A 144,179-nucleotide genomic window follows, 5' to 3' on the forward strand; every position below is an offset into this window, starting at 1 on the left:
TTATGCTTAGCCACCAGACTATCTATAGCAGGGATCATCAACTAGATTCAGCCGCGGGACCATTATTACATTTTTTTCTTGAGCGGATGGTCAGGGGGCCGAAACATAATTATAAATAATTTGTAGACTGCAAATTGACCGCAAGAAGCCCAGACAGACATTAATATTTGACTAAAACATAATCATTTCAAACCCCGGTTTAATTTGTATACGATCGCATAGCTCTTTTTTATGCTTGCAAATACTTTTGAACAGATTTCCAAAACTAAAATCACTTGGAGATGATTTGCTGGTGTTCTTACAGTCTTATATTTTACATTTTAGCAGACGCTCTTATCCAGAGCGACTTACAGTTAGTGAGTGCATACATTTTTCATACTGGCCCCCCCGTGGGAATCGAACCCACATCCCTGGCGTTGCAAGCGCCACGCTCGACCAACTGAGCTACAGGAGACCATATGTCCAACATTTTAAAAAATCTATACTGTATTTGTTTTTAACTTGGAGGATCCTAAGTATTCACTGTAGGGGACTATATGCTCTATGTTCCATTGGAGTATTCTAAGTATTCACTGTAGGGGACTATATGCTCTATGTTCCATTGGAGGATCCTAAGTATTCACTGTAGGGGACTATATGCTCTATGTTCCATTGGAGTATTCTAAGTATTCACTGTAGGGGACTATATGCTCTATGTTCCATTGGAGGATCCTAAGTATTCACTGTAGGGGACTATATGCTCTATGTTCCATTGGAGTATTCTAAGTATTCACTGTAGGGGACTATATGCTCTATGTTCCATTGGAGTATTCTAAGGATTCACTGTAGGGGACTATATGTTCTATGTTCCATTGTCTGTGGGCTTGAAGTGCAATCTGGTACAGCTGGGAAGAAACACACATTCTATCTCATTGTACTACTGCACAGTAAAAGTACACACATTCATGTGTAGGTTGGATTTAAGAACCTCACAACTTTCCCTAAATCACAAATGTTCTTAACTTCTACAAGATCAGCATGTGAACAGGCACCACATTTGTCATCTTCAGCGTGCAGGAGAAGGACACGGTTGGCCAAAGTCTTCAAACTGCATAAAACAAAACAAATAACCCAAGGTCAGTGGTTTCTAGCTACTAGAGTACGGCGGCGTCCCAAATGGCACCCTATTCACTATATAGCGCACTAGCTTTTATGGGCTCTGGTCAAAAGTAGTGCACTATATAGGGAATAGAGTGCCATTTAGGCCGCAGAGATACTCCTAGCATCGATCTATGTTCTAATGGTTACACAGCCAGTACTGTCTTTACACCGTGTTGTTTCTCTGCATGATGTTATGAAGAACGCTCTCGAAACCTGGAACATGCCGATACATCTGGAAAAGGGGAACAATGGATATCAGTTCAGAAATGTTTTGAGCTTAACTAGTCCTAAGGTAGAGACGTGACCGGGGTGAGATGGATAGAGGAGGGAGGGAGACAGACACAGAGAGAGAGAGAGAGAGAGAGAGGGAGACCGACAGAGACGCCTCACCATGCTGAGGGGATGGGCTGGCTACTTCCTCCTCTATGTTGATGTACGGAGCCACCAGAATCGCACCATCAACAGCGCAGCCTGGTTTCCGGATCTGCTTGTACTCTATCCAACAGATGATGATCTCTTGCTCTTTCCAACTCCTTCGCTGTCAAGCCAAACATGGAAACATGTCATGACAAACATTTCTGTCATAGATCCATTATTAATGTTATGTTCAATCATTGACCTCGCGGCCAAACTGTTTGGCAGGACACTGTGAAAAGTTTTGCCTGCCTGACAGACAGACTGGTGCCAGTCACAGACAGTAAAGACAACAGGAAAAATAACAATTGAGAGCGCCATAGATCAGTTGAATATAAAAAGTATGACTAGTTGAGAAAGCCATGCAATGATTTTCGATAACTGTGAAGGTTGATAAACTCATAATTAACTGTCTGCTCATTTGCTCATGTTGACCACTAGAGGGAGCTACAGACATATCTAATGTCGACCACTAGGGGGAGCTACAGACTTATCTAATGTTGACCACTAGGGGAAGCTATAGACTTCTCTAATGTTGACCACTAGGGGGCGCAACAGACGTGTCTAACGTTGACCACTAGGGGGCGCTACATACTTATTTACCGTTGACCACTAGGGGGAGCTACAGACTTCTGTTCATCACCAGTGACATAATAATATGCATGGGAGGATCTCAATGGCATTTCCTTGATTCCTCCTGTCCTCCTCTCCTTCTTCTCAAAACCCATTGGAGGAGAAGGTTGGAGTGGAGGGACCTCTGACCTCATCCAATGGCTTTTGAGAAGGAGGCGAGGAGAGAGAGAGGGGGTGAGGAATCATTGATGTTCTCCCTATATTTCCCGATTCTCTACGCTTTCACCAAAGTCCCTGTCATGGATTTAAAAACATATTGGATTGTTGTAGGAACTGTCTGGAGGGAGTAACTCACCTTGCTCCTGTATCTTCACAGCGTCATTGGTCACCACCCTCCATAGAGAGTTCACACATCTACATTTGGGGGAAAAGAGTCTGGAATGAAACCAAATCTTTAAAAACATTAAACTCCTTTTTCCTGAAGTCACTACTTCAGATTGTTCCCACAAATCTAAAATCCTTGGATTGATGGAGGCATGGGATAGAGGGAGTTCCCACCATATTTCTCCTACGTCATTTTCTTTAAAATCCGTGAAGGGAAGTAGACCAATGCACACTTTGGGAGGAAGGATAAATAATTGGGACGTAGCCAGAGACTCGCCCAGGGAATGTCCCCCTCAGACAGACCTGGCTGCTCGTGCTGCATGTCTTTACCCACTGGTAAAGGTAGAGGGCGCCAAAGGTCATCCCTGCCCCCACTGGGCTCTCCATAACCTGGGGGACCTACTGGAATCTCCATAACCTGGGGGACCCCACTAGACTCTCCATAACCTGGGGGACCCACTGGACTCTCCATAACCTGGGGGACCCCACTGGACTCTCCATAACCTGGGGGACCTACTGGACTCTCCATAACCTGGGGGACCCCACTGGACTCTCCATAACCTGGGCTCCACACTGGACTCTCCATAACCTGGGGGACCCACTTGACTCTCCATAACCTGGGGGACCCCACTGGACTCTCCATAACCTGGGGGACCCCACTGGACTCTCCATAACCTGGGGGACCCCACTAGACTCTCCATAACCTGGGGGACCCCACTAGACTCTCCATAACCTGGGGGACCCACTGGACTCTCCATAACCTGGGGGACCCCACTGGACTCTCCATAACCTGGGGGACCCCACTGGACTCTCCATAACCTGGGGGACCCCACTAGACTCTCCATAACCTGGGGGACCCCACTAGACTCTCCATAACCTGGGGGACCCACTGGACTCTACATAACCTGGGGGACCCCACTGGACTCTCCATAACCTGGGGGACCCCACTGGACTCTCCATAACCTGGGGGATCCACTGGAATCTCCATAACCTGGGGGACCCCACTGGACTCTCCATAACCTGGGGGATCCACTGGAATCTCCATAACCTGGGGGACCCCACTGGACTCTCCATAACCTGGGGGACCCCACTGGACTCTCCATAACCTGGGGGACCCCACTGGACTCTCCATAACCTGGGGGACCCCACTGGACTCTCCATAACCTGGGGGACCCCACTGGACTCTCCATAACCTGGGGGACCCCACTGGACTCTCCATAACCTGGGGGACCCCACTGGACTCTCCATAACCTGGGGGACCCCACTGGACTCTCCATAACCTGGGGGACCCCACTGGACTCTCCATAACCTGGGGGACCCCACTGGACTCTCCATAACCTGGGGGACCCACTGGACTCTCCATAACCTGGGGGACCCCACTGGACTCTCCATAACCTGGGGGACCCCACTGGACTCTCCATAACCTGGGGGACCCCACTGGACTCTCCATAACCTGGGGGACCCCACTGGACTCTCCATAACCTGGGGGACCCCACTGGACTCTCCATAACCTGGGGGACCCACTGGACTCTCCATAACCTGGGGGACCCCACTGGACTCTCCATAACCTGGGGGACCCCACTGGACTCTCCATAACCTGGGGGACCCCACTGGACTCTCCATAACCTGGGGGACCCCACTGGACTCTCCATAACCTGGGGGACCCCACTGGACTCTCCATAACCTGGGGGAGAAGGTGACAAAGCAGCCCTTCATGACGTCATTATGTCTGCTTTCCAAATGGCACCCTATTCCCTATATTTTATTTATTTATTTATTTCACCTTTATTTAACCAGGTAAGCCAGTTGAGAACAAGTTCTCATTTACAACTGCGACCTGGCCAAGATAAAGCAAAGCAGTGCGATAAAAACAACAACACAGAGTTACATATGGGGTAAAAAAACAAAGTCAAAAAATACAACAGAAAATATATATACAGTGTGTGCAAATGTAGCAAGTTATGGAGGTAAGGCAATAAATAGGCTATAGTGCAAAATAATTACAATAGTATTAACACTGGAATGCTAGATGTGCAAGAGATTATGTGCAAATAGAGATACTGGGGTGCAAAAGAGCAAAATAAATAACAATAGGGATGAGGTTGTTGGGTGGGCTAATTTCAGATGGGCTGTGTACAGGTGCAGTGATCGGTAAGGTGCTCTGACAACTGATGCTTAAAGTTAGTGAGGGAGATAAGAGTCTCCAGCTTCAGAGATTTTTGCAATTCGTTCCAGTCATTGGCAGCAGAGAACTGGAAGGAATGGCGGCCAAAGGAGGTGTTGGCTTTGGGAATGACCAGTGAGATATACCTGCTGGAGCGCAGACTACGGGTGGGTGCTGCTATGGTGACCAATGAGCTAAGATAAGGCGGGGATTTGCCTAGCAGTGATTTATAGATGGCCTGGAGCCAGTGGGTTTGACGACGAACATGTAGTGAGGACCAGCCAACAAGAGCGTACAGGTCACAGTGGTGGGTAGCGTATGGGGCTTTGGAGACAAAACGGATGGCACTGTGATAGACTACATCCAATTTGCTGAGTAGAGTGTTGGAGGCTATTTTGTAAATGACATCGCCGAAGTCTAGGATCGGTAGGATAGTCAGTTTTACGAGGGCATGTTTGGCAGCATGAGTGAAGGAGGCTTTGTTGCGAAATAGGAAGCCGATTCTAGATTTAACTTTGGATTGGAGATTCTTTATGTGAGTCTGGAAGGAGAGTTTACAGTCTAACCAGACACCTAGGTATTTGTAGTTGTCCACATACTCTAGGTCAGACCCGTCGAGAGTGGTGATTCTAGTCGGGTGGGCGGGTGCCAGCAGCGTTCGATTGAAAAGCATGCATTTAGTTTTACTAGTGTTTAAGAGCAGTTGGAGGCTACTGAAGGAGTGTTGTATGGCATTGAAGCTCGTTTGGAGGTTTGTTAACACAGTGTCCAATGAAGGGCCAGATGTATACAAAATGGTGTCGTCTGCGTAGAGGTGGATCTGAGAGTCACCAGCAGCAAGAGCGACATCATTGATATACACGGAGAAAAGTGTCGGCCCAAGAATTGAACCCTGTGGCACCCCCATAGAGACTGCCATAGGTCCAGACAACAGGCCCTCCGATTTGACACACTGAACTCTATCTGAGAAGTAGTTGGTGAACCAGGCGAGGCAGTCATTTGAGAAACCAAGGCTATTTAGTCTGCCAATAAGAATGCGGTGGTTGACAGAGTCGAAAGCCTTGGCCAGGTCGATGAAGACGGCTGCACAGTACTGTCTATTATCAATCGCGGTTATAATATCGTTTAGGACCTTGAGCGTGGCTGAAGTGCACCCATGACCAGCTCGGAAACCGGATTACATAGCGGAGAAGGTACGGTGGTATTCGAAATGGTCGGTGATCTGTTTGTTAACTTGGCTTTCAAATACTTTCGAAAGGCAGGGCAGGATGGATATAGGTCTGTAGCAGTTTGGATCTAGAGTGTCACCCCCTTTGAAGAGGGGGATGACCGCGGCAGCTTTCCAATCTCTGGGGATCTCAGACGATATGAAAGAGAGGTTGAACAGACTAGTAATAGGGGTTGCGACAATTTCGGCGGCTAGTTTTAGAAAGAAAGGGTCCAGATTGTCTAGCCCAGCTGATTTGTAGGGGTCCAGATTTTGCAGCTCTTTCAAAACGTCAGCTGTCTGAATTTGTGTGAAGGAGAAGCGGGGGGGCATGGGCAAGTTTCAGCGGAGGGTGCAGAGTTGGTGGCCGGGGTAGTGGTAGCCAGGTGGAAAGCATGGCCAGCTGTAGCAAAATGCTTGTTGAAATTCTTGATTATTGTAGATTTATCGGTGGTGATAGTGTTTCCTAGCCTCAGTGCAGTGGGCAGCTGGGAGGAAGTGCTCTTATTCTCCATGGACTTTACAGTGTCCCAAAACTTTTTGGAGTTAGTGCTACAGGATGCAAATTTCTGTTTGAAAAAGTTTGCCTTTGCTTTCCTGACTGCTTGTGTATATTGGTTCCTAACTTCCCTGAAAAGTTGCATATCGCGGGGGCTATTTGATGCTATATAGTGCACAACTATTGACCAGAGCCATATGGGCCCAGGTCAACAGTAGACCACTATATAAGGAATAGGGTGCCATTTGGGACGTAGTCAGTAACTACCAGATGAGCTACAGTAACTACCCACATGAACGTCCTATAGACTTCTGAGAATGAATGAATTAATGCATTTTTTATTTTTGTCAAATCGCCATTGATGACCCATCCCTAAGTCTGGTAACGGCCAATATATGTGTATACAGTTGTTTGTTTCCTGAGAGGCAACAATCATAGAAGTCATTGTATCATTTGCTCCATATCAAATCAATAGGGTCAGACTTAACTGGCCGACTTTTACACCAGAGGGAGTAGACAACGTGTATCCATGGAAACGGGCAGAGAATGACAGCTATGTACACCATACAGAACTAAGGTCACATTATTCAGTCTGGACAGCCCCTGGGAACTAACAGAGATAAGATAAGACAACGACGTTGTCCATTTAGGTCTACACAAAATGGAAATGTGTCTTTTGGCGCTCTGGCTTACAGAGAAAGTCAAAAACGTAATATATCCTTCATTCAGACTTTATCAGGGCAAAATGATGTAGTTGGGAATGGTCTGAACATACAAGAGAGGCCTTATGACAGACCAAAACAATGGTAGCCTAGTGATGTGGATTATAATTTACAAGACATGACACATCTACAGTTGAAGTAGGAAGTTTACATACAGTTATTTTGGAGTCATTAAAACTCATTTTTCAACCACTCCACAAATGTCTTGGCAAGTCGGTTAGGACATCTACTTTGTGCATGACACAAGTAATTTTTCCAACAATTGTTGACAGACAGATTATTTCACTTATAATTCACTATATCACAATTCCAGTGGGTCAAAAGTTTACATACACTAAGTTGACTGTGCCTTTAAACAGCTTGGAAAATTCCAGAAAATGATGTCATGGCTTTAGAAGCTTCTGATAGGCTAATTGACACCGTTTGAGTCAATTGGAGGTGTACCTGTGGATGTATTTCAAGGCCTACCTTCAAACTCAGTGCCTCTTTGCTTGACATCATGGGAAAATCAAAAGAAATCAGCCAAGACCTCAGAAAAAAAATAGTAGACCTCCACAAGTCTGGTTCATCCTTGGGAGCAATTTCCAAACGCCTGAAGGTACCACGTTCATCTGTACAAACAATAGTACGCAAGTATAAACAACATGGGACCACGCAGCCGTCATACCGCTCAGGAAGGAGACACGTTCTGTCTCCTAGAGATGAACGTACTTTGGTGCGAAAAGTGCAAATCAATCCCAGAACAACAGGAAAGGACCTTGTGAAGATGCTGGAGGAAACAGGTACAAAAGTATCTATATCCACAGTAAAACAAGTCCTATATCGACATAACCTGAAAGGCCGCTCAGCAAGGAAGAAGCCACTGCTCCAAAACCGACATAAAAAAGCCAGACTACGGTTTGCAACTGCACATGGGGACAAAGATCGTACTTTTTGGAGAAATGTACTCTGGTCTGATGAAACAAAAATAGTACTGTTTGGCCATTTGGCCATAATGTTTGGAGGAAAAAGGGGTATGCTTGCAAGCTGAAGAACACCATCCCAACCGTGAAGCATGGGGGTGGCAGCATCATGCTGTGGGGGTGCTTTGCTGCAGGAGGGACTGGTGCACTTCACAAAATAGATGGCATCATGAGGAAGGAAAATTATGTGGATAGATTGAAGCAACATCTCAAGATATCAGTCAGGAATTTAAAGCTTGGTCGCAAATGGGTCTTCCAAATGGACAATGACCCCAAGCATACTTCCAAAGTTGTGGCAAAATGGCTTAAGGACAACAAAGTCAAGGTATTGGAGTGGCCATCACAAAGCCCTGACCTCAATCCTATAGAAAATGTGTGGGCAGAACTGAAGAAGTGTGTGCGAGCAAGGAGGCCTACAAACCTGACTCAGTTACACCAGCTCTGTCAGGAGGAATGGGCCAAAATTCACCCAACTTATTGTGGGAAGGTTGTGGAAGGCTACCCGAAACGTTTGACCCAAGTTAAACTATTTAAAGGCAATGCTACCAAATACTAATTGAGTGTATGTAAACTTCTGACCCACTGGGAATGTGATGAAAGAAATAAAAGCTGAAATAAATCATTCTCTCTACTATTATTCTGACATTTCACATTTCTTAAAATAAAGTGGTGATCCTAACTGACCTACAACAGGGAATTTTTACTAGGATTAAATGTCAGGGATTGTGAAAAACTGAGTTTAAATGTATTTGGCTAAGGTGTATGTAAACTTCCGACTTCAACTGTATTCTCATAGATGAATTACTGGTAGGCTATGGCTAAGGTGTATGTAAACTTCCGACTTCAACTGTATTCTCATAGATGAATTACTGGTAGGCTATGATGACATAAGCAGGCTGTCTCTCTCTTCTATTGAGCCTGGGGATGAGGTTAGCCATGGCAACGCTGAAAGAAGTGCAAATACAGTGGTATTGGCTGACTACAGAATATGAAGGTTTATGCTACGGTACTTACTAGTGTGACTGTTCCGTTGTAACAGTTGTCAGTTTGTTGTGTGACTCCTTCTTTTCAGCCCCAGGGGGTTTGCATTGGTGTTTTTATTTTCAGTATCTCTTTTCCTAATTTTTGAAGTGTGACATGCAGAGATCTTGACTTTGGGCCAGACATAGGAGAGAACGCGTAGGTCCACTTCCTGATGACACGGAAGATTGTGAAATATGAGGTGAATGGGGTGGTCTACGTGCAATGGGAAGCAATATTCTGATTGGCTCACAAAAGTTATAAACGTCAACATGTTGATTAGGCTACACACACACACATTGGGATATATAATATGAGTTCTGTTTGATAACCGCAGGCTACAGAGGGAAACGGAGTCCAGACCCACTCATTATCATATGGGGCGGCAGGTAGCTTAGTGATTAAGAGCTTTGTGCCAGTAACCGAAAGGTCGTTGGTTCTAATCCCCGAGCCGACTAGGTGAAAAATCTGTAGATGTGCCCTTGAGCAAGGCACTTAACCCTAATTGCTCCTGTAAATGCAAAATGTCAAGGGAAGGGAGTGACCGTCAGCTATTCATGTCACTGTCTGTCACTTGTGTGTGTAGACTTATTATACAATTCAGACCACATTCTCATGCCAAAATTAAATTAACTTTTGTTCAATTAAGTTTTCAACGTTTTATTTCAACCTATGCCTTTTATTTGTCATGTTTAGTCATTTATTTGCAAAGGATAATATGTGTATTTATATATATTTTTGACTATGAAAATGTATGCACTCACTAACTGTAAGTCGCTCTGGATAAGAGCGTCTGCTAAATGACTAAAATGTAAATGTAAAATAAAAGCTATTTAGAAACAATTACAGTTTTAAACTGATGCATTGGCCTTGAAGAGGAATTTTTGAATATCATATGGACGCCGGCGCCCATACTTGGATACTTGGGCTGGTGCGCCGTTGCTCCTCGCATACTCTCTCCTCGCCTCCTTCTCAAAACCCATTGGAGGAGAAGGTCAGAGGGGTGGGACCTATTTACACACCATTACAGAGGTGCGGGACATATTTAGTGAGTGCATATATTATTCCCCCCCCCCCCATAATTTAACATTTGAAATGTCTCTATTCCATTGAAACTTTTGTGAGTATAATGTTTACTGTTAATTTTTTAAGATTTTTTTTCACTTTGTTTATTATCTCTTTCACGGGTTTTTGGCAACGTAAACATGTTTCCCATGCCAATAAAGCCCTTAGAATTTAATTGAGAGGACGCGAAGAGTGAGCAATTGAGATTCTCCCAATGACTGAATCCGTGCGAATTTAGATTTTACCAGAGACTGCATCCGTACGACTGGAGAGCGTTTCAACGCGTCACCACCCCTTCCTCCCTGAAGAGCGGTTCAAATCCGAAAGGAGATGCAGCAGGACGTAGAATGCATTTTAGCGTACTGAACAAGAACAAACCGTTTGACAATGGAATGTAATAAAGTAGACTAACAGTGATACGCCACCCCCAAACAAGACGTTTAATCATCATGTTTCGGAAGGGTTTATTTGAGACAAAATCGGACGGACCGTTGTGAAACTTTTGTAGCGGTCTCCCTAAAACACGACCAGAGAGTCAGTGGAGTTGCTCTGGGTAAGTTTGTAGAATTTTTGTACATATTTATTATTTTAAAACATGTCAACTTACTTCATTACCTACCAGGCTTGTAGGCTACGATCCCAAAAAGCTAATACAAATTAAACGGTGTGGTTTAGTTCTTACCCCCGGCCGACGACATTTCAACATGTTCTTCATGCAACGCCCTGAGTCTTTCGCTTTCTTCAACCCTATTTTCCTTGCCTGCAAATCGACGTTACTAGACCGTTACACTTTTTCAAAGCATTATCATCACAAAAAGTATGACAGAAATGCTCCCAGTTGTGCGTACCTCGTTACAATGTATCGATGTTCCCAATCGTCACGTTTCAACAAGGTAACAAGTAGAATTGAGTCTGGTTACTTTGTTGCAACATGTTACTAAAACCGAGTCACTGTGAAAAATATGGGTTGTTTTTATGAATTCGAAGGACCAATAAAAAGGGATAAAAATACGTAGGTGCTGGAGTTTATGCCGGTAGCAACCACCACAGGGTGTCCGTTCAGAACACGAGGAAGCAGTAGTTCCAGTTAAGGTTTAATGAAGATCCACTCACACATACAACACCATTCTCTCTGATACTAATTGTGGTTCTGTAAAGAAAAGAGGAGAACTTAGGCTATAGCACAGTATGGGAAAAATATGCCTATTTGCATGTCAACAACTAAACAGGCTATGTGGACCCAAACACATGATAGATGCACAAAGAACAATAGAGCAATGTGGTCCTCTGTAGCTCAATTGGTAGAGCATGGCGCTTGTAACGCCAGGGTAGTGGGTTCGATCCCCGGGACCACCCATACGTAAAAATGTATGCGCACATGACTAAGTCGCTTTGGATAAAAACGTCTGCTAAATGGCATATTATTATATTATAGAAATAACTACACATTATAAAACAACATAAGCATGAGCGATCTACAACCGAAAATAGCCTAGCACCACAGACAAATGCTAACAAACGCTAATACGCATGCTAAATAGTCATGCATCCCGGATAACAATGCTAATGCTAGCGGGAGTACGCAAGCTAGCTTAACACAAATGGTACATATTTACAACAGACACAATTTAGCTCCAAACAACAAGACATCAGGATTTTGGCACATACATTTAGCTGCATGCACAATAAACAACAGAAAGAAAAGCAATTTCTTCTAAGGAGGTAGTATAAGCAGGAGAGAAAAACAGGTTGGTCATCAGAATGGAAACTACAGACTGCATGAGGCCCTGCCTGCCTGAGGCCCTGCCTGATTGGTTATTACCCTAAGTCCGGGAAAAAGGCTGCTGATTGGCTAATAAAATTATGATGATTGGCGTGACATTATTCCAATAGGAAAACCAAAAGAAAGTTGGGGTCTTGGAAAGGAGATGAGCTGGCCGTTTTTTTTACAACCGCCCCCAAATGTGTTGTACATATTTGCTTCAACAGACAAGCCAGATAAGGGTCCGTAGCTTCTTGAGGAAGGGCGGGCAGCTGGATGAGTCGAGCAGCAGGCCTGACGTAGGTTCTGTCCTTGACTTGGATCTCTGCTGTCCTCACTTTCCCGTCTGCTCCAGGGATAACTGACTTGAAAGTTCCAACTTGCCAGAAGCCCCCACTCTCTTAAATTAAAGAAGTTTGGAACCACCAAGACTCTTACTAGAGCTGGCCGCCCGGCCAAACTGAGCAATCGGGGGAGAAGGGCCTTGGTCAGGGAGGTGACCAAAAACCTGATGGTCACTCTGACAGAGCTCCAAAGTTCCTCTGTGGAGATGGGAGAACCTTCCGGAAGGACAACCATCTCTGCAGCACTCCACCAATTAGGCCTTTAGGATAGAGTGGCCAGACGGATCATCACAACAGTCCCAACTATAAGGTCTTCTTTATCCTTGTGCCACTTATGGCGGCCTTGAAGTGCAGGTATGTAGTTCCGTGTGAAGCAGTGCCAGAAATGGTTGGCTATAACCTGGCTGTGTCTCCATGTTTTGCGACTGAGCAGTTCAGACTCTGGGTAGACCACCTGTGGTAGTGACGAGTCTGGCCGCACCCATGAGAAGAGAGAGGAGTGACTGGATCCGGATCCGCAATGGCCGACGACACATATCCCAAGGGCTTGGAGTTCAAGATCCCTTCTATTTCGATTAGGACAGTCTCAGCACCTCTTCGGAGATGGTCTGTGCACCAAGAGTGGTTTGCAGGGCAGTCTTGATGGATCTGATCTCCCTCTCCCAGCATCCTCCAAAGTGTGGTGCACTTGGTGGGTTGAAGGCGAAGCGAATCTTCTGACTGGCTAACTGTTCCTGGAGCTGTGGGTTGAGAGTCACGAAGGCCTCCTGTAACTCTCGCTCCCCTCCCTTGAAATTTGTTCCTCGATCAGACAGGATCTCAAAGGGCTTTCCCCTTCGAGCGACGAAGCATCTGAATTAGGAATGAATCAGAATCCATGTTCGTCAGTAGATCCACGTGTACAGCCCGGGTGGTCGTGTCCTTAAAGATGATGCCCCATCTCTTTTCATTTCTTCGGCCAATCTTAATGATATACGGTCCAAAGCAGTCCACGCCTGTAGAATAAAATGTGGGCTTGTGGAGCCGTAGTCGGGCTGGAGGCAGGTCAGCCATCCTAGGCACATCTGGTTGGCCGCTTCCTGCATTCAGTGCAGCCAAGCTGAAAACAGCGAATGGCTGCCCTCCCTCTCAGAATCCAGAACCTTCGACGTAACTCAGCAAACACCCTCAGCAGTACTGGCTCTTACATTTAGAGTAATCAGCAGAGGGGAGGCTTTGCAGACAGTTGTCTACATATAAAGTGTTCTATAGAAAAGCGCACATCTTCTTCGGGCTCACTGTGGTCGAACACATGCTCATGAAGGGCAAACATGGCGCAGCAGGGGCTACATGTTGTCCCAAGGGGAAGAACCTGCCACTCGTAGACATCAGCGTAATCATCACGGTTTAGGTCTCGCCACAGAAACCGGAGAAGGGGCTGGTCTTCGGGTAGCAGGCGGACTTGATGGAACATCCCCTTTATGTCACTGCTGATGGCCACAGAGTGTTCCCGGAAACGGAGAAGGACTCCAAGCAGAGTAGCTCCCAAGGTAGGTCCGGGAAAGAGTTGTTCGTTCAAGCTCTTGCCCCTGTAGTTGAAGGAACAGTTGAAGACGACTCTGTTTTTCCCATTGTGATGGACCATATGATGAGGAATGTACCAACCTTGGTACTCTTCGACTGCTACTGGGGATACCTTCTTAACGTGGCCGGACTCCACCAACTTGTGAATCTCTGCGTTGTACACTGCTGCTTTCTCTGGATCCTTGGACGGACTCTTCTTTGTCCCTCGCAGATGAGCCAGTACTGCCTCCTTCCTCCCTTGGAAGCTCTGAAGGTTCTTCTTCCACAAAAGGGGAGTGGCGTACCTTTTTGAACCCCGTCCACTTCGACCCTGACTGTCTTCTCCTCCAGTAGATGCATGGCTTCTACATCTTGTCTGGACCGTGTGAGGAGCTTCTCACTCCTGTACGGTAGTGTATCCAACTGCCAGAGCTTCTCTACATGGCTGAAGAGGTTGTGGTCCTCTGTAGCTCAGCTGGTAGAGCACGGCGCTTGTAACGCCAAGGTAGTGGGGTTCGATCCCCGGGACCACCCATACACAAAAATGTATGCACGCATGACTGTAAGTCAATTTGGATAAAAGCGTCTGCTAAATGGCATATTATTATTATTATATTATAAGAGCTCTGCAAATGGAGAGACAAGGGATATATGAAGGCACTGTTGTGGCGCAAGACTTTGCAGCAGGAACTTTGAACGACCTTGAAGGGTCCATCCGAGCGGAGTCTCGATGGCGGCAGGTCCGCCAGGGGGACCCAAATGCGCTGGCTCTGTTGGGGTGATTTTTAGATGGGGATAGTCTGATCCGATGAGCCTGGTCCAGTGCCTGGTCCAGCGGTTGAAAGGGGTAGGCCTTTTTTGAGGTGCTGATATCTGTTCTTAAGGGCTTCGACCGGGTAGGTGTGCAGTGCAAGGCCCAACTCTTCAGCTGTGAAGGCTCTGTGGATGTCAAAGGACCTGTTTGGTTGAGTAACAGGAGCCACAGAGAATGACACAGAAGCTCCATGGACGACTCGGATATCTTGACGCACCGTACAAAGTGCCAAGTCCTCAGGATTTCCTTGGAGGCCTCGCTGCTTCATGTAGAAGTATAGTGTGCTCCGACCCTTCGTCCAACAGGGCGTACGTGTCAAGTGACTTGTTGCCGCTCCGCAAGATGACTCGACTCATCTTCAGCAGCACCTTGCTGCTGCCAGAAGGTCGACGAACATAGAGGGTCTCTGCGGTGGAGCTCACCAGGCAAATGCTCTATTGTTGACGCCTTTTGTGCTGGCGGTCTTCATAGCGTTCGTGCTAGCGTTCTTTTGTAGCAGTCGGGCTAGTGTTGACCTCGTGGAGAATCTCAAGATGCTGCTTCTCGCACTTCTTGCACTTGGCCTTGAGAGTACACTGAGCTGCTTGGTGTTCGCGTCCACACTTTCCAACATCTTTCATTTGTCTTGATCCTGGATTCTTTCTGTTCTTTGGAAAGGAGCTGAAAGTTGTTGCATTGATTCATGTAATGCTGCGTGGTGTTTTCAGAACGGACAATACTTCTTTGGCTTCTCCCGTGACCTTTCCTCCGGAGACTGGTTCTTTGCAGAGAGTTCGACTTCGTCCTCTCTCTGCTCACCTCCATGGAGGATGGTGATGGTCTTGGGGAAGGATTTGTCTTTACACTGATCTCGGCATGAGCTAGGGTGGTCCCTGCTTTGTTCGCTGCTGAACTGCGTGCCATCTACTTGCACTCACCTCGTACTCGAGCCACTCTTTCAGGTGGAGGGTTGGAATGGGTGTCTTGATGGGGTTCACACATCTCTTGAAGCTGGCTCTTAGGTCGTGTGGTAACTTAGCTAAGAGGCGGGAGACGTGTGAGGATGACTGGTCTGAGAAGGAGAGCCCTCTGATCCCAAGGTTTTCAATGAGCTGCTCTAGCTTATCACGCTGCCTTTGTGACTGCAGTTTATCATCTCTGGTTGTCACCAGCTGTGCCCGCTCAGGCTGACTTTGATGATGACAATCTCTAGTCGAGGTGCGCCTGCTATGGGGGGCCGGTGAGTTGGCCATTGATGAAGGTGAGGCTCCATCCTCACTGTTGGGGGTCAGCCTGGGTAGTGACTTGAACTGTCGGGGACCCATTTGAAGCGGATTAATTTAGCTCTTCCGATTAGCTCCAGTGTCTCCCGTGTCAACTTCTCAGTTTCCTCTCCTATCAGCTTCAGGCACGTTACGACTGTTCTGGAAGAAGAACAGGTTTCTCTCTCATCTTGTACAGGAGGGTAGCTGCTGCTGGTCTTGTTGTGAGAGTAATTAATTCCACTCACAGCGTCCTCTGCTCGTGGTCCCTCGTTGGAGAGGTGTGTTGTTGTGTGTGTGTGGTTTCTGCCTTGACTCGTAGCTTTACCTCATAGTCGACCAGACGATGTGGGGGGGGCGAGTCTGACGGCGGGGACGAACCCACAACTTGTGGAGGATCTTGGCTGGAGACTGGCATCCTTGAACTTTGGCAGTTACTGAATCTGGCTCGTAAGGACCATGAAAAATATGGGTTGTTTTTATGAATTCGAAGGACCAATAAAAAGGGATAAACGTAGGTGCTGGAGTTTATGCCGGTAGCAACCACCACAGGGTGTCCGTTCAGAACACGAGGAAGCAGTAGTTCCAGTTCAAGGTTTAATGAAGATCCACACACACATACAACACCATTCTCTCTGATACTAATTGTGGTTCTGTAAAGAAAAGAGGAGAACTTAGGCTATAGCACAGTATGGGGAAAATATGCCTATTTGTATGTCAACAACTAAACAGGCTATGTGGACCCAAACACATGATAGATGCACAAAGAACAATAGAGCAATGTAGAAATAACTACACCAGGGGTGTCAAACTCATTTTAGCTCAGGGGCCACATGGAGGAAAATCTATTCCCAAGTGGGCCGGACCGGAAAAATCATGGTATATATAACTTAAAAACAACAACTTCAGATTGTTTTCTTTGTTTTTAATACGATCAACATACAACATAAAGCTGGAGCCTGAGGACAGTGTGTCCAAAATAGTACAAGCACAACATCACTATTAATCATAAAACACGTCAAGTTTATTTGAAAATTCTAAAGAAAAAGAACACAAACGCACAATGCCTCAGTGATTAACAGAACTGTTTCACAGATCACAGAACTATATCAGGGGGTCATTTCTCAGGCAGAAATGTAGATAAAAATAATGAAATCATGTTCCCCAAACAAGTGCAAGAACCACAGAGTCAAGAATAGGTTAAATATACAAATAAAATAAAATCAATTAAAAACAATAGCACATCAACATAAAAACATATAAACATAAAGCTGGAGCCCGAGGACAGTGTGTCCAAAAGCACATCACTATTAATCATAAAACACCTCAAGTTATTTGAAAGTTCTGAGGACAAAGAACACGCAAACACACAATGCCTCAGTGATTCACAGAAGTATATCACAGATCACAGAACTATATCAGGGTGTCTCATGTAGCACTTTAAGTGGGGTTGCATAGTTTATTTGACTCCTGATACCTGGCATCTTTTAGCTTTCACCAGCGCATCAATATCAGGCGTCACATCCTGAGTGGCAGCCAACTTCAGGATGTGATTCAAGTGCTTGTGCGTGAGCCTTGAGCGCAGCTTTGTTTTATTTATGCTCATTACAGAGAACTTGCTCACAAAGATATGTGGTTCCAAACATGCACAACAGTTTTGCAGCGAGGGCTGTCAAGTTGGGGTAACCTGGCAAGAGATTCTGATTAAATGTGTCCAAGCCAGCTGCGGCAAATTTGCCCTTCAAATCCGAGTCACACTGCAAGTCTATTATTTCAAGTTGGATGCTGACGGGCAGATCAGAGGGATTCACGGTGAATGGCGAGCAAAAAACGTTGAAGTCTTTCTCCAGTTCACCAAAAATCTGAAGGCGTTGCTCAAACTCCCGTAACAGTCCCGTTATTTTATCTTTGAACCGCTTCATGTCTGCCACATGTTGGGTCGCGCACACATTTTTCAGACAGGGGAAGTGAGCTGCATCACCACCGGCAAGTTGCGTCTCCCACAATGACAGCTTCAACTTGAAAGAACGTATGCTGTCATAATACTGCGTGACAACTTTGTTGCGCCCTTGCAGCTGTTTGTTCAAGTTATTCAGGTGCTCTGTAACATCCACCATAAATGCAAGGTCCTCAGCACCTCGGCTTAACCATCTTACCTCAGTGTGGTATGGCAGGCCATAGATGTGGTCTTTCTCTCTGAGAAGGCTGTCAAACTGACGGTGATTCAGGCTTCTGGATCGGATGAAATTAACAGTTTGGATGACCACCTTCATGACGTTATCCATATTTAATGACTTGCAACACAAAGCCTCCTGGTGCAAAATACAGTGAAAAGTCAAAAAATCACGTCCTCCATTTGCAGATTGCACTTTCTCTCTGAACTTTGTCACAACGCCTGCTTTTTTCCAGATCATTGAGGGCGCACCATCTGTAGCCAGGCTGACAGCGCGGGACCAGTCCACTCCGACCCTGTCCAGCGCGCCGACGAGTGCGGTAAAAATATCAGCTGCTGTCGTTGTATCTGTCATCGGCACCAACTCCACGAACTCCTCGGTGACGGTCAATGTGTCATCAACTCCGCGGATGAAAATGGCCAGTTGTGCAACATCTGTAATGTCCGTGCTTTCATCAATTGCAACCGAAAACGCAATGAATGACCTTACTTTTTGCTTCAACTGGCTGTCCAAATCCACTGAAAGATCGGAAATCCTGTCTGCAACTGTGTTTCTTGTCAGGCTGATATTTGCAAAAGCCTGCCGCTTTTCAGGGCACACAATCTCCGCTGCCTTCATCATGCATGTTTTTACAAATTCACCCTCACTAAATGGTTTTGAAGCCACTGCGATTTCATTAGCAATGAGGTAGCTAGCTTTCACTGCAGCGTCACTGATGTCTCGGCTGTGAGTAAACAGACTGCTGTTTCTTCAGACCCGCCAACAGTTCATTCACCTTCTCTCATCTCCCTTGTCCTTGAAAGTTGTCATATTTGTCGGCATGAAGACTCACATAGTGGCGACGAAGGTTATATTCTTTCAGCACTGCAACATGCTCTGAACACACCAAACATACAGCTTTCCCATTCAATTCCGTGAATAAATAGGATGACCATTTTTCTTGGAACACTCTGCACTCTGCGTCCACTTTTCTCTTTTTTGACAGAGACATATTGGGGCAATGAGGGTGCCAAAGCACATAATGTTAAAAGTAGAAGCCATAATAAATATCGCGGGCAAAACAGTAGCTCATTGGCTGCACGTGCTTGACCTACTTGCTCTGCCCCGGTATAAACAGTTTGCTTGCTTAACACAATTGCTATTGTGCCATCCAGTGGACGCAATTGGAACAGCAGTTTATTTTATTGACAAATTGCAGCACATTTTTATACTTTACAAAATAATCTTGTGGGCCGGATTAAAGCCGTTTGTTTCATAACTTAATTGTGACAATTGTTTGCGTTTTGATTGTTAGTGTACATCACCACCTGGTATGGCAACTGCTCGGCATCCGACCGTAAGGCGCTACAGAGTGTAGTGCGTACATCCCAGGACCTATATACCAGGCGGTGCCAGAGGAAGGTCCAAAAAATTGTCAAAGACTCCAGTCACCCAAGTCATAGACTGTTCTCTCTGCTACTGCACGGCAAGCGGTACCAGAGCGCCAAGTCTAGGTCAAAAGGGCTCCTTAACAGCTTATACCCCCAAGCCATAAGACTGCTGAACAATTAATGAAATGGCTACCCAGACTATTTACATTGACCCCCCCCCCCCCCCTTTGTTTTTACACTGCTGCTACTCGCTGTTTATTATCTATGCATAGTCACTTTACCCCTACCTACATGTACAAATTACCTCGACTAACCTGTACCCCCGCACATTGATTCGGTACCGGTACCCCTTGTATATACAGTTGAAGTCGGAAGTTTACATACACCTTAGCCAAATACATTTAAACTCTGTTTTTCACAATTCCTGACATTTAAATTCCTGACATTTAATCCTAGTAAAAATTCCCTGTTTTAGGTCAGTTAGGATCACCACTTTATTTTAAGAATGTGAAATGTCAGAATAATAGTAGAGAGAATGATTTATTTCAGCTTTTATTTCTTTCATCACATTCCCAGTGGGTCAGAAGTTTACATACACTCAATTAGTATTTGGTAGCATTGCCTTTAAATAGTTTAACTTGGGTCAAACGTTTCGGGTAGCTTTCCACAAGCTTCCCACAATAAGTTGGGTTAATTTTTGCCCATTCCTCCTGACAGAGCTGGTGTAACTGAGTCAGGTTTGTAGGCCTCCTTGCTCGCACACGCTTTTTCAGTTCTGCCCACACATTTTCTATAGGATTGAGGTCAGGGCTTTGTGATGGCCACTCCAATACCTTGACTTTGTTGTCCTTAAGCCATTTTGCCACAACTTTGGAAGTATGCTTGGGGTCATTGTCCATTTGGAAGACCCATTTGCGACCAAGCTTTAAATTCCTGACTGATGTCTTGAGATGTTGCTTCAATCTATCCACATAATTTCCCTTCCTCATGATGCCATCTATTTTGTGAAGTGCACCAGACCCTCCTGCAGCAAAGCACCCCCACAGCATTATGCTGCCACCCCCATTCTTCACGGTTGGGATGGTGTTCTTCGGCTTGTAATTCACCTCCTTTTTTACTCCAAACATAACGATGGTCATTATGGCCAAACAGTTCTATTTTTGTTTCATCAGACCAGAGGACATTTCTCAAAAAAGTACGATCTTTGTCCCAATGTGCAAACCGTAGTCTGGCTTCTTTATGGCGGTTTTGGAGCAGTGGCTTCTTCTTCCTTGCTGAGCGGCCTTTCAGGTTATGTCGATATAGGATTCGTTTGACCCTTTTCCTCCAGCATCTTCACAAGGTCCTTTGCTGTTGTTTTGGCATTGATTTGCACTTTTCGCACCAAAGTACGTTCATCTCTAGGAGACAGAACGCGTCTCCTTCCTGAGCGGTATGACAGCTGCGTGGTCCCATGGTGTTTATACTTGCATACTATTGTTTGTACAGATGAACGTGGTACCTTCAGGCATTTGGAAATTACTGCCAATGATGAACCAGACTTGTGGAGGTCTACAATGTTTTTTCTGAGGTCTTGGATGATTTCTTTTGATTTTCCCATGATGTCAAGCAAAGAGGCACTGAGTTTGAAGGTAGGACTTGAAATACATCCACAGGTACACCTCCAATTGACTCAAACGATGTCAATTAGCCTATCAGAAGCTTCTAAAGCCATGACATCGTTTTCTGGAATTTTCCAAGCTGTTTAAAGGCACAGTCAACTTTAGTGTATGTAAACTTCTGACCCACTGGAATTGTGATACAGTGAATTATAAATGAAATAATCTGTCTGTCAACAATTGTTGGAAAAATTACTTGTGTCATGCACAAAGTAGATGTCCTAACCGACTTGCCAAAACGATAGTTTAACAAGAAATGTGTGGAGTGGTTGAAAAACGAGTTTTAATGACTGCAACCTAAGTGTATGTAAACTTCTGACTTCAACTATAAATAAATAGCTCCCTGTAACTCTAGATGTTATGTTTATCTTTTATTGTAAACTTTTAGTACTTTGCAGATACAGGCAAGATGCAAACACAAAATGATTAATTCTGTAAATGTAAGTTCCTTGGCGGGATCAAACTGCATGTCGTCATAGGTCAAAGGTCATGTATGTCCTTCTTTTTAGCATCTTGTGTCACGAAGCGTCTCAATGACATGGCTCAGCTGGGAGTCGCTGTGCCACACGGCCAAGTCCAGCCCTGCCGTGGCTGTATAAGCCTATGTGCTGTATCCACCTGGGCTGCGTCACAAATGCACCCTATTCCCTATATAGTGCACTTATGGGCCCAGGTCAAAAGTAGTGCACTATATAGGGAATAGGGTGCCATTTGGGTTGCAACCCAGGTTTTCTCATTATCATCCAGTAAGGTTGATTTGGATTAGTGAAATACTTGCCTCTCGACCACATGATGACGCTGGTGTGTAGTGGCAATAGATCAACCTCCCGGTAGCAGGTACAGACTGGGAGGGGCTGCTGTTTAGACCTGGTGGGGCTGCTGTTTAGACCTGGTGGGGCTGCTGTTTAGACCTGGTGGGGCTGCTGTTTAGACCTGGTGGGGCTGCTGTTTAGACCTGGTGGGGAGGGCTGCTGTTTAGACCTGGTGGGGAGGGCTGCTGTTTAGACCTGGTGGGGAGGGCTGCTGTTTAGACCTGGTGGGGAGGGCTGCTGTTTAGACCTGGTGGGGCTGCTGTTTAGACCTGGTGGGGAGGGCTGCTGTTTAGACCTGGTGGGGAGGGCTGCTGTTTAGACCTGGTGGGGAGGGCTGCTGTTTAGACCTGGTGGGGCTGCTGTTTAGACCTGGGGGGGGCTGCTGTTTAGACCTGGTGGGGCTGCTGTTTAGACCTGGTGGGGCTGCTGTTTAGACCTGATGGGGCTGCTGTTTAGACCTGGTGGGGCTGCTGTTTAGACCTGGTGGGGCTGCTGTTTAGACCTGGTGGGGCTGCTGTTTAGACTGGGAGGGGCTGCTGTTTAGACCTGGTGGGGGCTGCTGTTTAGACCTGGTGGGGCTGCTGTTTAGACCTGGTGGGGCTGCTGTTTAGACCTGGTGGGGCTGCTGTTTAGACCTGGTGGGGCTGCTGTTTAGACCTGGTGAGGGCTGCTGTTTAGACCTGGTGGGGCTGCTGTTTAGACCTGGTGGGGCTGCTGTTTAGACCTGGTGGGGCTGCTGTTTAGACCTGGTGGGGCTGCTGTTTAGACCTGGTGGGGCTGCTGTTTAGAGTGCTTCAGGTATTCTACAGGTGCTCTGGAAATAGGATCAACGTAGTAGCAGTCTTTTGTGTCCAGGGCAGGGTGCTGTCTGTCCTCACCGTGTCCCTGTCTCCATCTTTACCTGTGTGTCCAGGGCAGGGTGCTGTCTGTCCTCACCGTGTCCCTGTCTCCATCTTTACCTGTGTGTCCAGGGCAGGGTGCTGTCTGTCCTCACCGTGTCCCTGTCTCCATCTTTACCTGTGTGTCCAGGGCAGGGTGCTGTCTGTCCTCACCGTGTCCCTGTCTCCATCTTTACCTGTGTGTCCAGGGCAGGGTGCTGTCTGTCCTCACCGTGTCCCTGTCTCCATCTTTACCTGTGTGTCCAGGGCAGGGTGCTGTCTGTCCTCACCGTGTCCCTGTCTCCATCTTTACCTGTGTGTCCAGGGCAGGGTGCTGTCCTATGGGATGGATGACGGCCAGCAGGATCAGTACGAGGAGCGTCTGAAGGAGGTGTTTGAGAGTTTCGACGCCAGCGGCGCCGGGTCGCTGTGCCCCGAGGAGCTGTCTGACCTGTGCCAGGCCCTGCACCTGGAGGATTCCACCCCCGCCCTGCTCCGTGCCCTGCTGCAGAACCAGGACAGACTCACTGGCAGGGTAAGCTCTACACACGGGCCTGTTCATTACATTTTAGTCATTTAGCAGACGCTCTTATCCAGAGCGATTTACAGTTAGTGAGTGCATACATTTTTCATACTGGCCCCCCCGTGGGAAACGAACCCACAACCCTGGCGTTGCAAACACCACGCTCTACCAACTGAGCTACATGGTACCAAACAGAAGAAAACAAACCAAGACAAGGAGGGACTACCAGAGGAGGGACTACCAGAGGAGGGACTACCAGAGGAGGGACTACCAGAGGAGGGACTACCAGAGGAGGGACTACCAGAAAGTGTCCAATAAGAAACACTTGCTTTGCTATTGTGTGCACTAATGAACAGAACCCGGCAACTCAGGATATTCTCCGCCTTAAGTTAGTGTTAGCGCTGGTGGTGTTTTACTGGCAGGGACTGCCCCCTGCACCAGCCACAGCTCAGGGTAGACTGGGGCTGTAGAGTGAGGGAGCCACAGTGTGTCTTTCCCTTAGACTCTGTAGAACCACAAGGCTGCAGAGTGAGGTAGCCACAGTGTGTCTTTCCCTTAGACTCTGTAGAACCACAAGGCTGCAGAGTGAGGTAGCCACAGTGTGTCTTTCCCTTAGACTCTGTAGAACCACAAGGCTGCAGAGTGAGGTAGCCACAGTGTGTCTTTCCCTTAGACTCTGTAGAACCACAAGGCTGCAGAGTGAGGTAGCCACAGTGTGTCTTTCCCTTAGACTCTGTAGAACCACAAGGCTGCAGAGTGAGGTAGCCACAGTGTGTCTTTCCCTTAGACTCTGTAGAACCACAAGGCTGCAGAGTGAGGTAGCCACAGTGTGTCTTTCCCTTAGACTCTGTAGAACCACAAGGCTGCAGAGTGAGGTAGCCACAGTGTGTCTTTCCCTTAGACTCTGTAGAACCACAAGGCTGCAGAGTGAGGTAGCCACAGTGTGTCTTTCCCTTAGACTCTGTAGAACCACAAGGCTGCAGAGTGAGGTAGCCACAGTGTGTCTTTCCCTTAGACTCTGTAGAACCACAAGCCTAAAGTTCAAGGGGCATATGAGGTGAATTCAGTTTTATTTTGCTCTTGTCTCTATTTTTAGTGGGATACAGGCTCTACTCTGGACTGACTCTTTATACAGGCTCTCAAGTCTTTGTGTTCAGCCAGCCAGCCAGCCAGCGAGTCAGGGAGCCAGCCAGCCAGTCAGGGAGCCAGCCAGCCAGTCAGGGAGCCAGCCAGCCAGCCAGGGAGCCAGCCAGCCAGTCAGCTAGCTAGGGAGCCAGGGAGCCAGCCAGCCAGCCAGGGAGCCAGCCAGCCAGGGAGCCAGCCAGGGAGCCAGCCAGCCAGGGAGCCAGCCAGCCAGCCAGCTAGCTAGGGAGCCAGCCAGCCAGGGAGCCAGCCAGTCAGGGAGTCAGCCAGCCAGCCAGGGAGCCAGCCGGCCAGGGAGCCAGCCGGCCAGGGAGTCAGCCAGCCAGCTGGCCAGGGAGTCAGCCAGCCAGTCAGGGAGCCAGTCAGCCAGGGAGTCAGCCAGGCAGGGAGTCAGCCAGCCAGCTGGCCAGGGAGTCAGCCAGCCAGGGAGCCAGCCGGCCAGGGAGTCAGCCGGCCAGGGAGTCAGCCAGCCAGCTGGCCAGGGAGTCAGCCAGCCGGCCAGGGAGTCAGTCAGCCAGGGAGTCAGTCAGCCAGGGAGTCAGTCAGCCAGGGAGTCAGCCAGCCAGCCAGGGAGTCAGTCAGCCAGGGAGTCAGCCAGCCAGCCAGTCAGGGAGTCAGCCAGCCAGCTGGCCAGGGAGTCAGTCAGCCAGGGAGTCAGTCAGCCAGGGAGCCAGCCAGCCAGGGCCAGTCTCCTGGTGCTTTGTTAGCGGTCTTGTTTTAGAGAGAAAGTAGACACTGTCATTGACCTCCTCATCCCAGGTGTCTGTTGTTGATTGGCCTGGTTGTCGTGACATTCACAATTGAAGTGGGTCTGTTTGAGAGGGTGCTTGATGAGGAAAATGCCCCCCTTGCTTTGTTAGGGCTGAAATAGGAAGGACATTGGTTAAATGTCTAATGCAGCTGTTTTTCATTTCTGGTTAACAATTAAGTACTTTACTGTGATTGTTTTCAATTAAAATACTAAAATAAACAAAAATAGCTTCATAGCAAAGAGACATTTCTCAAGCAATAATTTAGCTAGGACTGTCTGGGAGTGGTCTGAGTGGGGATGGGATAACTGAAAACTAGCTGTTATTGGCAGAGAGGTTTGGAACTCTCTTTCTTATTGGTCTATTAACTAATTTACCGCCTGGTGATGTCACCAGGCAGGCCAAAACTCCATCCCACCAAAAACAGGCTAAAATTTCAGGCATCTTTTCAAACAGCTCTTACACTAAAGGAGCATTATCATCATTTTCACAATTTCACACTATTATTCCAACCTCATAGTGTGGAAATAGATATATAAAACACAGGAAAAGGTTTTGACTGCACTGGGCCTTCACATAGTTAGTGTCCCCTTGACATCACAACTAAGTAATGCACATCCACTGAAGTGGACGTTAGGATTTGACCCTTATGACAGGAAGACCGTTTCATTGCAGAATTGTGTATTTGTGTTGCAGGTTGATTTTGAGCAGTTCAAGAATGCTCTGATTCTGGTGTTATCGACGACTACAGCAGCACCTTCATCCAGTCAGGAGACACCTGCACCGCCGCAGCCACGGCCGGGTAAGGAAGGAGTGTATGTGACAGACGTCGCTGTGCTTGCTCAACGATATATGCTTCCTCACTCACAAACCTTTTACTGTCATTCACCTCCTGTCTTCCAAATACACACGACCGCCCTCTTGACGATGCCTTAGCCAACTGCGCCACTGAAAAGCTACCAGTTCGATGGCTCCGCCGCGGGTGGAGGAGTGAGGTGTCCAATCCAATGTGGTTACATATAGTTGTATTTCTGTAAATGAATAGCAATGCAATTAACAACACTATTTACAATACTTGCCATGCCAGCTAGATATGGCGCATCAGGAGTAGATCCAACAAACTGAGGCACAACAGCCAAATGCATCATGGGGTAAGGAATGGATGCAGTTGTATTTTTGGACTAAATAGCAATACAATGAAGAATGCTATACAAAACTAACCACGAAGAAGGTTCAATACAATACTAACCATGAAGAAAGTTAAATACAATAGTAACCATGCCAACTATATAGGCATCAGTAGTAAATCCAACATACTGAGACGAAGCCAAATGCATCATGGGTCATGAACTACAAACTGACTGAGACTGCTGTTGGAACTGCCATGGTCGTACCACTAGCGTTGTTGCACGTGGTAGAGAACTTAGAATCAATGTAATTTATAATCTTTAATACGTATTTAGATTCCAATGACTGTACAGTTTGAGGATCTGTCGTCTCTCTTGAATAAGCATGATTATAAAATGTATCTCTGTAGATAAGTGCCCTGTTTGGGGCCGTGATGTTAACACAAGCTGTACTGCTGGCTGTTCTGTGTTCACGGCTTTGGAGTTACTACATTGGACTTATGTGGCGTGGCGCTGCCAAAAGAGAGCGTGGAGACTAGAGAGAGGAGGCTGGTATGACTTAAGGATTGCTACAGTGCCTCCAGAAAGTATTCATACTCACTGACTTATTCCACATTTTGTTGTTACGGCCTGAATTCAAAATGAATTAAATCAAAATTTTCTCACCTATCTACACACAATACCCCATAATGACAAAGTGAAACATGTTTTTTTATTTGGGGGGGGGGGGGGGGCACATTTATTGAAAATAAAATACTGAAATATCTCATTTACGTAAGTATTCACACCTCTGAGTCAATACATATTAGAATCACCTTTTGGCAGCGACTACAGCTGTGAGTGTTTCTGGGTAAGTCTCTAAGAGCTTTCCAAACCTGGATTGTGCAATATTTGCACATTATTCTTTTCAAAATTCTTCAAGCTCTGTCAAATTGGTTGTTGATCATTGCTACACACCCATTTTCAAGTCTTGCCATAGATTTTCAAGCAGATTTTTAAGACAAAACTGTAACTCAGCCACTCAGGAACATTCAGTGTCTTCTTGGTAAGCAACTCCAGTGGAGATTTGGCCTTGTGTTTTAGGTTATTGTCCTGCTGAATGGTGAAATTCATCTCCCGGTGTCTAGTGGAAAGCAGACTGAACCAGGTTTTCCTCTAGGATTTTGCCTGTGCTCAGCTCCATTCCGTATTACTTAAGTGCCTTGTTGCAAACAGGATGCATGTTTTGGAATAATTGTATTCTGTACAGGCTTCCTCCTTTTCACTCTGTCAATTAGGTTAGTATTGTTGAGTAACTACAATGTTGTTGATCCATCCTCAGTTTTCTCCGATCACAGTCATTAAACTCTGTAACTGTTTTACAGTCACCATTGGCCTCTTGGTGAAATCCCTGAGCGGTTTCCTTCCTCTCCGGCAACTAAGTTAGGAAGGACACGTGTATCTTTGTAGTGACTGGGTGTATTGATACACCATCCAAAGTGGAATTATTAACTTCACCATGCTCAAAGGGATATTCAATATCTGCTTTTTTAATTAATTGTTTTATCTACCAATAGGTGCCCTTCTTTGTGAGGCATTGGAAAACCTCCCTGGTCTTTGTGGTTGAATCTGTGTTTGAAGTTGTGGGGTCCAGAGATGAGGTAGTCATTCAAAAATCATGTTAAACACTATTATTGCACATAGTTATTCCATGCAACTTATTATGGGACTTGTTCAGCAAATGTTTGCTCCTGAACTTATTTAGGCTTGCCATAACCAAGGGGTTGAATACTTATTGACTCAAGACATTTTAAGCTTTTTCATTTTTTTATTAATTTGTAAAAATTTCTAAAAACATATTTCCACTTTGACATTATCGGGTACTGTGTGACAAAATCTCAATTTAATCATTTTTAAATTTAGCATGTAATAACAAAATGTTGAAAAAGTCAAGAGGTGGTGTGACAACTTTCTGAAGGCACTGTATGTCATAAAGAGCTGACTCAAGACATTTCAGCTTTTTGAATTTTAATTCATTTGTAAAAATGTCAAACAGAATTCCACTTTGACATTATGGGGTATTGTGTGTAGGCCAGTGATACTACATTTTTAATCCATTTTTAAATTCAGGCTGTAACACAACAAAAGGTGTAAAACGTTAAGGGGTGTGAATACTTTCTGAAGGCGCTGTATATCGGTGCCAAAGAGTTAGAGATCAGTCAGTTAGTCCGTGTCAACATTTCGGACCTGGTAATTAAATATGAATGCACTTCAAATCCCTGTCGATTGAGCTAATGTGTTCTGATGTTGAGTCACATTCTGTGTCTGAATGAAAGTGAAAACATTCAGCTCCGGTTCAGTGTTAATTTCGTCAAAAATAACTCTGACGAAAAATACTTTTAGACGACCTTATTTTTCCTGACAAACTAATGATAACGAGACGCCCGTGAAAAAAACGAACACTTGCAAATTACTTTACAATTGAGAATTCTACATGAGACTAATGGACATTTTGTTTTGTCCAATCACAAGCAGGCATGCATGCAGAATATTTAAAGCAATCCTCTCATTGGCCGATAACGTCTTTCTGTTGCGCCGCGATTGAGTTGATCTGGCTGTCCCACATACAACACACACACACACACACACACACACACACACACACACACACACACACACACACACACACACACACACACACACACACACACACACACACAGCTCCCGGTCACTTCAATCACTCAACACCGGTCTCTCGTTTCAACTGATGCGCAGCCAGGACACTTCAGTTGTAACAAACTAAGTAGCTAATTAGAAACTGTGTTTTTTGATTATCTTTGTTTTTATATGTATTATTTATTTTTGCTCCGCTATTTAGCCATGTGTGCTGCTATTATTTCAGATTGGAAAAACTCATGCTTTTTGCTGAATATTAGGAGTCCAGTAATACTTCCTGCATTGTTGGAAAGCTTCACTCTCCCCTTTTCAATGAAACCACTGTTATTTACCCCCCCCTCCGATGGTTCTGATGGGGAGGAAAGCCACTGTTATTTACCCCCCTTCAATGGTTCTGATGGGGAGGAAAGCCACTGTTATTTACCCCCCTCCGATGGTTCTGATGGGGAGGAAAGCCACTGTTATTTACCCCCCTCCGATGGTTCTGATGGGGAGGAAAGCCACTGTTATTTACCCCCCTCCGATGGTTCTGATGGGGAGGAAAGCCACTGTTATTTACCCCCCTCCGATGGTTCTGATGGGGAGGAAAGCGAGCTAAATTGTTTAACCTGTAGGCTTCATATCCTATATGGTTAATTAAGGCTGTCATTGGTTACAATGTTGCCAGCTAAGGTATTGGAGGGGATAGTAGGCTTAGTTGGACAAGACTATCTGAATGCGCAAGTTAGGGGGAAAAAATTGACTAAAACTAAACTAAAATTGTCCAGTATTTTCGTCGACTGATAATAACTAGAAATTAATGCGAGTGATAATAACTAAACTGATAACTGTGACTCAGATTAAAGGCTAAAGCTAAGTATAAAATAGCTGCCAAAATGAACACTGCTCTGGTTTCCAATCAGGGTTTTCGTTCCCCCTGAGAGAAATGTAGCTTATTGAATGATAAACTTTTGGAGAAGTAGTGACAGGAGACAATAGCTAGGTTTTGACATTTTTAGAATTTTTATATAATTGTATTCTTATGGACCATTCTCCTCGTCACCTTCTCAACAGACTCACCAGTCCAAGCTAAGTTTGTGCTGGGTAGTAAGCGATATGGCCGGCGCTCTACACCAGAGTTCACAGAGGCTACAGGGCAGAACCCAGAGGACCATGAAGACGCCACTGTACCGAGGAAACGTGAGGTAAAAAAATAAAAATAAAAAAAGCCTATTGAGAATGAATGGATAGATGGATGAGTGAAATTAATATTCTGATAATCAGCAACTCAGTTTCACTTCATAAAGTTAATCTTGAAGTACTGTCAACCCCATTTGCAAATTGAATTGTATGAGTAGGATCATTATTGGTCTTCGGTTGTCCTTTTACTGCGAACACTCAATGCTATAAAGACATTCTTCCAGAAGGCTGATATGAGTGTGTTGGCAGTATTCTTAGATACTCAGCTTAGTGGTATGCAGTATTCTTAGATAATCAGCGTAGTGGTATGCAGTATTCTTAGATAATCAGCGTAGTGGTATGCAGTATTCTTAGATAATCAGCGTTGTGGTATGCAGTATTCTTAGATAATCAGCGTAGTGGTATGCAGTATTCTTAGATAATCAGCGTAGTGGTATGCAGTATTCTTAGATAATCAGCGTAGTGGTATGCAGTATTCTTAGATAATCAGCGTTGTGGTATGCAGTATTCTTAGATAATCAGCGTAGTGGTATGCAGTATTCTTAGATAATCAGCGTAGTGGTATGCAGTATTCTTAGATAATCAGCGTAGTGGTATGCAGTATTCTTAGATAATCAGCGTAGTGGTATGCAGTATTCTTAGATAATCAGCGTAGTGGTATGCAGTATTCTTAGATAATCATCGTAGTGGTATGCAGTATTCTTAGATAATCAGCGTAGTGGTATGCAGTATTCTTAGATAATCAGCGTAGTGGTATGCAGTATTCTTAGATAATCAGCGTAGTGGTATGCAGTATTCTTAGATAATCAGCGTTGTGGTATGCAGTATTCTTAGATAATCAGCTTAGTGGTATGCAGTATTCTTAGATAATCAGCGTAGTGGTATGCAGTATTCTTAGATACTCAGCGTAGTGGTATGCAGTATTCTTAGATACTCAGCGTAGTGGTATGCAGTATTCTTAGATAATCGGCGTAGTGGTATGCAGTATTCTTAGATAATCAGCGTTGTGGTATGCAGTATTCTTAGATAATCAGCGTAGTGGTATGCAGTATTCTTAGATAATCAGCGTAGTGGTATGCAGTATTCTTAGATAATCAGCGTAGTGGTATGCAGTATTCTTAGATAATCAGCGTAGTGGTATGCAGTATTCTTAGATAATCAGCGTTGTGGTATGCAGTATTCTTAGATAATCAGCGTAGTGGTATGCAGTATTCTTAGATAATCAGCGTAGTGGTATGCAGTATTCTTAGATAATCAGCTTAGTGGTATGCAGTATTCTTAGATAATCAGCGTTGTGGTATGCAGTATTCTTAGATAATCAGCGTAGTGGTATGCAGTATTCTTAGATAATCAGCGTTGTGGTATGCAGTATTCTTAGATAATCAGCGTTGTGGTATGCAGTATTCTTAGATAATCAGCGTTGTGGTATGCAGTATTCTTAGATAATCAGCGTTGTGGTATGCAGTATTCTTAGATAATCAGCGTTGTGGTATGCAGGTCAGATTTGAAATGAAACACACACAACTTGAGCAGAAATGGCACCACTTTGTTCTGTCATTACTGATGTTGTAGTAGGTCAACACATCAACACATCTGCACTTACTGGACTTTTGTTTGCCTTTGTTGTTGTAGAGATCTGGCTATGTTACCATCAGGACAGGAGCAACACTCATATAATGCTGCATAGTGAAAGGAACAGGTGAACTTTGAACCCTGCTGTGTGTGTGTGTGTGCGCTCACTATGCTGCCAGTGTTGTGGTGGTCAAGGCAACCACAGTGTTATATCCCACACCCACATCTTCATGTTGAGACAGGCCAGTGCTTTGAGAGAGGGAGAGTCATGGGGGAGGAGAGGAGAGAGTCATGGGGGAGGAGAGGAGAGAGTCATGGGGGAGAGTCATGGGGGAGGGGAGGAGAGAGTCATGGGGGAGGGGAGGAGAGAGTCATGGGGGAGGGGAGGAGAGAGTCATGGGGGAGAGGAGGAGAGAGTCATGGGGGAGGGGAGGAGAGAGTCATGGGGGAGGAGGGGAGAGAGTCATGGGGGAGGAGAGGAGAGAGTCATGGGGGAGGAGAGGAGAGAGTCATGGGGGAGGGGGGGATGGAGTCATGGGAGAGGAGAGCGTCATGGGGGAGGAGAGAGTCATGGGGGAAGAGAGGAGAGTGTCATGGGGAGGAGGGGAGAGAGAGTCATGGGGGAGGAGGGGAGAGAGAGTCATGGGGGAGGCCCTTTTTAGTTGTCAACAACAGCACTAGTACAACCTCTCAGTATTTATTGATGGGCTTCACAGTCTAGCAGGGCAATGTATGCTCACTGCAGAGATTATGTTAGTTGTAGGCAACAAAGGCAAACAAATACAGACCCAAGACTGCTCTCTGTATGGCTGGAGGTTAGTGTAATGATGATTGTCTGTGTCCTTACATTTACATTTTAGTCATTTAGCAGACGCTCTTATCCAGAGCAACTTACAGTTAGTGAGTGCATACATCATTTTTTATATTTTTGTATTTTTTATATTTTTTTATATAAATTTTTCATACTGGCCCCCCGTGGGAGTCAAACCCACATCCCTGCCGGCCATTCCCTCCCCTACCTTGGGGTACACCACCGTTCTCCACTTGACAGGGACGAAGTGTGTCGTGATGCTGACTAATCATGGGTTGAGTCTCAAATTCACACCATATTCCCTATAAATCGCACTAGTTTTGACCTGATTCCTATGCGCGCTGGTCAAACGTAGTGCACTATGTAGGAAATAGGGTGCCATTTGAAACGCAGCCTGGGTTGTGTTGAACAATGTCCATCTTCCAGCCTGGTGCACCAGGAGATGGGGACGGGGTCAGGGGGCTCTACCCGATTTGGGTGGGGCTTTTTGGGGTCTGACAGAGGAACAATGCCCCCCCCCCCCCCCCCCAGAGATGGAATAAAGAGTAGTGGAGACCCATCTGTTCTTCATTCCTTCACTGTGGTTCCCTCCCAGACAATAGCTCTCTATGCTCCAGTAACCCCCTTCCTGTCTCACACTGAGGACCAGACTAACACTACATGTCAAACTTGGAAATTATAATTCTGCTATTTATCATGTATATTATAACAACCACTTTCACTATTTTGCTTTATAAAAAGTATCCTCCAATTTTGACGTTTTTGTTTTAAAGTCAATCTTTTATTTTTTTGCTAATGTTGGCTCACTTGGAGCCAATGTCCTTAAAAAGACTGGGAGAGGAGGAGAAACCGTTAGAGAAGTGAGGGTTTGAATCAGCTCTGCCAACATGGATCGGTTTCTCTTTAATTTTCTGATATGGATCACCATCTTTGGCCTCACCTTTGACCTTCAGAGGGGTCCGTGCCGTCACAATAGCTCTGTTGTCCTTTTGGTTGGACACTTTCTCACGCTCACACACATACATACATACATACATACATACATACATACATACATACATACATACATCCATCCATCCATCCATCCATCCATACACCAACCCCTAACCCCAACCTGCTGCTACCCCCACCCATCTTGTCTCAACCTGACTAGCACATGAGGAAGTGGGTCGTTTTGTCTGCATGTTTTTAAAGTCTTGATTTTCTCACTGTGAGTAAATGAGTAATGTTGTTATGTTTCTTTCTTCCACAGCGCTGGAACGCTCATGAAAGCAGTACTGAAGAGTACGAGGCAGATGGTGAGTGGAAAGTAATAGATACCCAGTTATCATAGATACTCATTACCTTCAATAGATACCCAGTTATCATAGATACTCAGTTATCATAGATACTCATTACCTTCAATAGATACCAGTTATCATAGATACCCAGTTATCATAGATACTCATTACCTTCAATATATACCCAGTTATCATAGATACTCATTACCTTCAATAGATACCAGTTATCATAGATACTCATTACCTTCAATAGATACCCAGTTATCACAGATACTCATTACCTTCAATAGATACCCAGTTATCATAGATACTCATTACCTTCAATAGATACCCAGTTATCATAGATACTCATTAACTTCAATAGATACCAGTTATCATAGATACTCAGTACCTTCAATAGATACCAGTTATCATAGATACTCATTACCTTCAATAGATACCCAGTTATCATAGATACTCATTACCTTCAATAGATACCCAGTTATCACAGATACTCATTACCTTCAATAGATACCCAGTTATCACAGATACTCATTACCTTCAATAGATACCCAGTTATCACAGATACGCATTACCTTCAATAGATACCCAGTTATCACAGATACTCATTACCTTCAATAGATACCCAGTTATCAAATACTCATTACCTTCAATAGATACCCAGTTATCATAGATACTCACCAAGGGCCAAGGTCTTAAGTCAAGTCTGACCATAGTAAAACAATCTTAAAATATCTGTGTGCCTCTCTGTCTGTAGGCCAGCTGCACCTGTGGAACCCTGACGACCCGTCCACCCCACGGCGCTCCATCGCGCCCCTGTCAGACCGCCTGGAGGAGAGGTTACGACAGGCCTGTGAAGAGCTGGCTATGCCCTGGGATGGATGTGCCAGCCACCATGAACTACTGTCTCTCTGTGACCACCTGGGGCCTGGAGCTGAGGAAAGAGACTGTGTCCAAAATGGCCCCCCTGTGTCTTATAGTGCATTAGATAGGGTAGAGGGTGCCATTTTTGGATTCAACCCAAGTGGAGGTTTGAGAGTCTGAGTAGATGCTGGGAAATGTTTCTGATTGTTGTTGTTTATTTTTTGTCTCCAGGTGACGGAGGATGTCCTCCAGGTTCTAAATGGTGATGACGTCATGAGCGTTCAGGCATTTGCTTCCTGGGTTCTGAGCCACACCAAGCCCCCCACCCCCTCTGCCTCCACACCTTACAGACAGCTCAAAAGACTACACTCCTCACAGGTACAGTTAAGCCCATCTTGGGTCTAATTCCCATGTTGTAGCCTCTGTCTGATGAAGGTCTCTGACCCGAAACATCACAATATGTTCTACAATAAACTATTATTATTTGTATAAGAGAGTGTCTCTCCTCACCTTCTGATCCGTGTTGTGTCCTGACATGGGTACTGTGCCGTCAAATCCATATGCATACAGATATAGGGCGGCAGGTAGCTTAGTGGTTAAGAGCGTTGTGCCAGTAACCGAAAGGTCGTTGGTTCTAATCCCCGAGCCGACTAGGTGAAAAATCTGTCGATGTGCCCTTGAGCAAGGCACTTAACCCTAATTGCTCCTGTAAGTCGCTCTGGATAAGAGCGTCTGCTAAATGACTAAAATGTAAATGTAAAATGATATACATGCCTCTGGTTAACATAGTTTGGGGATTTCTTTCAAACTCTTACTTGTCTACTTTAAAAAAAAAATGTTTTGTGGAGGAAATGTTACAATATTTTCTGTTTTTGAGTCACTCTTGAACGAACACACAAATGAACAAATCAATGTATTTATTAGACAATTTGTCCGTCCCCTTCCGTCCCTGTCCGTCCTTGCAGCCGTTTGACGAGACGGGCCGGAGGACCAGCTGTATGAGCAGCACCATACGGATGTGTCTGTTCTCTACTCTGGACGATGGGACAGGGTCCACTCCTGCCGAGGACGTCCTGGATGTCTGGACGGAGGAGGGCATCGAGAACAGCCCCGAGATACTACAGGTGACACCATTTGTATTGCCTATCAGACCTCGGTTCAACTAGTTAGTCTTTTCAAATACTTTGAGCGTTTTCTTAAGTCTGCCTGGAGTGCCAGATGGGAGGGGTTTGCAGTTGCCTGGTCTGCATGATATGCTACAGTACCCATAATGCTCTGTGTAGGAACATAATGGTGTCCCGTCTCCTTCCAATACACTATTTAACTCTCACACTTGAGTCAAGGTTTTTTACACTTGAGTGTATTTTTTTTTTCTCCCCTATTTTGAGAGCTTGATATGTTGACACTGAATGAGTATGTATATTTGTGCTGTAGGCCTTGGATTTTGACCTGGAGGGTAAAGTGAACCTCTGTGAGCTGACTGTGGCTCTGGAGAACGAGCTCCTCGTGACCAAGAATGGGATCCACCGGGCTGCACTGGCCAGCTTTAAGGCTGAGATCCGATACCTACTGTGAGTATGAGGAGATCTCTACACTGGTGTTTTAGGGTTGCAAAGTTCCGGTAACTTTTCCAAAAATGTCCCAGTTTTCCAGAATTCCCAGTTGGAAAATTCCCAGAATCAGGAGGGAGAAGGCAGGAAATCCAGAACCTTCCAACCAGGATTTCTGGAAATCCTGTGAATTTTGTGAAAGCTACCGGAATTTTCAAATCAAATCAAAGTTTATTGGTCGCGTACACATATTTTGCAGATGTTCTCGCAGGTGTAGCGAAATGCTAATGTTCCTAGCTCCAACAGTGGAGTAATAATATTTAGAATTGTGAATTTTGCAACCTTAGTGCTCATAAACGATATATAAATAAACATACTGGAATACACATCCACACCATACTCACACTTACTGTGATGAGGAGAAATCTACACTGCTGCTCCTAATCTGAGTGGAATATAAAAACATGCTTTTTCTCTGTTTCATATCTTTCAAAATAGTAGATCAGTTATAGAACTAGATCTCTGATTAACTTGCTGATTATTTTTATTTTTTTTCAGTGAGCGTGTCGATCGTGAGTGCAGAGAGAAAGATAAGATTTGTTCTGACCTGGAGAAAACGGAGAAGTTAAAAACCCAGCTGGCTACTGAGGTGGACGAGCATCACTCTGCCATCCAACGAATGAATGACCTCAACCTCAGGTAATATTCCCCTCCCACTGTTCTGGCTAGCACCTCCTCGACCCTTTCATTGATGGCTGTTGGTGTTGTTTCGTTTGTATTATATGTGGAGTATATTACTTGTAACCTGGAAATGTCTTTCTTAAATGGCCCTGTGGGGATAAATAAAGATTTTATAAATAATGTTGAATTAAATTGAATCGAATGGGGTCTCCCGAGTGGCGCAGCGGTCTAAGGCACTGCATCGCAGTGTTGCGGCGTCACTACAGACCCGGGTTCGATCCCAGGCTGTGTCATTACAGGCCGTGACCGGGAGTCCCATAGGGCGGCGCACAATTGGCCCAGCGTCGTCCGGGTTAGGGGAGGGTTTGGCCGTGGGGGGCTTTACTTGACTCGACCTTCGCCTCTCCCGAGCCCGTTGGAGTTGCAGTGATGAGACAAGATCATAATCACGAAATTGGGGAAAAAAAGGGGGTAATAATTACAAAACATAATAATAATAATAATAATAATAATAATAATAATAATAATAATACACTGAATCGAATGGAAGGGAGTCAAATGAAATGGAATCAAATCAAATGGAATTGAATATGTTTTTCCCTGTGTGTTTGTTCTGCAGGAAGCTGGAGCAGGAACACCGGGAGAAGCTGGCGTCTGTCAGGTCGGAGCTCGTTAAAGAGATGGACCAGATACAGCAGCAGGCTGGTCTGCAGAGAGAGGAACTGGAGGCAGAGATAAAGAAGATCAGAGACGACGAGACCTTCCTCAGAGACCACCTCTCACTCACTGTCAAGGTAACTAACACAGACCACCTCTCACTCACTGTCAAGGTAACTAACACAGACCACCTCTCACTCGCCGTCAAGGTAACTAACACAGACCACCTGTCACTCACTGTCAAGGTAACCAACACAGACCACCTCTCACTCACTGTCAAGGTAACCAACACAGACCACCTCTCACTCACTGTCAAGGTAACTAACACAGACCACCTCTCACTCGCTGTCAAGGTAACTAACACAGACCACCTCTCACTCACTGTCAAGGTAACTAACACAGACCACCTCTCACTCACTGTCAAGGTAACTAACACAGACCACCTCTCACTCGCTGTCAAGGTAACTAACACAGACCACCTCTCACTCGCTGTCAAGGTAACTAACACAGACCACCTCTCACTCGCTGTCAAGGTAACTAACACAGACCACCTCTCACTCGCTGTCAAGGTAACTAACACAGACCACCTCTCACTCACTGTCAAGGTAACTAACACAGACCACCTCTCACTCACTGTCAAGGTAACTAACACAGACCACCTCTCACTCACTGTCAAGGTAACTAACACAGACCACCTCTCACTCGCCGTCAAGGTAACCCAACACAGACCACCTCTCACTCACTGTCAAGGTAACCAACACAGACCACCTCTCACTCACTGTCAAGGTAACCAACACAGACCACCTCTCACTCACTGTCAAGGTAACTAACACAGACCACCTCTCACTCACTGTCAAGGTAACTAACACAGACCACCTCTCACTCACTGTCAAGGTACTAACACAGACCACCTCTCACTCACTGTCAAGGTAACTAACACAGACCACCTCTCACTCGCTGTCAAGGTAACCAACACAGACCACCTCTCACTCACTGTCAAGGTAACTAACACAGACCACCTCTCACTCACTGTCAAGGTAACCAACACAGACCACCTCTCACTCGCTGTCAAGGTAACTAACACAGACCACCTCTCACTCGCTGTCAAGGTAACTAATACAGACCACCTCTCACTCGCTGTCAAGGTAACTAACACAGACCACCTCTCACTCACTGTCAAGGTAACCAACACAGACCACCTCTCACTCACTGTCAAGGTAACTAACACAGAACACCTCTCACTCACTGTCAAGGTAACTAACACAGAACACCTCTCACTCACTGTCAAGGTAGCAGCAAGCACAATCAGAACTTTGTTAGTGAATATTGTTTGATGTACTGCTAAATAGCAAATGGAAAGAGTTCTGCTGTTGCCAAATAGATGACAGTCTATTCTAAATGAATAGAAGAGAGGATCGGATAGCTGGTTGGTCTGGGTGTCTCAGGACAGCAGGCGTCTGTAGATGGAGCCGCTGGACAGCACTGATAAACTGGTGTCTTCCCCCTAACCCCAACTCTAACCCCACTGATATTTTCAACCTACACCTGACCCGGTCTGTAAAACTAACTTGTTTCAAGTAGACCACCATAGTCCCCGTTCCCAAGAACGCCAAGGTAACCTGCCTAAATGACTATCTGTCATGTGAATTATTTTCTCTAATTCACCCTAAGCTTGAATCATTACCAGAGGTTGTAAGGCTCTGGTTTTAATCATCAATGATTCAAGGTCCACAACTCACAAGTCTTATCTGTATTTTTATTCATGGTGAGAGCTCTGAGGCCAAAACACAAATCTCCTTTCTTTATACTTCTTGACAAACAAAAACACTATGCTCCTCCCACCTTTCTTAAACAGTTCCCGCCTCCCCCCTTGAATGGTTAGTAACGCCCCTTCTGTTAGTGGGTTGACACATGATAATTCTAACATTTATACTGTGTTTGGGGTGTAATTCTTTAGTCATTATTCTTAAAATCCAAATTAATCTAACAATCCACCCCTTTGACTAAATATTCCCACATTCAGGATAAATGTATTTTACAAGCATTATTAATCTCAGAGATCACATCAGAACTAATAAACATTTCATCCAATTGCGGTCTTTCAGGGTCCAAATCTTCGTCATCCACCAAGCCTGGAGGATTGTTTTTCACATTCCCCTGGTCAGAGTCCGGAGTCAGTCCATCTCTCATCATTGTTTAGATACTGCATTTCACCAACGCCTGACTCACCAATCCTCGGACACAGGGAACAAGACAACAACCACATAATACAAGAATACCCATACAAACACTGATCGCTCCTAAGATGGTGGCTGCTAGGGTTTTCCATTTACCAAATATTTCATCAAACCACCCTATCCACAATGTACTAACTTCTGAGTTCAGTTCATCCTTCACTCAGTGCAGTTAATTCTGTAAGAGCTCTGGTGACTGTCCCATCCAGTGTGGTGTTGTTAGGGATAAATATGCAACAATGGCTTATCTTTCTATAGACACCGGCCCTTTCTGCCTGATCTAGAACCAACCTCTACTAAGTTACGAGCGGGATGGCGGATAATCGCTCAGAGATCCCCTTACTGCATCTCTAGTCTTGTCAATAAATCGCTGTTGGTTGTAATAGATATAATTTATCCAATCCATATTTTTGTTTGTCCCCCACCAGAAAAATGTTGTAGTAAAACTCTCCCATATTTGATTTATAGCTTTGTATTCGTCTAGAACACCCCTGGGGATGCCTATACCATCTATCCAAATTGGGCTATTTCATTCCTGACTTATTTATTTTTCTCCTAATTATTCTTCCTGTCACTGGTCTTTGATGACCAATTCTTACAGGTTGGACCAACAATACTGGTACACAAGTACCCACCCATCCCTCTGGTAATGTCTGCCGAATGCTCCCTGTTTAGTGCATGCCCACCACACATCAGTCAAAGGGATGGTTAGGTTCCTAATCTTTTTTCCCTTCCTTCCTTATCTAAATCAGTCACATTAATTATCTCCTTACAGCCATCAAAATCACCCAAGTTACGGGTGCCATTTCTATGTATGTAACACTGGTATTCGCCAGGAGTTAAAGTGAATCTAGGTGGGCTGGCCGAGTATGTCAATTTTGCCAGCCCAATCCCTGTGTAATTTGGCTCTTTTTGATTGGACCCCAGGTCTAATACACAGGGAAACATTGCCTTTGGCATTGGGGCGGTCAACATTGCTGGTCACCCAATGGAGCATGCATAACAATTTGTCTCCCCCAAGGCCCTAGCGGTGTATTTCATCCACTTTAACCAGAGATTCTCATCAGGGACCCCCTCCACTTCCCCATTGTTCCATTCCTGGAGGAGAAAATCTTTCATAGTGGACGGGTTAGTCAAATTGACTCCGTCATCCCTTGACTGATTTACTCGGTCTATTGTCATTAATGGATTAATGCCAGTACCTGCTCCCTCTATATCTTTTGACTCCATCAAATATAATCTTAGACAAGTATCCCGTCCGTATACGTCCGCGCAAGCCCAGTAAGTTATTTTCATGTCCTCTTTATCGACCTTTACTATCGTTACTACCATCTCCGTGGGGATGTCGTTATACCTTCTTATCCTCCATCTGGACGTCCAGCCCCCCCGTCTCATATCTCCTTCCCCCAGTATGTCTAAATACCTGAGCCCAGGAACAATCCGCTGAGGGGGCTGAACATAAATACAACGGGATCTTATAATCCCATGTTGCTTGCTTATCCGCTCTGATAAGATCCCTAATCATAATTTTGAATCTTACTCCCCACCCTTCTCTGACTCCTATTTTGTAGATCACTCGCCCTTGATGGTCAGTATGTCGGGTCGCTTTCCCTTTATTTCTTAATAATGGTAAGGCCATAGCGTAATTGGTGTGAGGTGGTGGTGGATTTTGACCTACCACGACTATTGCCGAGACTATGATGCAGCTCAGGGTCACCCATATTCCCAAAAAACCCCAACCCTCTCCTGTCTTGAGTCCTTCTGCTCGGTACCACCCCATACTCACACCCTAGGAACACACTACAGTGATGATAGGTCTGGGTAGGAGATCTTCGTTGACAGAGGTGACCCCCGCACCCTGTGGCGCAGTTCCGCTCGTCAACTCTGCGTGTGCTAAGCGGTGCTTGTATGTGGTCTTACCTTCTTGCAGTGGGTAACATGGACCCAGGTTCCTCTCTCTGCTATTCTAATGGCAAAGGCGGTGACCAATATAACCTGATAGGGCCCTTCCCAACAGGCCTGCTTCCAGTTTTCCTTCTAGTGACTGGATGCTCACCAGTCACCTGGTTAGATAGTGGGTCACCTTCTCCTTTAGTTCACCTGTGGGGCACAAAACCTCTGACATACGGGTGTGGTTAATAAACTATCTTCACACATGTTCAGATTAATGTAACAATTTCTGACTGCATTCTCTTTTTAGACTATCTAAAAAATGTTGTTTTTTTTAAAAGTATTTTGTCCTCTCCTTCGTATATTATCTAATACAATTAGCCTCTTCCCCCCTCTTGACACATAGTTCTGCTTATGTGTCAATTTTTTCCACCTTCCTAAACATTCCCTTAGATTATTTATCAACCAATTGCCATGCCTTTCATTTTTGAGATTCTTTTTTGCTTCTTTATTGCTCCTCCCACTTCCTTTCTCTTTATGGCGGCTAAATTCGACTTTCATTCAGTTCAGAATCAATTAGTCTCTTATCTTGTAAAAACACTTATGTTTAGTTCAACCTCTGTTCTACCCCGGCTCTCCCGGCCTTGACCTGAAGACTGATTGTTGGACATGACAAGTCTGTTTTGTAAGTCACTTAAGTCTTCTGTCTAGCAACAAAGAATAAAAATCTCTATGTTCATGATTAACCCAGTTATATCTAATAGCCCACCAAAAAACTTCATCATCTTTAAATCACTACCAATGTCATATCCCTCGTTACTCTCTACCATTTGGGTAACATCCCTGATATATTTATTAAAAGCTAAGACTGTTTGGGAAGAGAGCAACAACATAACCTGTTCTTCCTCCTCAGAGTTCCAAATGATTTTACCATGGGCTGCCATTGCCTTCCCATAGATAAGATCACTTGATTTACCCGTATGCAGTACATAATGACGACCTTAGCTTTACAGAAGTCTATCCTTACCAAAAAGCTCATCATTCTTCATCTAATTGTTTTCTTATTTTCCTTATCTACCTGACCCTATTGCTAAATCAATGATCTAGGCAATAGTTGTCTCGCCTTAGATTGTACATTCTTCTGATTACTGCAGCTTATTCCATGAATTTAGTTTCAAATATCCCCCAATAAACCGTTCCATCCCACAGCATAGTAAACACCACCTATGAACTGTTGAAAATTCCCTAAATTCAACATAACAACCCTTTATAAACATCATGCTGGGTGTGTTTTTATTTTATTTGAAAAACCCAATTGAAAAATAACAATCAAAGATAGTTAGGCTCAACTTAATTTGGTAGCTCCCTCTTTACTTAAATATGCCTAACTTCATAAAATCCCTCAAAATTCCTCGAGTATACAATGATTATTTAATTGATTACTCTAAATCTGCTACATGTGATCTCATTCAAATGATCCATTATCAATTATTTGATCCACCCCCTAGTAAATCTCTCTCCTCTTCTATCTTGGAGTTTTACCGATCCCAGCTATTTCCCCTAGTGGCCATTAAATACTCTGCTCTCGTCTGTTCCTTTTCTTACTCTGTTAGTCTCTGCTTTTCAAGCTCCAGAAACTGTTATCTCTGTCCCTCAGCCTGCTTGTTTTTCAAACCTAAACAGTTTCCTTCCTCTGTCTCTCTAAGTATGTCTCTGCCTCTCCTTTTTCCCGCCAACCAGAGCCACAAATCATTCTCCTCAACTCTCAACCCTCTCAGCTCTATCGCTACTTCCCTCCTATCATTACTGAATCAATGATAATACCTTTACATTCTAGTCACCCAGCAGATGCTCCTATCCAGAGCAACCTAGTGAATACATTTGTATTATTTTTATCTTTATTTTTTTTACTGGCCTCCCCCCGTGGGAATCGAACCCATAACCCTGGCGTTGCAAACCCCATGCTCTATCAACTGAGCTCCATCCTTGCCGGCCATTTTCCCCCCTACCCTGGACGACACTGGGCCAATTGTGCACCGCCCATGAGTCTCCCGGTCGCTGTCGGCTGCGGCAGAGCCTGGATCTGAACCAGGATCTCTAGTGGCACAGCTAGCCCTGCGATGCAGTGCCTTAGACCACTGCGCCACTCAGGATAATAATAACTGCAATAACTATCAATAATAATTATAATAACTATTACGAATTATATTGTCCTTTTTCTGACGTTCAAATTGTAGTCTATTCATTTTAGTTTAATATATAAAGTTGTTTATAACAAATCCAGAACCCACCACAGGCTGGCGCTATTTCCCCAGCACAACAGCCAATGCCACTTGCTTCCTAACCAAAATAAATTATCGTTTTAAAATCGTCCAATTATTCTGTATTTTATGCCTTTCATTTTCAGTTCGCTATTCAATATCTTTAACAGTTTTCTCTGATTCGGCCCCAATCAATAAAACAAACGCTTGATATTATTTATCAGCATACACTTAATGACATCCCTACCATTTGAACGATGTCCTGTCTCTCACTCCCCCCCTCCCCTGCTCCTTCCTACATTATGGGGAGGCGCGGGAAACTTCCCTACAATTTTCCTTCTTAAGAAATAATGTCATTAGTACTTATAACATATTTTCATAGCTTTAGTAATATTCTAGATATGTCTATCTAATGCAACTTTTAATACACGTAAAAAAACTCTCTCTCCACCCATTCCTTTTTGAATAAGTGCGTCTTCCTAGTTACCCCATAACCACGCCTCAAATCTTTTATTTAGCATTTAACCAACCAACCAAATACTAAGTAGTATCCGGTTATCATTCATACCCGCCGTTGAATTTCCTCATACACACATATTTCATCTTCTGCCATTCAAATGCCCAACACAACAGAATAGTTCCATGCAAACCTCTATTGGCAGTTCTTCAAGTCGCTCCGGATTAGAGCGTCTGCCAACTGACCAAAAACGCAAATATTCTCTCATAACGTACGTCTACGTTTGAGTGCGAAAGCGCATACACACGCATAATAATATGTCATTTAGCAGACGCTTCCATCCAAAGCGACTTACAGTCATGCGTGCATACATTTTTTTAAATTATTTTTTATTAGTGGTCACGGGGATCGAACCCACTACCTTGGCGTTACAAGCGCCGTGCTCCACCAGCTGAGCCACAGAGGACCACTCGTTGGACTTATATAGGTACCTCTCAAATAATCGCTTTGTGGTGTTTTTAGCCAATTCTATTCTTAACCTGACTACCTCCTGTTGTAAAACTCTTTGTTCTCTTTACTCTGCCCCCCGTCTTCCCGCCCTTCCAACATTCCGGCTTGGCCGTCATATGGTGGGGGAAGGAAGGGGATCACCCCTAATCTTCTTTTACACATGACAACGGTGTCATCTGGGCTTTCTTTCCAAGCCTTCTCTACTAACTCTGGATATAACCTCTCTCCTTGCTGTGGGGGAGGTCCTGAAACTTCATTTTCTGTATATCCCTTTCTCTCTCCTTCGCGCTTCAAAAAGCCATACCCTCGCTGTCTCTAGCCCTCCGCTCGCTGTTTTTTCATCTAATTTTATATGCATCTGCCTACTAACTTTTTTACTTCGAGATGCCCAATAAATTCATACCTCTTCTCCCAAATGGATCCCTAAAACATATTTCTCCCATCTCCCGTTAATTCTCGGACTTGTTTAGAAGATGTCTTTCCCATCGTGGAACAATAAGAAATCCCTCCCCCCTTTTTGTTTTTTAAATAATTCCCTCCCGAATTATTTTCGTAGGAGCTAATATCTTAGTGCCCCTCTTGCTTTTGTAATTAACCCTTTAAAATTATTTAACCCCTAACCCAGAGTTTCTATTTAAAACTCCGGTTTCAGGAAAAGAGTAAGTTACCCAATTTTTTCCACACGATTTTTTTCCTTTTCCTCCACCCCTGAAATAATAACCACGTCTCCCGAGGGATTAAGTCTCACACACATACGACCTTATCATCCGTCAAAACTTGTTTGCACAGTTCTAACAAATGCCCAGTCGCATATATGAACTCCCGACATATCCCTCTCATACGATGATAATCATTTCCCTGTTTATACTGAACATTGCAATTCGTACAATGACAATATTAACTTAGTTTACATTTGTGATTGCAATTCACTACCATGTCATTTCGGACTAGTTTTTTTTTGTAATAGCTATTTACCTCTAGGATCAATTGCGGACCCTCCCTGTCGTAATAATTATTACCTTCTTTGGTAAATAAGTTCAACTCATTTTACCAAAATCCATGAATAAAAATTACTGACCTTTTCCTTGCAGTCTGGATTAAAATGCTTTTTCAAACTTGTTAACGTCTTTATCGTTCATAAAGAGTAATCACCGGCCTGTTTTTTAACCTTAACGTGGAAGGCCAGGACTGTAACGGATGCTATCACCCGCCCGTGCACGGATTCGGTGTCTTCAGAACGATAAAGATGTATTAAGATCCGGCTCGAAGGACCAATCTGTCATGTGAATTATTTTCTCTAATTCACCCTAAGCTTGAATCATTACCAGAGGTTGTAAGGCTCTGGTTTTAATCATCAATGATTCAAGGTCCACAACTCACAAGTCTTATCTGTATTTTTATTCATGGTGAGAGCTCTGAGGCCAAAACACAAATCTCCTTTCTTTATACTTCTTGACAAACAAAAACACTATGCTCCTCCCACCTTTCTTAAACAGTTCCCGCCTCCCCCCTTGAATGGTTAGTAACGCCCCTTCTGTTAGTGGGTTGACACATGATAATTCTAACATTTATACTGTGTTTGGGGTGTAATTCTTTAGTCATTATTCTTAAAATCCAAATTAATCTAACACTATCGCCCCTAGCACTTGCATCTGTAGCCATGAAAGGCTGATCATGGCTCGCATTAACACCATCATCCGAGACACCCTGGACCCACTCCAATTCACATTCCGCCCCAACAGATCCACAGATGATGCAATCTCTATTGCACTCCACACTGCCCTCACCCACCTGGTCAAAAGGAATACCTATGTAAGAATGCTGTTCATTGACTATAGCTCTGCGTTCAACACCATAGTCCCCTCCAAACTCATCACCAAGCTAAGGACCCTGGGACTGAAGACCTCCCTCTGCAACTGGATCCTGGACTTCCTGACGGGCCGCCCCCAGGTGGTGAGGGTAGGCAACACCTCCGCCACACTGACCCTCAACACGGTGGCCCCTCAGGGGTGCGTGCTCAGTCCCCTCCTGTACTCCCTGTTCACCCACCACTGAGTGACCTCACAACACCATCATCAAGTTTGCTGACGACACGACGGTGGTAGGCCTGATCACCGACGACAATGAGACAGCCTACAGGGAGGAGGTCAGGGACCTGGCCGTGTGGTGCCAGGACAACAACCTCAATGTCAGCAAGACAAAGGAGCTGATCATGGACTACAGGAAACGGAAGGACGGGTACGCCCCCATTCACATCTCTAGTGGAGTGGGGTCAAGAGCTTCCAGTGCCTCGGTGTCCACGTCACTAAGGAATTATAATGGTCCACATACACCCACACAGTTGTGTAGAGGGCACGACAGCGCCTCTTCCCCCTTAGGAGGCTGACAAGATTTGGCATGGCCCCTCAGATCCTCAAAATGTTTTACAGCTGCACCATTGAGAGCATCTTGACTGGCAACATCACCGCCTGGTACAGCAAGGCCTCCGACTGAAAGGCGCTACAGAGGGTAGTGCGTACGGCCCAGTACATCACTGGGGCCGAGCTTCCTGCCATCTAGGACCTCTATACCAGGCGGTGTTAGAGGAAGGTCAAAATAAATTGTCAGGCTCCAGCCACCCAAGCCATAGACTGTTCTCCCTGATACCAGCTGGAACCAGCAGGACCCTGAACACCTTCAACCCCCAAGCCATAACACTGCTACAATGACACACACACACACACACCACACACACTACATGCGCCCACTCCACATTACATGCGCCCACATGCATACTGACGCCACACACACACATTCACATTCACCACATACGCTGCTGCTACTGTCTATTATCTATCCTGTTGTCTAGTCACTTTACCCCTACCTACAGTATACTGCTGCTACTGTCTATTATCTATCCTGTTGTCTAGTCACTTTACCCCTACCTACAGTATACTGCTGCTACTGTCTATTATCTATCCTGTTGTCTAGTCACTTTACCCTATCTAATATGTACATATCTACATCAATTACCTTGTAACCCTGCACATTGACTCGGTACTGGTACTCCCTGTATAAAGCCATGGTATTACCTGGTACTCCCTGTATATAGCCATGGTATTACCTGGTACTCCCTGTATATAGCCATGTTATTACCTGGTACTCCCTGTATATAGCCATGGTATTACCTGGTACTCCCTGTATATAGCCATGGTATTACCTGGTACTCCCTGTATATAGCCATGGTATTACCTGGTACTTCCTGTATATAGCCATGGTATTACCTGGTACTCCCTGTATATAGCCATGGTATTACCTGGTACTTCCTGTATATAGCCATGTTATTACCTGGTACTCCCTGTATATAGCCATGGTATTACCTGGTACTCCCTGTATATAGCCATGTTATTACCTGGTACTTCCTGTATATAGCCATGGTATTACCTGGTACTCCCTGTATATAGCCATGGTATTACCTGGTACTCCCTGTATATAGCCATGGTATTACCTGGTACTCCCTGTATAAACATTTATTTGAACCCTCTCCCACACACTCACCTTAACCCTCACTCTAACTTCAGAAGATGGAGCTGCTGGACAGCACTGAAAAACTGGTGATCTGTGTCTCCCTCACCCCAACTCTAACCTAACCCCAACTCTAACCTAACCCCAACTCTAACCTAACCCCAACTCTAACCTAACCCCAACTCTAACTCTAACCCCAACTCTAACTCTAACCCTCACTCTAACTTCAGGAGAGTAGGCGTCTGGAGATGGAGCTGCAGGACAGGACTGAGAAACTGGTGGAGGCAGAAAGCCAAGTCCGCAAACTGCAGAGGAATCTGGATAACATCCTGAAGGAAAAGGTAAAAGACCATTCTCTCCTACAATATTGTGTATTGACATTAACTTCCAGCCAAAACAGCAGTCGTAAAGAGCACGTTTCAAGAATATACAGTACCAGTCAAAAGTTTGGACACACCTACTCATTCCAGTTTTTTTTTTTTTTTTACTATTTCCTATATTGTAGAATAATAGTGAAGACATCAAAACTATAAAATAACACATATGGAATCATGTAGTAACCAAAAAAGTGTTAAATAAATCTAAATATATTTGAGATTCTTCAAAGTAGCCACCCTTTGCCTTGATGACAGCTTTGCACATGAGGAATGCTTTTCCAACAGTCTTGAAGGAGTTCCCACATATGCTGAGCACTTGTTGGCTGCTTTTCCTTCACTCTGCAGTCCAACTCATCCCAAACCATCTCAATTGGGTTGAGGTCGGGTGATTGTGGAGGCCAGGTCATCTGATGCAGCACTCCATCACTCTCCTTCTTGGTAAAATAGCCCTTGCACACCCTGGAGGTGTGTTTTGGGTCATTGTCCTGCTAAAAAACAAATTACCTCCCACTAAGCGCAAACCAGATGGGATGGTGTATCGCTGCAGAATGCTGTGGTAGCCATGCTGGTTAAGTGTGCCTTGAATTCTAAATAAATCACTGACAGTGTCACCAGCAAAGCATCATCACACCACCTCCTCCATGCTTCACGGTGGAAACCACACATGTGGAGATCATCCGTTCACCTACTCTGCGTCTCACAAAGACCCGGTTGGAACCAAATATCTCAAATATGGACTCATCAGACCAAAGGACAGATTTCCACCGGTCTAATGTCCATTGCTCGTGTTTCTTGGCCCAAGCAAGTCTCTTCTTCTTATTGGTGTTCTTTAGTAGTGGTTTATTTGCAGCAATTCGACCACGAAGGCCTGATTCACGCAGTCTCCTCTGAACAGTTGATGTTGAGATATGTCTGTTACTTGAATTCTGTGAAGCATTTATTTGGGCTGCAATTTCTGAGGCTGGTAACTCTAATGAACTTATCCTCTGCAGCAGAGGTAACTCTGGGTCTTCCTTTCCTGTGGCGGTCCTCATGAGAGCCAGTTTCATCATAGCGCTTGATGGTTTTTGTGACTGCACTTGAAGAAACTTTCAAAGTTCTTGAAATCTTCCGGATTGACTGACCTTCATGTCTTAAAGTAATGATGGATTGTCGTTTCTCTTTGCTTATTTGAGCTGTTCTTGCCATAATATGGACTTGGTCTTTTACCAAATAGGGCTATCTTCTGTATACCACCCCTACCTTGTCACAACACAACTGATTGGCTCAAACGCATTAAGAAGGAATGAAATTCCACAAATTAACTTTTAACAAGGCACACCTGTTAATTGAAATGCATTCCAGGTGACTAACTCATGAAGCTTGTTGAGAGAATGCCAAGAGTGTGCAAAGCTGTCATCAAGGCGAAGGGTGGCTATTTGAAGAATTTCAAATATAAAATATATTTTGATTTGTTTAACACTTTTTTGGTTACTACATGATTCCATATGTGTTATTTCATAGTTTTGATGTCTTCACTATTATTCTACAATGTAGAAAATAGTAAAAAAATAAAGAAAAACCCTTGAATGAATAGGTGTGTCCAAACTTTTGACTGGTACCGTAGTAGATCTCCATAGTAATCTGATGTCACACGTTTTTCAGTACTGGCTAATGGAATGAGGATCTATATCTGTCCCTATGAACCCCTTGGTGTTGGTTCTGTTTGCTCAGTTTGGGGACCTGGACCCAGGCGGTGCAGAGTTCTTCCTACAGGAGGAGCGGCTCAGACGGCTACGCAGCAGCTATGAGGAACAGTGCCGGGTAAGTGTGCTTACTGGAAACAGACGTGTGCACGCACACACACACACACAGACAGACAGACAGACAGACAGACAGAGACAGACACACACACACAGAGACAGACAGACGCAGGACACAGGAGTAGACAAGAAGCAGTGCCGGGTAGTAGCTCTCACTGGAACCAATCATTCAACTAATCATTAAAACTATCTATCAACTAACTTCAGAGGTAGGTTGCCTGTTTTTTTTAAAATACTAATATTTCTGTTTTGACTGATTTTATTGTGAATTTGTGTGTTTGTTTGTGGCAGGAGCTGCAGGATCGCATCGATGAGCTTCAAGCAGAGCTGCAGGAGTACCACAAACTGGGTCGCACCACTAGGCCCTGTCTCAAACCCTCGCTCTCTGAGGAGCTGGGGAGCAAGAGTCCTGGCATGGAGTCAGACCCAGGTACATTGAAGCAAAACATCGGTTTGAACTCATTCAGCATTGGGGGGGGGGGGGGGTAACTTTGAGCAAGGTGATGTGCGTACATGTTGCATTCTAAATGGCACCCTATTTCCTATGTAGTGCACTTCTTTTGACCTTATAGATGCATCTGTTATGTTCAGATACCCCGCAAACGTCTTCTCGGAAAGTCATAAGGGCGTCTGGGGATATCTGTTTGAGCAAGGCAAGATGTAGAATCTCTAATCTTGATCACGTAGTGAGTAGTTATTTGGATGCAAGGTGATTTTTAAGATCAGTGATTTTGCCCAGTACAACAGCAATATAGTCAAAGATGAACATTGATTAGCTAAAGAACATGAGAGCTAGTTAGTTGATCCTTCCTCACCTGTCTGTTTGCCAGTACAGCCAGAAGGGGACTGGCCACCCCTCTGAGCCTGGTTCCTCTCTAGGTTTCTTCCTAGTTTCCTTCCTTCGAGGGAGTTTATCCTGGCCACCTGTGCTTCTGCGTTGCTTGTTTTGAGGTTTTTAACTGCTCATGGGGAAAAAGGGGAGCTTTCTAAAAACATTTGATTGATTGTCTCCAGGCCTGGGCTCGGAGGAGGGCCAGCCGTTGTTCAACATGAGCCTGGAGGCAGAGATGATGCTGGAGCGGCTGAAAGAGAAGCACCTCCGAGAGATGGAGGATCTACAGGCTCAGCTGGAGAGCAAGGTGGCACTTAAATATCTAGCAGTGTTTCAACTGTACTCCTGAAGCAATCCATATTTCACTGTGTCGTGTTTACTTTATCAGAGACAGAGATTTGGTGTAGCTAGATGGGGCAGTCCCACTCCTTTATCAGAGACAGATTTGGTGTAGCTAGATGGGACAGTCCCACTCCTTTATCAGAGACAGAGATTTGGTGTAGCTAGATGGGGCAGTCCCACTCCTTTATCAGAGATAGATTTGGTGTAGCTAGATGGGGCAGTCCCACTCCTTTATCAGAGACAGATTTGGTGTAGCTAGATGGGGCAGTTCCACTCCTTTATCAGAGACAGATTTGATGTAGCTAGATGGGGCAGTCCCACTCCTTTATCAGAGACAGCGATTTGGTGTAGCTAGATGGGGCAGTCCCACTCCTTTATCAGAGACAGAGATTTGATGTAGCTAGATGGGGCAGTCCCACTCCTTTATCAGAGACAGAGATTTGGTGTAGCTAGACAGGACAGTCCCACTCCTTTATCAGAGACAGAGATTTGGTGTAGCTAGATGGGACAGTCCCACTCCTTTATCAGAGACATAGATTTGGTGTAGCTAGATGGGGCAGTCCCATTCCTTTATCAGAGACAGAGATTTGGTGTAGCTAGATGGGACAGTCCCACTCCTTTATCAGAGACATAGATTTGGTGTAGCTAGATGGGGCAGTCCCACTCCTTTATCAGAGACAGAGATTTGGTGTAGCTAGACGGGACAGTCCCACTCCTTTATCAGAGACATAGATTTGGTGTAGCTAGATGGGGCAGTCCCACTCCTTTATCAGAGACAGAGATTTGATGTAGCTAGACGGGACAGTCCCACTCCTTTATCAGAGACAGATATTTGGTGTAGCTAGATGGGGCAGTCCCACTCCTTTATCAGAGACAGAGATTTGGTGTAGCTAGACGGGACAGTCCCACTCCTTTATCAGAGACAGAGATTTGGTGTAGCTAGACGGGGCAGTCCCACTCCTTTATCAGAGACAGAGATTTGGTGTAGCTAGATGGGGCAGTCCCACTCCTTTCGTATTGTTTGTGCTTTTATTGAACAGATAGGACATTGGCAGTATGGGAAGACAGGAAAGGTAGGAGGTAGAGTCAAAGGCCAGTGGATTGGATTGGAACCCATGCTGACTCGGCCATATATATGTGTGCCAGGCTCAGCAGCTCTACTCACAGACCTGGGCCACACAGACCACACTGGGCAGTGTTTTTGTTCTGATATAGTTGGATATGATTTTCCCCCATGTCATTGTTGCAGGTGAGTGAATTTGACCAGAAGGTGGAGGCCCAGAAGGCAGCCTTGTCTCTGCAGTACATGGAGGAGATCCAGGCTCTACGGGGGGAGATGTCCAGCAGCCAGAACCGAGCCGTGGAGCTCCAGGCCCAGCTAGAGCAGGCGGTGGAGGAAAGGGCTGGCCTGGAGCAGAGGCAGGCGATGGAGGAAAGGGCTGGCCTGGAGCAGAGGCAGGCGGGGGAGGGAAGGGCTGGCCTGGAGCAGAGGCAGGCGATGGAGAGGGAAGAGCTGGAGCACCAACAAGAGGAGGAAGTGAGTAGAGGACTGTGTGGCTCAGTTGGTAAAAGCATGGCACTTGCAGGGAATCGTGGGTTCGATTCTATGCTGGGGCCACCCACATACGAAAATGTATGCACTCAGTGATGTAAGTTGCTTTGGCATATATTATAATACATTACATTTTGATTTCTATTAGGTGAGCTGCCTGAAGCAGGAGCTCCTAGAGGCCCCCACCCAGGCTGCCGACATGGAGGGCCTGGAGGGCCTACAGGCGAAGGCTGAGCCGGGCCTGGACAAAGAGATGCAGGAGTTAAGGAAACGACATGCTGTGGAACTCTACAAGCTGGGCGAGGAGCACAAAGAGGAGATCCTTTTGACAAGGACGGAAGAAGAAGAGAGGGGGAAGCTACAGGAGGAGAGAGCTGAGGTGGAGAGGAGGCTGTCAGAGGAGTGGGAGAGGGAGAAGGTGGAGTTACAGCAGAGACACGAGGAAGCAGTGAAGGCTAGGATAGAGGAGGTGAGTGTCAGGTTCCAGGTGGAGCGAGAGGAGCTGGAGATGCGACTCACAGAGGAGAGGGAGAAGGTGGAGTTACAGCAGAGACACGAGGAGGCAGTGAAGGCTAGGATAGAGGAGGTGAGTGTCAGGTTCCAGGAGGAGAGAGCTGAGGTGGAGAGGAGGCTGTCAGAGGAGTGGGAGAGGGAGAAGGTTCTGTTGGACGAGCAGACTAAAGAGTCGCTGCAGACTGTGTTAGAGAACGAGATGTCACGACTAGCCGAGGAGCAGGAGAACAGGGAGGCCAGGCTCACTGAGCAGTGGGGGCTGGAACGAGCTCGGCTCCAGCAGTGTCGTGAGGTGGCTCTCCTCACCGGGTTAGCCGAGGAGCGCCGGAAGCAGCAGGAGGAGACGGAGAGGAGGCTGAGGGAGGACTGGCACATGGAGAGACTCCAGCTAGAGGAGGACTATGAGGGGATGCTTCAGGAGCGGCTGCAGGAGGAGAGGGAGGAGGTGGAGAAGAGGTTGGGGAAGATGATGGAGGAGGAGAAGGAGAGGCTAAAGGAGGTCCACAGACATGCTGTGCAGGAACTGAGTGCCAAACACAGTGAGGAGAGGGAACAGCTCAGCTGTCTACTGGATAAACTGCGGGAGGACATCGCTGAGAAAAGGTAAGACTGTCTAACTGTAATGAAATCAGCTTATAAACTATTTCCTTTTTAAAAATTGTTTAGGGTTTTTAGTCCCAGCATTGACAATTTGTCCATTAAAACCTGCATTCTTGATAAAAACCATAATCATGTTTACTTTATGTCAGTGTTGTAGTACTCCAGACCACATATTGAGTGTCTCGGTCTTGTCTCTGTGCCGGATACATTTGTACTCGGCTTGACTTGGTCTCGGACAGTGAGGACTCGTAATTTCTTCCCGAGACCAGCGCAGTAAAAAAGTCATTATCAGCTTCCATTCAGTCAGCTCATAAAACCGCTTCTCCAGGCCAAATATAGACTCTCCTTTATTGAACCATTAATATCTTAACAGCCTTTATATCTATTATAGACATGTTTGATCAGTGGTGAACCTATAGGCCTTCAGTGGTGAACCTATAGGCCTTCAGTGGTGAACCTATAGGCCTTCAGTGGTGAACCTATAGGCCTTCAGTGGTGAACCTATAGGCCTTCAGTGGTGAACCTATAGGCCTTCAGTGGTGAACCTATAGGCCTTCAGTGTGTGACAGTGGTGAACCTATAGGCCTTCAGTGTGTGACAGTGGTGAACCTATAGGCCTTCAGTGTGTGACAGGTTCGTGATTCTGAAAGGACAGCAACCTTTTAATAACAGCGCACTCATGTAGCAGAGTGCACTTTTTTTGCAAAACACGAAAGGACCGGTGGTGTAGTGGAGGGTATACTTAGGTATTTTTCAGTGGGCGTGGCGTATACTCACTTCTTTAATCCCTACTGATGCGTATCAAAGTAGTGTAGTGGAGGGTATACGATTGATCAATGATGTAGTACAATAGAGTAATTTATGCACAAAGTAGCCTACACAATCGCAAAGCATGTGAAATATATTCACATGGGCGCCGCACACATAGGCTAGTTTCAGCGGAATACCATATGCAGGCAGCAAGAGTATGCAGCTCTCAACTGGTTTTGGCGCAGCTCACAGAAGAATGACATCGGTAGCCGGTAGGGCAGGAAAGACGTTTCACCTTATGATATCTACCGGTAAATGCTAACTAAGGCAACAATGGGTATGCAAACCAGGTATTGGAAAACGTTTAGTCCAAAGTTATTGGTTAGTAGGCTATTTGTGATGTGCAATTATCATCATGTGCTCTTTGCATCAGGGGCGTAGACATGGATGGGCCTGGGTGGATACAGGCCCACCCACTGGGGAGCCGGGCCCTGACAGGCCCACCCACTGGGGAGCCAGGCCCTGACAGGCCCACCCACTGGGGAGCCAGGCCCTGACAGGCCCACCCTTTGGGGAGCCAGGCCCTGACAGGCCCACCCACTGGGGAGCCAGGCCCTGACAGGCCCACCCACTGGGGAGCCAGGCCCTGACAGGCCCACCCACTGGGGAGCAAGGCCCTGACAGGCCCACCCAATCAGATTGTTTTGGTCTTAGATCATAACATTTTAACGACTTATCAAGCTAGCATATCGATTGCGTTCGCAAATTCGCAAATTCACTCTGGCTATAGATTTCAGAGCACTCTCGTATGAGTGTGCCAGAGTGCAGAACAACTGATCTTCTGTTGCTGACGTTGTTTTCCTCTGTTGGTTGTAGGCGTGATGCGGGTCATCTAGCAGAGGAGAACCTTCTACTCAGACAGAAGATATCCACGCTGAAGGAAGAGGACCCGAGAGACACCCAAGAGGAGATGCTGTAAGAAACCTCATGGTCCTGGGAACCATTTTTTGTGTTTTCCCCTACACTTCCCTGGTGTAGTGGAGATTAAACGCAAGTAAATGCAGTTAACCCACATTTTTATTTTATTTTATTTTTGCACAACAGTTTACCCACCTTTTGCCAAAAAAATGCATTGAAAGTATAGGGAGCGTTATTTCTTTCAACGCAACTGCCGATCAGAGTTTATCCACCTGATTTTTTTTTTTTTTACCACTACATCACTGCTAGCACTTACACACCTGATTTTAAACTAATCAACTCTCATCAAGCCTTTGATTAGTGGAATCAGGTGTGGTAGTGCTGGGGCAAAAACAGCAACAATGATGATCCTTTGGATTAAGAAACACTGAGCCCCCGTGTAGCTCAGTTGGTAGAGCGTGGCGCTTGCAACGACAGGGTTGTGGGTTCGATTCCCACGGGGGGGCCAGTATGAAAAATATGTATGCACTCACTAACTGTAAGTCTGCTAAATGACAAAAAATAAAATAAAATATACAAATGTATGCTACAGCTATTTTTTTCATTTCATTGGGTCATTGAACTCACACTTTCTCCTCCCCTATCTTAGCTTGAAACTGGAGCATTTCAGGAAGGAGAAGATTTCTGCGCAAAGGAAGGCAGAGAGTTTCAAGAGACAGGTAGGACGAGAGTAAAACGACTAACTTTATTAGCTATGTTAACTTTAACGTGGTTCTAGGGGGCTGACTTGCATTGCACTTAAGAACGTTGTTCCTTTGTGCCAACACAGGTAATAAATGGCAACTCTAATAAATATATATCTGTGTCAAAAAAGGTGCCTTTTTCTCTACATAGTGCACTACTTTTGACCAGGGAATAGGGTGCAGGCCCTGATTTTAAAAAGTAAGGCATTGTATAGGGAGTAGGTAAAAAGTAGTGCACTTATATAGGGAATGGGGTTGCAGGTCCTGGTCAAAAGTTGTGCACTATATAGGGTGCCATTTTGGGACGACCCCTAAATCTGCATTCCCCCCCCCCCCCCCCCCGTAGATCTCGGCGCTTCGTCTCCGCAGCCAGCAGCTGGAGGATGAGAACGGGCTGCTGTCGGAGAAGAACGCCCAGAATGCAGCAGGAGTGGAGGGGTTGAGCCAGCAGCCGGGGGAACTACTCAGACAGAGTGAGAGACAGGAGGCTGTCCGAGACCAGCAACGCACTGTACCGGAGGATGACAGGACCAAGGTAAATGATGACATTAGTTGTTTTTAAAGGGATGGTTCAGGATTTTGGCAGTGAAGCCCTTTTTATCTACTTCCCTAGAGTCAGATGAACTCGTGGTAAACCCAGTGCCAGGATAAAGTGACTAAGGGGGGCAGTTGAAAACAGTGAGGGGGCACAATTTTGGTGGGATCCTTGCATTGGAGTTATATAGAATTCTGCTTATATCACGCTGTACCACAATAAACAATAAAGTTCAAATGCCGAGACTCCGAAACCATTGATTGAGTGCTTTTGAAGTGACGGGTAGGTGTGAAATCTGTATCCTATCTCTGCTGCGCTGTATCCACACAAAGCAAGGCCGTTATGGTAATGAATATAGGCTGCAAGATAGGGTGTTTCACCCCATTACAAACATCCTTGTGTGAATGCGGCCGTACAGCATAATGCTTGTTCGAGCTAAATAGGCTATGGCTAATAACACTAATGCTTTTTACAGCAAGCTAAGAAGCTAACTAAGCTCTGTAGTGGTGGGGTGTGAAGCATCTTCAACGGTAAATCAAATATTACAGGCAGAGGCGGTCCCGTTATTCACAGCCTACCACAGATGACAATGGTTTTTTTTTTCCTGATTTTTATGGAAACCCGAAGGAGTTGTACCGAACCGCCCCATTGGCTTTCCACAGCCCCCTGCATGTCCATGGTGATGACACAGCGCAGCAGAGATACAGATTGTGCACCAACCTGTCACGCAATCGTAAAAAAAAAAATCAATTGGGACATAAAATTAAAACTAAGGTGGTGCAAGTTTCAACTGAGGGGGGCTAACATCGTGGAGCCGGTCCTGTTATGTCTCTGAGTCCAGTATGAAGGAAGTTAGAAATAGTTTAACAAGCCAAACGCTAATCTAGCGTAAAACATTGTATCCACGAGTCCATCTCACTCTGGGTTTAAGTAGATAAAAGGGCTTCATTTCCAAAATCCCGAACTGTCCCTTTCAGGATTTTGATTGTAGTCATGACCTGTTTTTTTTCAATTCGTCTTTGCTCGATTCCTCCTCGTTGGGGTCCTAATGACTTGTTCTCCTGTGTGTCAGATGGCAGTGTGTGTCTCTGCCCTGGAGGCGGAGCTGACCAACGCTGTGGAGGGGACTGTACTGCTAGAGGAGGGCAAGGCCCAGCTGGTGCTACAACTCAACGCCCTCAGAGACAAGGTGAGACACGAGCAGATAAACATTTATATGTAGTACAGGCAAATATATATATATATAACTCACCATTTTCTATTTGATTAAACTTGTATTTATCCAGGTTAGTGTTTAGTATTTTGCATGAGAGACCTGCAGAGACCCCTCCTAGCAGTGTCTAATGTATTATATGCTCCCGAGTGGCGCAGTGGTCTAAGGCGCTGCATCGCAGTGCTAGCTGTGCCACTAGAGATCCTGGTTCGTATCCAGGCTCTGTCGTAGCCGGCCGCGACCGGGAGACCCTTGGGGGCGGCGCACAATTGGCCTAGCGTCGTCCAGGGTAGGGGAGGGAATGGCCGGCAGGGATGTAGCTCAGTTGGTAGAGCATGGCGTTTTGCAACGCCAGGGTTGTGGGTTCGATTCCCACTGGGGGCCAGTATGAAAAAAATAAAATAATGTATGCACTCACTAACTGTAAATCGCTGGATTAGAGCGTCTGCTAAATGACTAAAATGTAATATATGCAGTATGTTACACGTGGATGTGTACGGTTTTAGGTACATTATGGTCAAATAGTTTATACGGTACGTCCAACCACACTCCTCTTCGCTGTGTCCATCTGTAGATGGATAAGGTGGGGGCTGTAGAGTGCCAGCTCTCCGTCCTCCTGCAGGAGCACAAGGCTTTGGACAAACAAACCCAGGGATTACGCAACCAGCTAGCCACGTCTCAGGAGAGGGTAAGGATGCTTTGTTCAGTCTGCCTGGTCAATAGTAGTGCACAATTATAGGGAATAGGGTGCCATTTGGGATTCACTCTTACACTACCTTACAGTCAACCACTTTATGACACGGTTATGATCTACAATTCAAATTGTTGCCGCTTTCATTCAATATCATCATCAATTATAATGTACAGTATGTTCTATGTGTGTCAAGCCAAAGACACATTTCGACATTGCAGGGACAATAAGTATTTCTAATTAATTAGGCAAAATTCACTGTCATTCTATGATTCCTATTGATGGTGTGTTTAGTCAATATGCTGTCAGTCAGTATGTAAAAGTATCATGTAAAATTCCGGTAAATTTCCCAAGTTTCCAAGAAATCCTGGTTGGAGGATTCCTGAATCACGAGGGAATAATCAGGAAAACCGGACTCCTCCAACTAGGGTTTCTGGAAAACTGGGGAATTTAAGAGAAGTTAGCGGTATTTTGCAAACCTATTCATGACCAAGGTGGTCTCTCTTTCAGACCCATGTGTTGGAGGAAAGCCTGCAGTCTGTTAACCTCCAGAGCGCCCGTCTCAAGTCAGACCTCCGTGTGTCACAGCAGGAGAAGGACGCCCTCAAACAGGAAGTGATGTCACTGCACAAACAGCTGCAGAACGGCAACGATAAGGTGAGGCCTTCTATGATGACACGCTGATTGGTTGGTTGGTAAGTTGATTGGCTGGCTTCTGGTTGGTTGGTTGGTTAGTTGATTGGCTGGCTTCATGTTGGTTAGTTGATTGGCTGGCTCCAGGTTGGTCCGTTCTAGTCATTCTATTTCTATAATTACTATAACTAACGGTCGGTTGGTATAGAAATACAAATACTAAAATGGACATCCAGTCAAATTGCTGTGGTTTGAGCAGCTTTGTCCCTTCTAGTATATTTCTAGGGGTCAGGGAACTCTGTCTCTCAGCTGATTTGTTATTGTGACCTCTGACATCTGCGTTTTCCTGAATCAGAACCGGGTTCTGGAGATGGCCCTGCACTCCAGCGGGTACCAGAGCCAGCACAAGAAGCTGTACCGGGACGAGCTGGCCAGGCTGGTGGAGCAGGAGCTGAGGCAGGAGAACGAGAGGCTGACCATGGAGCTCCACAACACCAAGGGTGACCTCCACCACACCAGGGACAAGGTGAGATTACAGAGGGAATGGATGGATGTGACAGACTCGTTCATCCATTCAACAAAATATAGACACAATCAAATCTGACTTGATGTGCTCTAGGTCTTTTTAAGTTTTGGAGGTTCAGAGGACAGCATTACAGCCTGCATATGAAAGCCTGTATCATCTCCTCAGACGCGGCAGCTGGAGGCAGCCATCTTAACCCTGACGCAGCGGAAACAGCAGGGCCAGTCCAGCGTGGTGAAGACAGTAGAGCAGGAGAAGACTGCTCTGAAGAGAGAGCTGGACGTGACACACCAGGAGCTACTCTCTGCTCACAACAAGGTCATCTAAGGAGGGTCAACTCTTATACCTGCTCTGATTGGTTGGCTAGCTAGCTCTGATTGGTTGGCTAGACTCTCTCTCTCTCCTTCTCTCTAGCTAGCTGATTGATTTGTTGCGTTACACTTTCCCTCTATATCAATAGTATATACCTATGTAGAAAAGGAAAGCATCCCAACATCAATACTTACCTCCACATATAATTCACAAGCAACTTGTATTTCTGAAGCAGTCAGCTTTTGACACTGAGCACGTTGTACAGTATCCGTCTTTCCTTGTTATCTTATGGTCTTGGTGTGTTGGGGCTGATGGTGTGGTGTGCAGGTGTGTGAGGTTCAGAGAGAGCTGGAGAGTCTACGTCGGGAGAATGAGGGTCTGAAGCCCCGACCGGTCCCGGTACAGGCCCGGCTGCTGGAGGTCAGTTCTCTACCAACCTTCTCTAACTTCCTCCTCACTTTTACTCCTCCAATCTCATTGCATCTGGACTTTAATCTACCAATCAAACACCTCCTCTTTTTAATGTCACTTTTCTCCCTCTTCCTTACGCTTCTGTCATTTTCTATAGAAATAGTTTTTTCATTTTTTTTTTTCTTCATGTAACACCAACAATTTTCCAGAAACACTATAACGGTTGCCTAGCGCTGGCTCCTGCTGACCCCTGACCCTCAGCCTCTATCCATCTGTCTGTCTATCCCACCATCCTACATTATGTCCCCTGTCACTCCTCTCCCCCCTCTCTCTTTTTCTCTCCTCCCTCTCCTGACCGTCTCCCTCTCCTCCCTCTCCTCACGTCTCTCTATCCTCCCGGTCTCTCTGTCCTCCATATCTCTCTCCTGACTGTCTCTCTCCATATCTCTCTCTCTCTCCTCCATATCTCTCCTGTCTCTCTCTCTCTCCTTCTCTCTCCTCCATATCTCTCCTGACTCTCTCTCTCCTTCTCTTTCTCCTGACTCTCTCTCCTGACAGTCTCTCTATCCTCCCGGTCTCTCTGTCCTCCCGGTCTCTCTCTCCTGACTGTCTCTCTCTCCTTCTCTCTCTCTCCTGACTCTCTCTCCTGACTCTCTCTCCTGACTCTCTCTCTCTCCTGTCGGTTTCTCCTACCTGTCTCTCTCTCCTTCTCTCCCTCCTGACACTCTCTCCTTCTCTCTCTCCTGACCGTCTCTCTCTCGCCTCCCGGTCTCTCTCCTGACTGTCTCTCTCTCTCTCCTTCTCTCTCTCCTGACTTTCTCTCTCTCCTCTCTCCTGACTCTCTCTCTCCTGACAGTCTCTCTCGCCTCCCGTTCTCTCTGTCCTCCCGGTCTCTCTCTCCTGACAGTCTCTCTCTCGCCTCCCGGTCTTTCTCCTGACTGTCTCTCTCTCTCTCCTCCTCTCTCTCCTGACCGTCTCTCTCTCGCCACCCGGTCTCTCTCCTGACTGTCTCTCTCTCTCTCTCCTGACTATTTCTCTCTCTCTCCTGACTGTCTCTCTCTCTCTCTTCTGACTGTCTCTCTCTCTCTCTTCTGACTGTCTCTCTCTTTCTTCTGACTGTCTCGCTCTCTCTTCTGACTGTCTCGCTCTCTCTCAAACAGTGTGTTGGAAATTCCAAATTGTTTGCATAAGCAACTTACACACAGCACTGACACGCACACCCTTACCCCACCATACATGCATGCCACCAGGGGTCTTTTCACAGTGCCAAGGTCCAGAACAAATTCAAGGAATCGTAGAGTATTATACAGAGCCATGAGTGCATGGAACTCCCTTCCATCTTATATAGCGCAAGTGAACAGCAAACCTGGTTTAAAAAAAACAAATAAAGCAACACCTCCCGACACAACGCCTCTCCCCCATGTGACCTAATTGTTGTGTGTATATACTGACATGTATGTGTCAACCACACGCTACATGTTAATGTTTTGAAATGTATGTAAATTGTTAAGTATTTTGTCTGTAATGTCTTTTTTGTTATGTCGGACCCAAGTAAGACTAGCTGTCGCTAATGGGGATCCTAATAAATACAATAAAATCCTCAGTCTCTCTCTCTCTCCTGACTGTCTCTCCTGACTGTCTGTCTCTCCTCCCTCTCTCCTGACGGTCTCTCTCCTGTTGTTTGCTCTCTCTCCTGTCTGTCTCTCCTCCCTCTCTCCTGACGGTCTCTCTCCTGTTGTTTGCTCTCTCTCCTGTCTGTCTCTCCTCCCTGTGTCTCTCCTAACGATCAGCGTTGTCTCTCTAGGCCCAGCTGGGTGGTCTGCTGCCCTCCTCCCCTCGCAGGATGCCTGGTGAGTGGAGAGGACAACACTGCGAGGACGACCACAACCCAGAGAACATACAGGTAGGAGAGATCAGTGTTCCCCATCACATACTGTAGCAGGCTAATCACACCTCTAACTATAACTGAATCCTCAGATCTGCTTCTTGCTATTTGAATCAATATGCAGCTGGCATATCTGGTGATCTACAATCTAGCACTTAGTGAGTGAAGATACTGTGTTCAACAGTAGGATACAGCATCGTTACTCTCACTGTGTTCAACAGTAGGATACAGCATCGTTACTCTCACTGTGTTCAACAGTAGGATACAGCATCGTTACTCTCACTGTGTTCAACAGTAGCATACAGCATCGTTACTCTCACCGTGTTCAACAGTAGAATACAGCATCGTTACTCTCACTGTGTTCAACAGTAGGATACAGCATCGTTACTCTCACTGTGTTCAACAGTAGCATACAGCATCGTTACTCTCACCGTGTTCAACAGTAGAATACAGCATCGTTACTCTCACTGTGTTCAACAGTAGAATACAGCATCGTTACTCTCACCGTGTTCAACAGTAGAATACAGCATCGTTACTCTCACCGTGTTCAACAGTAGAATACAGCATCGTTACTCTCACCGTGTTCAACAGTAGAATACAGCATCGTTACTCTCACCGTGTTCAACAGTAGGATACAGCATCGTTACTCTCACCGTGTTCAACAGTAGGATACAGCATCGTTACTCTCACCGTGTTCAACAGTAGAATACAGCATCGTTACTCTCACCGTGTTCAACAGTAGAATACAGCATCGTTACTCTCACCGTGTTCAACAGTAGGATACAGCATCGTTACTCTCACCGTGTTCAACAGTAGGATACAGCATCGTTACTCTCACCGTGTTCAACAGTAGGATACAGCATCGTTACTCTCACCGTGTTCAACAGTAGAATACAGCATCGTTACTCTCACTGTGTTCAACAGTTCATTACTGCCACATTCACACTTTAAACAGTCCATTCTGCAGCTCTTCATCTGATCCTGTTGATTATGGGACTTACCTGACTCCTGATCTGCCTTGATTACAGTCCGATGGGAGCTAAACCACAAACACCTTACAAAATGGCTCTCCATTTTCACTTTGGGGAATAGAAATATTTGAAAATAGAAATGCCTCTTGTTTGGTTTGGGTTCTGACGTTTTGTCCTGGTTTCATCACCACACCCACCGCCTTGCCATCTTCATGTTCTCTCACGTGTTTGTAGAGTGTGTAGTGTGTAGTGTGTGTGTGTGTGTGTGTGTGTGTGTGTGTAGAGAGCGCGTGTGTGTGTGTGTGTGTGTGTAGAGAGAGTGTGTGTGTGGTAGGGCTGACCCCATTTAGTCGACTGGTCGATTGTTTAGTCGATAGGCTTTTGGCCAACCAAGATGTATTTATTTGTTATGGTGCACAAGCCACCTGTCTGATTGGTGCCTGTCTCAGTGGACTAAACCATTGTGGAGGCCACAGGGATGGCTCAGTCCATCACTCTAAGACATGTGATACTGAAACAGTAGATGGTTATATTATGTTTAAAAAATGGTACAACACTAATAAATATTTTTTTATATAATATTTTTTATTCACAATGAATGAAAGATAACATTTAAAGACGTACATTCGAATTGGAGCTGTTCAAAATAGGATATCATCGGGTCCCAGGTGGAATAGAAGGAGTTGGTTGACCCTCGAATGGTATACTTTAATTTTTTATAATTTTAAGAACAGCATCAGATCTTTGAGCCAAAGAGAGGCTACGGGAGGATTGATAGATTTCCAATCCAATAATATCCTTCTGCGGGCTAACAGGGAGGCAAAGCCAATGACATCCAGCTGTCCATTGGTCAGAGAAGGATTGTTGTTTGGTACTACAAAAATAGCAATTTCTGCACTAGGCTGCAACTTTATATCAAATGCTTCAGAAAGGGTTTTAGATATAGTGGACCAATAATCTGCCAGACGGGTCAGGACCAGAACATGTGGGTCAAGTCCCCCCCAAGCAGCCTTTTCCCCTTTGTCACATGTACCATCAATATTTGGGTAGAATTTGGACAATCTGGCCTTACTGAAATGGATACGGTGAAGTACCTTAAACTGTATAAGGCTGAGCGGGGCACAAAAGGAAATACCTATATCAACTCAAGTTAGAAAGGGCTAGTCCTCTGTGTGTTCTATCTCTCTGGAGGAATACTTGACGGATTCTTGGATTCCCACCGCCCCATAACATTTTTTATTTTTATTTTTTAAATAAGCTAATCCACTAAAGTGAAAAATAGACTTTGGTAAAATAAAGAGGGAGACATTAGAACAAATACAGAAATCTGGTCAATACATTCATCTTGATACAATTCACTTCACCAGCTAAATTAAAATGGAGAATACTTTGTCTCTGAAAGTCCACTTTTAAGTTTGCTAATCAGGGGAAGTCAAGTTCTCATCATGGAGGGACGTCAAGGTACGGGTGATATTGATCCCTAAATATTTAAAGCCAGACTTGTATACATATGAAATGGAATAGTATCCCGTGGAATTTGTATTGCTAATTCATTAATAGGAAAACATTCACTTTTTTTGAGGGATTCTATTTATAACCTGAAAACACACCAAACCTACGCAGTAGGTCCACTACCTCAGGGACACACGCTTCAGGGTCTGAGAGATATATATATATATATATATATAAAAGCAGATAATCTGCACACAAGGAAACTTTGTGTTCTAGTCCCCATCTGTAGATACCGTGTATTGAGGGTGTGGCCTCTTAGTATAATAGAAAGGGGTTCTATCGTCAGGGCCAATAACAGAGGGGACATCCCTGGCGTGTGCCCCTTGATAAAGGGAAGTACTGTGAACGAAGTCTAAGTACTGATGCCTTGGGTGATGAGTACAACAGTCGGACCCAGGAAATGAAGTTTGCACCAAAGCCAATTTTCCCAGTACAGAGAATAAATATTCCCATTCTACCCTGTCAAATGCCTTCTCCGCATCTAAAGAGAGAACTACTTCAGGAACGTCCGAAGATGCAGGAGGGTGTATGCCATCAAGCAGACGTCGAATGTTAGAATAGGTGCGGCGACCCTTAATAACCTTGTCTGATCCGTCGATATGATGTCATAGTGGATTCTATTCGAGAGGCAAGCAATTTCGCTAATATTTTTACATCTGCATATAAAAGTGGGATCGGTCTGTATGAGCCACACTCAGGTGCATCTTTGCTTGGTTTTAACAAAAGTGTGATCGACGCCTCTGTATGGGTTTGGGGTAAGACACCCTGGTCCAGGGCATTTTCAAACATTTTCAAGCATAAGTTGAGCCAGTTTGGCAGAAAACTTCTTGTAGAATTCGATAGGGTAGCCATCTGGGCCAGGGGATTTCCCACTTTGCATTGCTGTAATTGAATTAATAATCTCCTCTAACTGCAAAGGTTGATCAATTTCCTCTCTCTTCTCTGTACTAATGGTAGGAGTTTCCAAGTTGTCAAGAAAATCATTCATAATTGAATTGTCTTCAGGTGATTCTGACGTGTAAAGATCTGAATAAAAATGTTTTGAAAGTATTGTTGATTTCAGTGGGACTAACTGTTAAGACACCCGAGGTGTTTTGAATTTGAGGGATCAGCTGTGAGGCAGATTTGCACTTGAGTTGATGAGCTAGAAGTCGACCAGCCTTTTCTCCATGTTCGTAAACAAAACCACGTGAGCGGAGTAGCTGCTGCCCAGCCTGATCTGTGGATAGTAAATTGGACTGAGTTTGAAGACTCAGCCTTTCTTTGGAAAGTTCTGGTGATGGAGAGGCGGAGTATTTGTTGCTCTAATTCCAGAATTGCGTCGATCAGCTGTTTAATTTTCCGTTGTTTATTGAGAAGAGGGGAATAGGAAATTATTTCGCCTCTAAGAACAACTTTAAGTGTTTCCCAAAGTGTAGATGGAGAGATCGATTCTGTTTTATTTGTCTCAACAAAGACATCAATCGCATTCGATAGAATGGTGCAGAATGAATTGTTTGAAAGTAAAGATGGGTTAAGTCTCCATGGGGGGCGATCTGTATAGTTCAATGAGAGGTCGAGCGACAGAGGAGCGTGGTCACTAATAACAATGGCAGAGTATTCTACTTTCTTAACAGAGGGGAGAAGGGCTTTATCTACGAAAAAGTAGTCTATTCTAAAATAGGAGTGGTGCACATGTGAAAAGAAATAAAATTCTTTGTTACTGGGAAAAAGGAATCTCCATGGATCTACACATCCCGTCTGGCTCATAAACGCAGAAAAGGCTCTGGGCGTTTGAGGGAGATAATGATCGAGGGTTTGAGCGGTCCAAGACTGGGCGGATCACACAATTCAAGTCGCCTCCAAAAATTAAATAGTGTGAGTTGAGATTTGGGCAGCCAAGAAATACGTTTGTTAATAAACTCCAACATCATCCCAATTGGGGAGCATACACATTTACAAGCAAAACAGAGGTGTGAAAGAGAGAACCAGATACCATAACAAAATGCCCGTGTGGATCCGATATTATATCAGCAGCGGTAAATTGTACTTTCTTTCTTCTATGAATAAGTATTGCTGTTCCCTTTGCCTCAGCATTGAATTTTGAATGGAATATTTGTCCTACCCAAGCTTTACGGAGTCTACCATGATCTGCTGTACACAGATGTGTTTCTTGTAGAGAAGGCTATATCGTTTTTTTATTTATTCTTAAGATGAGCAAATACTCTAGCCCGTTTAACCGGGCCGTTCATTGCCTTGACGTTCCAGCTTGTAACTGACACCCCACAACTCCCACCCCAATATCTGAATTGTTAGTCATTAAAATTTGAGATTACTAAATTATAACTGGAATAGAGATGAAAGCCCTTGCCTTAGCCGAATTGTCTAAGAAAATTGAGGAGAGGAAACCCCCATTTTAATTGCGTCTATAATCAATAGCCTAACTGTTATATGTGCCTGGCTTTATAAATGATCCATATATATCTACGGAAATAAGACTGATCCTGCTTCTGTTGCCTGTTTTGAGTGTTTGTTTAATAGCCTACTGATTCAGTGAGCACCAAGCCTCACGCAACGGCAAAATGTCGGATAAAACAATTTCACAGATTCGGCTGTTTTTAATCATTGCTATGCTGTAATAAAGGCTTTACCAAAAAAATTATAATTTTTAGAACAGACTGGTATTACTTATAATTTTATTTAGTGTTTACACTGTTCCAAACAGGCAGAAAAATAATGTTGTAATCTAACAGCACCTGTTTGTCACACATAATATGCACGCAGCTCTCGCTCCTATAACCTCCTTTTTCTCCTTATTATTATTATGATCATCATTATAATAAGTAAAGTCATTATCATTAGTAGGCTTAGTATATACTCCTGAGTGGCGCAGTGGTCTAAGGCACTGCATCGCAGTGCTAACTGTGCCACTAGAGATCCTGGTTCGAATCCAGGCTCTGTCGCAGCCGGCCGCGACCGGGAGACTCATGGGCGGCGCACAATTGGCCCAGGGTAGGGGAGGGAAAGGCCGGCGGGGATGTAGCTCAGTTGATAGAGCATGGCGTTTGCAACGCCAGGGTTGTGGGTTCGTTTCCCACTGGGGGCCAGTATAAAAAAAAACACAAAAAAAACATATATATTCACTAACTGTAAGTCGCTCTGGATAAGAGCGTCTGCTAAATGACTAAAATGTTAAATGTAAAAATGTAAATGTTGTACAACCACCATTGAGCTGTAGGCCTAAGAGCGCGTCCTGTTCAGTCTTAATACCGTAACTTACTTAGGCCTATTTTTAAATCAATCGTTAATTCGTTAATGCCATCACACAGCATACGAGACGTTCACGCTTTGAAATGCAATCAAGCATTTTAGTTTTTAAATTTAAATAACAAAGGGAGCTTAGAATAATTATCCTAAACAATAAATACACTGCAATTCACGAAAGCATGCAACTGTTTTTAATCTGCCTTAATAAAGGCTTTATCTTTTTTTAAATTAGAACAGACTCTCTGGTACACTTATTTAGTGTTTACACTGTTACACACGTTCAGAAAAAGTAATAATATTGTAATCTAACAGCAACTGTTTGGCACACACACAATACTCACGTAGCGCTTCCTGCTATACCCTCCTTTTTCTTGATATCCAGTCATTTCCACAACTAAGTCAAATGTCTTCCGCAAATCTGACTTCCCCTTTCCCGCCCGTTTTCGAGTTGTCTTTTTCACGTCCTCCGCGTCCCATTTCGCGGTCACGTGTTACGGTGTTCGGAGTTTGTTATAACCAATGTATTGATGTGATTCTGATAGGCTATAGGTCAGGCCCTATTGGTCACGTGCACGCGACGCTTACATGTTTCACGTAAAGACCGCAAAGGGTTGAGGGGAATAGGGAATTTTTCTCCTAAACAAATGAGGGATTTCGGTAACAGAACTTTTCAGTCAGAAACAAGTAAGAAACTAAAATGGCTGAAATGATGTTGCAGCTTCAGCACAGACAGCGCAATAAACCCTTTCTGTGATGTGGTGCATTTTCTCTGCAGTAGGGAGGAGAGCGAGACAACGTTTACCAGTCACACAGGCACTCTGTCATTTTTATTTAACACAGTGTGACCATCGGGCTCTTGAGTCATTTGTGTTTTAATTATTTAATCAAACAGTGTGCATATAGCATCAGACATGCATACAGTGAGGGGGGAAAAAGTATTTGATCCCCTGCTGATTTTGTACGTTTGCCCACTGACAAAAACATGATCAGTCTATAATTTTAATGGTAGGTTTATTTGAACAGTGAGAGACAGAATAACAACAAAACAATCCAGAAAAACGCATGTCAAAAATGTTATAAATTGATTTGCATTTTAATGAGGGAAATAAGTATTTGACCCCTCTGCACGTTTCGCCAGGTTTGCACACATCTCAGGAGGGATTTTGTCCCACTCCTCTTTGCAGATCTTCTCCAAGTCATTAAGGTTTCGAGGCTGACGTTTGGCAACTCGAACCTTCAGCTCCCTCCACAGATTTTCTATGGGATTAAGGTCTGGAGACTGGCTAGGCCACTCCAGGACCTTAATGTGCTTCTTCTTGAGCCACTCCTTTATCGCCTTGGCCGTGTGTTTTGGGTCATTGTCATGCTGGAATACCCATCCGCGACCCATTTTCAATGCCCTGGCTGAGGGAAGGAGGTTCTCACCCAAGATTTGGCGGGAGATGGCCCCGTCCATCGTCCCTTTGATGCGGTGAAGTTGTCCTGGCCCCTTAGCAGAAAAACACCCCCAAAGCATAATGTTTCCACCTCCATGTTTGACGGTGGGGATGGTGTTCTTGGGGTCATAGGCAGCATTCCTCCTCCTCCAAACACGGCGAGTTGAGTTGATGCCAAAGAGTTCGATTTTGGTCTCATCTGACCACAACACTTTCACCCAGTTCTCCTCTGAATCATTCAGATGTTCATTGGCAAACTTCAGACGGCCCTGTATATGTGCTTTCTTGAGCAGGGGGACCTTGCGGGCGCTGTAGGATTTCAGTCCTTCACGGCGTAGTGTGTTACCAATTGTTTTCTTGGTGACAATGGTCCCAGCTGCCTTGAGATCATTGACAAGATCCTCCCGTGTAGTTCTGGGCTGATTCCTCACCGTTCTCATGATCATTGAAACTCCACGAGGTGAGATCTTGCATGGAGCCCCAGGCAGAGGGAGATTGACAGTTATTTTGTGTTTCTTCCATTTGCGAATAATCGCACCAACTGTTGTCACTTTCTCACCAAGCTGCTTGGCAATGGTCCTGTAGCCCATTCCAGCCTTGTGTAGGTCTACAATCTTGTCCCTGACATCCTTGGAGCGCTCTTTGGTCTTGGCCATGGTGGAGAGTTTGGAATCTGATTGATTGATTGCGTCTGTGGACAGGTGTCTTTTATACAGGTAAAAAGATGAGATTAGGAGCACTCCCTTTAAGAGTGTGCTCCTAATCTCAGCTCGTTTCCTGTATAAAAGACACATGGGAGCCAGAAATCTTTCTGATTGAGAGGGGGTCAAATACCTATTTCCCTCATTAAAATGCAAATCAATTTATAACATTTTTGACATGCGTTTTTCTGGATTTTTTTGTTGTTATTCTGTCTCTCACTGTTCAAATAAACCTACCATTTAAAATTATAGACTGATCATTTCTTTGTCAGTGGGCAAACGTACAAAATCAGCAGGGGATCAAATACTTTTTCCCCCTCACTGTATGTAGTTGATTTTATTCAAACACATATAGTGTGTCTATATATGAAGAAAAAAATGTTTAAACATTTCGACCAATCGATTGGTCGAAAGAAAAGGACGACCCTCGGCGACCAAGATTTTTTGGGGGGGTCGGGGACAGCCCTAGTGTGTGGCAAGTGTACCTTCTGGGTTTGGTTGTTTTTATCTAGATTCTAGATTCACCATGTCTGTCACTTTCTACTCTAATGGGGTGCTCAGATTGCACAGTATATCTCTGGCACCGAGTTCTTCAGTTGTCCCAGACAGAGGTCACTATTTAAAGTCGCGCTAATTGCGTAGTGCAATTAGACTAGAGGACTGGATGGAGGGGTGAGCCCTGGTGAAGTGTACCTGCCTTCTCTCTCCAGGGTGCTGCAATGCCAGAACAGAGGGCCGCTCATGCCGACAGCTACCGGAGGATCGGTGGACTCTGACTGACAGACAGCAGCTTGGCAGTTTATAACATCCCCCAGTCCAGTCTTCCTTACTTTCTGACTGTCGGCCATCACTTAACCCCAGCCCCACCCAGACTCCTCTCCCCTGAATTTCCTACCTGGCAGTTTCGAACTCCCTCAGCCCAGTCCTCCAAACCTGTCCTCCTCACGTAACCCTAGCCCCACCCAATCCTCCAGGATTTCCCTGAATTTCCCCATACCCGACTTGCTTGAAGCACTGGAAGACGGAAACTTCTGGGAGCGTGTTCTGGGAGCGTGTTCCGTCATTATAGGAGATGACCAGTGATCTGAATGGGATGTTACAACCAGTGATCTGAATGGGAATGTGTAATGATTGTATGCATCCACTAGGTGGCAGAGTATCAGAGTAAAACAGGCTAGTCCCTTGTTATTTTCCTCAAATTAAAGGGCTTTCTGAAACAACTTCAGCTCTAACAGTAGGTGAACTGTTGAGTCAAAGGTTCATGAAATATGCTCTGATTGCAGTAGATTCCTAGTTTCAACAGAATGTATTATGTGAAATATTTTTAAAGATTACCTGCATATTGCTAATTTTTGCACTTAACCCACAACATTTACATTTTTACATTTTAGTCATTTAGCAGACGCTCTTATCCAGAGCGACTTACAGTTAGTGACTGCATACATTTTTCATACTGGCCCCCTGTGGGAATCGAACCCACAACCCTGGCGTTGCAAACGCCACGCTCTACCAACTGAGCTACAGGAGGCCAACCGTCAATATCAACTGATTTGATTTTTGTGTATCTTTGTCACACAGAAATGTACCTTTTTTAATTGGTGAATATGCTCACCTCTCACTGCAGGTAATGTATATCTGAAAGTACTGTGGTTTATTGTAAACTGGACCAGTTCATTACCAACAGTATTGAACTCGAAGGGACCAACAACAGTTTGATTGTAAACAAATGTGTCACGTTTTCATGCTATTTATCTGAACGCTTTGATTCATGTTCTTCCATCACTTTTATCATGTTGACGTAGCAACCATGTAGGACCATGTTACTATAGTTACCATGGTTATTTAGGAGCTGTGATAGTCCAGACTGAACCGAGAATAGTCAGATCTAGGTCTCAGGGTCTTTAGATAGATGTCAAACCACAGTTTTATTCTCTATTGCTCTGTGTGTGTGTGTGTGTGTGTGTGTGTGTGTGCTTCTGTTTTCGTTCATTTTTATTTAAATTAGAACGATCATGACTTTTTTATTTATGAGTATTTATGTTTTGTAGAATGTATTTAAGTTTCTGGATCAATGAGTTGAAAACAATGTAATATTTATTAATTTGTTTTTATCCATTTTCATTTAGCTATGATGTCACTTTTTCATAACTGCACTAGAATGTATTTCACTGGAAATAATCAAGACAAATAAAGCATCTAGTTTAGTGTTTAGTGTTCCAAGTACCTTCTCCCTTGTTGTTCTATACCACATACTCTGATGGTATCCTCGCTGATGTTATCTTCAAACACATCTTTGTTATTGCAAGAATATATTACCACATAGAAGACAATCCTTTTTCTACACCTATTTACCAGCTATGAGCATTTTGCAGGTCATACAGCCAGACGGGCAGTACATTACATTACTCCGACTAGCTATTTACTTGTGTGATTTAAACCATACGTGTGTTTTTACTTTTTCTTTCACTTTTAACATGCCAGATGATACATAAAGATGGTTAAACATGCCAGATGATACATAAAGATGGTTAAACATGCCAGATGATACATAAAGATGGTTAAACATGCCAGATGATACATAAAGATGGTTAAACATGCCAGATGATACATAAAGATGGTTAAACATGCCAGATGATACATAAAGATGGTTAAACATGCCAGATGATACATAACGATGGTTAAACATGCCAGATGATACATAAAGATGGTTAAACATGCCAGATGATACATAAAGATGGTTAAACATGCCAGATGATACATAACGATGGTTAAACATGCCAGATGATACATAAAGATGGTTAAACATGCCAGATGATACATGAAGATGGTTAAACATGCCAGATGATACATAACGATGGTTAAACATGCCAGATGATACATAAAGATGGTTAAACATGCCAGATGATACATGAAGATGGTTAAACATGCCAGATGATACATAACGATGGTTAAACATGCCAGATGATACATAACGATGGTTAAACATGCCAGATGATACATAAAGATGGTTAAACATGCCAGATGATACATAACGATGGTTAAACATGCCAGATGATACATAAAGATGGTTAAACATGCCAGATGATACATGAAGATGGTTAAACATGCCAGATGATACATAAAGATGGTTAAACATGCCAGATGATACATAACGATGGTTAAACATGCCAGATGATACATAACGATGGTTAAACATGCCAGATGATACATAAAGATGGTTAAACATGCCAGATGATACATAACGATGGTTAAACATGCCAGATGATACACAACGATGGTTAAACATCTGTATACATCTTCTCCATCACCAGGATGAGAGGGTGATGATGATGATGAAGATGGAGGAACGTATGAGGGAGATCGAGCTGTCGCTGCATGACGTCAAGCTGCTGCTCAAAGAGAAGGTCTCCCAACTGAAAGATCAGGTACACTTTAATCAATAGGCAAAATATATCATTACCTATTTCTATTTACATTTTAGCCATTTAGCAGACTTTTAATCCAAAACAATTTACAGGAGCAATTAGGGTTAGGTGCCTTGCTCAAGGGCACGTCGACAGATTTTTCACCTAGTCGTCTCTGAACCAGCAACCTTTCTGTTTACTGGTCCAACACTATTAACCACTAAGCTACCTGCTGCCCCTGTTAAAGCCCTCAGTCAGCGGTCTATTTACGATGAGATCTCAGGATCTGTTATCAGTTTTTCTCTATTGGTTTTACTGAGGGAGGTTGCCTAGCAATTATTGTGACTTGGATAATGTCAAATGAGAGTTGTTTATTGTTTATTGAGCCCTCATACAAGTTATTACAAAATAAAAATGTATTGAATCGATCCATTTAAATGAATTGAATCGATGCAGTGTAAATGTATTGAATCGATTCAATGTAAATGTAGGAATCGATGCAGTGTAAATGAATTGAATCGATGCAGTGTAAATGTATTGAATCGATGCAGTGTAAATGAATTGAATCGATGCAGTGTAAATGTATTGAATCGATGCAGTGTAAATGTATTGAATCGATGCAGTGTAAATGAATTGAATCGATGCAGTGTAAATGAATTGAATCGATGCAGTGTAAATGTATTGAATCGATGCAGTGTAAATGTATTGAATCGATGCAGTGTAAATGTATTGAATCGATGCAGTGTAAATGTATTGAATCGATGCAGTGTAAATGTATTGAATCGATGCAGTGTAAATGTATTGAATCGATGCAGTGTAAATGAATTGAATCGATGCAGTGTAAATGAATTGAATCGATGCAGTGTAAATGAATTGAATCGATGCAGTGTAAATGTATTGAATCGATGCAGTGTAAATGTATTGAATCGATGCAGTGTAAATGAATTGAATCGATGCAGTGTAAATGTATTGAATCGATGCAGTGTAAATGAATTGAATCGATGCAGTGTAAATGAATTGAATCGATGCAGTGTAAATGTATTGAATCGATGCAGTGTAAATGTATTGAATCGATGCAGTGTAAATGTATTGAATCGATGCAGTGTAAATGTATTGAATCGATGCAGTGTAAATGTATTGAATCGATGCAGTGTAAATGTATGATGACACAGTATCTGGGTTAGATACTTAGTGACAACTGCTGATGTAAAAAGGGCTTTATAAAATAAATGTGGTTGGTTGGTTGATGGTTAATGTTCCCACTCTGTTCTGTCTCTAGCACCACAAGAACGGTAAAGCTGATTTGTTGATCAAGGACCTGTATGTGGAGAACGCCCAGCTGCTGAAGGCCTTGGAGATGACCGAGCAGAGACAGAAAGTATCAGAGAAGAAGAACTACCTACTGGAAGAAAAGATCTCCAGCCTCAACAAGATAGTCAGAGACCTGAGCCCCTCACCCCTACCCCCCATGCCTTACCATTTCACCTGTTCCTAACCCTAGACCTGAGCCCCTCACCACTACCCCCCATGCCTTACCATTTTACCTGTTCCTAACCCTACACCTGAGCCCCTCACCCCTACCTCCCGTACCCTACCACTTGACCGGTTCTTAAGACTATACCTAACCTTAGCCCCTCACCCCTACCCCCAGTCTCCTCACCCCTACCCCCAGTCCCCTACCCCCAGTCTCCTCACCCCTACCCCCAGTCTCCTCACCCCTACCCCCAGTCTCCTCACCCCTACCCCCAGTCTCCTCACCCCTACCCCCAGTCTCCTCACCCCTACCCCCAGTCCTATAATAATACATTACATTTGTAGAGCGCTTTTCATTTCCAGACGTAAATCCCAAAGCTCTTTACAGAGAAACCATTCAAAGAAAAAAGCTTGAATAAAAGGACTAAAGACATTAGGTGAGAAATTAAGACACTTTACTTTATTAATTCAACCATAATTTTTTTTTTTTATAAAACAAGCACACAAAAAAAGCCATACATGCACATTAGTAAAATCATGGCGGATAACGCACAAGAAAGTCTGGGACTTATTTCCATTGTGGTCCTCCGGAAACAAGATGGCTAGGCGAGCTCCAACAGGGTTGAACACGGTACGACAGCGAGATAATACAGCATAAAAACAAAGAAGAAGAACATCTATCTCATCATACACAGAATAATACAGGAGGCGACAAGGACGGAACATTAAAACTTGAAATGTAACGCCAACAGACAGCACAACATAGATCACACATTGTGGTCCTCTGTAGCTCAGCTGGTAGAGCACGGCGCTTGTAACGCCAAGGTAGTGGGTTCGATCCCCGGGACCACCCATACACAAAAAAATATGTATGCACGCATGACTGTAAGTCGCTTTGGATAAAAGCGTCTGCTAAATGGCATATTATTATTATTATTACATAAGTGATCTGTAGCTCAGCTGGTAGAGCACGGCGCTTGTAAACGCCAGGGTAGTGGGGTTCGATCCCTGGGACCACCCATACGTAAACATGTATGCACACATGACTGTAAGTCGCTTTGGTTAAAGCGTCTGCTAAATGGCATATTATTATTATTATTATTATTATATTATAAAGCCAGTTTAAAGGAGTGTTTCTTGAGCTCAGACTTAAAGGCAGTGGTGAGGAGGGAGCTTGTTCCAGATTGTCACCCATCATTTTTTTTTTAGGTGTGTCTTTGAGACTGCAATGAGTCTTTGATCATTTGACCTTTGACCGGAGTGAACCTGAAGACTGTTTGGAGCTGAGGAGTTCACCGAGTTATTGGGGACCAGAGGCATTGAGGGTTTTGAAGACTAACAGGAGGATTCTGAATTGGATGGGCAGTCAGTGGAGAGAGACTAGAATGGGGGGTGATGTGGGCAGATCACTGGGTTCCTGTGCGGTTCCTGGCAGCGCTGTTCTGCACAAGCTGCAGCCTGTGGATACTTTTTGACGGGAGACCATCAAGGAGGGCATTGCAGTAATCGAGTCGGGAGGTGACGAGGGAGTTAACCAGCTTTTCCAGATCAGATTTGGAGAGAACAGGACAGAGCCAGGAGATGTTTCTCAGGTTAAATAATTATTTTTTTGCAGTCCAATTATTTGTTTTATGGTCAGAGAAAGTGAGGGGTCCAGTAACACTCCAAGGTTGGAGACTGAGGAGGACAAAGACTACACTCCACCTGAGCCCACCCGTGCCAGTCCTCTACCCCCTAACTATGATAAGCAACCAGTAACTATTGATTTTAGGGTTGATTTTAAAAAGCTAAACCTAGAATATGTATTTTTGTTTGTTAAATAAATTAGACCATGCCCATTTCAAGCTCATCTTTATAAAAAAAAATAGAAAGTTATATCAGAATATTTAGGTAAGTTAGCCGGCTAACTATTTGATCCTGCTTTGTAGATCCCCTCTGGTCCTGTTGTCAGAGCCTCTCTAATGGTATTCCAGTCCACCGCCAGCACCTGCTTCAACACTCCCAGTGAAGTTTTTCACCAGCGTCGTCTTATTCATTTAAAGTAGGAATATTTTAACTATGACATTTAGAAAGGTTTCAACGTTTTTATTTTTATTTTATAGAGGAAACCTAGTGGTTACATAGCAGAAGATAACATACCATGCCTATCAAATTAACTTTTCATTTAATCTCCAGTTTACCATGACACTAAACCACTGTACCAGAGAACATTCCCCCCCCCCCCCCCCCCCCCCCCACAGTGGAGTCACTCACCACCTTCCGGAGACATTTGAAACCCCACCTCTTTAAGGAATACCTGGGATAGGATAAAGTAATCCTTCTACCCCCCCCCCCCCCAAAAAATTGTAAAGTGGTTATCCCACTGGCTATAGGGTGAATGCATCCATTTGTGAGTCGCTCTGGACAAGAGCGTCTGCTAAATGACGTAAATGTGCCCTTGAGCAAGGCACTTAACCCTAATTGCTCCTGTAAGTCGCTCTGGATAAGAGCGTCTGCTAAATGACTAAAATGTAAATGTAAATGTAAACATTCCTGATAATGAATGACTTTGAATGACAGCCCATTCTCATATGGGATGGGAGGATATTTGTAGGTATTTATACAGTTGGGCTATCCCTTCAAAACAGACTTTGACAAGAGGCTCTTGGGATGGGGCCACTGGTCTATTTGGCTACAAACAGAAGTGCTATCCTTCAAACCACAAAAACAAAAAACAAAAAAGAGGAGTTATTTTCAACTGTGCGCAAACGTAGCTACGGTATGACTTCACTATGGTATTCCCATCCCACAACCCTCCGCGGCTTGACTGGAATGGGTTGAGTAGGCGTTGGGCAGTTTATGTGAAGTGGGGTGATGACTTGGGCTGGGTGCTGGATACATCCACTGAATGAAAAAACTACTTCGATTTCAACTGGCTTGGAGAAGAAAATCAATGATTTAACTGGGCGAAAATAGTTTACTTCTAGAGTTAGTTGGATACAAGCAATCGTTCTGTTTTGGCTTTTTATCTAGATTGCCAGAAACAAGTATGCGTAAGTTAACTAACGTTAGCTAGCTAGCTAACGTTTAATCAAGTCTGTAGCTAATTAGGCTCGCTAGCTAGCTATCTAGTTAGCTAAAATGTACACACTGCAGATTGGAAGGGACGCTTGTAGTTTTTGGGGAACTTTCCACGAGTTTCTTACATTGCATTGATGTCTCCTTTTTGAGTTATGCTTTCAAGAAAGAAAAGTAAAAGCGAAGCGTCGAAACCAGCCGAGGTACACGGGAAATATGTCAAGAAGGAGACCTCACCAGTACTGAGAAGTAAGTTGACTAGCTAAATTCGCTACCTAGGTTAGTTAGTTAGCAATGTCTCTCAGTTAAGTTTTTACAAGTCGTGCGTTTTTGATGATATGATATGATGATACCCAAGCATAAGACGCTTGGCAAACTTTATTATATCTAATAGTTACTGTGGCTTCTGCATGGCTAACTAGCAGCTAGCTTGCTAACGTTTGCCAAAGTTGATAGTTATGCGGCTAGCTAGTTAGCTAGCTCTGGTCCCGAATGTTACATGCGGCTTGAGTCGCCTTCAACGCCCAGCAACTCACCATTCATCCATCCATTGTGGATTTCCAAACCTGCTGTTGTTGAGTGAATGGCTTCAATACACTTTCGTTACTAACCAAAGAGTAAAGATGTTGCTAAAGCGCTAACGAGTCGAACTCTTCTCTGTATGCGCAAAGTTTAGAGACATGGACGGATTCCAGGATCTTTGTGTCAATTATCAGATTCTGTGGATTGGTAAATTATTATAGAATACCCAACTTTTTCAAGCTTGTACCCCCCCCCCTTCCCTCCCTCGTTCTTGACACATACACCTGTTGGTCGTATTTCAGATCTCATGCCCTCATTCATCCGACATGGACCCACAATTCCCAGACGCACAGAGGTCCCTCTGCCTGAGCCGGGACCCTCAGCCTACCCCGTGGGACCCAGCCCTGAGCCTGTGGTGGCCCGCAACAAGAGCTTCCTGCGCACCCCTGTGCAGAGACCACCGCAAGAGGTGGCTCGAAGGGAAAGCCATAGGATGTCAGCCCCTCCGTACTTACCACGTAGCCTGGGGGACCTACCCCACGAGTACGGAGGCTCTTCACAGACCTTCCTCACGGACGTGAGCCCCATGGCTGAGAACGGGGACGCTGGCCGCTACTATTACCCCCCGCCTCCGGAGCCTTACTACGACAGCCAGCAGCAGCAGCAGCAGAGAAGGCCTCAGCAGCCCAGAGCCCCTGACCGCTTCCATGACGACTATAGATACTATGAACACAATGAACATCCAAACTTCCAAAGACTACCACCGCAACAACACACTTCCCCGGCCCCTAACAGACCGCCAGAAGGTAAGCATAAAGGGGTGGTTTCCCGGACATAGATTCATCTTAGTCCTGGATTAAAAAACAAAAATAAAAAATGCTTTTTAGTCCAGGACTAGGCTAAACTGTACCCCAAATAAGTCTTACGTATAATGCATTGTTTTATCAGTTGAACCCATTTCAATTTGATTATTATTATTATCCAATAAGGCATAAACGCCCACACCAGTAGACATCCATGTTTTTTGAGCTGAAAGACGATGGCCAGAGCTTACCCGTGATGTTGCACAACGATTTAAGTCAAGTCGTAATTTTAGTAAGTATGATATATTTGGGCTTGAAGTGACAAATCTGAACTGCCCACTTTGTCCAAATCTGTGTGAATACGGTGTCTTTTCCTATGATATGACAAACTATTTTCGGGCTACGTTTTGTTTGAATGTTATCACCCACCAGCATGGCATTGTTTTATTATTCAGAAACAGCTGCAAAGTTCTTCCTGTTGGTGACTGAGATGAGCCAAACAGCCCTGTGTCCGCTAGGATATAGATATAGGATATGGGATATAGGCACGGTTATTCGGTAGTATTCGATTACTTGCGAGAGTATTTCTTTTTGAGGGGAAAAAAATATATATATATATATTGGGCTGTTTTAATTAAAAGGCTTGGTCTAAAATGTAATTATCTATGTGGCATTGTTACAAACAAGGATAGACCATGACGTTAATTTTTTTAAATAAAACAGTTTTATGGCAGTTTTTGTGAGTGCGCCCCATTTTAAAAACAACATACCGGTAGCCTACTTTTCACCTGTGTAGCTTGTTATTGTCGGTCAATCAAAGCAGCACTACCGTCAGAGGCTCCATGTGTAGAAAGTGAAGTGGAAGATTTCTAATCAATGCAAAATGGAATTACAATTACGGAATTAAGTTGGCTAAATGAGAAGGAGTTGGCTACAATGATCAACTAACAGGTAGGCTGTTTAATATGAGTGGAGACGTTGTAGACAAGGATGAGGAGCGCGGCAAAAACAGCCTCAACTGGCTAATTAACTTAGCTGGCTAGTGTAGCTGGCTAGTGTAGCTGGCTAGTGTAGCTGGCTAGCTTCTTTACATCGATTTGATGCAGTCAAGACAGACGCTACCAGATGAGATGATGGAGAACCTTGCGCAGCAACAAGTTTGTCTTCTCCCTCCCTCCCTGGGGGTCCTTTAAATGTCTTTGGAATGTGGGTTATTAAAGGCGGTGATGCTGGCAGGGCCCTACACCTGGCCTGCGTCCCAAATGGCTATATAGGGAATAGTAGGTTACCATTGCCTTGCTCATGGGATGTGGTGAGTAGCTAGCTCATGGGATGTGGTGAGTAGCTAGCTCATGGGATGTGGTGAGTAGCTAGCTCATGGGATGTGGTGAGTAGCTAGCTCATGGGATGTGGTGAGTAGCTAGCTCATGGGATGTGGTGAGTAGGCAGCTCATGGGATGCGGTGAGTAGGCAGCTCATGGGATGCGGTGAGTAGCTAGCTCATGGGATGCGGTGAGTAGGCAGCTCATGGGATGTGGTGAGTAGGCAGCTCATGGGATGCGGTGAGTAGCTAGCTCATGGGATGCGGTGAGTAGGCAGCTCATGGGATGCGGTGAGTAGGCAGCTCATGGGATGCGGTGAGTAGCTAGCTCATGGGATGCGGTGAGTAGGCAGCTCATGGGATGTGGTGAGTAGGTAGCTTCAACGCCATACAACACTCAGTAGCCTCCAACTGCTCTTAAACACTAGTAAAACTAAATGCATGCTCTTCAATCGAATGCTGCTGGCACCCGCCCACCCGACTAGAATCACTACTCTCGACGGGTCTGACCTAGAGTATGTGGACAACTACAAATACCTAGGTGTCTGGTTAGACTGTAAACTCTCCTTCCAGACTCACATTAAGCATCTCCAATCCAAAGTTAAATCTAGAATCGGCTTCCTGTTTCGCAACAAAGCCTCCTTCACTCATGCTGCCAAACATGCCCTCGTAAAACTGACTATCCTACCGATCCTTGACTTCGGCGATGTCATTTACAAAATAGCCTCCAACACTCTACTCAGCAAATTGGATGTAGTCTATCACAGTGCCATCCGTTTTGTCTCCAAAGCCCCATATACTACCCACCATTGTGACCTGTACGCTCTTGTTGGCTGGTCCTCACTACATATTAGTCGCCAAACCCACTGGCTCCAGGCCATCTATAAATCACTGCTAGGCAAATCCCTGCCTTATCTTAGCTCATTGGTCACCATAGCAACACCTGTAGTATGCGCTCCAGCAGGTATATCTCACTGGTCATTCCCAAAGCCAACACCTCCTTTGGCCGCCATTCCTTCCAGTTCTCTGCTGCCAATGACTGGAACGAATTGCAAAAATCTCTGAAGCTGGAGACACTTATCTCCCTCACTAACTTTAAGCATCAGTTGTCAGAGCACCTTACCGATCACTGCACCTGTACACAGCCCATCTGAAATTAGCCCACCCAACTACCTCATCCCCATATTGTTATTTATTTTGCTCATTTGCACCCCAGTATCTCTATTTGCACATAATCTCTTGCACATCTATCATTCCAATGTTAATACTAATTGTAATTATTTTGCACTATGGCCTATTTATTGCCTTACCTCCATAACTTACTACATTTGAACACACTGTATATATATTTTCTGTTGTATTTTTGACTTTATGTTTTGTTTATCCCATATGTAACTCTGTGTTGTTGTTTTTATCGCACTGCTTTGCTTTATCTTGGCCAGGTCGCAGTTGTAAATGAGAACTTGTTCTCAACTGGCTTACCTGGTTAAATGAAGGTTAAATAAAAAATAAAAATGGGATGTGGTGAGTAGGCCACATATTCTAGGGTTCATTCCTGGACTGCCACTCCTCAGTATGAGTATGAATGCATTGGCCATGAAGCAATATTTTATCTAGTGAACAGCTCTTAGAAAAAGGTGTAGAAAGAAGTCTTCCGTTCTTCCAGGTGCTCAGCTAGCAGATTCTTGTTTTTTGTTTGGATAGAACCTTAAGAGAAAGGAGTGGTGCTGGTTCAGTAAACCTCACTGTATCTTCAAAATGTAGTCTGGCTGCAAACTAGTAATTTGCAGACTGAGTGGGACCGCCCGCCCCAAGTCTGATGCCTCAATCTCAGACTGCTTCATCTCAGATGTTGACTTCACTAGTCTTTGTCTGTATGTGCAGTAATCCTGAAGAGTCGATTGACGCGCCCATTGCGTCTCAATACACCGCATCCACCTATGTCGGCAGAGCTACGGCGCTGTTTGTCAGACCAGCAGACATCCTGAAAATCGGTCTTCTCGCGAAAACGTCTCTGGCGTATACGACCCCCACAAACGCCATAGGACTTTTCTGAAGTCGCTACCGTCGATGTGTGAACTTCTGTCTGTAGCGTCCAAACTGTTTGGGCTACGAACTAAAATGATCCTACTATGGAAAGGGGAGACTCTCACGAACACAATGGTGTTCTCTGTTTTTAAGGTAACCCGGTACCGGTTTAAAAAATGAATGGAAGTATGGAAGTAGTTTTGTGCCAACAAAAAGTGGTTAAATATGTGTAAAAATATATATATACATACGGTGCATTCGCAAAGTATTCAGACACCTTCCCTTTTCCACATTTTGTTACGTTACAGCCTTACTCTAAAATGTATTAAATAAAAACATTTCCTCGTCAATCTACACATAATACCCCATAATGACAAAGCGAAAACAGGTTTTTAGACATTTTTGCCAACTGTATTAAAAAATAATAATAAACGGAAATACCTTATTTACATAGGTATTCAGAACCTTTGCTATGAGACTCGAAATTGAGCTCAGGTGCATCCTGTTTCCATTGATCATCCTTGAGATTTTTCTACAACTTGATTGGAGTCCACTTGTGGTAAACTCAATTGATTGGACATGATTTGGAAAGGCACACATCTGTCTATATAAGGTTCCACAGTTGACAGTGCATGTCAGAGCAAAAACAAAGCCATGAGGTCGAAGGAATTGTCCGTAGAGCTCCGAGACATGATTGTGTCGAGCCACAGATCTAGGGAAGGGTACCAAAAAATTTGTGCAGCATTGAAGGTCCCCAAGAACACAGTGGCCTCCATCATTCTTAAATGGAAGAAGTTTGGAACCACCAAGACTCTTCCTAGAGCTGGCCGCCCGGCCAAACTGAGCAATTGGGGAAGAAGGGCCTTGGTCAGGGACGTGACCAAGAACCCGATGGTCACTGACAGAGCTCCAGAGTTCCTCTGTGGAGATGGGAGAACCTTCCAGAAGGACAACCATCTCTGCAGCACTCCACCAATCAGGCCTGTATGTTAGTGGCCAGATGGAAGCCACTCCTCAGTAAAAGGTACATGACAGCCCGCTTGGAGTTTCCCAAAAGGCAGCTTAAGGACTCTCAGACCATGAGAAACAAGATTCTCTGGTTTGATGAAACCAAGATTGAACTCTTTGGCCTGAATGCCAAGCGTCACGTCTGCAGGAAACCTGGCACCATCCCTACGGTGAAGCATGGGGGTGGCAGCATCATGCTGTGGCAATGTTGTTCAGCGGCAGGGACTGGGAGACTAGTCAGGATCGAGGGGAAGATGAACGGAGCAAAGTACAGAGATCCTTGATGAAAACCTGCTCCAGAGTGCTCAGGACCTCAGACGCGGATGAAGGTTCACCTTACAACAGGACAACGGTTCACCTTCCAACAGGACAACGACCCTAAGCACACAGCCAAGACAACATAGGAGTGGCTTCGGAACAAGTCTCTGAATGTCCTTCAGTGGCCTAGACATAGCCCGGACTTGAACCCGATCGAACATCTCTGGAGAGACCTGAAAATAGCTGTGCAGCGACGCTCCCCATCCAACCTGACGGAGCTTGAGAGGATCTGCAGAGAAGAATGGGAGAAACTCCCCAAATACATGTGTGCCAAGCTTGTAGCGTCATACCCAAGAAGACTCGAGGCTGTAATCGCTGCTAAAGGTGATTCAACAAAGTACTGAGTAAAGGGTCTGAATACTTATGTAAATGTGATATTTCAGATTAGCAAAAATGTCAACCTGTTTTTGCTTTGTCTTTATGGGGTATTGTGTATAGATTGATGAGGGGGAAAAAACAATTGAATCCATTTTAGAATAAGGATGTAACGTAATATGACTTATTCCACATTTTGTTACAGCCTTAAGTTTATATTTTTCTCACCCATCTACACACAATGACAGTGAATCTTTTTTTAGGAATGTAAGCATATTTATTTAAAATTAAATGCATATATCTCATTTACATAAGTATTCACACTACTGAGTCAATACTTTGTAGAAGCACCTTTGGCAGCGATTACAACTGTGAGTCTTTCCTGGGTAAGTCTCTAAGAATTTTCCAAACCTAGGTTGTGCAACATTTTCCCGTTTTTTTTATTATTTACAAAATTCTTCAAGCTCTGTCTATTTTGGTTGTTGATCATTGCTAGACAACCATATTCAGGTCTTGCCATAGATTTTCAAGTAGATTTAAGTCAAAACTGTAACTCGCCCGCTTGGGAATGTTCACTGTCTTCGTGGTAAGCAACTCCAGTGTAGATTTGGCAGACTGAACCAGGTTTTCCTCTAGGATTTTGCCTGTGCTTAGCTCCGTTCCGCGTCCATCCTGAAAAACTCCCTAGTCCTTAGCTATTACAAGCATACCCATAACATGATGCAGCCACAACTGCTTGAAAATATGAAGATTGGTACTCGACAATACGTTGTATGTTTGGGGCAAATCCAATAACACGTTGTTTTCAGGACAAAATGTTAATTGCTTTGCCACATTTTTGCCAGTATTACTTTAGTGCCTTGTTGCAAACAGTATGCATGTTTTGGAATATTTGTATTCTGTACAGGCTTCCTTCATTTTACTTTGTCAATTAGGTTAGTATCGTGGAGTAACTACACTGAACAAAAATATAAACTGAGGTGCTGGAGGTGTCACTACAGATCCGGGTTCGATCCCGGGCTGTGTCGCAGCCGGCCGTGACCGGGAGACCATGAGGCGGCGCACAATTGGCCCAGCGTCGTCTGGGATAGGGGAGGGTTTGGCCTGCCGGGATGTCCTTGTCCCATCGCGCTCTAGCGACTCCTGTGGCGGGCCGGGCGCATGCACGCTGACACTGTCGCCAGTTGTACAGTGTTTCCTCCGACACATTGGTGCGGCTGGCTTCCGGGTTAAGCGAGCCGTGTTTCAAGAAGCAGTGCGGCTTGGCAGGGTCGTGTTTCAGAGGACGCGTGGCTCTCGACCTTCGCCTCTCCCGAGTATATACGGGAGTTGCAGCGATGGAACAAGACTGTAACAATTGGATAGCATGAAATTGGGGAGAAAAAGGGGTAAAAAGTAATATATATATATGGCCGGATAATGCTGTGGGGATATTTTTCATTGGCAGGGACTGGGAAACTGGTCAGAATTGAAGGAATGATGGATGGCGCTAAATAAAGGGGAATTCTTGAGGGAAACCTGTTTGTCTTCCAGAGATTTGAGACTGGGACGGAGGTTCACCTTCAAGTAGGACAATGACCCTAAGCATACTGCTAAAGCAACACTCGAGTGGTTTAAGGGAAAACATTTAAATGTCTTGGAATGGCCTAGTCAAAGCCCAGAGCTCAATCCAATTGAGAATCTGTGGTATGACTTAAAGATTGCTGTACACCAGCGGAACCCATCCAACTTGAAGGAGCTGGAGCAGTTTTGCCTTGAAGAATGGGCAAAATTCCCAGTGGCTAGATGTGCCAAGCTTATAGAGACACCCCAAGAGACTTGCAGCTGTAATTGGTGCAAAAGGTGGCTCTACAAAGTATTGACTTTGGGGGGGGGTGAATAGTTATGCACGCTCAAGTTTTCTGTTTTTTTGTCTTATTTCTTGTTTGTTTCACAATCAAAAATATTTTGCATCTTCAAAGTGGAAGGCATGTTGTGTAAATCAATTGATACAAACCCCCATTTTAATTCCCGGTTGTAAGGCAACAAAATAGGAATACTGCCAAGGGGGGTGAATATTTTCGCAAGCCACTGTACTCACCAGACATGTCACCCATTGAGCATGTTTGGGATGCTCTGGATCGACGTGTATGACAGCGTATTCCATGAGGCAACTCCAATAAGTAAAGAGAAACAACAGTCCATTACTTTAAGACATGGTCAGTCAACTTTGAAAGTTTCTTCAAGTGCAGTCGCAAAAACCATAAAGTGCTATGATGAAACTGGCTCTCATGAGGACAGCCACTGGAATGGAAGACCCAGAGTTACCTCTGCTGCAGAAGTTAAGTTCAGAAGAGTTACCAGCCTCAGAAATTGCAGCCCAAATAAATGCTTCACAGAGTTCAAGTAACAGACACATCTCAACATCAGTTGTTCAGAAGAGACTGTGTGAATCAGGCCTTCATGGTCAAATTGCTGCAAAGAAACCACTACTAAAGGACACCAATAAGAAGAAGAGACTTGCTTGGGCCAAGAAACACGAGCAATGGACATTTTGGAGTCAAAATTGGAGATTTTTGGTTCCAACCACCGTGTCTTTGTGAGAAGTGGTGTGGGTGAACGGATGATCTCTGCATGTGTATTTCCCACCGTAAAGCATGGAGGAGGAGGTGTTATGGTGTGAGGGTGCTTTGCTGGTGACACTAACTGTGAATTGTTTAGAATTCAAGGCACACTTAACCAGCATGGCTACCACAGCATTCTGCAGTGATACGCCATCCCATCTGGTTTGGGCTTAGTGGGACTATCATTTGTTTTTCAACAGGACAATGACCCAACACACCTCCAGACTGTGTAAGGGCTATTTTACCAAGAAGGAGAGTGATGGAGTGCTGCATCAGATGACCTGGGCTCCACAATCCCCCAACCTCAACCCAATTGAGATGGTTTGGGATGAGTCGGACCGCAGAGTGAAGGAAAAGCAGCCAACAAGTGCTCAGCATATGTGGGAACTCCTTCAAGACTGTTGGAAAAGCATTCCAGGTGAAGCTGGTTGAGAGAATGCCAAGAGTGTGCAAAGCTGTCATCAAGGCAAAGGATGACTATTTGTAGAATCTCAAATATAAAATATATTTAGATTTGTTTAACACTTTTTTGGTTACTACATGATTCCATATGTGTTATTTCATAGTTTTGATGTCTTCACTATTATTCTACAATGTAGAAAATAGTAAAAATAGAGAAAAACCCTTGAATGAGTAGGTGTTCTAAAACGTTTGACCGGTAGTGTATTTACCAAGTTAATTTGGGCAGTGGTCTATTTCATTAATTTTCAATTTTAATAAAATACATAATTTGAAGAACAAACATTTATTGTAGCAATTCATATCTTGCAGTAAAACTGTAAATAAGACTTTGATCTCAAGAAGAGACGGGTTAAAGGTTTAATGTTCTTTTACTTAGAAAATAGCCCTGATTATAGGCCTGGAACTAGACAATATCCAAAACAACTAACAATACACTGAAGTCATACATTTTCAGTCATTTCAATTGTTAAGTCATGTCCTTCTACACACAATACCACAACTAATGTTTCCAATCTGGGAGGTAAATCTGATAAAGTATTCAATCATTTCGCTGTGAAATTTCGGATGGAATCGAGGCATTAAAATGTACCAGAGGCCGCCACAAATCTAGGTAGTTCGGCGAAATATTTTTGAAGGCCAGGCTGGCTATTTTTTCTATTTGGCTGGCTACTCCAGGTACTTGTGGAAAACGCTGTTACCAGTGTAGATTGAAACGTTGGTGGTTACCAGTTATCCCAGTTAATTTCTCCTCCCAGACAATGCTCTGTAACAGACTGAACCATTGCCTCCCCCGTCTGTTGACAGGAGAGGAGTGTTTTTCAGTGGAACGCACATTCCAGTCCTTCGCTCACCAGCTGGCTAACAGCACCAATCCTGTTGCCGTCCCGTCGGTCCCAAGCAGAATTGATCCGATTCCAGCTTGCCAATGTGCAGACATTTTCTGCTCTCTATTTTTGCTGCTACGGTTCTCATTTGAGCCTAACTGTAAAATTGAATTTTATATCATGTCCATGTTTAAAGGACCCAACCAATCAATGATTTATATAAACCCTGGATTGCTGATGCTTCGAAGGAGCACTCCTCCATAGGAATGAATGGAATTCTACAGTATTTCAATTAAATGTTAAAGGACAAAATATTAGTATTTTTAAAAAGTATTTTTGTTGTAGTGTATAAAGTATTTTTGTTGTAGTGGGGACAGTAACATTTTATTATTTATTTTAAATTACACTTTACACTTTTATTTATTTATATATATATATAAAACTTTTATCCTCACATATAATTTAAAAGTATGCATTTAAAGCTGCAATATGTACTTTTTTGGGTAACCTGACAATTCCCATAGAAATGTGTGGTATAGTACTTGTCATTGAAAGCAAGTCTAAGAAGCAGTATATCTATAGAGAGAGAAATGTTTGTTATAGATCTGTCATTCTGATTGGAAGCATGTCTAAGAGGCGGTAGATCTGTTCTATGTGCACTATTTCTATGCTTCCCGTTGTTACATTTCGCTTTTGCGTTTTTTTACTTTTGGTTTTGTACACCAGCTGAAAATCCAATGGTTTTGGTTATGGAAAATATATTTCCCATCGGGTTAGATGGTACAATGATTCATTACACATTACGCTTGTTTGTTTTGTCACAAACTGAAATGAGGCAAACTATTAGAATTTTAGCACCACACAGCTGATTTCAAATAATCCAAGCTTGATGATGAGTTGGTTATTTTAATCGGCTGTGTAGTGCTAGGGCAAAAAACCAAAATGGGCACAAAGTGGTGGGGCCCCAGGACTGAGTTTGGGAAACCCTGCTCTAGGGAATAGGGTGCCATTTGGGAGTGGGACACAGCCTGACTGTTCTCCTCTTCCTCTCTCCTCTTCCTCTCGTCTCCTCTCCTGGTCCCCAGGTATCGGTCGGATGCAGGCCAAGTCTCTGGGGAACCTGTCCAGTCCGAGCGGTGAGGACCTCCCGCTGCCCCGTGGTTGGACGGTAGACTGGACCATCCGAGGCAGGAAGTACTACATCGACCACAACACCAACACCACCCACTGGTCCCACCCCCTGGAGAGAGAGGGTCTGCCCCCTGGCTGGGAGAAGGTGGAGTCGGCTGAGTTTGGGACTTACTACGTGGACCACATCAACAAGCGGGCGCAGTATAGACACCCCTGTGCCCCTAGGTAGGCTTTTAGAGTCGTACTGATACACACCACATCTTCGTATCGTTTTTTTTTTTTAAAGTGAGGAAATGCAGACTTCTCTCTCCTTTTTTTTTTTTTAACCAAGCATTTGTTTTTGATATCATAACTTGACTCCTAACCCTCTGTCCATACTCACTGTCCAACCCCCTTCCTCCTGGTCCAGCATACCCCGCTATGACCAGCCCCCTCCGGTTGTATACCAGCCTCGCCCCGCAGAGAGGAACCATCCAGTGCTGGTGCCAGCCAACCCATACCACACTGCAGAGATCCCTGACTGGCTACAGGTGTATGCCCGCGCCCCGCTCAAGTGAGTAACATGCAGCTGGCTTTCCTCCACATATCTGGGGGGGGATTTACCCCGGTGCTTGTTTCCCTGGCTGAGGCAGTGGGGGGGAACCCTGGGGTCCTGTGCTGTTCTCGGGACACTTTCTCATAACTAAAGAGCTTTCATAGATTAAATATCTTGAAATAGCTTAACTTAAAAAGGTATAGTGTTTATTGATTTAGTGATTGCTAGATTAGAGGTTGTTCTTGTTACCTTTTACCATTGCTGCATTATTGTAAAGGGCGTTTACTATTGCTGCATTATTGTAAAGGGCGTTTACTATTGCTGCATTATTGTAAAGGGCGTTTACTATTGCTGCATTATTGTAAAGGGCGTTTACTATTGCTGCGTTATTGTAAAGGGCGTTTACTATTGCTGCATTATTGTAAAGGGCGTTTACTATTGCTGCATTATTGTAAAGGGCGTTTACTATTGCTGCATTATTGTAAAGGGCGTTTACTATTGCTGCATTATTGTAAAGGCCGTTTACTATTGCTGCGTTATTGTAAAGGGCGTTTACTATTGCTGCATTATTGTAAAGGCTGTTTACTATTGCTGCGTTATTGTAAAGGGCGTTTACTATTGCTGCGTTATTGTAAAGGGCGTTTACTATTGCTGCATTATTGTAAAGGGCGTTTACTATTGCTGCATTATTGTAAAGGGCGTTTACTATTGCTGCATTATTGTAAAGGGCGTTTACTATTGCTGCGTTATTGTAAAGGGCGTTTACTATTGCTGCGTTATTGTAAAGGGCGTTTACTATTGCTGCGTTATTGTAAAGGGCGTTTACTATTGCTGCGTTATTGTAAAGGGCGTTTACTATTGCTGCGTTATTGTAAAGGGCGTTTACTATTGCTGCGTTATTGTAAAGGGCGTTTACTATTGCTGCATTATTGTAAAGGGCGTTTACTATTGCTGCGTTATTGTAAAGGGCGTTTACTATTGCTGCGTTATTGTAAAGGGCGTTTACTATTGCTGCGTTATTGTAAAGGGCGTTTACTATTGCTGCGTTATTGTAAAGGGCGTTTACTATTGCTGCATTATTGTAAAGGGCGTTTACTATTGCTGCATTATTGTAAAGGGCGTTTACTATTGCTGCATTATTGTAAAGGGCGTTTACTATTGCTGCATTATTGTAAAGGCCGTTTACTATTGCTGCATTATTGTAAAGGGTGTTTACTATTGCTGCATTATTGTAAAGGGCGTTTACTATTGCTGCATTATTGTAAAGGGCGTTTACTATTGCTGCATTATTGTAAAGGGCGTTTACTATTGCTGCATTATTGTAAAGGGCGTTTACTATTGCTGCATTATTGTAAAGGGCGTTTACTATTGCTGCATTATTGTAAAGGGCGTTTACTATTGCTGCATTATTGTAAAGGGCGTTTACTATTGCTGCATTATTGTAAAGGGCGTTTACTATTGCTGCATTATTGTAAAGGGCGTTTACTATTGCTGCATTATTGTAAAGGGTCTTTATGTTTTTAGACGAGCACTATTCAAATCCTATGTATTATTATGATTACAACCATTCAGAACTGCCCTGTGAGGATATGGACAGTGAGGAGGTATAAGGATGTGCCACGGTGGTGGAGTGGACAGTGAGGAGGTAGACAGGATGTTCAGGTAGACAGGATGTGCCACAGTGGTGGAGTGGACAGTGAGGAGGTAGACAGGATGTGCCACGGTGGTGGAGTGGACAGTGAGGAGGTAGACAGGATGTGCCACGGTGGTGGAGTGGACAGTGAGGAGGTAGACAGGATGTGCCACGGTGGTGGAGTGGACAGTGAGGAGGTAGACAGGATGTGCCACGGTGGTGGAGTGGACAGTGAGGAGGTAGACAGGATGTGCCACGGTGGTGGGGTGGACAGTGAGGAGGTAGACAGGATGTGCCACGGTGGTGGAGTGGACAGTGAGGAGGTAGACAGGATGTGCCACGGTGGTGGAGTGGACAGTGAGGAGGTAGACAGGATGTGCCACGGTGGTGGAGTGGACAGTGAGGAGGTAGACAGGATGTGCCACGGTGGTGGAGTGTGGACAGTGAGGAGGTAGACAGGATGTGCCACGGTGGTGGAGTGTGGACAGTGAGGAGGTAGACAGGATGTGCCACGGTGGTGGAGTGGACAGTGAGGAGGTAGACAGGATGTGCCACGGTGGTGGAGTGGACAGTGAGGAGGTAGACAGGATGTGCCACGGTGGTGGAGTGTGGACAGTGAGGAGGTAGACAGGATGTTCAGGCGTTTCACCTCTGTCTTCCACCAGGTATGACCACATCCTGAAATGGGAGCTGTTCCAGCTGGTGGATCTGGACACGTACCAGGGCATGCTGAAGCTGCTCTTCATGAAGGAGCTGGAGCGCATCGTCAAGTCCTACGAGGCCTACCGCCAGGCCCTGCTCTCGGAGGTGGACCACAGGAAACAGAGGCAGCAGTGGTCCGCTCAGGCCCAGCAGCAGCCGGGCAAGAACTTCACAGGGAACATGTGAACTGGGTCGTATTCACTAGGAAGCAAATGGGACAAAAAAAAAAAGGAGGTACCTACCTGAATTTGTCCAATAATAAACCAGTTGTTGCTAAACAGTTTGCTACGGTGTGCACTAGTGAATACGACCCTGAACTGACTGGACTGGACGGAGGAATGGACCCTGTGGCTAGCTGGATCTGGGACTTCAAGGACTCTCATTCTACACTATTCATAAGAAGTTCAGCCCGGGTGAACCGTTGTCCCACACCTCTGAGGTTACAAATAGTAAGGAAGCTCCGCCCCTGTGCCTGGCTACAACGCCCCTCTGAGGTTACTACAATATGGAGCTCTACCCCTCTGAGGTTTTGGCCTCGTCCACTGAGGTTTCTACCCTTGTGAGCTCCACCCCTTAGCCCCCCCCCCCCCCTCCTCCTGTGAGGGTCGGACAGCAAAGAGCTCCACCCCTTTTGAGGTTTTGGCCTCATCCACTGAGGTTACTACACTTGGGAGCTCCACCCCTTTTGAGGTTTCTACATTAGGGAAGCTCCGCCCTCTGGCTTTGTTTTCTAAAGACAGGAGGATTACAGGGTCAGACAGACCTGTTTGTTTGAATGTCCATAAATGACTAGAATAAGATTGTGCCTTTTCATCAGAGGCAACACTTGCCTGTTCTTTTTTTTTTTTATGCTTTGTAAAATTATTCAAATATTTTTCCACTTAGGGAGAGAAGGATCAGCTGCATCACTTTATGAAACTCCTGTTTCCACATTTTAATTCTGCTTCATAAATGTTTTTGTGATCGTTGTATTTGTAGCCCGCCCCTAAAACTGAAAGGATATTATTTAACTTTTCAACAACAAGTGTGATGTGTTGTTATTGTCATCAATACTTTATAAGACAATCCTCCGAAACGTATCATTTGTCTCGCACAAGAGTCGAAGTTTTCATATGGATCAGGTCTTTATAGTAGGATACACTACAGCATGGCATTTCAGGGACTTGGCTCTGTGCATCATGAATAATTAATTAATCACAATATCCTTATTATAATATGACGTGTAAATAAAGATACATAAGCTTCTGGAAACATCTGTCGTCCACCCAAGTGACACACTATTTCCCCATGAGCCCTGGTCAAAAGTAGTGTACTATTAAGGGCGGTGTTTCCCAACCCTGGTCCTCCATCACCTCCAACAGTACACATTTTTATTGTAACACCTGATTTCAACTAGTCGACTAGTCATCAAGCCCTCAATGAGTTGAGTGAGGTGTGCTTGTCCAGGGTGATGGAGGACCAGGGTTGGGAAACACTGATTACAGGGGATAGGATGCTATTTGGGACACTAGCCTATATAACACTAATGGTTCAGATGTCCCAAGATGCCTTAGCTTTGCCAAAACAAACAACTGAAGTGCGTTTCCTGTTGCTCTTCTGTATGCGAATGTACTCTGCGGACGTCCCAAATGGCTCCCTATATAGCGTACTACTCTTGACTGTGGGCTCTGGTCAAACGTAGTGCACTATGTAGGGAATAGGGTGCTATTTGGGACACAGCCTCTGATAACTGGTTATTTTCTGGATGTGGCTTTTGTAATGCCTTATGTTGAAATGGAGTGATAGTGACATTGTCTCTTAGTTCTGTTCTGGGCGAGACCACAGCTACTAAGCTATGCAAGAACCGCTAGCTACAACCCATCTGTTCAGAATGATGTCATCATACTGCTAGCTACAACCCATCTGTTCAGAATGATGTCATCATACTGCTAGCTACAACCCATCTGTTCAGAATGATGTCGTCATACCGCTAGCTACAACCCATCTGTTCAGAATGATGTCATCATACTGCTAGCTACAACCCATCTGTTCAGAATGATGTCATCATACTGCTAGCTACAACCCATCTGTTCAGAATGTCATCATACTGCTAGCTACAACCCATCTGTTCAGAATGATGTCATACTGCTAGCTACAACCCATCTGTTCAGAATGTCATCATACTGCTAGCTACAACCCATCTGTTCAGAATGTCATCATACTGCTAGCTACAACCCATCTGTTCAGAATGTCATCATACAGCTAGCTACAACCCATCTGTTCAGAATGTCATACTGCTAGCTACAACCCATCTGTTCAGAATGTCATCATACTGCTAGCTACAACCCATCTGTTCAGAATGATGTCATCATACTGCTAGCTACAACCCATCTGTTCAGAATGATGTCATCATACTGCTAGCTACAACCCATCTGTTCAGAATGATGTCATCATACTGCTAGCTACAACCCATCTGTTCAGAATGATGTCATCATACTGCTAGCTACAACCATCTGTTCAGAATGATGTCATCATACTGCTAGCTACAACCCATCTGTTCAGAATGTCATACTGCTAGCTACAACCCATCTGTTCAGAATGTCATCATACTGCTAGCTACAACCCATCTGTTCAGAATGTCATCATACTGCTAGCTACAACCCATCTGTTCAGAATGATGTCATACTGCTAGCTACAACCCATCTGTTCAGAATGTCATCATACTGCTAGCTACAACCCATCTTTTCAGAATGTCATCATACTGCTAGCTACAACCCATCTGTTCAGAATGATGTCATCATACTGCTAGCTACAACCCATCTGTTCAGAATGATGTCATCATACTGCTAGCTACAACCCATCTGTTCAGAATGTCATACTGCTAGCTACAACCCATCTGTTCAGAATGATGTCATCATACTGCTAGCTACAACCCATCTGTTCAGAATGATGTCATCATACTGCTAGCTACAACCCATCTGTTCAGAATGTCATCATACTGCTAGCTACAACCCATCTGTTCAGAATGACATCATCATACTGCTAGCTACAACCCATCTGTTCAGAATGTCATCATACTGCTAGCTACAACCCATCTGTTCAGAATGTCATCATACTGCTAGCTACAACCCATCTGTTCAGAATGTCATCATACTGCTAGCTACAACCCATCTGTTCAGAATGTCATACCGCTAGCTACAACCCATCTGTTCAGAATGTCATCATACTGCTAGCTACAACCCATCTGTTCAGAATGTCATCATACTGCTAGCTACAACCCATCTGTTCAGAATGATGTCATACTGCTAGCTACAACCCATCTGTTCAGAATGATGTCATCATACTGCTAGCTACAACCCATCTGTTCAGAATGATGTCATCATACAGTTGATCCTTATCCTCATGGAGTGCAGATGCAGGACAAAATTAATAGTCTGCTGCGAAAACAACTATTTTCTCAAGCCTGTAAAGGAGGGCAGGACTAAACAGCTAGTCACTTCTTTTTCCTCCAATGGATGCCTGTTTTTCATTCTAAACCCCAAACTATGCACTCCAAGTAATACACAATCCTCTTATGTACATTCATTTTATTTCATTCATCTGTAATTGTAACTATTGTCTTTTGAAAAAGCAACTATCAATAAATTATTTAAATTAGTTTTGAGATCTTTGGATTCTGGTTTCATATTTGTTTGTAACACCATTCTGGCAGAAACGTACTAAACCTGACCAATGTCGGTTTGTTTTTTAACAAGTCAATACCGGGGTGTTGAGTAGGGAACACCGTAGTAAAACATTTTGCAATGAAAAGCAAAAATGAGCGTTTCATATTTAGAGTGTAGCCTCCCAGTCCCTGTTTCAATCGGTTTTCTTCCGTTTGGTTCCTAATGAACACGACCCAGACGTGCAGGACACGTGACGTTCTCCTTTAGATATTGAAGATCAGACAACAGAGATTTTCTCCCATTTCATTAAAAACTGACCTTGAGCAAGGCACTTAACCCTAATTGCTCATGTAAGTTGTTCTGGATAAGAGCGTCTGCTAAATGACCCCCCCCCAAAAAAAATAAAAAAATAAGTATATGTATACATGCAGAATTACTGTCGTAGCTGAATTAGCCACAAAATCCCTAGTTTGAAAGCAACTTTTCTTGAAGCTGTGCCGTGACATTTTCCCTACACTCCCCCCCCCCCACTTGGGCCCGCCCCATAGCAATTAAGAGTTCTAGCCAATGAGCCCCTCGCATTTGAGTGACAGCTAGCAAGAGGCCTGCCCAGAGTTATCCAATGAGGATGCAGGGGCGGCCCGACGGCTCCGTGGACGCAGCGAGAGAGAGAGAGAGAGGGCAATGACGTGGTGTGTATGTATGTGACATAGTATTCAATTTTCACTACTTTCAGAACTACTGGCTATAAAGTATACAAAAGTACTGGAGAATCTCTTTTAATGAATCAGAAAATCAACAGCTATTTCTGGTTTATCAAAGTTAGCTGGCTAACTCATTGTGGTCCTCTGTAGCTCAGCTGGTAGAGCACGGCGCTTGTAACGCCAAGGTAGTGGGTTCGATCCCCGGGACCACCCATACGTAAAAATTGGATAAAAGCATCTGCTAAATGGCATACTATTATTATTATTATTATTATTGATCCTGCTTTGTAGTATACCCCTTTTTCTTTAGCATGCAGTGGTCCAGACAAATAGCCTAAATAAGTACAGAGGAGAGATATATGAAGATCTTTCCCAACCATAGCCTGCTCCCAGATCTGTTTGTGCTGTCATGCCAACTACTATGGTTCACAGTTGCGTGACAAGGACCACAGGAGTTGGCAAGACCGCACAAACCAGGTTAGTAAGAGGGGGGGGGGGAATCTATGAAGATATTTCATAACTAGGCTTCCTAGATTAATGACCAGCACAGTTGTTCTAGAACTGATTCTGAATGTTCCAGTGCTTTGCTAGAACGTTCAATGTGTACCAACAACAAATGGTCTCACTCTTTTCTCTTCTGTCCAATGGACTAACATCTATTTTCCCCAGCCAGCCCTCACCCACAAAAGGCCACGCCAGTTCAAAGGATCATCATTTCTGTTTTGAAGTGCATTTATTTAACAAACTGAGCAGGAAGCAGACCAGTATGAAGTGATACATGTAATAGATAGTGTGAACTTTTGAACTGTTTAGAATAATTCTCTACCTCTATTAGTTGAAGGTGCTTCGGTCCCATCACAAACTACACTCTGGTCCATAACTAACTCTCTGTGTTGGGGGAAGTAGTTCCACTACATGTAATGTAACTATCTCGTTCCCGCCAGTGAATTCTGTTCCAGTCTAAATTTGTGACCATAGAGATACAATAAGCTATATTTTATTATATTTAATTAATTCTGTGTGCACAGTATGACGCTCTGACATCGTGTAAACTTAAAGGGAGGAAGACCGAGTGCTGCATGAAACTGTAGTTGCACGATACTGGCACACAGTACCTATATATTCAAAAACAAAGAAACAAACTAAATCATCCCCCGTATGATGAAATCAGAAATCATCCCCACCGTATGATGAAGTCAGAAATCATCCCCACCGTATGATGAAATCAGAAATCATCCCCACCGTATGATGAAATCAGAAATCATCCCCACCGTATGATGAAATCAGAAATCATCCCCACCGTATGATGCAATTTTTCATCATATGATAATGCATCATACGGTGGGGATGATTTCAGTATTTTGAAAGTTACATATCTTGAAAACTTGACTGCTGATAAGCAAAACATTGGACTATGTCAACAATGTACCAATGAAACAAATACCAAAATATAGTTTTCCTTTAAAGTGCCAGGACAAGTACAAGCCCTAAACATGTCAAAATGTTAACAAATATACCAGACTCAAGACTAAAATGGTAGACACTGACGATTTACCATGCTGATGAAAACATGTATATTTTAAGCAAAGACGCTGGCAGCGACCAAAATGATCCCATAATTCCCTGGAATAGTGTTCCATTTGGGATGCATCCATTGGTTTTCAAACATGGTATTATACTTTTCTTACGAGAAAAAGCACTAAACTTTATCAAACATGACAATCAATATACATTGACCACCAGTCAGTTACAGGTCAGAGGTCAACTTCATTTAAACCACTCCTCAAATGGCGTAATCAGGTAAACTCCTATTCGTGAAATCAGCAGCATTGTCTTCCGACAGATGGCGTCGTTCTTCCAACGGGACCGCGTTGCCAACTACCAGTGCAGCCGGCCATCCGTCACGCTATCTGACGTAAGACAATAAAAATCAGCCGTAAACTATAAGTAACTCTACTGCACTTATGTCCTCCAAGTGAAGGACAATGCTAAGTGAAATTCCCATTGTTGACGGGGGCAGCGCCCCAGATCAAAGGGAGATTGTGCCACTGCCTCTGGGACGTTTACATTGTCCACATTTAGATTTAAAATAGTGAACCCATCGCTGGACCGGTCCTAGCCAATACCAGAGTAAAAGAGTGCCCTGCGGGTGTGAGGATGCTTCCCCCGCCTCCCCCCCCCCCCTCTCTGTCCATCATGCTACTTAAGAGGTACCCAGCAGTCCCTGCTGTGCTCTAGCCAAATCAGGTCAGCCAGTCAGTTCCTCTTCCTGGTGGGTTTCTCGGGGGCTTCCCCCTCCTCGCCGGGGGCCTGGGGACCAGAGAACGCGTGGTGGTACAGATGCCCGTGATTGGCTGCAGCGTTATACAGCTTATACAACGCCTGGAGAAAGGAGAGGAGAGGAAAGGGGGATCGTAACTATCTGGCCAAGAAGAGGGGGGGCATTTTAAAAAAAAAGAAATGTCGGAATGCTCAAGATCGTTGGTTCTAAATGTGTGCAATATGGCTCTGTACAGGAAACAGTACTTCCTAGGAAACATTTAGCCTTATACAGAACCTGTGAACAACAGGAGAGGAAGAGGGTACATTTCAGACTAACCAATATTGGAATGCTCAAGATAGACAGACGTATTGAAACATACAGTACACCATAGAGATGGAGAAGAAAGAGGACTTATCTTTGTATCTGTGCTATTATGGGAAAAAACTGGTTATATCCATCTGGAGTCCTCTTTCTATCTCTATGGACTACACTGACTGACTGAGAACACAACTCCCCACTCACCTCATTTGTGCTTCCCTGTTGCAAAACATAGAGAAAAACAAAAACAAACACAGTCTTAGACAAATAATAAAATAAATCAAATGTAATATGAATATTTACATGTTTGAAATGTTTCCTTCAGCCCAAACTCTAAAAGACGTACACGTTGTGATTATTCCCAGATTTGTTCAACACAGTAAAATGTGTTGTATGTCGCCACCTAGTGGTTTAGATGCTCTATAACGTATTTATATACTAGTTAAAACTGTGAGGATCCCTGTGGTTTAGGAGTCCTCAAACCTTTAATCACTTTATGGTACACACATCTATATGATAACACACATTTTAATAGAGCGCACGTACGGTGTCCATTTCAGGACATCCTCAGCCTCAAACCTCACCCCTCCTTGAGTCATTCCGTTTCCTTCTTTGAGTCAATCCCCTCAAGAAGGAGTGAGATTTGACTCAATGATGGGTGAGGTATGAGGCTGAGGATGTCCTAAAATGGACACCGTAGCCCTGGCATAAGGTGCTATTTGGGACACAGCACCTACCTGGTCCCAGAGTGCTCCAGCCACCTGGTCGATGACCTGCCCCAGCTCACGGTACTCCCCAGAGTAGCGGATGTAGGCCCAGGTACACAGGGTGATCAGCGTCAGCCCCAGAATCATATTACACACGCTGGCGATGATGTCGACCCCCACGAAGCCCGTGATCCCCGCCGCCACGTACATGATGAAGATGACCACGAACAGCGTGGCCGGGGTACGTGCGGCGTGGAAGATGTTCTTGGAGTCGTTGTGCTTGATGTACTGGACGAACACCTCGTCCACCTGAAACAGGGTTGGTTATTGGGGATCGGTTCCATTTGCCACAGTGCTACTCTAGAAATATGTATTTAGGAGGGGAGGGGAGGGGAGGGGAGGGGGGGTCCCAGACACAGATGTATTTTAGGGGGGGGGGGGGGTCAGTTTGAGCACTACAGCAGAATTATAATTTAAAGGTAATTTCGCGATTGACTCGACATATGTAGTCTTTATTTAATTTATTTCATTGTATTTATATAGGAGACTGATCAGAGAGGCTACCAAGAATCCAATGGCAACTTTGAAAGAGCTACAGGCTTTTATTGACCAAGACTGGTCAAAGTGTGCACGTGACAACAATGTCCCAAGCACTCCATAAACCTGCCATGTAAAGTAGCGTGGCCAGAAGGAAGCCATTACTCGAGGAAGCCGTAGCGTGGCCAGAAGGAAGCCCACCTGGAATCCTGTTTGAGGGATGCAAAGAAATACTCAGGAGATTCTTTAGCCATTTGTGGTCTGATGAAACAAAAACGGAACTTTTTGGCCTAAATGCAAAAGCGTTACGTTTGGCACGAACCCAACATGGCACATCACCGTCCCTACTGTGAAGCATGGTGGTGGCAGCACCACGTTATGGAGAAGTTTCTGATCAGGATAGAACAGAAAATTAATGGAGCAATGTACAGAAAAGTCCTTGAGGAAAAGCTGCTGCCCTCTGCAAGAAAGCTGAAACTGGGATGGAAGTTCACCTTTCAGCATGTAATTACTGCCAACGGTGCTTCCACCAAGTATTAACTCAGAGGGGGGTGGAGACCTATCCCAACAGACTCACAGCTGTAATTACTGCCAACGGTGCTTCCACCAAGTATTAACTCAGACCTTTCCAACTATGATATTTCAGTTTTGTATTTTTTATATAATTTTTCACAATTAAAACAAAAATCCCCTTTAAAGTGTAGAGTATGGTGTGTAGATAAGTGAGGAAAATCCTTCTATAAATGCACTGAGGCACCGACAACAAAATATGAAAAAAAGTTAAAGGGGGTGTGTAGACATTATATAGGTACTGTATGTATTCCGATAGGTTGTTGTCATTACATGCCGCAAAAAAAGGGTGGGTGACTATATCGGAGGTGAGTTGGACTCGCAGGTAGCACCCAACTTCCAATTTATTGGGCTAATGGTTAAGAAACACGTTGGTTTCCCGAGCGAGAGACAGGGGGTTCAGATCCCACCTGTGACATACCTCTCCCTCCAGCTGGTTGGTTTCCCGAGCGAGAGACAGGGGGTTCAGATCCCACCTGTGACATACCTCTCCCTCCAGCTGTAGCAGGTAGCGTCGGCTGAACTCCTCCCCTCCCATCTTCTTGACCCCCCGGAACACCTGGAGGGCTTCCTCTCTGATGTCACTGTGTCTGGCCTGGAGCTCTGCTGGGGCCAGGAAGGGCCGGTCCCCACCACACACCTGGGGAGAGAGGGGGAGGAATGGAGGGGGGAGAGGGGGAGGAGAAAGAGGAGGAGGAGGGGGGGGGTGAAATTGAGCATTCACTCTTCAGGAGAATGACTACAGTACAGGGGGACACAACAGTAGGTCTCAGGAAGGCATTAGAATTGGAGATAAGCCCGGATAGGTCCGTAACAGAACACAGCTCTGTCTTTTGTCACCTGCTCCATCTTCTTGTTATACAGGTCCCTGGCTGCTGCCACCGCCGCGAGGTTGTTGGCCTCTGCTGTGGCCTGAGGAACAACACACAGCACATGTTATATTCATCAGGTGATGCATTATAATGACGGCAGAAAGATAAACACAAGACACTGTGTACCTGCAACATGGATTTTGGGTGTGGCAGCTCCTCCCCCTGGTAGATTTTGATGTATGCCTGGGGGGGGTGGGGTGGGGAGGGGGGGGAGGGGGGGAATCGTCATCTACAAACACCAACATTACTTAACAACATTTCAATATCATTATTTTCACTGGGTGGTTGAAGCATTCACTACACTGAAACTGGTACCTCGATGCACATTGTTTAACCATACCAAATTCAAGTAGCCTGGTGCCAGATCTGTTTGTGCCGTCTTGTTAACTCCTGACAACAACAATAGGACTTGGCAAGACAGCACAAACAGATCTGAAAACCAGGCTAAAATCTAAGGCTCAGACCTTGAAGTACTCCAGCAGGCCTCTGCAGGTGATGTTGCTGCCGTTGATCTCCTTGACATCCAGGTTCTTGGGACTCAGCAGCCACGGGACCAGGATCTGCAGGTTGTTGACGAACTCGCGGTCGATCTCTAAACACAGGTCAGGGAGAAGTGAGATTAGGAGAATGGTAGGGTAGTTATGTAACCGGTCCTGCCTCGAGCTGGGCGTGAACCAGCGACCCTCTGCACACAGGTCAGGGAGAGGCAACATTAGCTGAAGAGGAGGGCTATACAAAAACACACTTCTTGTCATGCTGTGAACATTTCAGAATTCATATGAAATTTCATCAAAGGAACATCTTACTTGAGTGTGCTTTAAATTCATCAATGGGATTAGTCTGTTGTCATCCCAAGGTGTGTCTGTAAGTCGCTTTGGATAAAAGCGTCTGCTAAATGGCTTATTATTATTATTATTATTTGTTTTAAGACCACCAAGATGCCAAAATATGTATTGTACCTTTGAGTCTGCCGTCGAAGTTGGGGTTGGTGGCCACTTTCAGTCCGGGGTGGGGCATCAGGAAGCAGGAGATATTGGTGAAGCAGGAGTGGATGTGTTTACGAACGTTCTGCAGCTCCTCGTGCTGGTTCTCTGAGATCTAGAACACAGAACCACAGACACACGCTCAGTTGGTAACAGGGTACTGCTACCAATGCCAAGGTCATGGGTTCAATTCCCGCAGGGGATTACAGGGATCTGTATGTTTGTTTGGATTAAAGTGTCTTCTTATATTAGTATTATTATTAGTATTATTATTATATCTAACATGATCATGTCGCATAAATAGCAGCCTTTTGGTTTCAATTAACGACACTGTGTTAATATAACTCTTCTTGTTGTTGTCATCTTTATATGAACCATTATAATCATTGTTCATCTGTGACCTCTGACCTTGAGTCTCTTCTCCAGGAACTTCATGCCTCCTTCCTGTCCGTAGCCAAACTCGTAGGGAAAACTCCAGTCCCGGACCAGGAATATCATGGACTGGAACAATACAGACATGGGTTCACTAAGTTACGGTGCAGTGGCAAACCATTAGCAAGGAAAGTCTCTAACAGCAAGAAGCTACCAAAGTAAATAGGACCTAAATAGTTCCTGCTCTGGTGAATCAGCCTCATTAAACCAGTCTGAGTTAAACCAGCCTTCTGGTAAACTGAATCAGCCTTGTTAAACCAGTCGGAGTTAAACCAGCCTTCTGGTAAACTGAATCAGCCTCATTAAACCAGTCGGACTTAAACCAGCCTTCTGGTAAACTGAATCAGCCTCGTTAAACCAGTCTTCTGGTAAACTGAATCAGCCTCGTTAAACCAGCTTGAGTTAAACCAGTCTTCTGGTAAACTGAATGAGCCTCATTAAACCAGCATTCTGGTAAACTGAATCAACCTCATTAAACCAGCATTCTGGTAAACTGAATCAGCCTCATTAAACCAGCATTCTGGTAAACTGAATCAACCTCATTAAACCAGCATTCTGGTAAACTGAATCAGCCTCGTTAAACCAGCTTGAGTTAAACCAGTCTTCTGATAAACTGAATCAGCCTCATTAAACCAGCATTCTGGTAAACTGAATCAACCTCATTAAACCAGCCTTCTGGTAAACTGAATCAGCCTCATTAAACCAGCCTTCTGGTAAACTGAATCAGCCTCATTAAACCAGCATTCTGGTAAACTGAATCAACCTCATTAAACCAGCATTCTGGTAAACTGAATCAACCTCATTAAACCAGCATTCTGGTAAACTGAATCAACCTCATTAAACCAGAATTCTGGTAAACTGAATCAACCTCATTAAACCAGCATTCTGGTAAACTGAATCAACCTCATTAAACCAGCCTTCTGGTAAACTGAATCAACCTCATTAAACCAGCATTCTGGTAAACTGGATAAGCCTTGTTAAACCAGCCTTCCGGTGAACTGAATCAGCCTCGTTAAACCAGCCTGCTCTCGCGAGCTCACATTCTGTTTCACGAACGTCAGTGCAGTGGTCAGCCTGAAACTCAATAACAGAAAGGGGAGCGTGTCCTACCTGGAATGGTTTAAGGAACGTCTCCTCCATGGCTAGTCTGCCATACTCAGTGAAGAGCTACAAACGCCACGAAGAGACAGGACAAGACATAAATATTCTATATTGATCAGGAGTTTAAAGTAGAGTGCATTTGTTTAGAGAAACAGTCATCATCTATCTGAGTGTCTCCACAGTGAAATACCTCAGTCATACTGTAGGTGATGTAATCAATCCGTCTACTTACCTGCAAGTGTTGAAGATCATCCTCCTGCACATTCTGGGAGATGTTGTACACCTGCGAAACAAGAACACGTTTCTACTCCAACATGTTTTGGCACAGAAGGTCTACCATTGTCAAGGTCTCCAAGCAATGTCATTATTTATGTTCAAAGACAGTGGGGTCGTTAGGGCCAAAACCACTGTACCTGTTAAGACAGCGGGGTCGTTAGGGCCAAAACCACTGTACCTGTTAAGACAGCGGGGTCGTTAGGGCCAAAGCCACTGTACCTGTTAAGACAGCGGGGTCGTTAGGGCCAAAGCCACTGTACCTGTTAAGACAGCGGGGTCGTTAGGGCCAAAGCCACTGTACCTGTTAAGACAGCGGGGTCGTTAGGGCCAAAGCCACTGTACCTGTTAAGACAGCGGGGTCGTTAGGGCCAAAGCCACTGTACCTGTTAAGACAGCGGGGTCGTTAGGGCCAAAGCCACTGTACCTGTTAAGACAGCGGGGTCGTTAGGGCCAAAGCCACTGTACCTGTTAAGACAGCGGGGTCGTTAGGGCCAAAGCCACTGTACCTGTTAAGACAGCGGGGTCGTTAGGGCCAAAGCCACTGTACCTGTTAAGACAGCGGGGTCGTTAGGGCCAAAGCCACTGTACCTGTTAAGACAGCGGGGTCGTTAGGGCCAAAGCCACTGTACTTGTTAAGACAGCGGGGTCGTTAGGGCCAAAGCCACTGTACCTGTTAAGACAGCGGGGTCGTTAGGGCCAAAGCCACTGTACCTGTTAAGACAGCGGGGTCGTTAGGGCCAAAGCCACTGTACCTGTTAAGACAGCGGGGTCGTTAGGGCCAAAGCCACTGTACCTGTTAAGACAGCGGGGTCGTTAGGGCCAAAGCCACTGTACCTGTTAAGACAGCGGGGTCGTTAGGGCCAAAGCCACTGTACCTGTTAAGACAGCGGGGTCGTTAGGGCCAAAACCACTGTACCTGTTAAGACAGCGGGGTCGTTAGGGCCAAAGCCACTGTACCTGTTAAGACAGCGGGGTCGTTAGGGCCAAAACCACTGTACCTGTTAAGACACGGTCGTTAGGGCCAAAGCCACTGTACCTGTTAAGACAGCGGGGTCGTTAGGGCCAAAGCCACTGTACCTGTTAAGACAGCGGGGTCGTTAGGGCCAAAGCCACTGTCCCTGTTAAGACAGCGGGGTCGTTAGGGCCAAAACCACTGTACCTGTTAAGACAGCGGGTCGTTAGGGCCAAAGCCACTGTACCTGTTAAGACAGCGGGGTCGTTAGGGCCAAAGCCACTGTACCTGTTAAGACAGCGGGGTCGTTAGGGCCAAAGCCACTGTCCCTGTTAAGACAGCGGGGTCGTTAGGGCCAAAACCACTGTACCTGTTAAGACAGCGGGGTCGTTAGGGCCAAAACCACTGTACCTGTTAAGACAGCGGGTCGTTAGGGCCAAAGCCACTGTACCTGTTAAGACAGCGGGTCGTTAGGGCCAAAGCCACTGTACCTGTTAAGACAGCGGGGTCGTTAGGGCCAAAGCCACTGTACCTGTTAAGACAGCGGGGTCGTTAGGGCCAAAGCCACTGTCCCTGTTAAGACAGCGGGGTCGTTAGGGCCAAAACCACTGTACCTGTTAAGACAGCGGGGTCGTTAGGGCCAAAGCCACTGTACCTGTTAAGACAGCGGGGTCGTTAGGGCCAAAGCCACTGTACCTGTTAAGACAGCGGGGTCGTTAGGGCCAAAGCCACTGTCCCTGTTAAGACAGCGGGGTCGTTAGGGCCAAAGCCACTGTACCTGTTAAGACAGCCGGGTCGTTAGGGCCAAAGCCACTGTACCTGTTAAGACAGCCGGGTCGTTAGGGCCAAAGCCACTGTACCTGTTAAGACAGCGGGGTCGTTAGGGCCAAAGCCACTGTACCTGTTAAGACAGCGGGGTCGTTAGGGCCAAAACCACTGTACCTGTTAAGACAGCGGGGTCGTTAGGGCCAAAGCCACTGTACCTGTTAAGACAGCGGGGTCGTTAGGGCCAAAGCCACTGTACCTGTTAAGACAGCGGGGTCGTTAGGGCCAAAGCCACTGTACCTGTTAAGACAGCGGGGTCGTTAGGGCCAAAGCCACTGTACCTGTTAAGACAGCGGGGTCGTTAGGGCCAAAGCCACTGTCCCTGTTAAGACAGCGGGGTCGTTAGGGCCAAAACCACTGTACCTGTTAAGACAGCGGGTCGTTAGGGCCAAAGCCACTGTACCTGTTAAGACAGCGGGGTCGTTAGGGCCAAAGCCACTGTACCTGTTAAGACAGCGGGGTCGTTAGGGCCAAAGCCACTGTCCCTGTTAAGACAGCGGGGTCGTTAGGGCCAAAACCACTGTACCTGTTAAGACAGCGGGGTCGTTAGGGCCAAAACCACTGTACCTGTTAAGACAGCGGGTCGTTAGGGCCAAAGCCACTGTACCTGTTAAGACAGCGGGTCGTTAGGGCCAAAGCCACTGTACCTGTTAAGACAGCGGGGTCGTTAGGGCCAAAGCCACTGTACCTGTTAAGACAGCGGGGTCGTTAGGGCCAAAGCCACTGTCCCTGTTAAGACAGCGGGGTCGTTAGGGCCAAAACCACTGTACCTGTTAAGACAGCGGGGTCGTTAGGGCCAAAGCCACTGTACCTGTTAAGACAGCGGGGTCGTTAGGGCCAAAGCCACTGTACCTGTTAAGACAGCGGGGTCGTTAGGGCCAAAGCCACTGTCCCTGTTAAGACAGCGGGGTCGTTAGGGCCAAAGCCACTGTACCTGTTAAGACAGCCGGGTCGTTAGGGCCAAAGCCACTGTACCTGTTAAGACAGCCGGGTCGTTAGGGCCAAAGCCACTGTACCTGTTAAGACAGCGGGGTCGTTAGGGCCAAAGCCACTGTACCTGTTAAGACAGCGGGGTCGTTAGGGCCAAAACCACTGTACCTGTTAAGACAGCGGGGTCGTTAGGGCCAAAGCCACTGTACCTGTTAAGACAGCGGGGTCGTTAGGGCCAAAGCCACTGTACCTGTTAAGACAGCGGGGTCGTTAGGGCCAAAGCCACTGTACCTGTTAAGACAGCGGGGTCGTTAGGGCCAAAGCCACTGTACCTGTTAAGACAGCGGGGTCGTTAGGGCCAAAGCCACTGTACCTGTTAAGACAGCCGGGTCGTTAGGGCCAAAGCCAATGTACTGTACCTGCATGGAGCTGATCATAGTGCTTAGTGCAAACACAGTGGCTGAATCCCTCAACGTTGACTGGCTGTCAAACGTTCCCTGAGTATCCATCAGTAGAACTGCCACCTGAGGGACGAGACAGGAGAGCATAACTCTTCATTCATCAGTTTAACAGGAGAGCATAATTCTTCATTCATCAGTTTAACAGGAGAACATACCTCTTCATTCATCAGTTTAACAGGAGAGCATAACTCTTCATTCATCAGTTTAACAGGAGAGCATACCTCTTCATTCATCAGTTTAACAGGAGAGCATAACTCTTCATTCATCAGTTTAACAGGAGAGCATAACTCTTCATTCATCAGTTTAACAGGAGAGCATAACTCTTCATTCATCAGTTTAACAGGAGAGCATAACTCTTCATTCATCAGTTTAACAGGAGAGCATAACTCTTCATTCATCAGTGTTAATGTTATTGCAGTTTAACAGGAGAGACAAAACTGAAGATTTACAGTTCATTTCCTGCAATTCTACACATTTTGCCATGGGGCGTAGAGAAAATGTTGCAGTTTTAGACCAAGCTTTCTGCAATTCTACACATTTTGCAATGGGGCGGAGAGAAATATTTGCATGATTACTACAGGTTTAGATAGCTGGCCGCTAGACTAACTTACCAATCTAAAAAATGTAGCTGACATGAGCTAATTAAGTGCCGATCAGTGACTGACAACAAGAGAAAAACTGCTGATGCACACAACCCCATTAAATAAATGGCACCTGGTGTATTCTACTATTCTAACTCTCAACAGTAAGTTGAGACCCCGACTGAGTTCCACTGAGCGGGCCCATCCCTGACTACGATGATCAAAAACGTCTGTAGATATCATAGATTGGGCCTCTAACTGAGGTCGTCATACCGAATTTACCCATAGGGCTCTGGTCAAAAGTAGTGCACTACAGTGCCTTCGGAAAGTATACAGACCCCTTGACTTTTTCCACATTTTGATACGTTACAGCCTTATTCTAAAATTAATTAAATTGTTTTTTCCCCCTCATCAATCTACACGCAATACCCCATAATGACAATGCAAAAACAGTTAAAAAAAAATTAAAATATATATATATATATATATATATATATATATATATATATATATATATTTGCTATTTTATAAAAAAATAAATGAAATATCACATTTACATAAGCATTCAAACCCTTTACTCAGTACTTTGTTGAAGCACCTTTGGCAGCAATTACAGCCTCAAGTCTTCTTGAGTATGACGCTACAAGCTTGGCGCACCTGTATTTGGGGAGTTTCTCCCATTCTTCTCTGCAGATCCTCTCAAGCTCTGTCAGGTTGGATGGGGAGCGTTGCTGCACAGAGATATTTGATCGGGTTCAAGTCCGGGCTCTGGCTGGGCCACTTAAGGACATTCAGAGACTTGTTTCCGAAGCCACTCCTGCGTTGTCTTGGCTGTGTGCTTAGGGTCGTTGTCCTGTTGGAAGGTGAACCTTCGCCCCAGTCAGAGGTCCTGAGCGCTCTGGAGCAGGTTTTCATCAAGGATCTCTCTGTACTTTGCTCCGTTCATCTTTGCCTCGATCCTGACGAGTCTCCCAGTCCCTGCCGCTGAAAAACATCCCCACAGCATGATGCTGCCACCACCATGCTTCACCGTAGGGATGGTGCCAGGTTTCCTCCAGACGTGACGCTTGACATTCAGGCCAAATAGTTTCATCTTGATTTCATCAGACCAGAGAATCTTGTTTCTCATGGTCTGAAAGTCTTTAGGTGCCTTTTGGCAAACTCCAAGTGGGCTGTCATGTGCCTTTTACTGAGGAGTGGTTTCCGTCTGGCCACTCTACCATAAAGGCCTGATTGGTGGAGTGCTGCAGAGATGGTTGTCCTTCTGGAAGGTTCTCCCATCTCCACAGAGGAACTCTGGAGCTCTGTCAGAGTGACCATCGGGTTCTTGGTCACCTCTCTGACTAAGGCCCTTCTTCCCCGATTCCTCAGTTTGGCCGGGCGGCCAGCTCTAGGAAGAGTCTTGGTGGTTCCAAACTTCTTCCATTTAAGAATGATGGAGGCCACTGTGTTCATGGGGACCTTCAATGCTGCAGAAATGTTTTGGTACCCTTCCCCAGATCTGTGCCTCGACACAATCCTGTCTCTGAGCTCTACGGACAATTCCTTCAACCTCATGGCTTGGGTTTTGCTCTGACATGCACTGTCAACTGTGGGACCTTATATAGACAGGTGTGTGCCTTTCCAAATCATCTCCAATCAATGAAATCTACCACAGGTGGACTCCAATCATGTTGTAGAAACATCTCAAGGATGATCAATGGAAACGAGATGCACCTGAGCTCAATTTCGAGTCTCATAGCAAAGGGTCTGAATACTTATGTAAATGTGAGTTTTCATTTTTTATACATTTGCAAAAATTTCTAAAAACCTATTTTCGCTGTGTCATTATGGGGTATTGTGTGCCGATTGCTGAGGATTATTTCATCAATTTTAGAATAAGGCTGTAACGTAACAAAGTGTGGAAAAAGTCAAGGGGTCTGAATACTTTCCGAAGGCACTGTATGTAGGGAATAGGGTGCCGTTTGAGACGCAGTCCCGTGAATACAGGTCAAAGGTGAGGATCTGGTACCTTGCGTCCATCTGGCTTGTCCACCAGAAAGACTTCGCTCCAGATCTGAATGCCTGTGGTCTCCCTCTCAGATCCACCCCTCCAGGAGAATCCTGTCAGAGGCTCCTCTGCCTCCCCCAGCCACTCCTCAGACGCCTGGGGATATAGATTAGATACAGAGAGAAATACAACACAGATCAATGCTTCTTGGACCAATTATTGGCTATTATTAGTCACAAAACCTTAAAACAGTAACACACATCATAACCTCAATCATCACATTATGCCCAATGCAGCACACTGATGCAAAGTTTAATTACAGATGGTCTCTTACATGCTGAGGGATGGGTCGTAGCCGGGTCAAGAGATATGAACACAAAACCAAGAGTGACAGGCGTCACTTAACAGTATCGCTTCCTTCCTCACCAGCTCACACAGAGACTGGATCTCTGGACCTCTGTCTCACAAACACAAGTGACCTCCCTAACATCTTAGCCAACTGCGCCACCAAAAAAGCTAGCATTTCCGCAGCGTGGATGGAGAAATTTCAAGCTGAGGAGAGTGAGGTTACCGATCCCCCATCGGTTACACAAGCATGACCTTTGAACTCACCTGGCTGTACATGTAGCGCAGCATGAAGTCCATGAGGAAGGACTTTCCCTTGCGGAACGCCCCGGCCACAGATATGGCCACCACCTCCCTGTTGTGGACCTCTTCGGCCAATAGGATCCGGCTCAGCGCCGCCTCGTCCAGCTCAAAGGTGTGGTCGTCCTTGACAACAAGCACCTGGATGGGCCGCGCCCTTCCATCAGGCTCCTCCTCCTCTGAGCTCCAGTCGTAGGTGGCTTTGTCTGTGAAGGACCCTGTGACGTGACACGGGAGGAAGAGTACAAATTAAAGAATGTTGCACATCCCATAATGCTTTCACGTGCGTCTGATTTATTAGGGAACCAACGTTTCAGCACCCAATACCTTCCTCAGGGTTAGAGGGGAAATGGGGACAGACTTTACCCAGAGGGAGGAGGAATAAGCTGCAAAGAGGATGATGTCATCAAAGCACACAAAATGGATGATTGACTAGTTTACAGACAAATATACACAGTTTCTATGAATTTTAATTAAAATATGGATATCTCAATAGCTTTTTAGTAAATGACAGGCAATGTTAAAGGCTTGTTAATACCATATGAAAAATGTATGCACTCACTAACTGTAAGTGGCTCTGGATAAGAGCGTCTGCTAAAATGACTAAAATGTACATGTAAATGTAAAACCAGCTATCTACCCGGTGGTTAACAGATCAGTATCATCTCATCACATAAACTGTGTCCCAAATGGCACCCTATTCCCTATATAGACTGGGCCCTGGTCAAAAGTAGTGCACTATATAGGGAATAGGGTGTTATTTGGGACTCCACCATACTGTAGCTGAGCGAGATGTTAAATCCAGTAATGATTCAAGTTAAGCATTGGTTCACTTCAGAACAGAGGATTGCCGCTGAGAGAGAGAGAGAGAGAGAGAGAGAGAGAGAGAGAGAGAGAGAGAGAGAGAGAGAGAGAGAGAGAGAGAGAGAGAGAGAGAGAGAGAGAGAGAGAGAGAGAGAGAGAGAGCTTTGCTTTGCTTTCCTTTCCGGGCAAGCAGTGACTCAGTCTGCCTGCAATCTGTCTGCCTCTCCACAGTCTCCAGAGACCTAATGGCTGTGTAGGCCACAAAATCCTAGCTAGTCTGCTCACAGGGAAAAGACAGAGGGGCACACAGTGACGATATGGTGGCTGTCTGTTTATCGGTGTGTGTGTGGTTGGCAATAGACAACATTGAATCATTTTCTTCCCTTGAAGTAAACTCTTGCGTTAGCAGGCTGTTAACACAGAGAAGAGTTGACAGATAGAACGCCTACTATCTCTCTCAGAGAAAACCAAAGGATATATTTACATTTTACATTTACATTTTAGTCATTTAGCAGACGCTCTTATCCAGAGCCACTTACAGTTGCATACATTATTTTATTTTTCATACTGCCCCCCCCCCCCCCCCCCCCCCCCCGTGGGAATCGAACCCACAACCCTGGCGTTGCAAACACCATGCTCTACCAACTGAGCTACATCCCTATATATCTTATCGCCCACAACACTCCAAGCTCTATTTGTATAAGATGACATAATAACAAACATGGCAAGAGTCATTAAATACAACATTGACTAAGGGAAAGGAAGAGACCATTTTGGGGCATTAAAATGAATGCAGAGTGCAGAACACAGTTAATCATGTAAACAGTCCTGTCCTCCTATGTTTCTCAGGTCTGGACTGGTGCATTTATTTATTCTCACTAACAAAGGCCAAAGCAAAGCAATGATGCCTGTCCTAAAACAACAGGTATCGCCACATCAAGGTATCATCCCAAATGGCACCCTATGATGTAGTGCATTACCTGGTCAAAAGTAGTGCACTATATAGGGAATAGGGTGTAATTTGGGACACAACCCCCAACTTCCAGACTAGCTGCTCCTTGACTTCTGCTACAGAGCAGCTTCAGACATCAGCAGAGTATGGTCTAGGGGTCTACTCTGTAAATGTACTGGGTCAGTGCTCATAGCTGCTCAACTCTCTCTGGTAATAAACAACACCATTCATTTTTACATTTACATTTTAGTCATTTAGCAGACGCTCTTATCCAGAGCGACTTACAGTTAGTGAGTGCATACATTATTTTATCGAACCCACAACCCTGGCGTTGCAAACGCCATGCTCTACCAACTGAGCTACATCCCCTGCCGGCCATTCCCTCCCCTACCCTGGACGACGCTGGGCCAATTGTGCGCGCCGCCCCATGGGTCTCCCGGTCGCGGCCGGCAACGACAGAGCCTGGATTCGAACCAGGATCTCTAGTGGCACAGCTAGCACTGCGATGCAGTGCCTTAGACCACTGCGCCACTCGGGAGCATTCTATGTCACTCTGTAGCTTCCAAACCAGTCATTCTAGCTATCATAATAGGCTACATTATGTTGAATGCCTGACAGCTCTTTGGCATAGACAATATAGCAGGATTCTTTCTATATCTATGACTCTTAGTATGTCTAACGATGATGGTTCATTAGCAAGCTCATTTTTACTATGTGATAACAGACCCAAATGGTATGGCACAATTGGTGTTTATCAAACAGATATGAGATGAACACCAATCAGAAAGCAGAGACATACATACAGTAGCAGAGTGAAATGTAACGGTCAGGATGATGCCATCTGTTTGCCTCAAGTCCACCCATACCCACTTTGGCACCGCCTTGACAGTTATTTCGGTAAGGGCCTAGGCCTGTAAATCAAATCTCGCTAACACTGGTTAATTCTAGCATTGTGTTTGAATTGCTGTCGTTCGTTATTCTGTGCCATAATCATTCTAAAGGGTGCGGGGATGCTCAGACAGACGATCCATTGGCCTGTAGACTAGAGTGAATAGAACAGAATAGAATAGAATAGATGCTTGGCTTGTGTTTATATTAGTTGAGCAGCTGAACGGGGTTTGGTTGTGTCTGGTCCAGGCCAGCGTTTTTGCGACGGTTGAGCATTCAATAGATATAACGGTTTGTTCTGACAACAACATGCAAATTGCAACGACTGCTTCATCATGATTAACGCACAAACATCTGATCAGCTGCATTGCTGAGACTTTCCCTAGCCTAGGCTACATGAAATAGGCTAAATAGCGCACCCATTTTTATGTGCGTCTAGAGAGGACCAATTTAGTCATCTTCATAATTATTAACCACTCACCCCAGCTGTCTCTGTCTTTACGGTTTCTCGCCATGGTGTTGTTCCTTTCTGTTTGACTGTACGTGAGAACCTAAGCGGCTGTCATGTAGACACACACGGGAGCAGCTAAGGGAGGACCTCTTCAAAACCGACACGGAGGAGGATGCTCATCAAAGGGAGGACGCTGAAGCCGACGGGAGTTGGTTGGGTGTGCAGTATTTGTATCAGCCGCCAGGGGGTGCTGTTTCGATGTTTTTCGTTGTTCTGTTTTTCTGGACGTTAGTGGTTACAGTTGCTTGCTCGCTTACATCGCTAGGTGGCGGTAGTTGCACATCATTTATCAGACAGAGAGAGTAATTACGTCTTGATAAAAAAAAAAAAAAAATGCTTTCAATAGCATTTTGATCGATTCAATTATGTTAGTTGTTATTGTTTTCTTGGAATGACGGTAGGTACCCTTTACAGTTGAATGCATGGGGTGACATAAAGTACATTTTCACTAGTTAGTAGCATCTCTTGCCGTCAACAGGAGGAAATGACAACGCCGAGAGCGTTAGGTTGGGGTTCCAGCCAAGCTACGCTTGCCGTTGTTTGAGGGAGAGTGAGCTGCCAGCACAAGTTTACACTTTCTCTGAATAGGAACAAAGAATTGCTTTTTGGATGAAAAGGGAATTTAAACCATAATTTTGCCAAATTTAAATATATGGCTTTCGTATGTGTAACATATATGGAGTAAATGGTAAGTTAGCCAACTTCGCAAACCTAGCTACTGTTTTGGATTAATGTTAGTTTAACGGTAGCTGGCTGCTAGCCACTTAGCATACTAGCTAACTTGGCTAGCTAGCTACTGTACGTTAGCTTTAGATAATTACCTAAGTAAATTAACTACGTTTGAAAAACATCGTCCTGGTAGTTATCTAGCTAGCTAGCTACAGTGTAAGTAGCTAACTTGACTTACTCTAACGTTACAGAGGGTTAACAATTTTGTTTATATAGCTAAATTCAATGAACAGTCCATTGTTTATCTGCTAACTATTTCGTAGCTAAGTAGTTAGCTTGCAGGTTAGTTAGCTAGCCTCAATCTAACGTTAGCCGGCCAGCCAGCAAATATGTTGATTCTTGAATGACTTCTGAAATCGTGTCGGTGGTTGTTTGTAGCTACCTATTAGCTGAAGATGTACTAACTATTATTTTCTACTCTCTCTCACCGGCAGGAAATGGACCAGAAGTCAGACTTGGAAGCAGCACTTTTAGAGAATAAACAAATTATCACCACTTGAAGTAATCCTCACCGAATGATACTGACGTGTATTTGCACAAGCTAACTTGCTAAATGAAAAGTGGAGTAGCTAGTTGTTGATAAACTATCCAGCCATTTAGCTATCTGTCATGGATATATTTCCTAGACCTAGTGGAGAAATTCAAAGAAAAAACCCACAGCAGGATTTCGAGCTTATTCAACGAGTTGGGAGCGGCACATATGGAGACGTATACAAGGTATTTTTCGTCCATCTGAATTAACAGCAGTAGCAGCTTTGGCTGTTCCGAATTTAGATCAGTGTCTAAACCAAACCAAGCACCCCACCTGTTGGGAGGAACGACATCCCTGTGCTCTATACTTTTATTTTTTATTGAACCTTTATTTAACTAGGCAAGTCAGTTAAAAACAAATTCGTATTTACAATGAAGGCTCCTGCGGTGGCTGGGATTAAAAATAAATAAATAAAATATAGGACAAAACACACATCATGACAAGAGAGACACCACAACCCTACATAAACATTTACGTTTACATTTACGGCATTTAGCAGAAGCTGTTATCCAGAGCGACTTACAAATTGGTGCATTCACCTTATAGCCAGTGGGTTAACCACTTTACAATGTTTATTAGTATTTATTTATTTTATGTATTTTTTTTAAATTTTTATTATTGTTTATTTTTTTTGTGGGGGGGCGGGGGGTGGAGAGACCTAAGACAACCTCCTAGCATGGCAGCAACACATGACAACACAGCATGGTAGCAACACAACATGACAACAACATGGCAGCAGCACAACATGGTAGCAGCACAACATGGTAGCAGCACAACATGGCAGCAGCACAACATGGTAGCAGCACAACATGGTAGCAGCACAACATGGCAGCAGCACAACATGGTAGCAGCACAACATGGCAGCAGCACAACATGGTAGCTGCACAACATGGCAGCAGCACAACATGGTAGCAGCACAAAACATGGTATAAACATTATTGGGCACAGACAACAGCACAAAGGCAAGAAGGTAGAGACAACAATACATCACGCGAAGCAGCCACAACTGTCAGTAAGAGTGTCCATGATTGAGTCTTTGAATGAAGAGATGGAGATAACTCTCCAGTTTGAGTGTTCTTTGCAGCTCGTTCCAGTCGCTAGCTGCAGCAAACTGAAAAGAGGAGCGACCCAGGGATGTGTGTGCTTTGGGGACCTTTAACAGAATGTGACTGGCAGAACGGGTGTTGTATGTGGAGGATGAGGGCTGCAGTAGGTATCTCAGATAGTGGGGAGTGAGGCCTAAGAGGGTTTGATGAATAAGCATCAACCAGTGGGTCTTGCGACAGGTATACAGAGATGACCAGTTTACAGAGGAGTGTAGAGTGCAGTGATGTGTCCTATAAGGAGCATTGGGGGCAAATCTGATGGCTGAATGGTAAAGAACATCTAGCCGCTCGAGAGCACCCTTACCTGCCGATCTATAAATTACGTCTCCGTAATCTAGGATAGCTAAATCCTATTGAAACCTGGCGAGAGGACTGACGTGAAGTTGCCAAGGTTGTATTTCTCTCCCCCAGGCCCATAGTTCAATTCTCTCTCAATGTGTTTTTCTTTTATGGCCAAGATGTGAGTCAAGTTATTGTGTGTAATGCTGTTTAGCTTACTAACACCTTGATTCAAGGCACAGAACCTTAGATGTTGTCAGTTTGCCAATAGTAGTTTGTGTTACAGGGGCATTTGAGTTTTAGAATAGAGTTGAATGGAAACTACAGTGAATGCACATCTTCATGACATAAAAAGTGTTTTAGCTGTGTAAACTCTTTGTGCAGCTTAACGTCAATGGGAAATGGATACCTAGGGCCTAGTTATCAAGCATGTGTTCAGGTTATCCTCTCGCCGCAAGTCACTTTTGCCTGTTTTTAGAGAGCTGACTTGTGACATTTTGTAAAGGCTTTTATTTAGAGTGGGGAGTCACCATTTTATCTATATTTATCTATCATCTACCAATCAAGGCTTTCATTTACTTCTGCTGCTGAGTCAAGCATCTGTCCTCCACATTATCACTTTAGCATCTTGGGTTCCAAATACAGGAGCTGGAGGATGTATCCTACTTTATGGGCCAGCTTCAGTCATGTAGGATGTAGCGTACTTTATGGGCCAGCTTCAGTCATGTAGGATGTAGCATACTTTATGGGCCAGCTTCAGTCATCTAGGATGTAGCCTACTTTATGGGCCAGCTTCAGTCATGTATGATGTATCCTACTTTATGGGCCAGCTTCAGTCATGTATGATGTATCCTACTTTATGGGCCAGCTTCAGTCATGTAGGATGTAGCCTAAGGGCAATTCCACGATTTCCACTGAGGTATCAAATCAAATCAAATTTTATTGGCCACATGCGCCGAATACAGTCATGTAGGATGTATCCTACTTTATTCAGACATTACAGTGAAATGCTTACTTACAGCCCTTAACCAACAGTGCATTTATTTTTAACAAAAAAGTAAAAATAAAACAACAACAAAAACAGTGTTGAGAAAAAAAGAGCAGAAGTACAATAAAATAACAGTAGGGAGGCTATATATACAGGGGGGTAGAGTTAAAGTGAATATGCATAAATAATTAACAGAGTAGCAGCAGCGTAAAAGGATGGGGTGGGGGGGGCAGTGCAAATAGTCCGGGTAGCCATGATTAGCTGTTCAGGAGTCTTATGGCTTGGGGGTAGAAGCTGTTGAGAAGTCTTTTGGACCTAGACTTGGCACTCCGGTACCGCTTGCCGTGCGGTAGCAGAGAGAACAGTCTATGACTAGGGTGGCTGGAGTCTTTGACAATTTTGAGGGCCTTCCTCTGACACCGCCTGGTATAGAGGTCCTGGATGGCAGGAAGCTTGGCCCCAGTGATGTACTGGGCCGTACGCACTACCCTCTGTAACAGAACGACGGCACAAACAGCTCAAACTGTCATTCTGTTACCAAACTTTGCATCTGCACTGTTCTTTAAGTAAATTTGCATAGAGTTGTATGGTTTGTTTAAAAGTGCTACACATAGGATATAAAAATAAAAATTAGCATTGTAATTTCAGAAAATGTCCATAATATATCTGCAGTAATAGTGGAATGATAGTGTTTCACGGTATTACTTACCTACCAGTGTTGTGATTGCCTGTGATATTACCTATTTATTTCTTCCACCGGAGAGGCATCTGTTGTCAAAATGGGAAAGCTGTTCTGACTTTGTTGCTTAGTTATCTAGTGGAAATCGCTCTGTCATTTCCTGGTTGGAAAAATTCTACACTGTTCGCTCAATTTTAGTTTGTGAGAAAACAAGCACTGAATAGAGTAGGAATTCATTGAACCATCTAAATCGCTGTGAATTATATTTTGTCTAGAATGTCATTGTATGCTGTAGCGTTAATATTTCCCTTCACTGGAACTAAGGGGCCTAGCCCAAACCATGAAAAACAGCCCCAGACAATTATTCCTCCTCCACCAAACTTTACCGTTGGCACTATGCATTGGGGCAGATGTGTTCTTCTGGCATCCGCCAAACCCAGATTTGTCAGTCGGACTGCCAGATGGTGAAGCGTGATTCATCACTCCAGAGAACCCATTTCCTCTGCTCCAGAGTCCAATGGCGGCGAGCTTTATACCACTCCAGCTGACGCTTGGCATTGCGCATGGTGATCTTAGGCTTGTGTGCGGCTGCTCTGCCATGGAAACCCATTTCATGAAGCTCCTGATGAACAGTTCTTGTGCTGACATTGCTTCCAGAGGCAGTTTGGAACTTGTTAGTGAGTTTTGCAACCGAGGACAGATTTGTACTCTCTTCAGCACTCAGCAGTCCCGTTCTGTGATCTTGTGTGGCCTACCACTTCGCGGCTGAGCCGTTGTTGCTCCTAGACGTTTCCACTTCACAATAACAGCACTTACAGTTGACCGGGGCAGCTCTAGCAGGGCAGAAATTTGACGAACTGACTTGTTGGAAAGGTGGCATCCTATGACGGTGCCATGTTGAAAGTCACTGAGCTCTTCAGTAAGGCCATTCTACTGCCAATTTGTGTCTATGGAGATTGCATGGCTGTGTGCTCGATTTTATACACCTGTCAGCAACGGTGTGGCTGAAATAGCCGAATCCACTCATTTGAAGGGTTGTCCACATACTTTTGTGTATATATAGTGTATTTGCTTAACAAGTCACATGATAAATTGCATGGACTCACTCTGTGTGCAATAATAGTGTTTAACATGATTTTTGAATGACTACCTCATCTCTGTACCACACACATACAATTATCTGTAATGTCCCTCAGTCGAGTAGTGAATTTCAAACAAAGATTCAACCACAAAGACCACAGAGGTTTTCCAATGCCTCACAAAGAAGGGCACCTATTGGTATATGGGTAAAAGAAAAGCAGACATTGAACATAGCTTTGAGCATGACGTTATTAATTCCACTTTGGATGGTGTATCAATACACCCAGTCACTACAAAGATACAGGCGTCCTTCCTAACTCAGTTGCCAAAGAGGAAGGAAATCGCTCAGGGATTTCACCATGAGGCCAATGGTGTCTTCAAAACAGTTACAGAGTTTAATGACTGTAATAGGAGAACTGAGGAGGGATCAACAACATCGTAGCTACTCCACAATACTAACTTAAATGACAGAGTGACAAAAAGGAAGCCTGTACAGAATACAAATATTCCAAAACATGCATCCTGTTTGCAATAAGGCACTAAAGTAAAGCTGCAAAAGATGTGGCAAAGAAATCAACTTTATGTCCTGAATACAAAGCCTTATGTTTGGGGGAAATCCAACACATCACATCACTGAGTACCACTCTCCATATTTTCAAGCATGGTGGTGGCTGCATCATGTTATGGGTATTGCTTGTCATCGGCAAGGACCAGGGAGTTTTTTTAGGATAAAAAGAAACGTAATAGAGCTAAGCACAGGCAAAATCCTGGAGGAAAACCTGGTTCAGTCTGCTTTCCAACAGACACTGGGAGAAAAATTCACCTTTCAGCAGGACAATAATCTAAAACACAAGACCAAATATACACTGGTTGCTTACCAAGAAGACAGTGAATGTTCCTGAGTGGCCTAATTACAGTTTTGACTTAAATCTGCTTGAAAATCAATGGCAAGACTTGAAAATGGCTTCACTTTGTCATGTTTTCACTTGGTCATTTTGGGCTATTGTGTGTAGATGGTTGAGGATTTATAAAAAATATTTGAATACATTTTGAATTCAGGCTGTGGCACAACAAAATGTGGAATAAGTCAAGAGGTATGAATACTTTCTGAAGGCGCTGTATATTATGGACATTTTCTGTAAATACAATGTAAAAATAAAAATGTATCATATGTGTAGCACCTTTTATCTTTGCAATCATTGTATTTTGTTTGACATCAATTTTCAAGTGAAACATCCGAGTCTCGGCATCATTCCGTTACCTTGGAATTGCCCCTAATCAGCAACATCGTTCAAATCAAATCAAATTTTATTGGCCACATGCGCCGAATACAACAGGTGCAGACATTACAGTGAAATGCTTACTTACAGCCCTTAACCAACAGTGCATTTATTTTTAATAAAAAAAAGTTAAATAAAACAACAACAAAAAAGTGTTGAGGAAAAAAAATAGCAGAAAAAAAATAAAATAACAGTAGGGAGGCTATATATACAGGGGGGTACCGGTGCAGAGTCAATGTGCGGGGGCACCGGCTAGTTGAGGTAGTTGAAGTAATATGTACATGTGGGTAGAGGTTAAAGTGACTATGCATAAATAATTAATAATTGTTGGTAGAGGTCTTAGGCCTATTTTATTTCTTGCTACGCAGACGGACTGAGATTCAATATCTTTTTTTCCTGAAGGTTTTCATGTGTACTGATGAAGTCGTTAGAACATTCCATAATACTTGATGTACAGTCAATCATTCTACGGTAGTGATGAAACACAGTACCCTGCTTAAAACTGTGGAGGAGGAATCAGATGGGCTTTCTGATGGGCCAGTTAAAGGAGTACCTACCTCTACATAGTCTGCTATTCAGGGAGCAAATCTTCAAATATTTGGACGCACTTGCTGTCAGAAGAAAAACTTAACTCGGTTCATTTTTCATGAGGTTCGTTTTAGTTTCCCCACTGTGGACTAAGACTATTTCTTTAAAGGATGCATCTGTAACCCTGTAGAAGCCATGTGATAAAGCATCGTGCTGTTACAACCTACCGCTCTTATTCTCTATTGGAACGTGGTGGAAGTAAGATGTATTGGTAGGGAAAGGGAGAGCTACAATTTCCCATTGTCCTGGCAAAGTTATGTGAAGAGCCAAAGACCCTGTGGTGTGCGTTCACATAACAAAGCAACGATACATTTGGAATTTCTCTGAATTGGATTGGAATTGAGCATAACAAACTAGACTGTTCCCAAGGTCAAAATCAGGATCACACAGACAGTTGTGTTCACGGGTGTTGGTCATTTGTTATGGATGACTAGGCTACCCATTTGGATTGTTATGGATGACTAGGCTACCCATTTGGATTGTTATGGATGACTAGGCTACTGATTTGGATTGTTATGGATGACTAGGCTACCCATTTGGATTGTTATGGATGACTAGGCTACCCATTTGGATTGTTATGGATGACTAGGCTACCCATTTGTTATGGATGACTAGGCTACTGATTTGGATTGTTATGGATGACTAGGCTACCCATTTGGATTGTTATGGATGACTAGGCTACCCATTTGGATTGTTATGGATGACTAGGCTACCCATTTGGATTGTTATGGATGACTAGGCTACCCATTTGGATTGTTATGGATGACTAGGCTACCCATTTGGATTGTTATGGATGACTAGGCTACCCATTTGGATTGTTATGGATGACTAGGCTACCCATTTGGATTGTTATGGATGACTAGGCTACCCATTTGGATTGTTATGGATGACTAGGCTACCCATTTGTTATGGATGACTAGGCTACCCATTTGGATTGTTATGGATGACTAGGCTACCCATTTGGATTGTTATGGATGACTAGGCTACCCATTTGGATTGTTATGGATGACTAGGCTACCCATTTGTTATGGATGACTAGGCTACCCATTTGGATTGTTATGGATGACTAGGCTACCCATTTGGATTGTTATGGATGACTAGGCTACCCATTTGGATTGTTATGGATGACTAGGCTACCCATTTGGATTGTTATGGATGACTAGGCTACTGATTTGGATTGTTATGGATGACTAGGCTACCCATTTGGATTGTTATGGATGACTAGGCTACCCATTTGGATTGTTATGGATGACTAGGCTACCCATTTGGATTGTTATGGATGACTAGGCTACCCATTTGGATTGTTATGGATGACTAGGCTACCCATTTGGATTGTTATGGATGACTAGGCTACCCATTTGGATTGTTATGGATGACTAGGCTACCCATTTGGATTGTTATGGATGACTAGGCTACCCATTTGGATTGTTATGGATGACTAGGCTACCCATTTGGATCCAGTGTGTGATAGTCGAGGCAGCCAGTCTGCCAAGCCCTCGCCTCACAAAGCAATCTCTGGCAGGCCAGGCCCACCCCAGACACAGGCCCACCCCAGACACAGGCCCACCCCAGACACAGGCCCACCACAGACACAGGCCCACCACAGACACAGGCCCACCCCAGACACAGGCCCACCCCAGACACAGGCCCACCCCAGACACAGGCCCACCCCAGACACAGGCCCACCCCAGACACAGGCCCACCCCAGACACAGGCCCACCCCAGACACAGGCCCACCCCAGACACAGGCCCACCACAGACACAGGCCCACCCCAGACACAGGCCCACCACAGACACAGGCCCACCACAGACGCAGGCCCACCACAGACGCAGGCCCACCCCAGACACAGGCCCACCACAGACGCAGGCCCACCACAGACACAGGCCCACCCCAGACGCAGGCCCACCACAGACGCAGGCCCACCCCAGACACAGGCCCACCCCAGACACAGGCCCACCCCAGACACAGGCCCACCCCAGACACAGGCCCACCCCAGACACAGGCCCACCCCAGACACAGGCCCACCACAGACACAGGCCCACCCCAGACACAGGCCCACCCCAGACACAGGCCCACCCCAGACACAGGCCCACCCCAGACACAGGCCCACCCCAGACACAGGCCCACCCCAGACACAGGCCCACCCCAGACACAGGCCCACCCCAGACACAGGCCCACCCCAGACACAGGCCAGGCCCACCCCAGACGCAGGCCCACCCCAGACACAGGCCCACCCCAGACGCAGGCCCACCCCAGACACAGGCCAGTCCCACCACAGACGCAAGCCCACCCCAGACGCAGGCCCACCCCAGACACAGGCCCACCCCAGACACAGGCCCACCCCAGACACAGGCCCACCCCAGACGCAGGCCCACCCCAGACACAGGCCAGTCCCACCACAGACGCAGGCCCACCCCAGACACAGGCCAGTCCCACCACAGACGCAGGCAGCCGAGGCAGGGCCACTGGTGGAATGCAGTGCCTGGTGTTCTCCCAGAGAGAGCCATGAACACGCAAGGCTGGCCATTCCAAACCCCAGACACAGGCCCACCCCAGACACAGGCCCACCCCAGACACAGGCCCACCCCAGACACAGGCCCACCCCAGACACAGGCCCACCCCAGAAAACTTAGTCCACAGTGTTCGTAAGAGATTGTAGTTTTGGGAACAGAACTGTATCGATGGGCTCCCGAGTGGCGCAGCGGTCTAAGGCACTGCATCTCAGTGCTTGAGGCGTCACTACAGACCCCCCCCTGGTTCGATTCCAGGCTGTATCACAACCGGCCGGGATTGGGAGTCCCATAGGGCGGCGCACAATTGGCCCAGCGTCGTCCGGGTTAGGCCGGTGTAGGCCGTCATTGTAATTAAGAATTTGTTCTTAACTGACTTGCCTAGTTAAATAAAGGTAAAATAAATAAATAAAAATCCCACCCCAGGCACAGGCAGGACTGTGGTAGCAAGGCTGCAGAGTGAAATATGATCAGGTCCTTGTATAAACATGCGCCCAGAACAGGAGTGTTCTTTGCTGTACTGACAGCGGAAATACTTCAGATTTGAAAGGTCCTCCCCTAACCACGCCTTTTGGTCTGCTGCAGTGCACAGATGGGTTTTGAGACCCATTTGTAAAACAGAGTGAGGTGTCAACTAGGAAGTAAACCCATGGAGCTTGAGTTTGATTGGTTGTTTTGTTACTCAGCTCTTGTCTTGCCTCCTTTTGAGTAACAGTTTTGATATGTGTCATCCAGGGATGGAAATTAAAGATGGCTCGCTAGCCCAAGGCTAGTACTTTTCAGACCAGGCTAGTAGAAAATATGCCCATCTAGCCTGCCAGATAGTGAAATTTGGTATTTTCAAATACCGCATCATAGCACAGATTTTTGGACCCGGGCTAGTAAACAATCTGCTAGCCCTTTTGGCCAGTGCCCAAAATCCTTAAATTCTATCCCTGGACTTTCATCTACAGTATCTCTGTCTGTTAATTGTCCTGAGTCTGTAAATAGTAAATTAGTAATCAGTCCCTCCCAGGATTTTGTGACGTTTTATTCTGATAGGCTAGTTGCGGGCTTGATTTTGCTGCGTCCATTCTGACATTTTGCGCCGACGAGGGAAAGTTTGTTGATGTGTTGCTTAAGTGATAGGGTGAAATTGCGAGCCCTCTTTTTGTAGTGCGGCGATCAGACCGTTTAAATGTGGTAATATTGCAATGATTTGACTGGTTTATGCGATAATAGTGCAGTGATTTGGTCAAATGTTTAAGCCCTCGCATAATATGCAGAGAATTATTGATTTTAGCTAAATATGTTCCCATCGCAAAATCCCAGAGGGACTGAGTAATGAAGATAAAACCAACGATATTCCTTTGGCAGCCTGGACTGATTTGTTGTAATCTGCAAACTTAATTTAGAGAGAGATCTGTTCATTGTGAGGCAGTGTGTGGTGGGCTCTGGACAGGACATGGCTCAGATGGTATAGCATGATGCTTGCAATGCCAGGATAGAGAGTTTGATTCCCGGGGCCACCTGTAAATAAGTACGTTATGCACTGCATGACTAAGTCGCTTTCGATAAAAGCGTCTGCTGAATGGCAGATGTTATGTGATGCCCAGACCTGAACTAGGCCTAACTGGTGACTAATGCCACAGTAGGACAATTTCACTAGTCCTAAAATACACTAGCTGATAACGAGGGTATTCATGATATTATGCAAACATCACCAACATTGACTGGCTCCCCGATCCCCAACATTGACTGGCTCCCCGATCCCCAACATTGACTGGCTCCCAGATCCCCAACATTGACTGGCTCCCAGATCCCCAACATTGACTGGCTCCCAGATCCCCAACATTGACTGGCTCCCCGATCCCCAACATTGACTGGCTCCCCGATCCCCAAGCAGTGTTCTGAAATGTTTTATTGTCTCTTTCAGGCTCGAAACATCCAAACGGGAGAGCTTGCCGCTGTTAAGATTATTAAACTGGAACCAGGTGAGTTGGATCTACCTACAATTCTTATTTCCACTTATGAGTGAAAAGTACTCACTCATTGAGAATTTCTGTTAAGGATCCTAACCAAAGAGGACATTAAGCATATAATGTTGCACCCCAGATTTAAGGGAAAACAAAGTTTTCATAAGACTGAGTGTAGGTGAGCGGCAATTTGATAAAAATACTAAATCTAGAATTCTCTGTTAAGACCATTAAGCCCTGATGTGTTGGAAGGGTATGCTATACCATAAGCATGTTGTAAACTGGTCTGAAGAAGCCATGGGATCGTTTCGGGAAGATGGGAGGAAAATAAATCATGTTTGGGGTCTACATTGGGTCTCGGACCGGCGTTTCACTGTGACCCAGATTAGTGGGATTACCTCCCAAAGGGGTTTCGTGCCTCCCAGATGGGCTGCCACCCAGATAAACACCAGCTGATTAACTATCCTAGTGTCATTGAAGTAAAGAAGGGTCCCTACTGGGTGGTCCCTCCCTAGCCTTGTCCCTCATCTGTTAGTGCTGGCTTGCCACCTCCTATGGTGGTCATTGGTGTGACGGTGACCATAGGAGTTTGCTAGACAGCACAAACCGATGTGGGACCGGGCTAGGCATACTACTGTTGGTGTTGATGACAGGTCTCTCTTTAAGAAGAGTTTGTTTTAGACTCACCTTATGATTAAAGGTTAAATGGAAATGATGAGGGATGTGTGTTTGTGTGGCTTTTCTGCATCTTATAACATTTTAAATACATGTTAACTCAGGCTTAGTGGTTCAACTCCATAGTAAGCCTAGGAAAAATTCCCCCTGTTGCCTGCTCAACTATAGAGCAGATCTGTCTAAAAGTTTCTGCTAGCTAGTAGCTTCATGACTTCATAAATCGTAGTACAATAACCAGTGGTGTCTAATGCAGGCCATATGCAACCGAAATCAACTTTATTTCTCATTATTTGAATTCACAAGATGGCGTCAGTTGTAAAAATAAAAAATGTACCTCTGCGATTTTTGAGCTTGGACGTGACGCAACGCAAGCGCAACTCGGGCAGTATAGCAGCATTCATTTTACTGACAATTGTAAGAAATTAGATTCGATCAACTTCCTCATTTATGGACTACTTTGGGTTCTGCCTGTGCTCTGTGAGACTTGGTGTGGTTTTGTAAATGTCCCGTGTAGCTCAGTTGGTAGAGCATGCCGCTTGCAACGCCAGGGTTGTGGGTTTGATTCCCACGGGGGGGCCAGTATGAAAATATATGCACTCACTAACTGTAAGTCGCTCTGGATAAGAGCGTCTGCTAAGTGACTAAAATGTAAAAAATGTAAAGAAAACTCCCGGGAGGCAGCCAGCCTACTGTATTAGTTAAAGTAGCTAGCTTGCTTGCTTATTGGCAAATAATCATAACATTTGATAAATCATGTCAGACTTTGAGGTAGAAGACCATTTTTATTCAGAGCCATATTTATTGTTTTATGTACCTCTGCGATTTTTGAGCTTGGACGTGACGCAACGCAAGCGCAACTCGGGCAGTATAGCAGCTTTCATTGATTTCATGGTGGTGGTGGCGGCGGCAACCGTGGTGGTGGTGGTGGTAGTATTAGTAGTAGTAGTATCAGTAGTAGTAGTAGTAGTATTAGTATCAGTAGTAGTATTAGTAGTAGTAGTAGTAGTAGTATCAGTAGTAGTAGTATCAGTAGTAGTAGTATTATTAGTAGTAGTAGTATCAGTAGTAGTAGTAGTATTAGTACTAGTAGTAGTATCAGTAGTATTAGTAGTAGTATCGGTAGTATTAGTAGTAGTCGTATCGGTAGTATCAGTAGTAGTAGTATCAGTAGTAGTAGTATCAGTAGTAGTAGTAGTATTAGTAGTAGTAGTAGTAGTAGTAGTAGTATCAGTAGTAGTAGTAGTATCAGTAGTAGTAGTAGTATCAGTAGTAGTATCATTAGTAGTAGTAGTAGTATCAGTAGTATCAGTAGTAGTATCAGTAGTATTAGTAGTAGTAGTAGTATCAGTAGTAGTAGTAGTAGCATCAGTAGTAGTAGTAGCAGCAGAAGCATCAGTGGTGGTAGTAGTAGTAGGAGTAGTGGTAGTAGTGGTAGTAGTAGTAGTAGTAGTAGTAGTAGTAGTAGTAGTAGTAGTAGTAGTAGTAGCAGCAGCAGAAGCATCAGTAGTAGCAGCAGTAGTAGTAATAGTAGTATCAGTAGTAGTAGTAGTAGTAGCATCAGTAGTAGTAGTAGTAGCAGCAGAAGCATCAGTAGTAGCATCAGTAGTAGTAGTAGTAGTAGTAGTAGTAGTAGCAGTAGTAGTAGTAGTAGTAGTAACAGCAGTAGTAGTAGTAGTAGTAGTAGTAGTAGTAGTAGTAGTAGTAGTAGTAGTAACAGCAGTAGTAGCAGCAGTAGTAGTAGTAGTAGTAGTAGTAGTAGTAGTAGCAGCAGCAGAAGCATCAGTGGTAGTAGTAGTATCAGCAGAAGCATCAGTAGTAGTGGCAGTAGTAGTAGTAGTAGTAGTAGTAGTAGTAGTAGTAGTAGTAGTGGTGGTGGTGGTGGTGGTGGTGGTGGTGGTAGTAGTAGCATCAGTAGTAGTAGTAGTAGTAGTAGTAGTAGCAGCAGTAGTAGTAGTAGTAGTAGTAGTAGTAGTAGTAGCAGTAGTAGTAGTAGCAGTAGTAGTAGTAGTAGTAGTAGTAGCAGTAGTAGTAGTAGTAGTAGTAGTAGCAGTAGTAGTAGTAGCAGCAGTAGTAGTAGTAGTAGTAGTAGTAGTAGTAGTAGTAGTAGTAGCATCAGTAGTAGTAGTAGTAGTAGTAGTAGTAGCAGCAGTAGTAGTAGTAGTAGTAGTAGTAGTAGTAGTAGTAGTAGTAGTAGCATCAGTAGTAGTAGTAGTAGTAGTAGTAGTAGTAGTAGTGGTAGTAGTAGTAGTAGTAGTAGTAGTAGTGGTAGTAGTGGTAGTAGTGGTAGTGGTAGTAGTGGTAGTGGTAGTAGTGGTAGTGGTAGTAGTAGTAGTGGTAGTAGTAGTAGTAGTAGTAGTGGTAGTGGTAGTAGTAGTAGTGGTAGTAGTAGTAGTAGTAGTGGTAGTAGTAGTGGTAGTAGTAGTGGTAGTAGTGGTAGTAGTGGTAGTAGTAGTGGTAGTAGTGGTAGTAGTAGTAGTAGTGGTAGTAGTAGTAGTAGTAGTAGTGGTAGTGGTAGTAGTAGTAGCAGTAGTAGTAGTAGTAGTAGTAGTAGTAGTGGTAGTGGTAGTAGTAGTAGTAGTAGTAGTAGTGGTAGTGGTAGTAGTAGCAGTAGTAGTAGTAGTAGTAGCAGTAGTAGTAGTAGTAGTAGTAGTAGCAGTAGTAGCAGTAGTAGTAGTAGTAGTAGTAGTAGTAGCAGCTACTTAGAGTCAGACGAACTCATGGATACCATTTTTATGTCTCTGCGTTCTGTTTGAAGGAAGTTGAAGGTAGCATATCGACGTCTTAGCGCAGTTGCTGGAAGTCTATGGGTATCTACTAGCCAGCTCCCCTCAAAAGCAGGGAAATAGAACTTATATCTATTCTAAAGCTGGGTGGTTGGTCATTTATAGTCTTACAAAGCTATACATAGTAATCAGTATTTTATAAATGTGTTCATTTTACTGACAATTGTAAGAAATTAGATTCTATCAACTTCCTCATTTATGGACTACTGTGGGTTCCGCCTGTGCTCTGTGAGACTCGGTGTGGTTTTGTAAATGTCCCGTGTAGCTCAGTTGGTAGAGCATGCCGCTTGCAACGCCAGGGTTGTGGGTTTGATTCCCACGGGGGGGCCAGTATGAAAATATATGCACTCACTAACTGTAAGTCGCTCTGGATAAGAGCGTCTGCTAAGTGACTAAAATGTAAAAAATGTAAAGAAAACTCCCGGGAGGCAGCCAGCCTACTGTATTAGTTAAAGTAGCTAGCTTGCTTGCTTATTGGCAAATAATCATAACATTTGATAAATCATGTCAGACTTTGAGGTAGAAGAGCCATTTTTATTCAGAGCCATATTTATTAGAGCCAGAATGTACTGAGGAGGAACTTGTGCAGTTGGATGCTGAGGAAGGCTGAATCAGCGGCGCTGGGAGACGAGCTACCAGGAGCGGTGGCGAGAGCCAGGTCTGAGGGGGACTGGGAGACGAGCTACCAGGAGCGGTGGCGAGAGCCAGGTCTGAGGGGGACTGGGAGACGGGCTACCAGGAGCGGTGGCGAGAGCCAGGTCTGAGGGGGACTGGGAGACGAGCTACCAGGAGCGGTGGCGAGAGCCAGGTCTGAGGGGGACTGGGAGACGAGCTACCAGGAGCGGTGGCGAGAGCCAGGTCTGAGGGGGACTGGGAGACGAGCTACCAGGAGCGGTGGCGAGAGCCAGGTCTGAGGGGGACTGGGAGACGAGCTACCAGGAGCGGTGGCGAGAGCCAGGTCTGAGGGGGACTGGGAGACGAGCTACCAGGAGCGGTGGCGAGAGCCAGGTCTGAGGGGGACTGGGAGACGAGCTACCAGGAGCGGTGGCGAGAGCCAGGTCTGAGGGGGACTGGGAGACGAGCTACCAGGAGCGGTGGCGAGAGCCAGGTCTGAGGGGGACTGGGAGACGAGCTACCAGGAGCGGTGGCGAGAGCCAGGTCTGAGGGGGACTGGGAGACGAGCTACCAGGAGCGGTGGCGAGAGCCAGGTCTGAGGGGGACTGGGAGACGAGCTACCAGGAGCGGTGGCGAGAGCCAGGTCTGAGGGGGACTGGGAGACGAGCTACCAGGAGCGGTGGCGAGAGCCAGGTCTGAGGGGGACTGGGAGACGAGCTACCAGGAGCGGTGGCGAGAGCCAGGTCTGAGGGGGACTGGGAGACGAGCTACCAGGAGCGGTGGCGAGAGCCAGGTCTGAGGGGGACTGGGAGACGAGCTACCAGGAGCGGTGGCGAGAGCCAGGTCTGAGGGGGACTGAGGGGCATGTCAACCATGGCAACCAACGATGAATGTTTGTGCTGCGCAGAGTGGGACATGTTACTGCCATCGATTGGGGGGGCTTGAAATCGACGTTGAAGAAAGCAGCGCACCCAGAAACCGTGTAACAAACCACAAGGACTTTTCAACGCTCATCAATCCAGGAGTTATAGAGACATACCGGGAAGAAGCGGCCCATAACTGCTGGACCGAATAGACAGCTGTCTATCGCGTAAGGGACATTATTCTAGCTTGTCCCAGCACACAGTAACAAAATAAGACTATAAGCTATTGATAACCTTTTGTTTTATAATTGCGCTCTGAACAAATCAAATTGTTTCTTGTTATTAGATTATTTGTATCTAGCTACTCAGTAATACCAATTTATCTGTCTTAGAGTTTCTGCTAGCTAGTAGCTTCATGACTTCATAAATCTTAGTACAATAACCAGTGGTGTCTAATGCAGGCCATATGCAACCAAAATCAACTTTATTTCTCATTATTTCAATTCACAAGATGGCCTGAATGCGAAGTGTCACGTCTGGAGGAAACCTGGCACCATCCCTACAGTGAAGCATGGTGGTGGCAGCATCATGCTGTGGGGATGTTTTTCAGCGGCAGGGACTGGGAGACTAGTCAGGATTGAGGGGAAAGATGAACGCCGCAAAGTACAGAGATCCTTGATGAAAACCTGCTCCAGAGCGCTCTGGACCTCAGACTGGGGCGAAGGTTCACCTTCCAACAGGACAACGACCCTAAGCACACAGCCAAGACAACGCAGGAGTGGCTTCAGGACAAGTCTCTGAATGTCCTTGAGTGATCCAGCCAGAGCACGGACTTGAACCCGATCGAACATCTCTGGTGAGTTATTGGTTTCATCAGTCCAGAGAATCTTGTTTCTCATTGTCTGAGAGTCTTTAGGTGCCTTTTGGCAAACTGTGCCTTATACTGAGGAGTGGCTTCTGGACATTCTACCATAAAGACCAGATTGGTGGAGTGCTGCAGAGATGGTTGTCCTTCTGGAAGGTTCTCCCATCTCCACAGAGGAACTCTGGAGCGGTGTCAGTGTGACCATCGCGTTCTTGGTCACCTCCCTGACCAAGGCCCTTCTCCCCAGATTGCTCAGTTTGGCCGGGCGGTCAGCTCTAGGAAGAGTCTTGGTGGTTCCAAACTTCTTCCATTTTAAGAATGATGGAGGCCACTGTGTTCTTGGAGACCTTCAATGCTGCAGAAATGTTTTGGTACCCTTCCCCAGATCTGTGCCTCGACACAATCCTGTCTCGGAGCTCTACGGACAATTCTTTCGACCTCATGGCTTGGTTTTTGCTCTGACATGCACTGTCAACTGTGGGACCTTTATATAGACAGGTGTGTGCCTTTCCAAATCATGTCCAATCAATTGAATTGACCACAGGTGTACTCCAATCAAGTTGTAGAAACATCTGAAGGATGATCAATGGAAACAGGACGCACCTGAGCTCAATTTCGGGTCTCTTACCAAATGATCTGAATACTCCTCTAGATAAGGTATGTCTGTATTTTTTTTTTAAATAAATTTGCTAAAAATGATAACTTTTTCGCTTTGTCATTATGGGGTATTGTGTGAAGATTGATGAGGGAGGAAAAAATAATTTAATCAATTTTAGAATAAGGCTGTAACGTAACAAAAAGTCAAGGGGTCTGAATACTTTCCGAATGCACTGTATGTAATGACATGACAATCGATGAACTGGCAAAGACAATTCATATCACTGCACATAATGCACCATACGCAGTATAGACAAGGCATTCAAACAATTCACATCAATAAAAGGTCAAATACACAATAAAATATACAGTGCAAAGCAGGGGTTGGAACCTAAATGATTTTCCAATCGTTTCGTTCTGAAACAGAACCATTATTTTTTTCGTTCCGTTCCACTTTTCCGACCTGCAAAATAAAGTTCTGAACGGTAAAAAAAACCCAGTTTATATCAATCCTTTCTGTTCCTTTTTAAACTTCTGAAATCACTTTTTTATTTATTTATTTTTTACATTAAACCAATTACTGTGGATAGAGCAGCTTGCTATGATAAATAAATAATACATTATTTGCAATAAAATGCAAATTAATTACTTAAAAATCATACAATGTGATTTTCTGGATTTTTGTTTTAGATTCCGTCTCTCACAGTTGAAGTGTACCTATGATAAAAAATTACAGACCTCTACATGCTTTGTAAGTAGGAAAACCTGCAAAATCGGCAGTGTATCAAATACTTGTTCTCCCCACTGTGTATACTGTATTCTAGTCAAGGCCATCCTATTTAACTATTGCTTTACATTATACTATTCTATCCACATATTCTACAGATATACTATATATTCTATCCATATACTGTCCATAATGTCTATACATCCCATCATATAAGTATATATTTATACTGAACAAAAACATAAACGCAACATGTAAAGTGTTGGTCCCATGTTTCATGAGCTGAAATAAACGATCCCAGAAATCTTCAATACGAACAAAAAGCTTATTTCTCTCAAATGTTTTGCACAAATTTGTTTACATCCCTGTTAGTGAGCATTTCTCCTTTTGCCAAGGTAATCCATCCACCTGACCGGTGTGGCATATCAAGAAGCTGATTAAACAGCATGATCATTACACAGGTGCACCTTGTGCTCGGGACAATAAAAGGCCACTCTAAAATGGGCAGTTTTGTCACACAACACAATGCCTCAGACGTCTCAAGTTTTGAGGGAGCGTGCAATTGGCATGCTGACTGCAGGAATTTCCACCAGAGCTGTTGCCAGAGAATTGAATGTTTATTTCTCTACCATAAGCCACCTCCATGTCGTTTTAGAGAATTTGGCAGTAACACCAACCGGCCTCACAACTGCAGACCATGTGTAACCCCGCCAGCCCAGGACCTCCACATCCGGCTTCTTCACCTGCGGGATCGTCTGAGACCAGCCACCCGGACAGTTGATGAAACTGTGGGTTTGCACAACCGAAGGATTTCTGCACCAACTGTCAGAATCCGTCTCGGGGAAGCTCATCTGCGTGCTCGTCGTCCACACCAGTCTTGACCTGACTGCAGTTCGGCGTCGTAACCGACTTCAGTGGGAAAATGCTCACCTTCGATGGCCACTGGCACGCTGGAGAAGCATGCGCTTCACAGATTAATTTATTTCAATTGACTGATTTCCTTATATGAACTGTAACTCCGAAAATCTTTAAAATTGTTGCATGTTGCGTTTAATATTTTTGTTCAGTGTATATTACGGACTCTGACATTGCTCGTCCTAATATTTCTGTATTTCTTAATTCCATTATTTTTTCTTTTTAGATTTGCGTGTATTGTTTTGTGTTGGATATTACTGCGCTGTTAGAGCTAGGAACATAAGCATTTTGCTACACCCGCAATAACATCTGGCTAAATATGTGCATGCAACAATAACATCTGCTAAATATGTGCATGCAACCAATAAAGTTTGATTTGATTTGGACAGTCATTTTTTTATGTTCCTCAATTTCCCCTTTTCTACTACATGGGAACTGAGGTATGAACAACATGTACTACTCTGTCTCTATAAATACCTGTGGTCTGTACAGAGGCAGAGCTGGTGTGAACTTGTTCTCTACACATCGAGGCTTCGTCCCAAATAGCACCCTATTCACTGTCTTCATCTCTGAGGGAAGTGCTCATTTTGGGAGGAAGTGGCCTGGCTTTGAGGCTTCCAGCAACACGAGAACATTGTGGGGTTGCCTTTTGAGGCTTCCAGCAACACGAGAACATTGTGCGTCGCTCTTCTTCACTCTTGTTAAGCTCCAGTTCGCTGCAGCTAGCGACTGGAACGAGCTGCAAAAAACACTCAAACTGGACAGTCTCTACGTTTAAAGACTCAATCATGGACACTCTTACTGACACTTGTGGCTGCGTCGCGTGATGTGTTGTTGTCTCTACCTTCTTGCTCTTTGTGCTGTTGTCTGTTCCTAACAATGTTTTGTACCACGTTTGTGCTGCTACCATGTTGTGCTGCTACCATGTTGTGCTGCTACCATGTTGTGCTGCTGCTATGTTGTGCTGCTACCATGTTGTGCTGCTACCATGTTGTGCTGCTACCATGTTGTGCTGCTACCATGTTGTGCTGCTACCATGTTGTGCTTCTACCATGTTGTTGTCATGTTGTGTTGCTGCCGTATTGTGTTACTGCCATGCTGTGTTGTCTTAGGTCTCTCTTTATGTAGTGTTGTGTTGTCTCTCTTGTCGTGATGTATGTTTTGTCCTACATTTGTATTTTTTTTATCCCCCGTCCCCACAGGAGGCATTTTGCCTCTTGGTAGGCCGACATTGTAAATAATAATTTGTTCTTAATTGACTTGCCTAGCTAAATAAAAGTTCAATAAAAAAAATAAAAAAAATATTCTCGCTGTAAATCTGTGGTTGCGTCTCAAAAGGTACCCTATTCCCTATATAGTGCACTACTTTTGACCAGGGTCCGTCCATAGGAGTGCCATTTGGGACCCAGTCCTTGTTATGCTTTTCTGCGCATCTCAATAACTCATACTGAAAATTGTCCCCATTTAAAAAAAAAAATGTTTCTGGTTCCCCGGGCTCTTATTTGCTGCGTCTCTTAAGATGGCAGAGAGTCAACAGCTCATCTCTGCGCTGTAGGAACAATACATTTACAGTCAGTCAGTGGTTGTCAAAGAAAGGAATAGGCCTATACCATATCTGCTAGCTAGGCCCCTTTCTCTTCTGGGCAATCAGAAAGGCTCTCGTATTGACCTCAGCATTTCACCGCCACATTTTGGTGCGTTCTCCGTAGTGCTTTCTTTAACTGCTACAGTAGTAGCCTAATTCTAGCAGTTCCCTTGTGTGTAGAGAAGTGACTGTTTTCTAGCCTCCTCCGTGCAAGTCTGTTTGTGCCATTTGTTCCAACTCATTGTCATGTCAAAGTTTTGCTTGGCAAGGACAGCAATGGAGTGGGCAAGAGCACAAACCTATCTAGGACCAGGCTAGTCCAATACGGAACCGTGAAGACCCTCACGTCTTGAGGATGCAGAAGGAAGAGATTGGTCTGTCTCTGTCTGTCTGGTAGCAGCACAGAGACTAGAGATGTACAGTACCGCTGAAAGGATTTAAAGCTGGCGTTAAATTGAGCTTGGTCACGCCAGGTGATTCTCAGAGAGAGGGCTATTTTTAAAGCTTGTTTGTTTCCCTAGCTAGCTAACGCTGATGGCGCACGGCCACACGCAGCGTTACCTTTCTCTCACAGCTCTGAGAATGAAACTTTTATATTTAAATGGTTTGTATTATTGATGCTAAGGGACACTGATATACACTGCTCAAAAAAATTAAGGGAACACTTAAACAACACAATGTACCTCCAAGTCAATCACACTTCTGTGAAATCAAACTGTCCACTTAGGAAGCAACACTGATTGACAATACATTTCACATGCTGTTGTGCAAATGGAATAGACAACAGGTGGAAATTATAGGCAATTAGCAAGACACCCCCAATAAAGGACTGGTTTTGCAGTTGGTGACCACAGACCACTTCTCAGTTCCTATGCTTCCTGGCTGATGTTTTGGTCACTTTTGAATGCTGGTGGTGCTTTCACTCTAGTGGTAGCATGAGACGGAGTCTACAACCCACACAAGTGGCTCAGGTAGTGCAGCTCATCCAGGATGGCACATCAATGCGAGCTGTGGCAAGAAGGTTTGCTGTGTCTGTCAGCGTAGTGTCCAGAGCATGGAGGCGCTACCAGGAGACAGGCCAGTACATCAGGAGACGTGGAGAAGGCCGTAGGAGGGCAACAACCCAGCAGCAGGACTGCTACCTCCGCCTTTGTGCAAGGAGGAGCAGGAGGAGCACTGCCAGAGCCCTGCAACATGACCTCCAGCAGGCCACAAATTTGCATGTGTCTGCTCAAACGGTCAGAAACAGACTCCATGAGGGTGGTATGAGGGCCCGATGTCCACAGGTGGGGGTTGTGCTTACAGCCCAACATTGTGCAGGACGTTTGGCATTTGCCAGAGAACACCAAGATTGGCAAATTCGCCACTGGCGCCCTGTGCTCTTCACAGATGAAAGCAGGTTCACACTGAGCACGTGACAGACGTGACAGAGTCTGGAGACGCCGTGGAGAACGTTCTGCTGCCTGCAACATCCTCCAGCATGACCGGTTTGGCGGTGGGTCAGTCATGGTGTGGGGTGGCATTTCTTTGGGGGGCCGCACAGCCCTCCATGTGCTCGCCAGAGGTAGCCTGACTGCCATTAGGTACCGAGATGAGATCCTCAGACCCCTTGTGAGACCATATGCTGGTGCGGTTGGCCCTGGGTTCCTCCTAATGCAAGGCAATGCTAGACCTCATGTGGCTGGAGTGTGTCAGCAGTTCCTGCAAGAGGAAGGCATTGATGCTATGGACTGGCCCGCCCGTTCCCCAGACCTGAATCCAATTGAGCACATCTGGGACATCATGTCTCGCTCCATCCACCAACGCCACGTTGCACCACAGACTGTCCAGGAGTTGGCGTATGCTTTAGTCCAGGTCTGGGAGGAGATCCCTCAGGAGACCATCCGCCACCTCATCAGGAGCATACCCAGGCGTTGTAGGGAGGTCATACAGGCACGTGGAGGCCACACACACTACTGAGCCTCATTTTGACTTGTTTTAAGGACATTACATCAAAGTTGGATCAGCCTGTAGTGTGGTTTTCCACTTTAATTTTGAGGGTGACTCCAAATCCAGACCTCCATGGGTTGATAAATTTGATTTCCATTGATAATTTTTGTGTGATTTTGTTGTCAGCACATTCAACTATGTAAAGAAAAAAGTATTTAATAAGATTATTTCATTCATTCAGATCTAGGATGTGTTATTTTAGTGTTCCCTTTATTTTTTTGAGCTAGTGTTTGGTTATGTGGCCAGGCCAGTACCAGCTGCTTCCTGTTGCTGCGCTCTTGTGTTGTGTGCTGTAGACTATGTGAGAAGTAGCAGTTGGTCGGTCGGTTTTGGCTCTGTGCGGCCATGTCTGTTGCAACAGACTGTCCTCGGCTCCGCCCCAAATGGTACCCTATTCCCTTGACAGCGCATACTTTTGACCAGGGCCCTGGTCCTAGGTAGGGAACGGGGTGCCTCTACAGACAATCCCTGTCTGCATGCCTGTCTGTCTACGGAAATAGGGTGCCATTTTTAGGGTGCAACTACAGACAATCCCTGTCTGCATTTCTGTCTGTCTACGGAAATAGGGTGCCATTTTTAAGGGTGCCACTACAGAAAATCCCTGTCTGCATGTCTGTCTTGGAGCCCAGAGGTGGGTGTCCTGTCCTCCCCTCCGTAGACTGGGCTGCTGCAGCTCAGACTCTCTCTTTAATCCTGCACGCTAGTCGTCCTTATATTTTAAAAAATGACCCTTTTTACTTTTTTTGCCAAACATCAGGCCGTATCCATAACATCCGTATCCATAAAGCGTAGGAGTACTTATCTAGGATCAGTTCTGCCTTTTAGATCATGATCTGGGTTTTTTATGCCAAATGTTGTAATCCTTGGGTGGGCCGCCTAAGCGTTTTTCGGGGTTCCTAAATCCAAACATTGTATTAAAAATGTTTTATTAAAAAAAGATGGAAAAAGGCTATTAAACTATAACGACCAAAACCAGATATAAAGTATGTAAAAATATTAATGGACCTATATATACAGTGGGGAGAACAAGTATTTGATACACTGCCAATTTTGCAGGTTTTCCTACTTACAAAGCATGTAGAGGTCTGTAATTTTTATCATAGGTACACTTCAACTGTGAGAGACGGAATCTAAAACAAAAATCCAGAAAATCACATTGTATGATTTTTAAGTAATTAATTTGCATTTTATTGCATGACATAAGTATTTGATCACCTACCAACCAGTAAGAATTACGGCTCTCACAGACCTGTTAGTTTTTCTTTAAGAAGCCCTCCTGTTCTCCACTCATTACCTGTATTAACTGCACCTGTTTGAACTCGTTACCTGTATAAAAGACACCTGTCCACACACTCAATCAAACAGACTCCAACCTCTCCACAATGGCCAAGACCAGAGAGCTGTGTAAGGACATCAGGGATAAAATTGTAGACCTGCACAAGGCTGGGATGGGCTACAGGACAATAGGCAAGCAGCTTGGTGAGAAGGCAACAACTGTTGGCGCAATTATTAGAAAATGGAAGAAGTTCAAGATGACGGTCAATCACCCTCGGTCTGGGGCTCCATGCAAGATCTCACCTCGTGGGGCATCAATGATCATGAGGAAGGTGAGGGATCAGCCCAGAACTACACGGCAGGACCTGGTCAATGACCTGAAGAGAGCTGGGACCACAGTCTCAAAGAAAACCATTAGTAACACACTACGCCGTCATGGATTAAAATCCTGCAGCGCACGCAAGGTCCCCCTGCTCAAGCCAGCGCATATCCAGGCCCGTCTGAAGTTTGCCAATGACCATCTGGATGATCCAGGGGAGGAATGGGAGAAGGTCATGTGGTCTGATGAGACAAACATTGAGCTTTTTGGTCTAAACTCCACTCGCCGTGTTTGGAGGAAGAAGAAGGATGAGTACAACCCCAAGAACACCATCCCAACCGTGAAGCATGGAGGTGGAAACATCATTCTTTGGGGATGCTTTTCTGCAAAGGGCACAGGACGACTGCACCTTATTGAGGGGAGGATGGATGGGGCCATGTATCGCGAGATCTTGGCCAACGACCTCCTTCCCTCAGTAAGAGCATTGAAGATGGGTCGTGGCTGGGTCTTCCAGCCGAAACACACAGCCAGGGCAACTAAGGAGTGGCTCCGTAAGAAGAATCTCAAGGTCCTGGAGTGGCCTAGCCAGTCTCCAGACCTGAACCCAATAGAAAATCTTTGGAGGGAGCTGAAAGTCCGTATTTCCCAGCGACAGCCCCGAAACCTGAAGGATCTGGAGAAGGTCTGTATGGAGGAGTGGGCCAAAATCCCTGCTGCAGTGTGTGCAAACCTGGTCAAGACCTACAGGAAATGTATGATCTCTGTAATTGCAAACAAAGGTTTCTGTACCAAATATTAAGTTCTGCTTTTCTGATGTATCAAATACTTATGTCATGCAATAAAATACAAATGAATTACTTAAAATCATACAATGTGATTTTCTGGATTTTAGATTCCGTCTCTCACAGTTGAAGTGTACCTATGATAAAAATTACAGACCTCTACATGCTTTGTAAGTAGGAAAACCTGCAAAATCGGCAGTGTGTCAAATACTTGTTCTCCCCACTGTATTTTTTTATAATATATTATTTGAGAACTAACAATTACCTAAATAAAAGCTAGACAGTAAGGGAGAATTGAAAATTCAAAAAACAATGAATTTAGCATGATTGATTTTGTTATTATGTTTAAGTAAAATAACACAGCCATTGCAAAATGCATAGAATTGCAGGAATTTAGCTTTAAAATTGCAACATTTTCTCTCAGCTGCATGGCAAACTGTGTAGAATTGCATGGGATTAGCTTTAAAACTGCAAGAAATTCTCAGCCCCATGGTGACATTTCTAGAAGTGCAGGAAATTGGCTTAAAAATGCAAACATTTCTCTACACAGCCAAGATGGGGGCCTCTAAAATGTTCTCAACAATTTAGCCATGCCCGACCACTCCAATTGCCATGCCCCCTGCCACCTCCACCATCTAAGCCCCTTTTTTATCTTGAAAAAACCCTGATGATGAATACAATTACAGTTGAAGTCGGAAGTTTACATACACCTTCGCTAAATACATTTAAACTCAGTTTTTCACAATTCCTGACATTTAATCCTAGTAAAAATTCCCTGTCTTAGGTCAGTTAGGATCACCACTTTATTTTAAGAATGTGAAATGTCAGAATAATAGTAGAGAGAATGATTTATTTCAGCGTTTATTTCCTTCATCACATTCCCAGTGGGTCAGAAGTTTACATACACTCAATTAGTATTTGGTAGCATTGCCTTTAATTGGTTTAACTTGGGTCAAACGTTTCAGGTAGCCTTCCACAAGCTTCCCACAATAAGTTGGGTGAATTTTGGCCAATTCCTCCTGACAGAGCTGGTGTAACTGAGTCAGGTTTGTAGGCCTCCTTGCTCGCACACGCTTTTTCAGTTCTGCCCACAAATCTTCTATAGGATTAAGGTCAGGGCTTTGTGATGGCCACTCCAATACCTTGACTTTTGTCCTTAAGCCATTTTTCCACAACTTTGGAAGTATGCTTGGGGTCATTGTCCATTTGGAAGACCCATTTGCGACCAAGCTTTAACTTCCTGACTGATGTCTTGAGATGTTGCTTCAATATATCCACATAATTTTCCTTCCTCATGATGCCATCTATTTTGTGAAGTGCACCAGTCCCTCCTGCAGCAAAGCACCCCCACAGCTTGATGCTGCCACCCCCGTGCTTCACGGTTGGGATGGTGTTCTTCGGCTTGCAAGCGTCCCCCTTTTTCCTCCAAACATAACGATGGTCATTATGGCCAAACAGTTCTATTTTTGTTTCATCAGACCAGAGGACATTTCTACAAAAAGTACGATCTTTGTCCCCATGTGCAGTTGCGAACCGTAGTCTGGCTTTTTTATGTCGGTTTTGGAGCAGTGGCTTCTTCCTTACTGAGCGGCCTTTCAGGTTATGTCGATATAGGACTCGTTTTACTGTGGATATAGATACTTTTGTACCTGTTTCCTCCAGCATCTTCACAGGGTCATTTGCTGTGGTTCTGGGATTGATTTGCACTTTTCGCACCAAAGTACGTTCATTTCTAGGAGACAGAACGCGTCTCCTTCCTGAGCGGCATGACGGCTGCGTGGTCCCATGGTGTTTATACTTGCGTACTATTGTTTGTACAGATGAACGTGGTACCTTCAGGCGTTTGGAAATTGCTCAATTGGTAGAGCATGGCGCTTGTAACGCCAGGGTAGTGGGTTCGATCCCCGGGACCACCCATACGTAAAAATGTATACACACATGACTGTAAGTCGCTTTGGATAAAAGCGTCTGCTAAATGGCATATTATTATTATTATTATTATTATTATTATTATTATATTATGAACCAGACTTGTGGAGGTCTACAATGTTTTTTCTGAGGTTTTGGCTGATTTCTTTTGATTTTCTCATGATGTCAAGTAAAGAGGCACTGAGTTATAAGGTAGGCCTTGAAATACATCCACAGGTACAGATCCAATTGACTCAAATTATGTCAATTAGCCTATCAGAAGCTTCTAAAGCCATGACATCATTTTCTGGAATTGTCCAAGCTGTTTAAAGGCACAGTCAACTTAGTGTATGTAAACTTCTGACCCACTGGAATTTTAATACAGTGAATTATAAGTGAAATAATCTGTCTGTCAACAATTGTTGGAAAAATTACTTATGTCATGCACAAAGTAGATGTCCTAACCGACTTGCCAAAACTATAGTTTAACAAGAAATGTGTGGAGTGGTTGAAAAATGAGTTTTAATTACATTTACATTTACGTCATTTAGCAGACGCTCTTATCCAGAGCGACTTACAGGAGCAATTAGGGTTAAGTGCCTTGCTTAAGGGCACATCGACAGATTTTTCACCTAGTCGGCTCGGGGATTAGAACCAGCGACCTTTCGGTTACTGGCACAACGCTCTTACCCACTAAGCCACCTGCCGCCCAGGTAAAGAGCTAATGACTCCAACCTAAGTGTATGTAAACTTCCGACTTCAACTGTATATAGACAGTGGGGACCTGATCCTAGACCAGCACTCCTACTCTGAGACACTTTGTGAGTACGCGCCCAGCTCTTTACCTGTGTATTGTGAGTACGGGCCCAGCTCTTTACCTGTGTGTTGTGAATACGGGCCCAGCTCTTTACCTGTGTGTTGTGAGTACGGGCCCAGCTCTTTACCTGTGTGTTGTGAATACGGGCCCAGCTCTTTACCTGTGTATTGTGAATACGGGCCCAGCTCTTTACCTGTGTATTGTGAGTACGGGCCCAGCTCTTTACCTGTGTATTGTGAATACGGGTCCAGCTCTTTACCTGTGTATTGTGAATACGGGCCCAGCTCTTTACCTGTGTATTGTGAATACGGGCCCAGCTCTTTACCTGTGTTGTGAATACGGGCCCAGCTCTTTACCTATGTTGTGAATACGGGCCCAGCTCTTTACCTGTGTGTTGTGAGTACGGGTCCAGCTCTTTACCTGTGTATTGTGAGTACGGGCCCAGCTCTTTACCTGTGTGTTGTGAATACGGGCCCAGCTCTTTACCTGTGTGTTGTGAGTACGGGCCCAGCTCTTTACCTGTGTGTTGTGAATACGGGCCCAGCTCTTTACCTGTGTATTGTGAATACGGGCCCAGCTCTTTACCTGTGTATTGTGAGTACGGGCCCAGCTCTTTACCTGTGTATTGTGAATACGGGTCCAGCTCTTTACCTGTGTATTGTGAATACGGGCCCAGCTCTTTACCTGTGTATTGTGAATACGGGCCCAGCTCTTTACCTGTGTATTGTGAATACGGGCCCAGCTCTTTACCTGTGTATTGTG

General features: G+C 44.8%; 4 protein-coding genes across 5 annotated transcripts in view; 3 read left to right on the forward strand and 1 right to left on the reverse strand.

The window, feature by feature from the left end:
- The first annotated feature begins 10,472 nt into the window (after positions 1 to 10,472).
- LOC311103078 (uncharacterized protein) lies at positions 10,473 to 76,200 on the forward strand. Of its 2 annotated transcripts, XM_084144611.1 has the most exons (29): positions 10,473 to 10,703; positions 23,071 to 23,280; positions 25,857 to 25,962; positions 29,996 to 30,126; positions 33,757 to 33,802; positions 34,542 to 34,753; positions 34,880 to 35,026; positions 35,614 to 35,772; positions 36,083 to 36,219; positions 36,757 to 36,897; positions 37,499 to 37,673; positions 48,623 to 48,733; positions 50,483 to 50,572; positions 50,863 to 51,001; positions 51,586 to 51,710; positions 52,995 to 53,282; positions 53,446 to 54,413; positions 56,037 to 56,135; positions 56,728 to 56,797; positions 57,168 to 57,356; positions 58,429 to 58,545; positions 59,144 to 59,257; positions 59,771 to 59,917; positions 60,249 to 60,419; positions 60,585 to 60,734; positions 61,056 to 61,148; positions 62,944 to 63,042; positions 74,202 to 74,315; positions 75,574 to 76,200. In XM_084144611.1, the coding sequence occupies exons 2-29, from the start codon at positions 23,092 to 23,094 to the stop codon at positions 75,787 to 75,789; spliced, it is 4,743 nt and encodes a 1,580-aa protein (XP_084000737.1). In that variant the 5' UTR covers positions 10,473 to 10,703; positions 23,071 to 23,091; the 3' UTR covers positions 75,790 to 76,200. The 2 variants fall into 2 exon arrangements, with proteins under 2 accessions (XP_084000737.1, XP_084000736.1); XM_084144610.1 differs by lacking the exons at positions 10,473 to 10,703; positions 23,071 to 23,280; positions 25,857 to 25,962; ... (2 more) ...; positions 34,542 to 34,753; positions 61,056 to 61,148 and having other exon boundaries at positions 34,844 to 35,026; positions 75,574 to 75,931.
- A 2,337-nt stretch (positions 76,201 to 78,537) lies between these two features.
- Positions 78,538 to 96,665, forward strand: LOC311102738 (protein salvador homolog 1-like). The gene is made up of 5 exons (XM_084144115.1): positions 78,538 to 79,073; positions 79,649 to 80,152; positions 90,114 to 90,384; positions 90,569 to 90,712; positions 92,993 to 96,665. The coding sequence occupies exons 1-5, from the start codon at positions 78,980 to 78,982 to the stop codon at positions 93,213 to 93,215; spliced, it is 1,236 nt and encodes a 411-aa protein (XP_084000241.1). The 5' UTR covers positions 78,538 to 78,979; the 3' UTR covers positions 93,216 to 96,665.
- Positions 96,666 to 99,633: 2,968 nt separating this feature from the next.
- LOC311102468 (atlastin-1-like) lies at positions 99,634 to 115,005 on the reverse strand (the record flags this gene model as incomplete). Its single annotated transcript, XM_084143825.1, has 15 exons — positions 114,946 to 115,005; positions 111,788 to 112,038; positions 111,197 to 111,331; positions 108,563 to 108,667; positions 105,393 to 105,443; positions 105,170 to 105,226; positions 104,036 to 104,128; positions 103,604 to 103,742; positions 103,109 to 103,236; positions 102,771 to 102,827; positions 102,613 to 102,684; positions 102,260 to 102,412; positions 100,696 to 100,974; positions 100,163 to 100,177; positions 99,634 to 99,759 (listed from the first exon to the last, which is right to left on the reverse strand). Exons 1-15 carry the CDS (start codon positions 114,977 to 114,979, stop codon positions 99,634 to 99,636), a joined length of 1,695 nt encoding a protein of 564 aa, XP_083999951.1. The 5' UTR covers positions 114,980 to 115,005.
- A 502-nt stretch (positions 115,006 to 115,507) lies between these two features.
- LOC311103021 (mitogen-activated protein kinase kinase kinase kinase 5-like) overlaps positions 115,508 to 144,179 on the forward strand; it is a 91,320-nt gene continuing 62,648 nt past the window's right edge. The window contains exons 1-3 of the mRNA XM_084144514.1: positions 115,508 to 115,663; positions 116,139 to 116,421; positions 126,663 to 126,720. Coding sequence (XP_084000640.1) covers positions 116,314 to 116,421; positions 126,663 to 126,720 — 166 coding nt within the window. The 5' untranslated portion in view covers positions 115,508 to 115,663; positions 116,139 to 116,313. The remainder of the gene's footprint in view (positions 115,664 to 116,138; positions 116,422 to 126,662; positions 126,721 to 144,179) is intronic.

The sequence above is a fragment of the Coregonus lavaretus genome, assembly GCF_964263955.1.
Source record: "Coregonus lavaretus genome assembly, chromosome: 27".
NCBI classification, from domain to species: Eukaryota; Metazoa; Chordata; class Actinopteri; order Salmoniformes; family Salmonidae; genus Coregonus; species Coregonus lavaretus.

Coding starts and splice junctions, on each gene's coding strand:
- LOC311102738 (XM_084144115.1), top strand. CDS start 78,980: ATGCTTTCAAGAAAGAAAAGTAAAAGCGAAGCGTCGAAACCAGCCGAG. Junction 79,074..79,648: donor GACCTCACCAGTACTGAGAA/GTAAGTTGACTA, acceptor GTCGTATTTCAG/ATCTCATGCCCTCATTCATC. Junction 80,153..90,113: donor CCCTAACAGACCGCCAGAAG/GTAAGCATAAAG, acceptor CCTGGTCCCCAG/GTATCGGTCGGATGCAGGCC.
- LOC311103078 (XM_084144611.1), top strand. CDS start 23,092: ATGGATGACGGCCAGCAGGATCAGTACGAGGAGCGTCTGAAGGAGGTG. Junction 50,573..50,862: donor GCTATGAGGAACAGTGCCGG/GTAAGTGTGCTT, acceptor TGTTTGTGGCAG/GAGCTGCAGGATCGCATCGA. Junction 58,546..59,143: donor TCAACGCCCTCAGAGACAAG/GTGAGACACGAG, acceptor GTCCATCTGTAG/ATGGATAAGGTGGGGGCTGT.